The sequence below is a fragment of the Camelina sativa genome, chromosome 16 (genome assembly GCF_030686135.1).
Source record: "Camelina sativa cultivar CO46 ecotype springtype chromosome 16, ASM3068613v1".
Lineage (NCBI taxonomy): Eukaryota > Viridiplantae > Streptophyta > Magnoliopsida > Brassicales > Brassicaceae > Camelina > Camelina sativa.
Genome location: NC_141895.1, coordinates 10,118,006 through 10,224,097, shown reverse-complemented (window position 1 = coordinate 10,224,097; position 106,092 = coordinate 10,118,006). Strand labels below are relative to the sequence as shown.

At 37.6% G+C, this 106,092-nt stretch overlaps 18 protein-coding genes, 3 long non-coding RNA genes, 1 other non-coding gene and 2 pseudogenes across 44 annotated transcripts; 10 read left to right on the top strand and 14 right to left on the bottom strand.

Moving 5' to 3' along the window:
• The first annotated feature begins 10,623 nt into the window (after positions 1 to 10,623).
• Positions 10,624 to 10,950, top strand: LOC147925410 (uncharacterized). The gene has a single exon (XM_087492617.1). The coding sequence runs from the start codon at positions 10,624 to 10,626 to the stop codon at positions 10,948 to 10,950; it is 327 nt and encodes a 108-aa protein (XP_087348743.1).
• An 11,251-nt stretch (positions 10,951 to 22,201) lies between these two features.
• LOC104753545 (putative F-box protein At3g16210) lies at positions 22,202 to 22,894 on the bottom strand. Its single transcript, XM_010475783.2, has one exon. It carries the CDS (start codon positions 22,892 to 22,894, stop codon positions 22,202 to 22,204), a length of 693 nt encoding a protein of 230 aa, XP_010474085.2.
• A 1,138-nt stretch (positions 22,895 to 24,032) lies between these two features.
• LOC109129638 (uncharacterized) lies at positions 24,033 to 25,532 on the top strand. The gene is made up of 3 exons (XR_002035919.2): positions 24,033 to 24,172; positions 24,789 to 24,912; positions 25,286 to 25,532. It is a non-coding gene; the product is annotated as an uncharacterized LOC109129638 (long non-coding RNA).
• Positions 25,533 to 25,942: 410 nt separating this feature from the next.
• Positions 25,943 to 28,027, bottom strand: LOC104750286 (uncharacterized). 5 transcript variants are annotated; one of them, XM_087490391.1, is made up of 7 exons: positions 27,748 to 28,027; positions 27,496 to 27,643; positions 27,209 to 27,387; positions 27,010 to 27,069; positions 26,649 to 26,751; positions 26,406 to 26,548; positions 25,943 to 26,314 (listed from the first exon to the last, which is right to left on the bottom strand). In XM_087490391.1, the coding sequence occupies exons 1-7, from the start codon at positions 27,961 to 27,963 to the stop codon at positions 26,216 to 26,218; spliced, it is 948 nt and encodes a 315-aa protein (XP_087346517.1). In that variant the 5' UTR covers positions 27,964 to 28,027; the 3' UTR covers positions 25,943 to 26,215. The 5 variants fall into 5 exon arrangements, with proteins under 5 accessions (XP_087346517.1, XP_087346518.1, XP_087346520.1 ...); XM_087490392.1 differs by having other exon boundaries at positions 27,010 to 27,089; positions 27,531 to 27,643; XM_087490394.1 differs by having other exon boundaries at positions 27,531 to 27,638; positions 27,748 to 28,005.
• A 1,221-nt stretch (positions 28,028 to 29,248) lies between these two features.
• Positions 29,249 to 30,989, top strand: LOC104750290 (uncharacterized). The gene is made up of 7 exons (XM_010472065.3): positions 29,249 to 29,621; positions 29,703 to 29,864; positions 30,079 to 30,222; positions 30,306 to 30,362; positions 30,459 to 30,485; positions 30,570 to 30,665; positions 30,748 to 30,989. The coding sequence occupies exons 1-7, from the start codon at positions 29,421 to 29,423 to the stop codon at positions 30,946 to 30,948; spliced, it is 888 nt and encodes a 295-aa protein (XP_010470367.1). The 5' UTR covers positions 29,249 to 29,420; the 3' UTR covers positions 30,949 to 30,989.
• Positions 29,293 to 29,365, bottom strand: TRNAA-UGC (transfer RNA alanine (anticodon UGC)). Its single transcript has one exon. It is a non-coding gene; the product is annotated as a tRNA-Ala (tRNA).
• LOC104750287 (putative histone H2AXb) lies at positions 30,969 to 31,866 on the bottom strand. The gene is made up of 2 exons (XM_010472064.3): positions 31,551 to 31,866; positions 30,969 to 31,350 (listed from the first exon to the last, which is right to left on the bottom strand). The coding sequence occupies exons 1-2, from the start codon at positions 31,755 to 31,757 to the stop codon at positions 31,129 to 31,131; spliced, it is 429 nt and encodes a 142-aa protein (XP_010470366.1). The 5' UTR covers positions 31,758 to 31,866; the 3' UTR covers positions 30,969 to 31,128.
• A 4,884-nt stretch (positions 31,867 to 36,750) lies between these two features.
• LOC104750291 (autophagy-related protein 18h-like) lies at positions 36,751 to 41,594 on the bottom strand. Of its 2 annotated transcripts, none has more exons than XM_087490382.1 (9): positions 41,043 to 41,594; positions 40,127 to 40,570; positions 39,509 to 39,949; positions 39,013 to 39,258; positions 38,181 to 38,924; positions 37,888 to 38,063; positions 37,721 to 37,800; positions 37,184 to 37,651; positions 36,751 to 37,076 (listed from the first exon to the last, which is right to left on the bottom strand). In XM_087490382.1, the coding sequence occupies exons 1-9, from the start codon at positions 41,238 to 41,240 to the stop codon at positions 37,072 to 37,074; spliced, it is 2,802 nt and encodes a 933-aa protein (XP_087346508.1). In that variant the 5' UTR covers positions 41,241 to 41,594; the 3' UTR covers positions 36,751 to 37,071. The 2 variants fall into 2 exon arrangements, with proteins under 2 accessions (XP_087346508.1, XP_010470368.2); XM_010472066.3 differs by having other exon boundaries at positions 37,184 to 37,648.
• Positions 41,595 to 41,908: 314 nt separating this feature from the next.
• On the bottom strand, positions 41,909 to 44,423 carry LOC104753547 (uncharacterized protein At4g02000-like). Its single transcript, XM_010475784.3, has 2 exons — positions 43,837 to 44,423; positions 41,909 to 43,761 (listed from the first exon to the last, which is right to left on the bottom strand). The coding sequence occupies exon 2, from the start codon at positions 43,179 to 43,181 to the stop codon at positions 42,276 to 42,278; it is 906 nt and encodes a 301-aa protein (XP_010474086.1). The 5' UTR covers positions 43,182 to 43,761; positions 43,837 to 44,423; the 3' UTR covers positions 41,909 to 42,275.
• Positions 43,665 to 44,668, bottom strand: LOC147925409 (uncharacterized). The gene is made up of 2 exons (XM_087492615.1): positions 44,540 to 44,668; positions 43,665 to 44,471 (listed from the first exon to the last, which is right to left on the bottom strand). Exons 1-2 carry the CDS (start codon positions 44,666 to 44,668, stop codon positions 43,665 to 43,667), a joined length of 936 nt encoding a protein of 311 aa, XP_087348741.1.
• Positions 44,669 to 47,783: 3,115 nt separating this feature from the next.
• On the bottom strand, positions 47,784 to 48,851 carry LOC147925408 (uncharacterized). Its single transcript, XM_087492614.1, has one exon. The coding sequence runs from the start codon at positions 48,849 to 48,851 to the stop codon at positions 47,784 to 47,786; it is 1,068 nt and encodes a 355-aa protein (XP_087348740.1).
• Positions 48,852 to 49,574: 723 nt separating this feature from the next.
• Positions 49,575 to 55,994, top strand: LOC104750292 (sugar transporter ERD6-like 5). Of its 12 annotated transcripts, none has more exons than XM_010472067.3 (18): positions 49,575 to 49,967; positions 50,077 to 50,139; positions 50,732 to 50,821; positions 50,913 to 50,972; positions 51,053 to 51,118; positions 51,311 to 51,376; positions 51,537 to 51,612; positions 51,720 to 51,784; positions 51,952 to 52,044; positions 52,142 to 52,222; positions 52,305 to 52,389; positions 52,495 to 52,538; positions 54,077 to 54,139; positions 54,779 to 54,838; positions 55,171 to 55,224; positions 55,334 to 55,393; positions 55,537 to 55,651; positions 55,744 to 55,994. In XM_010472067.3, exons 1-18 carry the CDS (start codon positions 49,821 to 49,823, stop codon positions 55,866 to 55,868), a joined length of 1,413 nt encoding a protein of 470 aa, XP_010470369.2. In that variant the 5' UTR covers positions 49,575 to 49,820; the 3' UTR covers positions 55,869 to 55,994. The 12 variants fall into 12 exon arrangements, 10 of the variants coding, with proteins under 10 accessions (XP_010470369.2, XP_019094170.2, XP_087346511.1 ...); XR_015583759.1 differs by having other exon boundaries at positions 49,578 to 49,967; positions 51,952 to 52,003; XM_087490385.1 differs by having other exon boundaries at positions 49,727 to 49,967; positions 51,530 to 51,612.
• LOC109129723 (uncharacterized) lies at positions 55,897 to 57,610 on the bottom strand. Of its 4 annotated transcripts, none has more exons than XR_015583762.1 (3): positions 57,492 to 57,610; positions 56,733 to 56,874; positions 55,897 to 56,381 (listed from the first exon to the last, which is right to left on the bottom strand). It is a non-coding gene; the product is annotated as an uncharacterized LOC109129723 (long non-coding RNA). The 4 variants fall into 4 exon arrangements; XR_015583761.1 differs by having other exon boundaries at positions 56,733 to 57,301; positions 57,427 to 57,576; XR_002036120.2 differs by having other exon boundaries at positions 56,059 to 56,381; positions 57,427 to 57,582.
• Positions 57,611 to 60,552: 2,942 nt separating this feature from the next.
• Positions 60,553 to 62,615, bottom strand: LOC104750293 (uncharacterized; annotated as a pseudogene). Its single transcript, XR_015585492.1, has 2 exons — positions 61,391 to 62,615; positions 60,553 to 61,203 (listed from the first exon to the last, which is right to left on the bottom strand). The product of XR_015585492.1 is annotated as an uncharacterized LOC104750293 (transcript).
• A 908-nt stretch (positions 62,616 to 63,523) lies between these two features.
• Positions 63,524 to 64,952, top strand: LOC104750294 (uncharacterized). The gene has a single exon (XM_010472071.3). It carries the CDS (start codon positions 63,874 to 63,876, stop codon positions 64,717 to 64,719), a length of 846 nt encoding a protein of 281 aa, XP_010470373.1. The 5' UTR covers positions 63,524 to 63,873; the 3' UTR covers positions 64,720 to 64,952.
• Positions 64,953 to 66,062: 1,110 nt separating this feature from the next.
• Positions 66,063 to 68,007, bottom strand: LOC104750295 (uncharacterized). 2 transcript variants are annotated; one of them, XR_015585456.1, is made up of 5 exons: positions 67,694 to 68,007; positions 66,755 to 66,901; positions 66,632 to 66,682; positions 66,367 to 66,454; positions 66,063 to 66,280 (listed from the first exon to the last, which is right to left on the bottom strand). It is a non-coding gene; the product is annotated as an uncharacterized LOC104750295 (long non-coding RNA). The 2 variants fall into 2 exon arrangements; XR_015585457.1 differs by having other exon boundaries at positions 66,382 to 66,454; positions 67,694 to 67,990.
• An 8,136-nt stretch (positions 68,008 to 76,143) lies between these two features.
• LOC104750296 (uncharacterized) lies at positions 76,144 to 78,109 on the bottom strand. Its single transcript, XM_010472073.3, has 7 exons — positions 77,980 to 78,109; positions 77,467 to 77,705; positions 77,162 to 77,365; positions 76,982 to 77,074; positions 76,801 to 76,902; positions 76,385 to 76,681; positions 76,144 to 76,296 (listed from the first exon to the last, which is right to left on the bottom strand). The coding sequence occupies exons 1-7, from the start codon at positions 78,101 to 78,103 to the stop codon at positions 76,144 to 76,146; spliced, it is 1,212 nt and encodes a 403-aa protein (XP_010470375.2). The 5' UTR covers positions 78,104 to 78,109.
• An 858-nt stretch (positions 78,110 to 78,967) lies between these two features.
• LOC104753548 (uncharacterized) lies at positions 78,968 to 80,638 on the bottom strand (annotated as a pseudogene).
• Positions 80,639 to 80,787: 149 nt separating this feature from the next.
• On the top strand, positions 80,788 to 83,372 carry LOC104753549 (uncharacterized). The gene is made up of 2 exons (XM_019237742.1): positions 80,788 to 80,920; positions 82,492 to 83,372. The coding sequence occupies exons 1-2, from the start codon at positions 80,788 to 80,790 to the stop codon at positions 83,370 to 83,372; spliced, it is 1,014 nt and encodes a 337-aa protein (XP_019093287.1).
• A 2,300-nt stretch (positions 83,373 to 85,672) lies between these two features.
• Positions 85,673 to 89,827, top strand: LOC147925407 (uncharacterized). The gene is made up of 3 exons (XM_087492612.1): positions 85,673 to 85,990; positions 87,296 to 87,609; positions 89,287 to 89,827. The coding sequence occupies exons 1-3, from the start codon at positions 85,673 to 85,675 to the stop codon at positions 89,825 to 89,827; spliced, it is 1,173 nt and encodes a 390-aa protein (XP_087348738.1).
• A 5,935-nt stretch (positions 89,828 to 95,762) lies between these two features.
• LOC147925406 (rRNA-processing protein fcf2-like) lies at positions 95,763 to 97,760 on the top strand. The gene is made up of 6 exons (XM_087490474.1): positions 95,763 to 95,970; positions 96,305 to 96,541; positions 96,627 to 96,687; positions 96,780 to 96,857; positions 96,969 to 97,081; positions 97,487 to 97,760. The coding sequence occupies exons 2-6, from the start codon at positions 96,312 to 96,314 to the stop codon at positions 97,590 to 97,592; spliced, it is 588 nt and encodes a 195-aa protein (XP_087346600.1). The 5' UTR covers positions 95,763 to 95,970; positions 96,305 to 96,311; the 3' UTR covers positions 97,593 to 97,760.
• Positions 97,761 to 97,914: 154 nt separating this feature from the next.
• LOC104750300 (uncharacterized) lies at positions 97,915 to 99,799 on the top strand. The gene is made up of 4 exons (XM_010472075.2): positions 97,915 to 98,101; positions 98,192 to 98,352; positions 98,437 to 98,625; positions 99,144 to 99,799. Exons 2-4 carry the CDS (start codon positions 98,194 to 98,196, stop codon positions 99,513 to 99,515), a joined length of 720 nt encoding a protein of 239 aa, XP_010470377.1. The 5' UTR covers positions 97,915 to 98,101; positions 98,192 to 98,193; the 3' UTR covers positions 99,516 to 99,799.
• A 142-nt stretch (positions 99,800 to 99,941) lies between these two features.
• Positions 99,942 to 101,344, top strand: LOC104750302 (UPF0603 protein At1g54780, chloroplastic). Its single transcript, XM_010472078.3, has 3 exons — positions 99,942 to 100,453; positions 100,541 to 100,733; positions 100,942 to 101,344. The coding sequence occupies exons 1-3, from the start codon at positions 100,031 to 100,033 to the stop codon at positions 101,187 to 101,189; spliced, it is 864 nt and encodes a 287-aa protein (XP_010470380.1). The 5' UTR covers positions 99,942 to 100,030; the 3' UTR covers positions 101,190 to 101,344.
• On the bottom strand, positions 101,245 to 104,460 carry LOC104750301 (GDSL esterase/lipase At1g54790). Of its 2 annotated transcripts, none has more exons than XM_087490473.1 (5): positions 104,187 to 104,460; positions 102,345 to 102,548; positions 102,077 to 102,243; positions 101,715 to 101,985; positions 101,245 to 101,607 (listed from the first exon to the last, which is right to left on the bottom strand). In XM_087490473.1, the coding sequence occupies exons 1-5, from the start codon at positions 104,422 to 104,424 to the stop codon at positions 101,339 to 101,341; spliced, it is 1,149 nt and encodes a 382-aa protein (XP_087346599.1). In that variant the 5' UTR covers positions 104,425 to 104,460; the 3' UTR covers positions 101,245 to 101,338. The 2 variants fall into 2 exon arrangements, with proteins under 2 accessions (XP_087346599.1, XP_087346598.1); XM_087490472.1 differs by lacking the exon at positions 104,187 to 104,460 and adding an exon at positions 102,654 to 103,030.
• Between the last annotated feature and the right edge of the window lie 1,632 nt (positions 104,461 to 106,092).

Here is a 106,092-nt window from a genome sequence, read left to right as displayed (position 1 = left end):
TTGTGAAAAATAAAATCAAGTTTTTTACCAAAGGTTATGGTGAAAATACACAACATAAAAGACATTTTTCAGATTGTTATTATTACACAAATATATTTTTTTCGATTTCACATTGAATTATAATTTTTAATTTAGACGGTGAGAAGTTTTATTTTGATCAAATAAGGTTTCTAGAATGGATTAACACGATCATGTTAATGATCTCTTTGTCTAGTGATGGTTTTTTTTTTTCTTTTTTTTTTCTAAAACTATCAGTTTCATCTTTTCTCATTTTTTCTAATATAATCTGATGTCTGAGCTCTAAATCACCTTTCTCTGTTTTCTTCAATTCCACAAACACTCAACACACGCCTCATCCTCTTTCGCTTTTTTTTGTTCACACATCCAGGATTTAACCTATTAGAAATTATAGACCCAAGTTGGTTTCCTCCTCTGATACCAAATAAAGAACGCATAAAGTAAACAACACATAGAGTTTGTTAACGGGGTTTGGATTTCCTACATCCCCGGGACCAAGTCCAGAACAAATCCACTAGAACAAGATTACAATTACAATCATAATTGTATATGATATCGAACACTAGTGGGGCGACGCCACACACCTTGTGTGCATCTCTCTAGAATACCCTAAGGCGCACACCTCTTCATGAAACACTCTCTTGGTATTTATAACAATTTCTCAACACTAGAGTTGACAACTTTCCTATTCTAAACCGGTAAACTAACATATTTAGATAACTCCTAAATATAATTAATCATAATTCCATAACTCGGTAGGATTAGTTTAGCTTGCTGCTCAAGCTATCTTCAAGCTTATACCAACATTCTCCCTCTTAAGCTTGAATCATTTTCTTCCAAATCTCTCATGCCAATGAGATCCCCCATTTCTTTAAACTCATTTCTTCCGAGCGCTTTAGTCAAGATATCTACCTTACCCTCACTTGCCCATACGCATTCTCCACACATTCACTTATATCTCTGCAAAAATCTTCATCGCCTTTATTCTCCCATGTTTATATCAAACAAGGTTAACCTTCTGAACCATCTTTAATACCCAAAAACATCAGATTCATTCCACAGAGACATAATCAAGAGAGACTTTACCTTAGTCTTTCTAGTCTTTGTGACTGCAGTGGACACATCTTAGATTGATCCCAATCAGCTTCTCATAGAGTAATTTTTCATAGGATTTTCTTCTCTAATAAGCTTGATATCTCCTTACAAATTTCCTTTGAAAACTTGTAACATCCGCGAACCGAAATCCCGGTTTGGGGATGTGCATCAGTCGATGTTGGAATAATGGTTATTGGATGATTGGATATTTATTGATATTGTTATTTCCGCGTTGAATGTGTTTGTGGTTAGGTGGCTAGTGGGTATGGGACCACTAGCTGAAGTTATTTATTATTATTATTATTCTATTTATAATTAATTATTTAAAAAACAAAAAAAAAACGGGTCAAGTCGTTTCAGTTTGGTATCAGAGCTCTTACGGTTCTAGGTTTGGGTTCACTAGATTTCTGTTGTGATGTTTGGGATTGCATATCTTGATTGATTATGTGAGTTAGTCAATTGTGTGTGGCATGGAGTCCTAGAACATCCTCTTCGAGCCTACAATGTGATTCCACGGTGAGTTTATGTTTCTGTGTTATGATAGTTGTGTGCTTAGCCTTCTGTTCATGGTAGTGCAGATGGTTAGAGAGGATGCTGTTGCTGGTCGTGGTCGTGGTCATGGACATGGAAGTGGTTGTGGACATGGACGTGGTCGTGGACACGGACGTGGTCGTGGTAGGGGCAGAGTCCCAGAGGTTAGTGAGGCTGCGGACCAGAGTGTGACAGCAGAGGGTGTTGGCGAGTCGCAGGGTGTCCAGGGGGATTCCATGAGTGTGGCCGGAGGGGGCGGTGTTGATGCTCCAGTAGCCAGTGATGTTAGGGCCCCAGGTAAGGGAGTCCTAGTGGGTGGAGTCCCGGGTGTCAAGCTTGCGGGTTTGCTGGCACAGTTGATAGCGCGGTTGCCGCCAGTGGCACCGGCTCAGGTAGGGCCACCAGTGGTGGCAGGGGAGCGGCAGCCAGTGGCTACGGATGTGGGGGTCCATTCTCGCTATATCAGCATGCTGACAGAGATGGGCCGTATTGGTACTGAGTGGTTTTCGGGAGGCACAGATCCTACCGCTGCGGATGCGTGGAAGACGAGTGTGGAACGTAACTTCCATACTCTGAGATGTCCTGAGGATTTTTGGATGGACATTGGGCTCCACCATTTGACTGGTGATGCTCAGTTGTGGTGGAGTTCTGTGGCAGTCAGGAGAGTGTAGAGGGAGATGTCTTGGGCTGACTTCGTCTTGGAGTTCAACCGCAAGTATTTCCCTAGAGAGGCACTGGATAGGTTGGAGGTGCAGTTCCTTCAGCTAGCTCAGGGGACTCGGTAAGTGCGAGAGCTTGACTTGGAGTTCAGTCGACTTCTGAGGTATGGGGGTCGAGATATGGAGTCTGAGAAGGCTCAGATTATGAGGTTTTTGAGGGCCCTACGTGTTGATTTGAGGGTTCACTGTAGAGGGAGGAGTTATGCTTCGCGTGCGGAGCTGGTTGAGACTGCAGCAGAAATAGAGGAGGATATCCGGGCACAATCAGTGGCGGCTAGCCCAGCAGGGAGGTTCTAGCAAGGGCGGCAAGCCTGCGCAGGGAACCAAGATGAGGTGGGAGGCTACGCAGACGTGGAGTGGTGCGATTTGCTTCAAGTGTGGGAGAAAGGATCACAAGATTGCTAGCTGTCCCAAGAGGAGTGCTCCGTCGACAGCGGCTCGTGTATGCTATCATTGTAGGGAGCCAGGGCACATTAGGCCCTTGTGTACTAAGTTATAGCCGGTAGCAGTGGCAGCTTTGCAGCAGGTGCAGCCGGGAGGGCAGCCGGTGGCACGGATTGAGCTGGCGCCACGAGTGTACACAACTGTAGAGATTGGTGGAACCATTGCCCAGGCAATTACAGGTATAATTTCTGGTACTCTATTTTTGTGAATTCTTAGTAAGTTCAGATTTTCTTTTGTCCTGTGATAAAGTGTTAGGTTTTCAACACATGAGGTTTATGTAGGGACCTTGTTGGTGGGCAGGTTTAAGTCCCACGTTATGTTTGACTCTGGAGCTACTCATAGCTTCATTACCCTGGAGTGTGCGGAGAGTGCGGGTATTATGGGAGATCCCAGGGAGCGTGCGGGAGTTGTCAGAGTTGCTGGAGGCAAGTTTCTGAGAGTTATTGGTCGAGCGAGGGGTATTGATATTCAGATCGTGGGAGAGTTTTGGCTTGCGGATTTGCTTATCAGCCTAGTGGAGCTGTATGACGTTATCCTGGGGATGGACTGGTTGCATCAGCATATGGTTCATTTGGATTGTCATCGGGGTAGAGTGGAGTTTGAGCGCTCAAGAGGGAAGTTGGTTTTTCAGGGGATTAGCCCGACTTCGGGGAGTCTCGTTATCTCGGCCAATCAGGCTGGGAAGATGATCGAGAAAGGCCGTGAGGCTTATCTGGTTACCATATCTATGCCAGAGTCAGTAGGTAAGTCTACGGTTAGCGGTATTCAGGTTGTGGAGGAGTTTGAGGATGTGTTCCAGTCATTGCAGGGATTACCACTTTCTCGGTCTCATCCTATTACGATTGAACTGGAACCAGGGACGACACTGCTATCCAAGGCTCCTTACAGGATGACTCCAGCAGAGATGGCAGAGCTGAAGAAGCAGCTAGAGGATTTGTTAAGCAAGGGATTCATCCATCCTAGTGTATCACCGTGGGAAGCGCCGATGTTATTCGTTAAGAAGAAGGATGGGAGTTTCCGCTTGTGTACTGATTACAGGGGTCTCAACCGGGTCACTGTGAAGAACAAGTACTCTCTTCCGAGGATCGATGAGTAGTTGGATCAGTTGAGAGGTGCTACTTGGTTCTCCAAGATAGATCTGACGTCGGGTTATCATCAGATCCCGATAGATGAGGCAGATGTGAGGAAGACTGCTTTCAGGACGAGGTATGGGCATTAAGAGTTTGTGGTGATGCCATTTGGGTTGACTAACGCGCCAGCAGCGTTTATGAGATTGATGAACAGCGTGTTTCAGGAGTTTCTGGACGTGTCTGTTATTATTTTCATCGACGACATCCTGGTTTATTCTAAGAGTCCTGAAGAGCATGCAGTACATTTGAGGGCAGTTTTGGAGAAGCTGCGGGAGCAGAAGTTGTTTGCTAAGCTGAGCAAGTGTAGTTTCTAGCAGCGGGAGATGAGTTTTCTGGGTCATATTGTGTCTGCAGATGGGGTTTCTGTAGATCCGGAGAAGATTCAGGCTATCAGGGATTGGCCTAGACCGCAGAATACCACGGAGATCAGGAGTTTTCTGGGGTTTGGCAGGTTACTACACGAGGTTTGTGCAGGGGTTTGCGAGCAGAGCACGTCCTATGACTAAGTTGACAAGGAAGGATGTTCCTTTTGTCTGGTCACAGGAGTGTGAGGAAGGCTTTGCAAGCCTGAAGGAGATGTTGACTACCGCTCTAGTGTTGGCTTTGCCTGATCAGGGAGAACCCTATGTGGTTTATACAGATGCATCCAGAGTTAGTCTGGGGTGTGTGTTGATGCAGCATGGAAAGGTGATTGCCTATGCTTCGCGGCAGTTGTAGATGCATGAGGACAACTATCCTACTCATGACTTGGAGATGGGTGTTGTAGTTTTTTCCCTGAAGATTTGGAGATCTTATCTTTATGGTGCAAAGGTACAGGTGTTTACAGATCATAAGAGCTTGAAGTATATGTTCACTCAGCCCGAGCTGAACTTGAGGCAGAGGCGGTGGATGGAGGTTGTGGCGGATTATGATCTGGAGATAGCCTATCATCCTGGTAAGGCTAACTTGGTTGCAGATGCTTTCAGTTGGAAGCGGGCGGCTTCGACTCAGGAGCAGGATATGGAGTCTCTGGTAGGGGAGATCAGTGCGTTGAGCTTGTGTGCGGTTTCTCAAGAGCCATTGGGTTTGGTTGCAGCTGATAGAGCAGATTTGTTGAGCAGAGTGCGGTTGGCTCAGGAGAAGGATTTGGGGCTGGTGAATGCCTCAAAGGATGTTGATTCAGAGTGTCAGGTTTCGGCTAATGGTACTATTCTGGTGCATGGGCGGATTTGTGTGCCTAAGGATGAGGAGTTGAGGCAGGAGATCCTGAGAGAGGCTCATGCGAGCATGTTCTCTATTCATCCAGGAGCGACTAAGAAGTACCGTGATCTCAAGAGGTACTATCACTGGGTCGGGATGAATAAGGACATGGCTACTTGGGTTGCGAGGTGCGATGTGTGTCAGCTAGTGAAGGCTGAGCATCAGGTACCAGGTGGATTACTGAAGAGTCTTCCTATTCCAGAGTGGAAGTGGGATATGATTACTATGGACTTCGTTGTAGGTTTGCCAGTGTCCAGGACGTTTGATGCTATTTGGGTCATTGTGGACCGGTTGACTAAGTCGGCACATTTTCTGGCCATTAAGAAGACTAATGGAGCAGCGGTCTTGGCTAAGAAGTATGTGAAGGAGATAGTCAGGTTGCATGGGGTGCCAGCGAACATTGTGTCTAATAGGGATTCCAAGTTCACTTCGGTGTTCTGGAGGATATTTCAGGCAGAGATGGGCACTAAGGTGCATATGAGTACCTCGGAGAAGATTCGGGTTCTCAAGCTGAACATGAAGGAAGTTTAGGATCGGCAGAGGAGTTATGCCGATAGGAGGAGGAGAGATCTTGAGTTTCAGGTTGGAGATAGAGTGTACCTTAAGATGGCCATGTTGCGGGGTCCGAACAAGTCATTGACTGAGACTAAGTTGAGTCTGATATATATGGGTCCGTTCAGAGTGATTGAGCGAGTTGGACCAGTGGCATATAGACTGGAGCTACCTGAGGTTATGCGAGCTTTCCATAAGGTTTTCCATGTGTCTATGTTGCGGAAGTGTCTCCGTGAGGACGATCAGTTGTTGGCTATGATTCCTGAGGATCTTCAGCCTAACATGACTTTGGAGGCGAGACCAGTGAGGCTTCTCGAGAGGAGGATCAAGGAACTTCGGAAGAAGAAGATTCCATTGGTACTGTGATGGTGTTGAGGAGCAGACTTGGGAGCCGGAGGCGAGGATGAAGGCAAAGTTCAAGAAGTGGTTCGAGAAGCAGGTCGCGACTTGAACTTGTCTAGCCTGGTCCCAGTTGTAGTCCGTGGCTGGAGCGGAAATGGAGTATTCCAGCCCATCTCTCTTGTTTACTTGGTCGCTTAGGGTGGTTGGTTGTGCGACTAAGTAACAAGATGAGGTGGTGCTCGGGGTACATAATTCCTGTGAGGCGGTGGTTTGGGGGAAAGTTCCTGAAATAGAAGTTTCTATAAGTGGAAAGTTTCCAGAAGTGGAATGTCTAAAAATGGAAAGCCGTGTGTGGCCTTTGTGGCGGGCTGTTTAGCCATTGTGTGGCCTTTGTGGCGGGCTGTTTAGCCATGTGTGGCCTTTGTTGTGGGCTTTTTAGCCATTGTGTGGCCTTTGTGGCGGGCTGTTTAGACATTGTGTGGCCTTTGTGGCGGGCTGTTTAGCCATTGTGTAGCCTTTGTGGCGGGCTGTTTAGCCAATTATGTGGCCTTTGTGGCGGGCTGTTTAGCCAGAGTGCCTGTTTAGGCAGTCCTTCGGGACAGATGGTCTTTGTGACGGTCCTTCGGGACAGATGGTCTTTGTGACGGTCCTTCGGGACGAGTGGCCTTGGTGGCAGTCCTGTTTAGGACATTTGTTTGGCTTTGGTGGCTGTTCTGTTTAGGACATTGTTTGGCCTTTGTGGCGGCCCGTGGGGCAGTGAGATGATCCTTGTATGGTCATGAGGTATTCCAGTGAGGGGATATGTGGTTGGTAGGACATTGTGTTGTCTTACGCGAGCCACGGGAAGAAAACCTGGATAGGGATAGGACTCAGACGTGTTCAGAATTGTTCGCTCGCGACTCTTGGGCGACTTTGGTTCTCCTAGTATCGTCATATTCTAAGACTTTGTGACTTGAGAGTATGATTGGTAAATCGACTTCGGATGACGATCCGGGGGCGCGCTGTAGGGTGGCAACCCGAGAGACGAGTATTGGACTTCTTTATATATTATGGCATGCGGGCTTAGGCCCGATGAGGAGTCAATATTATGGCATGCAGGCTTCGGCCTGATGAGGAGCCAATAAACTCAAGGTTTAGGCCTATGAAAAAAAGGAAAGTCCAAAAGTCAAGAGCAAATAATGCCTGGAGCGTGAGTCTATCGCCTAGAGGTGACCTTTCGTAGACCGGTCGGAGGAGTGCGGACCGTGGAGACGGTTGCACGGGAGTCCTTGACTGATGGTTGTTCGAGATTTGAGGACGAATCTAAATTGGTGGGGGAGAATTGTAACATCCGCGAACCAAAATCCCGGTTTGGGGATGTGCATCGGTCGATGCTGGAGGAGCATCGGTCGATGCAGGTTCAGTTTTCTGCGTTTTGACTTAAGTTAAACGCTGCGTTTTGGGCAAAGGGAAAAGGAAAACCCTTAAGTCGTATGTTTGTCTCATTCGACGAGTTTTAGCCGTTTTCAGAGAGGAAAGAAGAGAGAAAAGAGTTCTAAGTGTTCTTGGTGAGTTTTGAGAGATTGGAGGCGTTTCTGTAGAGATCTGTAGCTGAGATCGTTGTAGGAGCTTCCTAGGAGCGTGTTCTTGTTTGTTTGTGGTTCAGAATCTTCTGTGGCAAAGGTAAGTGCATGACCATGGCTTATCTAAGCTGGAGATTCTCTGATCTGTTTGTTTATGTGTTGTTTGGCTTGTTAGAGCGTTGTTTAGGTTCGTGTGAGGCTTTCTTGTGGCTTGGGATCGAGTCTTGTGGTTGTAGGAACGAAGATCCAGCGAGAAGCTTCGGGGAAAAATGGTGCTCGGCATGTGCATTGGTCGATGTACTTTGGGTGTCGGTCAATGCAAGTGCGAGGACGGCACGGTTTAACCTAAGAGCATCGGACGATGCCATGTGGAGGTGTTGGTCGATGCAATTAGGGTTTCTGCGTGATGTCGAGCATGCGTCGGTCGATGCAATGGAAGCATCGGTCGATGCATATCATGTGTCGGTCGATGTTGTCCCCAGGTGGTGTCGGTCGATGCAGAGTCTGGTTTGTTTGTTGATTGTCGTTTGATGGTTAGAGTATCTCTATTGCTTGTGTGTATAGCCCAGTAGATGGGAGGATTGCCTTACTAAGTGTTTATAAAATACTCATGCATTGCAATTTGTTTTTGTGATGCAGGTAAAGGCAAAGTGTGATCGTGGAATCAAGGCAATGAAGAGAAGGATGTTCTACGGACTCGATTGGATGTTGACTGATTATGCTAGGTTGCTAGAGTTGGGTCTGTAGAATATTGCTAGGTTGCTGGTTCTATGTCTTTTGTTATTGATTATGGATTATGGGAATATATGGAATAATAGTTATTGGATGATTGGATATTTATTGATATTGTTATTTCCACGTTGAATGTGTTTGTGGTTAGGTGGTTAGTGGGTATGAGACCACTAGCTGAAGTTATTTATTATTATTATTATTCTATTTATTATTTATTATTTAAATAAAAAAAACGGGTCAGGTCGTTTCAAAACTTTATGATAATCACTGAGAAGAACCTCTTCTCCTTTTTCATCCAAAAGAAAGATCAAATACTCCAACCTTAATGATGCAGATCATGCTGTGAAGTTTTTTTTTTTGAACAGCTCTACTTTTCCTCTGTAATCTCATTTAATCTCTTCAACCACACAATCCTCTTGATGAACTTTGTAAATCACATATACCTGTTTACAAGACAGACAAGATTGTCTTCTCTTCTGAAATTATTCTCTCCAATCTAGCCAATATATTACTCCACAACTTCTTGTCTTGAGACAACTAAAATTCTGCCATTTTCATCATGTTTGATGCACAGCTCAATGGAGTAGCAATCCAACCCAGAAAATTATGAAATTTTGTGGGTATATCAACAACAGTCGTATAAAGACACAGGAAAAAACAGATCAAGATTTGCATTCACGGTTTGAAAGTTACGGCCACTTTCCCATAACTGATCTGGAATGATGCAACCTGCAAGCAGTCCAACTTTGAGAGCAATTTCCCACTAAACCACAAGGAGTCAGATAACGATCTTTATATCATTTGAACGATCTCGCTCTCAAGTTTTCAGAACACCTTTCAGACTTAAAAGCTGACATCTGTAACCAAAGGAAATCAAGTACAAAGTATCAACCCGTTTCTCTCAGCATCGTTTCAATCCAGCACGAAGTATCTCTTTGAGTTAACACTCTCCTTCATGAGGTGACATGAACATCAATAAACCAGATATTCTAATTAATACAAGTTGCTCCACCTCAATCAACCTTGATGATCGTCGATACAATATTCAAGGCATACATCCCATGGTGAAATCAAACCTTCCTTTCTCAAATCTAATGCCTATTTCTTTCCTTTGTTAACTCGACCAGCCTCCAATTTTCTCATGTCTCGTCATTAATTCCTTTCCATCATCTTTGACAATTTCAACGAAACTTGTAATAACTTGACCAACGTCTCCACGAATTTTTATCGATCACAAAACGCTCAAACAAATGGAATCTCAACAACATGGCCCACAAAATCAGTTGTTTGCTTCATCCTTTTTTTAATATCGATAACATGATCAAAAAGAAGATAAAGACTTTTGAATGCTCCAAGACTTTAGACTTACTCTTCAGGCTATGTGTTTTGATCCACAGCTTAGTCAAACCAAAAAACCCAGCTTCTCTTCTTTGCAGCCACATCACACACTGATTTCGTTTAAGCTTACAATACTCACAACTTTTTTAAATCAGAAAAGTAATATCGCATCACTTTCTTGCCTCTAATTCCAAGACCAACTGAAAGTGCCCATTGAGATCATCTCCACAAAATTTCAAGTTCACATTATAGCGCCAAGCTCTATTTTGATTGAAATTTCACACTATAGCAACAAACTCCAGCCAAGAAAACAGTCCCTAGCAACCTGAAATTAATTTCACGATAACCGCAGGAGTTCTATTCATCGCCATCTCTCACGAGAGGACTGCTGCTTGAGGTGTCCCCACAAAGCAGAGACGATCAACCATCTATTGTTTCAGTGCACTTATGCCAAGCAGGTTTGGGCTCTCCCTCCTGTCCCAATACCACAAGGAGGTAGCTGGTCTGATTCCTTATATGCAAACATGTTTTTTTCTCCTGAATGTTACCTCACTCTGTCCGCAAAGCGCTGAATTGGATAAGATTGTTCCTTGGATATTATGGAGATTATGGAAAGCTCAAAATGAGTATGTTTTCAAAGGAAACGATTTTAATGCTAAAGACACAGTAGAGAAGGCAAAGGAGGATGCGGAGGAATGGGATCAAAGACTTGGTGAAGAGGAGACGAATAACGGACACCATGTACCACGAGAAACCAAAGTAGCACGATGGAGTCCTCCCCCATGAGAATGGGTTAAATGTAATACTGATGGGGCTTGGAGGGGGGAGGACACTCGAAGTGGTACATGGTGGGTCCTTCGTAGTGATTCTAGAGATGTTTTATGGATAGGAGCACAAGCTATTCGCTGTGCAAGTTCGGTGATGGAAGTAGAACTGGAAGCAATGAGGGGAGCAATGTGTTCGATGGTCCAACTGAGCTACAAAAAGGTTATATTCGAGTCTGATTCCTTCGGACTGGTCAATCTGTTGAACAGTGAAGAGGTTTGGCCAGCGTTTGCTCCATTGCTCCAGGATATAAAAAGTATGCTCTCTTTCTTTCAGGAAGTACAAATTGTGTATGCTCATAGAGTTTGTAACAGTGTGGCAGATCGGGTAGCAATGGATCCTCTTTCCTTAGGGAACTATGATCCTAAGTTGTACTCAATAATGCTTCTTTGTGTTAAGCATCTTGTAATCGTGGATAAATAGAGTGTAACATGATCGGTGAATGAAAAGATAACATGCAAAATAAATACAAAACATAAAGAGGTTGAGGCATGTTTATCGAAAGGATGTTTTCATCATATAATTGGGTCAATGGATTTAGGCCTAGCTTTATTACATATCATGTTAATTAGATCATGGGACCTAATTACAATGAAGTGGTGTTATGAAAAATTAATTGCCCAAAACTTGATTTATGATTGATTATATAATTGTTGTTTTGATCATAAATACAAAAGAGGGTTATGTGTATGTATTAAGGTGTGTGCATTATATCTAAACATCTTGTAAAAATGATACAGTTTTAATAGGTTACTGCATTTGCCCCATAGTGAAAATATTTTGGATTGTTCCGAGAGATCACTTCTTTATGTAAAACAACACCAATTAATCTTTTTAGAGGATCATATAATCTAAATTTATAATTTAAAATAGGTAAGCCAACTGAATGAAATAACCATAAGATATTTGTTGCATAAATTATTATAATTAACTAGATTTTAACCCGCGGTACACCGCGGGATATTTTTTAATAACTAAAAATTTTAATGTTTAAGTTATATTTATTAATTTTATTAATTTTGTTTAGTGTTTAAGATTATTTAATTGTATTTTGATTGTTAATTCAAAATTAAAATATTTTGTGTGCTTTAGTATAACAGACAACCCTTAAAAACTATATAATCATATTTGTATAAATTCTAACGTGCTCCATTACATGACCCGCAAGCATTTAAAGTTCTTTTAGCAAATTAAAATGTTTAGAATATATTAAAATAATGTAATTATGGGATACTAATTAATGTTAATTAGATTCATTTCAAAAATATTTTTTGAAACTAATATAAAGTATGATGTAAACTAATTTTTATACACAAAAACTTGCTTTAGAAATGCCAATTTTGGGTTTTCAAGAGAGGTATTATATATTATTATTTAAATCACAATTTTCTAATAGTTAAACAAATACTAAAAGGTGTAGAGTGATCAAGTCTAAGTGATATGATCAATAAAACATTTACTCTACTGTTACATACACCTTGATACAATGGATAGTCATCAATACTTCATGTCTTAAACCAAAATATTGAAAATAATAATGTCAGTCTATATAATAAACTTTGTAAATACAATTTTGTTCATTGAATAGCTTCCATAATACACGTGGATAAGTATATTGAACTCACAAGCTAGCCCTTTTGTCGTGTATTGTATCTTTGTTATGCTTTATCTACACCATTGGTTAGGAGTAAAATTAATCGAGAGATTTTTGATAAATACAATACGCAAGCCAATAAACAAAAATTAAGTAAACTTACCTTCAAAAAGCTGACAGTAAACCATTTTCTTACTTCTACATATCGTCATATCCCTTAGAATCACTTACCTATAAGGGTTTGTTACTTATTTTTATTGAATGTTGCTTGATGAAAAAACAAAACAAATTTTGGTATATGGGATTGAGATATGTGAAACTATATTGTAAATCAAAACTTTAATAATGAATTAGGAAAGCCATAGAATAACATAGACCTTAATAATAATAGATATAAAGATGATACCTAGGTAGGTATACTAAACTCAAAATTGGCTCTGTTCTCAACATTGCCTTTGCAATGACTTACCTACAGGGAAAAAATGAAAAATGTTTTAATTATGTATATATACAGGACTTGTGAAAAACATAATTTCAAAAGCCAAGTAACAATGCTAAAGCAATTAAAAAAAAAAAAGTAACAATGTTAAAGTAAATGTACCTGTGCTAAATCATTTTCTTAGTTCTCCAAATTCTGAAGCTCCTCTTTTGAACATCACATGAGTTGTTTGCCTTTCAATCTTGCTTTGTTTGTTAACAATAAGAAATGTTTATATTTTTTTGAAGTGAACGGGTAAACATTTAACAAACAATAAGCGTCGCGACCAAGCAGCCAGTAATCATAGCTCCGAAAGTCGAATATGTCGAGCCACCACAACACTTTACCAGAAATCAAGATCGAACTCGTCGAACTTTTGTGATCGGCGAAAATAAATACATCGGGAAGGAAGGAGGTGAGAGCAATGCGACCCAGTATTGTGATTATCACCAAAGTACCATCCACACGACTGAGGAATGTCGTTACCTCCAAATGATCCTGATGGAACGATACAAAAAAGGGACGATAGTCATCGAATTTGACAGAAGCAAGACGACCCGGCCCGGTAACAGCGACATCAAGCGAGCTGAGAATATCGCTCGAAACTTTGTCAAGGATTCCAAAACCCTCGCCGATCAAAGCGAAGTCGAAATGGAAACTCCAGGCGCCATCAGTCATGAAAAACGGCAACGTACAGACCGACAAGCCGACCAGCGCCCCCCAACCATAAGACGGATAAACATGATCATGGGTGGATTAACAGGATGCAATGACTCGGTAAGGTCAATAAGAGACTTTACTAAGCAGGCCAAAACAAGGAAGTCGTGGCCTTCAAAAATCAGCTCCGAAAACGCAACGATTTCCTTTGACAATAACGACCTAGAAGGTTTGGATCTGCCGCACAACGATCCCCTGGTCGTCGAACTACTGATCGACGAAAGCGAGGTCACAAGAATTTTGATCGACACCGGAAGTTCGGTAAACGTGATCTTCATGAACGTCCTGGCACAAATGGAGATCGGAGAGAGTGATGTCAAGCCATAATGCCATTCTTTGACCGGTTTTGATGGGGATCATATCATGTCAGTTGGCACCATCGATCTGCCAATTTTCGTGGGAAACATGATCAGGTATTTCAGGTTCGCCGTCATCGACAAGCCTACTATCTACAACGTAATCCTTGGGACCTTGTGGATCCATAAGTTGAAAGCAGTACCATAGACGTATCATCAATGCGTCAAATTCCCAACCCCGAAAGGTATATATACGCTGAACGGAAACCAACAGAGTGCAAGAGCCTGCTTTCTGATCGAACACAGGATTCGCACAGGAAAGAAGTTATAGCAATCAAAGCAGCGGGTCGGCGACGACAGCTCGTCACTGACAGACGGAAAGCCGACCCCAATTCAGCAGGGCGTCGCTGCGACAGAAGAAATATGTTTGGACGACACAGACAAGAAATGGTGTGTGAACATCAGAATAGAGATAACCCCGGTCATGCGAAGCGAGCTAATCCTTTTTCTCAAAACAAATATATCGACATTCGCATGGACTGTAACTGACATGAAAGGAATAGACCCAACCGTCACAACTCACAAACAAAAAAGACGCAAGTTAGGATTTGAAAGATCGCAAGCCGTAAACGACGAAGTGGACAAACTCCTTAGCGCTAGATCCTTCGTCGAAGTAAAATATCCTGACTGGTTGGCCAATCCAGTAGTCGTCAAAAAGAAGAACGGGAAATGGCGAGTCCGCGTGGATATTACCGACCTAAACAAAGCTTGCCCAAAGGATAGTTTCTCCTTGCCACGAATCGATCAACTCGTCGAAGCAACCGCGGGAAACGAGTTGTTGACCTTCATGGACGTCTTTTCCGGGTACAATCAGATATTAATGCACAAAGACGACCGGGAAAAAACGTCGTTCATCACAGACAGGGGGACATACTGCTACAAGGTCATGCCTTTCGGCTTAAAAAACGCGGGGGCAACTTACCAACGACTGGTCAATAAAATGTTCGCTGAACAACTCGGTAGGACGATGGAAGTTTATATAGACGACATGCTTGTTAAGTCACGGCGGGCAAACGATCATATCACCCATTTACGAAAATGTTTCGACGTCTTAAACTAGTACGGAATAAAGCTAAACCCAGCCAAGTGCACTTTCGCAGTCAAATCGGGAGAATTCCTCGGCTACTTCGTGACCCGGCAAGGCATTGAAGCGAACCCCAAGCAAATTAAGGCAATACTCGACCTACCATCACCAAAAAATGCTAGGGAAGTGCAGCGACTAACTGGACGAATTGCGGCCCTAAATCGTTTCATATCCAGGTCAACTGACAAGTGCCTACCTTTCTACCAACTCCTCAAGACCAAAGGGAAGTTCGAATGGAACGAAGCCTGCCACGATGCATTCAGCAAGTTAAAGAGCTACATCGCAGTTTCCGAATCCGCCGTCAGAGGCGTACTCGTCAAGGACGACCGAGGAGAACAACGACCTATTTTCTATATAAGTAAATCCCTTGACGATACAGAAACGCGTTACCCGACAGTCAAAAAGGTCGCCCTGGCAGTTGTCACATCGGCAAGGAAGCTCCGACCATATTTTCAGTCACATACCATTGCCGTCCTATCCAACCAGCCCTTACGATCTGTATTACACAGTCCAAATCAATCTGGCTGGTTGACGAAAGGGCGATCGAACTCAGCGAGTACGACATCGAGTATCGCACACGCCCAGCTGCTAAATCCAAAGTGTTGGTCGAACTCTTAATCGAGCTACCACTAGACGTATCCGGGCCAACCTCCGCCGACCCGACAGACGACCGGTGGACATTGCATGTGGATGGAGCATCTTCGCACTTTGGATCCGGTGTGGGAATCCGCGAAATCTTTTTGTCTTCACTTTGGATCAGGCGAAATCTTAGAACAATCTTTTCGTCTTCGGTTTCAAGCAACCAACAATGTCGCCGAGTATGAAGCACTTATCGTCGGACTTAAGCTCGCCAGCGGGATGCAAATCAGATGAATCCGCGCTTTCTGTGATTCACAGCTCATTGCCAATCAATTTAGCGGTGAACCGATGGCAGCATACCTTGACGTCGTCAAAATTCTGTCCAAACGATTCGACGAATTCGAGCTCGTCAAAATCCCCAGAGGAGACAACGCCCAGGCCGATGCCTTAGCAGCACTCGCTTCAACATCCGACCCGGACCTACGACGTATCATCCCAGTTGAGAGCATCAAGATGCCAAGTATAGAGGGAACACGAGCCAAGACATGCCTCGCCCTTCACCAGCCTAAGGAAATCCGAACCACCAATCGAACGCCGACATCTCGTCGGCAATGCGAACCTCCCTCAGAAAACGACCCAACGGACTGGCAAGTTGAAATCCGGTCACATCTTGCCGATGGTGACGTGCCCACTAACAAATGGGCCAAGAGACGGCTCAAAGCAAAAGCTGCTCATTATACTTCGATGGACCGCATCCGGAGCCCTTCTCTTATGTATACACGGCGACGACACAGAACGTGTCATGATAGAAACCCTTGAGGAAGCCGGCGGAAACCACTCGGGTGGACGAGCCCTGGCACTACGAATCAAAAAGCACGGCCATTACTTGCCAACAATGATGTCCGATTGCGAAAAGTTCGTCGCCAGATGCGAAAAGTGCCAGCGACACGCCCCCATAATCCACTAGCCGACCGAACTCTTGCGAGTCGGCGTAGCCCCATACCCATTCATGCGCTGGGTGATGGACATTATCGGCCCACTACCCGCTTCCAGGCAGAAACGCTATATCCTCGTCCTCACCGACTATTTCACCAAATGGGTCGAGACCGAGTCCTACGCAAATATCAAGGCCAAGGACGTCTAACTCTTCGTGTGGAAGTATATCATCTGTCGTCATGGTCTTCCTTACGAAATAGTCACTGACAACAGTTCGCAGTTCATTTGTCTGCAATTCGAAGATTTTTGTGCAAGATGGCGAATCAAATTGCGAAAGTCAACACCAAGATACCCACAAGGAAATGGACAAGCCGAAGCAACAAATAAAATTATACTTGACGGTTTGAAGAAGAGGTTGGACGCCAAGAAGGGCGCTTGGGTCGACGAACTCGACGGTGTACTTTGGTCTTACCGAACAACCCCACGACAAGCTACCAACCAAACTCCATTTTCTCTGGCTTATGGGATGGAAGCAATGGCACCTACTAAAGTCAGCAGTACGAGCCTTCGACGAACAATGCTCGTCCAAGATACCACACTCAACAGTCAAATGCTCCTCGATCAACTCGACGAGTTGGAAGAAGAACGCGACAAAGCGCTGCTACGAATTCAGAACTATCAACTCGCCGCAGCAAAATACTACAACAAGAAGGTCCTTAACCGAAACTTTGACGAAGGAGACCTCGTCCTCAGAAAGGTCTTCGAGAACACCGCGGAGCCTAATGCCGTCAAGATGGGAGCCAACTGGGAAGGCCCATACCAAATATCCAAGGTCGTTCACCCTGGCGTTTACGAACTTTTAACAATGAGCGGCGAACCTGTACCAAGGTCTTGGAACTCCATGCATATAAAGAGTTACTAATACTAAAAACAAAAAAAAAAGCTCGGCTATGATCAGCTTGCTCTTTCTATTTTGAACAGTCATGTAATGTGGGAACTACGAGCGGCTTGATCCCTCCTGATCGGGGGGTACGTAGGCAGTCCCGTCTCACGGGACCCAGCTGCCAGTAATATATTTTCCTTTTATGATTGAATCGACGTTCTAACATACTCTATAAAAGCCGAGTCGAATCTCGCAAAAAAGTGGTAAGCCGACAATCATGAGTCGCACCTAACTCAATAAAAGCCGAGTCGAAACTCGCAAAAAAGGGGTAAGCCGACATTCATGAGTCGCACCTAACTCTATAAAAACCGAGTCGCAACTCGCAAAAAAGGGGTAAGCCGACATTCATGAGTCGCCCCTAACTCTATAAAAGCCGAGTCGCAACTCGCAAAAAAGGGGTAAGCCGACAATCATGAGTCGCACCTAACTCTATAAAAGCCGAGTCGCAACTCGCAAAAAAGGGGTAAGCCAACATTCATGAGTCGCACCTAACTCTATAAAAGCCGAGTCGCAACTCGCGAAAAAGGGGTAAGCCGACAATCACGAGTCGCGACTAATCCTACAAATCCAAGCCGAGCTGCGACTCACAACACGACGCTACTCGAAGCAAGAATAAAACAGCGATATAAAGATAATCTAAAGACTTTATTAGAACGACGACAATAGTGTTTAAAAAAAAAACGACCACGCCTTTGCACATAAAAAAAGGGGGAACAGAAAAACAATCATTCAATTCCAAGATCGGCGTCCGACAGAGTGACGAACTCTAACCTGCCGATCGTCGTCTGCCAGTAACGACATTACTCCTTCACATCTTTCAACACGACCATTGGGACATTAGCACCATTAGCGACCATCTCCTCCAGATACGCATAAATCCCCTTGGCATGATTGTTGTCATCAAAGTAGTGCCTCATGCCTTCCAGTTGACTAATATAACGACACAACACGTCGATACGAGTCCGACATTCAACAATCTCAGCACGTTCTTCAAACGGCCTTCAACCAATAGACTCAAGGTCGCCTTGTTCAAGGTCAGGTATCACAACTTCCGCAAATAATGCCTCACGACGAGAATGCCCGTCCTGTAGTCGTTTCCATTGCCACGTCGGAACAAAAAGCCCCTCGTCGATCAACATTTCAAGACATTCTACGATCCCGTCTACACGATAATAACCAAAGTAATGCTCGAATGAACGACGCGTAGCAATGATGTAAGCCCTCTGCTGCTGAATGCGAGCATGGTAGTAATCAAGCTCTCTCCGCAACCACGCCGACCTCGTCGTTACCGGCATCAGAACAACCTTTCCCTAGACACAAAAGACAGAGCAAATCGCCAAAGCAAAACACGAAATGAATTTGGCAGAGATTAAAGGATTATTTATATGGTATGAGGCACAATTTCCAAAGATAGGCGACCAGTAACAGACGCCTCGGAAATCACAACCATTAAATGACAAGTAATTAATACGCAAAACGATAATAAAATTCAAAAGGAGCCAGCACCCGACAGCGACAGTTTAACATACGGGAGCCGACCCCAAAACACGACGCAAAAGTAAGCGTACACAGGAGCCGACCCTAAACACGGCAGGAACGATAACGATTAAAACAAATTTATGAAACAGGACCATCGACTGGAGACTCGCGGCCAGGAGTCGGAGGACGTCCATCAGCAGAACGTTCTTCATTCGGAGCGCTCGCGTCTTTTTCAACATGTTGCTCGGTCCCATCAGCCTCGCCCTCCCCATTATCAGACCCTTTTCCCTCAACCTCCTCGTCACGATCCTCGTCACCCCCGCTCTCAGGAGAAGCGACCCAAACTGGGACAGAGGGGAGAGGTTCAACAAAGACCGAAGCAATGTCGAAATCAGCATCGGCAATGTCCGGAAGCTTAATACTTTCCACCTCGTCCTTCAGCTGAGACATCACGGCGACAATCCCCTCCTTGATCCCCATCGGCGGTTAGCGAAATTTGACATTCGGCGACGAGCGTCTCGAGCATCTGGACGTTTCCCAGAGCTGGATTATATTCTAGGAATTTTTCCTTGGACGCCATAACCGCGTCAGCATACCTCTTGTGTTTGGCTAGCAGGTTTTGCACACGAGCGCTCAACTTAGTAAAGGCGCTAATCCTCTAAAAGTACCCGAACTCCTCATGCCGATCTCTAAGCCTCTTCGTCTCCGAGATGAGGGTAAGCTGCAGCCTGCTATAAGAGGCGTCTGACGCCTCGAGCTTTGCATAAGATCATCCCTCTCCGAGACTAATCTGCGTCGATAGTCTTCAAGCTTTGCAACCTCATTGCTCAACCTTTGTTTAGATTGAACTGCCTCCCCAAGCTGGGCCTCGAGACGTTCAACCCTCTCAGCCAAATTCGACGCTCCCAGATGATCGCCCTCTAGATCACGAACGCGACGATCGTAGCGCGAAGCCAAACGATTAGTTCGTGCAATAAGCTGCAAAAAAAAAAGAATACGAGTGTAAAAAAAAGACGAGAGGACTTCATACGGGATCGGTAAATCTGACGAACCTCAAACGCGGCTTGGGAACGTTAGTAACCGCATCCTCTTCCTTCATCCTCTCAGCAGGAAGTATGTGACCTGCACCAAAATGAATCTTTCGAAAACGCTCGGCGCAGGATTGAGGGTCGTCCGGAAAAGGACAAGCTGAGGAGGAGTGAGTGAAGCTCCAGCCATAATCAGACGTCTTTTGCTTCTTCGAAGGATCTGGTCGCTCTTGGCCTGATCCCTCTTTCCTTTTCTGAGGACTTTTAGAAACCTCCGCGTGACGACGAGGAGCCTCGCCTGTCTTCCTTCTCGGCAGCGTCTCGGCAGGCCCGATGTGAAGGTTCAGAGGAAAAATCTTGGAAGGCTGTCTCGGAGAAGTCTCGACCGACCGATGAGACTGGGAAGGAACTCTCTGGGTTGAACCAATGTCGGCAAGATGAGTCTCGGGACGAGGCAAGGAAGAAGACTCTGGAACTCGATGGTAGCGAGCAGATACGTCGGGAATATTTGTGTTCAGTCTCCCCATTGTTCCGGCTAAAATCATGGACAACAGAAACAGTTTTAGGCATGCGCACCAAAAAAAAAAAAGAAAAAAAAACATCGAGTTACCTTTCTTCCTCGACGAAGCTGGTATTTTCCTTGGACGACCTTTCTTCCACTCGGTACCCGGCCAGACGTAGGGACAAAGGAGCTTGATCGCGTTAACCTCAGCTTGAAGAGTAGGAGGATATGGAAGAAGACACCTTGAGACAACAACTACAAAAAGATGATGAACCAAGGGGGGTTAGGTAAAACCAAAGCCCGGCCAAGAACAGAAAAATAGTTAAACAAGAACGGTCGGCTACCGGGTGAAGGGTTCCACCCAGAAAACCAAGGAATGGACGGGTCCTCTAAAACCCCAGGAGTAACTTCCAGAAAAAAATATGAGCCTTTCCAATTATACGTTTTTCCCTTGGCTCCTTCGACGAGGGTCGTATTCTTTGCCGAACCCAGGTAATAAATTCCGGGAGATTTAGTCCGATTCGACGAATTCAGAATCGTCAACTCTTCCAAATGGTCGCAAGTCAGCTTGACTCCTGCAGCCTCAGCCAAAATCGAGAGAACCACAGCGTTCCGAAAAGTTGCTGGGGTAAGTTGAGAAATGGCCGCCTTACGCCGAGCAAAGTACGTCATCAAGAAAGAGGGAAGAGGAAAAGTGAGCCCACACTCAGTAAATAATTTCTCCGAGAGACATATGAACCCGGGAGGAGCATCCCAGGGACGTTGAGCCGGAGACGGAATTAGAATGTTTGGCCTAGTGCCCAACTTCCCAATGCGAACCGCGTCAATCGCCGAATCAATCTTCAGCGTCGATCTACCAACATGTGCAAAGGCGCCTTCAACCGGCGGAGGGAAATCAATCTCCTCGGGAAAGAATGGGTCATCGGTTAACGGCTCGTCAACCAAGGAGGGGATCCTGTAAGGAAGTCCCGACGAGCTTGAAACGGCTGGGTCGGAAGAAAGGCGGTGTTGAATCGTTGCAAGCCGAGCGATATCTGAATCCGTCGACGATGAATCGGAAGAAACCGGAGACCGAACCTTGCCACGAATAGATCTGGCCGAACCACCAGATTCGGAAGAGGTAGCTCGTCGAAGGTGACTAGCGGCGGAAGGATCGGAGGATACGGATTGGGAGGATGTCATAATGAAAAATACGAAGTACGAACGAACTGACAAAAAGAGACGAGATAATAGAAAGGAAGAATACCTGAGTGAGGGAAGCAAAGCTCGAGAAGATGAAATAAGAAGGGTGGAGAAGCGGTATTTATAGGGAAGGAAGGAATATTCTAAAGACGCAATCATTGCAGTACGCATTCGGCGACAGTACAGTTTCCGGATCTCACGCACGTCAAGAACCGCATACGATGATTCGACCCCAAAACATCAAAAACCGCGTAATCACACGCGCGACCTTTCACTTCCTCGAACCTTGTCTAAAGATCATCATCCCAACGACCAAGAGTGAAGGCCCGTTCAGGCAAGTTTGGTTTCCGCGACGGACTCCAACGGAAAAGAAAGGTCGTAGGTTCGACCCCCGACATAGTTCTTCGCTTAAAAACTACGAACTAGGGGTGAGGGGGGGCTACTGTTAGGGGCAGGCCCGTAACCTAATAAAAGGCCCAGCCCATAAGAAGGCCCAAATAAACCTTCAGGAAGGGAAGGGGTATTTTGGTCTTTGTAATGGACGAATTGACATAGTTCCCTATAAAAGCGGGCGCACGGCGTTCGACCAAAGGGGGCAGAAGAGAGGAGAGACAAGGCTGTTTACCCGTTAACGGTTTAAAGCGAAGGATTCGAAGATTCGTCCGTCTAACTCGTCCATTCTAAACTCGTTCATTACTTGCTAACTCGTCTAAGTTGTATTGTAACCTGTCTTTTGTGCTTCGACACCGATTAATAGAAGAAAACTTCGACCATCCTTTTACCGAACTTAAACATTCTAATTGTGACCGATTTGGACATCAACAATAATCCTCTTGTCTCTTGATCTTGTTGGACGCCACAAGCAAATGTCATTATCTAGACAAGGGTAATGATCGATAATGCATAGCTCCCCCCTCGAAACACCTAACCGTGAACTGAGTTTCGACTCAGTGTACATCATGGGAAATAAAAGTTCTTGGTAATCTTCGTTGGAGAAATCGAAACACAGGATGGTGTTTTTCCTTGGTGGGTTTTTGTTGTGAGACCGGTCTGCTATCCAATACATACAGTGTTCCACAACCGTATCGGTCGGGTCTTTGAATTTGCAATGGAGAGAAGTGTTTGGTACAATTTCTCTCCAAATGCCTCCTTTCAATGCAAAAATATAGGTTTTGGAACTGATTATCATCACAATCATGTAATCATCAGAAAGCCAGTCATAACCAAATCCCAAAAGATTTGTGGTTTGGCCCCGTTCAACCATTGGTATTCTCATGAATTTCTCCGAACCTATTTTCCAGATTGCTAGCTCACTGTTGTTAAGAGTCAGACAAATCATTCCACGACAATGAAGAATACATACCGGTTTGGTTTTGGCCGGTAATGTAAAGGGCAAGTCGAGCTTCAACGACGTTGTTTCGTTGAGGTCAAGAAGGTATGAACCATCTTTGTGCAATGAAAAGAGATGAGATGATTGTTGATTCCACATAGGAAAATTGATCAAAATATGATATATCTTATAACTATGAACAACAAGTTATTATATAGATTGCTCATGTACAGTTCTCATTAATTGATATTGAGAGTGTGCTTATCCAACTAACTAGCTTTGAACCCCGCGGTGTACCGCGGGTATATTATTTCTTTTATTTTGTTAGATTATATTATATTTATGAATTCTTCGTCTTTCGTGTCTAGGTCAAAGAGTAAAATAAAATGTTTTATATATTTTGTGTGTGTATTGAATGAAAATCAAATATTTTTTGTTTTTCTGTTCGGTTTTGATGCACGGTATATTTGACACATATCACACTTTCTTAAACTTATATATCGTTCTGTCTATTATTTTTGTGTTTATTATGTCAAACGTATCAGCCCGCATCCATTTTAGCTTGTCTGATTTGTAATCTACATGGCCTTGCTACTATTCACATAGGCTTGCCCGCTAAACCCACGACCCGCATAGGCTTATCCACTAAAACCCGCAATCCGCATAGACTTCTATGTGACTGTAAAACCCCTTCTACTTGTTTAGGAAGAACAAATATTAAAATTTTGTGTGTTCAATATTATGTTCAATAACCCTTGTTAAGTCCAAGAGGACAGACCTCTAAAATATATTTAAAAATGATTAAAAGAAATCAAATCGTTTTTAAATATAAATTAATATTTTTCCTATTTAAATGAATATATTTTGTATTTCGTAAGTAATTTAGTTTTTATACATCAAAACTCTTTATAGTATCACATATATTACATTAGTGTCTTTATGACATTAATATCTTATAAGTTTTTATAGAAAAAATGTTCCATTTGCAAATCTCTTGATATGAGATATGAGATATAATACTTACAACAATTTTTTTTTAAGAAAAACTCAAATTCTGATAATTAATGTACATACATTATAAATTATTTTTAGATATTTATACTATACATGAATCAAATATGTAATAATATTTTAGGATAACATTTCTACTGCAACTTATTTTAACCTATTTACTCTAATTTGTTTTCTTAACAACACAAAATAACTCATTTACTATTTGGGCCTTCAATTCTACACCAAAGCCCATACAACTTTCCTTCCTCCACCTTACGACACAACAACTCCCTTCGTCGTCGTCGAGGTAGAGAGAGAGAAGAGAAGAACAACTCCCTTCTTCTTTTCTTATTCTTTCTTCCTGTAATTTCTCTTGTTTTCATACTTGATTCTATTGTGTAGGTTGAGACTCCAACAAAAGCACCCGATTCTGGTTGATCCGAGGTTCGTATCTAACCAATTCACAACTTTGTTTTATAATTTATGTGGTTGTTGATCTTCAAATTTAACCCAGTTCGCAATTCAAATAACATATACCTTTCGAATTGAACATTACCCAAAAAATATTTGTAAATCTGATGACAATAATTTCCGATTATATACTGATAATCATGAAAAACCAAATTCAAAATTTGGGGTTTATACAATTTCAAAATCGAATATGAATTTTGTAAGTTTGTTTTCGTTGAAGTAAACATCTCAAATAACTTAATTCAGGTTTTAATATGAATCAAAGAGACCTTTATTTCAAAATCTGTTTTTTAAAAAAAAAAGATGGAATTTTATCCCAAATTGACAAAGGGAAAATGTTCAACTGATCTCCATTCTCCTTGAATGATCTTGTTTCCACACCGGTTCATCAAGTCATTTTTCATGGAAGCGTGGATCTTTGTACCCTGAAATAACATTAGATTTGTTTAGTTTTATAAGAATACAACTTGAATATGTATGTATACAAAATGGTGATAGTTTTAAAAAAATTCTTTATACTCACTTCACTTGAACGTCAGCGAGTACCATGTCCAAGGTTTCACCAAATTTTGCTGTATACGTCTTCCAGGTATGAAGAATCCAAACTTGAACTTTCCATGAAGTCTTCTAAGGCTTAACATCTCGGATGAATGCCAAGGCTGCAGCCATTGGCAATACTTTTTGTGTGTTTAGTGACTTTTAAAGGAGGAATGGTAAGTGTTTGATGATTTTCAGAGTGAGTTTGATGATCATATTTATAGATGAATAGTAGTTTAGGGTTTAGGTAAAAAAGTTTGAATGTTAGTTTTTTGTGAAAGCAAAAAATCTTGGATATGCTTAACAAAAAAGGATACTTCGCCAATTTAGAATGAATGATGGTTGATTTACGGGAAATATTCAATATATGACGAAAGATTTGAGCGTTGATTATGGAATTTTGGTTTATTAGATAGTTATGCTTTTTTTTAGAAATAGAATCGAGATTTTGTGGTGATTAAGTTTTGAAGATTTCTTTTTATTCGTATATTCTTTCGATTATGTGTGAAACAACTAATGGGCAAGGCTTTTTTGGTGGTTTTCGTACAGGCCAAAACGACATTCACGTGAAGCCCAACAACATACAAACCGGGTTATAAGTGAAAGGACGCGGATCCTTTCTCCAAACGGGTCGGGTAATGTGGATTCTTTATTTTTTACAAAATTACCTTTTCCAATTTCAATAAACACTCTCCTTTACAACTAATTGAATGGCAATCTGGGAAATTTTGAGCAATTTTCGAATTTGTACTTCTCTGTATAGAGATGTTTTTAGTTATTGCTTCACAATTGTTTTTGGATTCGGAAATCCATATACATTAAGCAAAATTTCTTATACAAGGCAACTTCAATCTTTAAACAAGCCCGAAACCTTCCAATTCTAGCATAACTTCTTAAAACATGTATTAAACTTAAGACACGACCAAAAAAACACAAAGACGGTCAAAGAAGCGACAAATTAAACAAAACAAATACTAGATGAAGGAAAAAAAACATGGTGATCGAATATATGAACACGTGAGGTTACAATTACAGGAATTGCTAACAGAGAAATCAAGATTAGTGAACAAAGAACCGCGAACTGCTCACAAGATTAGTATCAAAAATATTAGTATAAAGATAATCCAAAAACTAAACTCTGCAATCTTCATAGATAGTTCAGGTGGTTTAGGCATTTCCCAAATCAAAAATCAATGTCTTGTAAGGTGCACCAGAAAACATTTTTCATTACTGCAAATTCACAATTATAAAGTACCAAATTACCTGCAAACATTTTTTAGTAGCACCTTAACTTAGTCTTTAGATTCTATAGGAGTTGACGGTTACAAGCTGGATAACTTTATTGTATCCAACTACACTCAGCATTTTCTATCCTTGTCATAAGCCAATTAATAAAGTTGTAAAATATTTCCCTAGAATTTAAAAAGTTTCTAGTCGTTCCATACTGAACCAGATCAGGACTTGCCTTTCCACTGAAGTTTAAAATGGCTTTTGGAACTTCCCATGAACCCAAACTCGGTACATGCTTTTACCCTTTCTCCGATTTACTGCTTTGACACAACAATTTTCAAGCTCCACCTGCAAACGAGAATCAAAATATTAAGAGTTTGCTATTCATTCAAATATCAGAATAGATACTCCAATCACAACAAAGAACAAGAAGTTTTACCTCAATGAATCCAGCATCTATAAATAGTTTCCTGACAGTATCGAGACAAAAGAAATAGGAAAGGGTTCCATCTGACCGCACATATTCCCTGAAACCTATAACTTTCTCTGGCTCAAACCGCAGCATCGTCATGTCATATAAGCCTGAATATTAGTCAAAGTGTTTAGCGGCCTATTAGTGTCTCTTCATTTGCAAAACACATATGATAAAACTCTAAACGATGATGCTGATTAAAATAATTACCGTAATCTCTGAATAAGAGTAGACCACCAGGTTTGAGCACAGCAAAACATTCCTTGATCGCTCTCGGCATTCTTTCTTTAGGCACAGCCGACAAGGTAAAAATCTGACAATAACATAAAAAAAATAATTAGGGCAAAAAGAGCCGAGTTTCAGTGACTGATCTGATGTTCACATAGCACAGCATATAACTCATCTGGAAAGAGCCTAATAGCTAAGAATCAAATTATAAAACGTGAAAGACATCTGTATTGTCACTACCATTACAAATTTCCTGAGATGACTCTCACAAAATCTAGTCCCACTGCAGAAACATAACATAACAGTTTGGTCTTAACAACATGAGCGATGTTCGTTCACATACCAGAGTGACAAAATCCACCCCGGCGATGCAGTGTTCATTCAATGAACATCTATAGTTCACCTGCATCCCCACACTCCCTCCTATTAACGAAGATATATATACGACGTACAAGAATAAGTAAGACATGTATGAGAGATCAATGAGTATATATCTTTATGTAGGATGAAAGGGTAATGAATTGGTGAAGAAGGACCAAAACCTGAACGGTCTCGACAATTATCACATGCCACCCAATCAGGAAATTCAGAGGTTGAAAAGTCACAGCAGAAAGAATGGAAGTTATCAACTGAAGCAATAGCGCGATCAATGTTCTCTTTAGTCCTAACAAGAGCCTCACTGCTACAATCACAAGCGTATACAGTAATGTTCTTGTTTCCACTGCACAAATCCAAAGATAAAAACAGACACAAGTACATAAGAATAACAGTTTTACAATCAACCTCATAAAAGAGTCATTAACACAACGTGATTCACTAGTAATCTTACTCCGGCTTCGGGTAAACAAAAGTCTATATGTATACCGTAAAATCGGAAGCACGGTGCTGCCATTACCACAACCAACTTCCAATAGTTTTGAGTTCTTTTCTCCACAAGAAACCAACTCAGGAAACTCCTTCAACAGATACCTTCTTTCCTATACGAAAGACGAATAGTGTCATTCTTAATTGTAACTGAAACTGCTGATTTCAAATCAAACGGATTTTGGAATTCGAAGCTAATCGTTGTGCGTGTGTGTACCTTGAAGAATTTGCCGGAGGAGTGACGGGAGTGAAAATCTTGCCATGGCTGGGAATCTGGTGGAGGAGGATGTTTTTGGGAATCGTGGTGGTGGTATTGTTGCTGCTGATGGAGATGGTGGGAGAGAGAAGGATCGTTCTCGACGATATTCTTCAGAAATTCCCATTCGAAATCTTTGGAATGATACTCTCCTGCTTCCTCTCTTTTTTTCTCCATCGTTTCTTCGATTTCTAATGCTCTCTCTCTCTCTCTCTCTCTGGGTTTCTTTTTTTTTCTTTTGAGCATTACGGACCGGAGTTAGCCACTCTGAACCGGACCATTTTAGAAAACCAGTAAACACGGTTTAATTCAAAGGGTTTTGTTTAAATTTTAAATTTTACATAAAGGACTTTCCTTGGATATTTCTCTTGTTAATAAAAGAAATGGTTATACAATTTTAAATTTATGAACAGTGCAAATTTTGTTGTAAAAAAAAAAAAAAAAAAGAACAGTGCAAATTTTAGCTAAACATAAATATAATTAGATGATTTGGTATGATTTTGTTTCCCTTTGGATTCAACTTCAGATTTTGGGATATAAAAACAATGAATCCTTGTGAATCATACCAAAAAAAAAAGAATTGATTAGTTTTTTGAGTCAAGGTATTATTTTAGTTTGGTTTGGTTTTATTTGTATTTGAACATACAGTACATATAATTAAATATCTACAGTAAAACTTCTATAAATTAATAAAGTTGGGACCATAAAATTTTATTAATTTATAGATGTTTTAATTTATCGATAAATTAATAAAATATTAACTTATGAAGAGATTTTTTTCATAATTTTGAAAATTTTACATTACAAAATAATATACTTTTGTTACGATTCACATTTTTATAGATTTTTCTTAATTTATAATTTTAGTTATCGTAATAGGATTGATGTTAATAGTTTACTTAATTATCTAGGTGAAAATGATAAATGTTTGAAGTTTAGAGTTTAGAAGAAATTGTTGGTATTATCTTTCATGGTAATTAATGATGAAGTCGAATAACATATTGTAGTGCTTTTAGAATCAATTACATGTAAAAAAAATTACCCCAACTAGGACTCTCCTTAATTTTTGGATGCGATTTAAGAAAACAACATTAAAAGTTTTTAATACAATAAAAAAGATTAGAGATGAGCTCCAACTAGAATTCAAATTCAAGAATAGACAAACAACAATATAGTCATATTTCACTAAATTTCATATTTCACTAAATTTCTTATATATATATATATATATATAGTTAATATCGATATTGTTGGGACTATATTTTTATATAGGATTTTCAAAAAAAAAATATTTTATTATTTTATCGAATTGTGTTATTTTTTACACCGGCTCAACTCGGGACCGGAATTTTTTTTTAATTTATAACGAATATTAATTTAAAGAGTATTAATTTATAAATGTTCTATCGTAATTTGCTAAGATTGGCAAATATCTGCTGGTATTGATTTTTTGTTTTTTTTCATAGGAAAATTTTAGTATTTTAAATTTTTTTAAAAAAAAGAAAGCGGAGATGCGGGGGATCGAACCCCGTGCCTCTCGCATGCAAAGCGAGCGCTCTACCATTTGAGCTACATCGCCATCGTTGCGTTCGAAAAGTTCAGTTTTACTAAATTCAAAAAACCCACAAACCAATATGAGCTTTACCTCTTCTTATCTCATCCAACCCAGCCGCTTACTAGTGGTCGGAGCTAGATCTCCGGTGGACCGTCGCCGGAGATCACTTGAGAGGGTGAATAAAGAACTCTCGAGAGGCAATTACGAAACTGCTCTCTCTCTCGTCAAACAACTCAAGGGCAAACATGGCTGCCTCACAGCTTTCGGCTCTGCTAAACTGGTCCCTCTCTCGTCTCTATCTCTCTCATGCTTTATTTTCACAAAATCATGTCTAATTCCATCTTTTTTGTGTGTGATTTAGCTTCCGAAGAAATTAGACATGAGTAGCAAAACTCATCTCCGGTCGTTGATTGATTCGGTCTCAACAAGCATTAAATCTGTTTATGTTGAAAATTCAGTGAGAATATCCAAAGAGGAAGAAACAAAAACTTCACCTGAAGAAGATTGGTTCGCTGTTGTTCAGGTGAACATCTTTTAAGTTTCTTTGTCACAAATTAAAAGTATGTAATGTGATTGCAATTTTATCTAAGTAGCTCTCATAGCTTCGAACTTAACATGTTTTGTATTTCCTTAACTTCTAACTTAACATTGTTGTAAAGTGATGATTGAAGAAATTGATCACAAATGTTGTTTTAGTAATGAGATCATAACACATTCTTGTTTTGCGACGTCTGCAGCATGAATCTGGTCATTTTCTGGTTGGTTACTTGCTTGGAGTTCTTCCAAGACACTATGAAGTGCCAACATTGGAAGCTGTTAGGCAGAATGTGTCCAGTGTGACCGGGAGAGTAGAATTTGTGGGCTTCGAGTTCCTCAAACAAGTAAGTGGTTTGTTTGTTTTTTCATAGTTCAAATTGTCAGCTTGTTTATGTTCCAACAATTAGACTTGATGTTGTAACCGCAGGTCGGTGCAGCAAACCAGCTTATGAAAAATGATATGGGAGGCCGAATGAATCTATCGGTATTAGTATTTTATATATATATATATATATATATATACATAATATCTCTGTTGTGAATCTTCTTAACTTGACACTTTTGTTCTTCTACAATGTAGGATACTCAAGGCAATATCTCATCCAAGGTAACATTACCTCAAAATGTATTTGTAATGAGTGATTTTTTGTTATAGCTCAAAGTAATGATTGGTTGAATCTGTTGAATGCAGACACTGAACAACTTTTCATGTGTGATACTTGGAGGAATGGTAGCCGAACATTTACTATTCGGATACTCAGAAGGTTTCTACTCAGATGTTGTCAAGGTTCACACAAAACTCAAGCCAATTCTAGTGTGAGACTAACCTTCTAGTTCTAATGTGCAGTTGTGAATTGGTGTTGTTGCAGTTAAACGATGTTCTGGGATGGTTAGGATTCACAGAAACAGAAAAGGAGTCTCATATCAAATGGGCTGTGTCAAACACTGTCTCCATATTACATTCTTACAGAGAAGCAAGAGTTCCACTTGCAGAAGCCATGTCTAAAGCCAAACCTATTGGTTCTTGTATCGAAGCAATTGAATCTGCTATACCAAAATCCACATTTTGATCTTCTTAATGAACTAAATAAGTATCAAACCATATTCATTACTCGATTTGCAAACACAGATTTTTTTTGTTTTTTTTTAAAGCAATATGAAATTCAAAACTATTGTAGAACAGAGAGAGCAGTCTATGTTACAAGCTTAAAAAAAACATAAACAAAGAGAGTAAACATCATATTAAAGAATCAAAACTCCTGAGAAGCAGATCCGATATCTCCTTTGTTCTTTCCAACCTTTGATGGGAGAAGTGTCTGATGAATGTTAGGCAAAACACCTCCATTAGCAATTGTAACACTTCCAAGAAGCTTGCTAAGCTCTTCATCGTTCCTTACAGCGAGCTGAATGTGTCGTGGTACAATACGTGTCTTCTTGTTATCCCTTGCTGCGTTTCCAGCTAGCTCCAATACCTATATGATCATATCAAACATCATATTAGAAGATCAGACTACAGAGACCATACCATTAAATCATCATCAGTATCAGCTAAATCATAAACAATACGCAAAGATCAAGAAATCAGAAGATTAGACTAAACACGATTTTGCGATTGAAAAATCACAAGGCAACTAAGAAATCGAAATCGAGAAATGAGAAGATTGATGGATACCTCAGCGGCGAGGTATTCAAGAACGGCGGAGAGATAAACAGGAGCACCGGCACCGACACGTTCGGCGTATTTACCGGCTTTAAGGAATCTAGCGATCCTACCAACGGGAAACTGAAGACCAGCTTTGGAAGATCGAGAAACGGACTTTGTAGCTTTTGGCTTTCCTCTGCCACCTTTGGTTGTTCCACTGCCGGCGCCGGAGCTCATTTTTTTTTTTTTTTAAATCGGAAAATTAATTTGAAGAGGCGATTGAAAAAAAATGAGTGGAGAGAGAGAGAGAGAAGGCTGAGTAAATTGTGAGTGGAGTTGATTTTAGGGTTTTGAGGGTGGTTTCTTATATATATACTGCTTTGGGAATGGATTGTCATTGGTTAGTGAGGACTCACACGGATTGCCAGCGTGGCACTATTGCTTTAGTTCTCGCGGGTTTTTTTTTTTTGGGTTACGCGTCTTTCCAAATAGTGGGGTGCAAATGGAACGAGCGGTTACGATTAGAGAAAACGATTAGAGAAAATACTCAAATCCGGAAATACGAACCGAAACCAAACTTAATTTGTATATTATCATAATGTTTAATTTCTGTTTATATATATATATACTAGATAAGTCCCGTATTATTACGTGGGTAAAAGTTAAAAAAATATATTTAAAATAATTAAGTAGTATAGAATATATATTATTTTAGATTTTATCTTGTAACATTTTAATATTGAATATGAAGTTATCATCATTTTGCTATTTTATCAGTTTCATCATATAAGAGTTTTAAGACTTTTTTTTGTTCTATTTTGTAATATTTTCTCAAATTTCTAGATACAATTTTTATTAATATAATTTATGATTATTTGAACTATGCAGTATATTTTCCTATTGGTTGAAGTTTTATAAATGATATAATATTTATTGTTTATTAATCTTTATACTTTTACCCAAAGACTTTTATAGGATAGGAAGTACCATTTAAATATATATATATATATATATATATTTCATTATAATAAACTATATTTTAAGTTTAGCTACACCTTTCATCTTAATGCATAGAACTAAATATTTTTATATCAAAAACAATTAATACATCATATCAAATATGTACCTTAGTAAGAATTGAAAATAAAAATAAAAATTAACAAAATATAATTCGCAAAAAAACTGAATCAACATTATTAAGATATATTTGTTATATTGTTATCTCATAAGTACTAATTTTACCTCAAGTCATAATCAATTTTAGAAGAGTGAAATTTATAAAATAAAAACATAAATGAAGATATAGGGACATTTTTATCAAATAGCCGAAGATTCATTCCTATAAATTATAATTTATTTCAAATAATCATTACAAAAATCAGTTAACATCCACAAAATTTCATAAGTAATACTTTTGTCAATTTTCATCAATTGACCAAAAATTCATTCCTACAAACTCATTTTTTTATTCTTTTTTTCAGGTTTCTCATATTACTACATGCATTTAAATCTTTAAAATAAAACATGTAAAACTATACTAATACACATCATGTATTGAATTTTTTTCCTTTTTAAGTTCATTATTCTTTCAAGGTTTTGTGTACTTACTTACACTAAAAAATTATATATTGCAACGATAACTACAATTTATATCCGACTAAAATTATGTTAATTTACTTATGTTATTATTTTTAACTTTGTTATTCATCATCTATTGATTAATATACATGCTTAATAAATTAAGTTTTTTCTTACACATGTCAAATTTTATTGAGACACAAGTATAATATAATTTAGCATACACTGAAAAATATATTGATTTTGTTAATTTTTCATTTTTGATTTAGAAAATTAATTTTTTTAAAAAATATAAACATGTAAAATTCTGTAAATATAATTATCTGTCCTACTATGTTTATAGAAAAAATTTGACATGTGTCAACATCTAATCAATATATTTGACACTTGTCACGATCTTGTTAATGAGTAACTTTGACATCAAGCTTTATATAATAAGATATATATATATATATATATATATATATATATATATATATATATAAAGCCCTAGGTCATACACAACCTCTTCATTTATAAAACGATCCGATCCATTTTTTAGTATAATAATAATATTTTAATGATCTCATACTCACTAACCATCTAACCACATTCAAACCAAACAGCGGAAGTAACCAATGAATTAACCAATAACCAAATAACCAGCAGAATAATTCAATAACATATAACCATCAATATCAAATAACATAAACCAAGTCATAGAACAATAAGCCATCAACCTAAACATCCGTTCTAGACCACTACATTCCATTCTAGCAACCTAACAGCAGCATATAATTAACAAACAACCGAGTCTTTAGAACATCCTCATCTTCATTGCCTTGACTCCACGATCATATTTTGCGTTTACCTGCATTACAAACAACAATTGAGATGCGTGAGTATTATCATAAATACTCAGTGAGGCAATCCTCCCATCTATTGGGTTATACACACTAGAAATTAAGAATCTCCAATCAACAAACAACAAATAAACAATCAAACCAGGAAAAAGCAATGTCAGCCGCCTGCTGAAAGGTTTGTGTCGACCGACATGGACACCTGGCAAGGTTTCATTGACCGACACACTCCTTGTGTCGATCGTTGCAGACTCCATTGCGTCGACCGACACCCGACACACAGTGTGTGTCGGTCGACGGATGTTCGATATTTCCCAAAATCTTTAATTGCATCGACCGACATCTCCACATGGTATCAATCGATACTCGTAGGTTTTATCGAGCCGTCCTCGCACTGTGTCGACCGACGCACTCCTTATGTCGATCGACATAGATGTCGAGCATCGTCTTCCTGCGAGCTCCATCGCAGATCTCCGACTCCAAACTCCTCCAATATGGTCGAGACTTCCCTATAATCCACAGAAAGCCACAGAAAACCACAAACAACCACTCCCAAGTAAGAAATCCATCATAAACACACATAAAACACAAAGAATCAGAAACTCTTTAGATAAGCAATGGTCATGCGCTCACGTTTGCCAAAGAAGATTCTGACTCTATACCAAAAAATCCCAACTCTTAGCAAGCTTCCCTCATGATCCTAGCTTCAGATCCTTCAAGAACAGCTAGAAATCTCTCTAAACTCACAAGAACTTTGAAACAACGCTTTCTCTCTTTTTCCTTCTTTGTAAACGAAAAAAGGAGGCTGCTCCCAAGCCTAGGTCGACTTCCCAATCTTACATATCCCGGTTTTAATTTCCCCTTAAACCAAACCACATCGAACCGACAATTAAAACAAACCCGATCAAATAAAGAGGTGTTCACACATACAATGTTTCGCATGACATCTTGAACTATGAAGAGGTGTTCACCCGGTTTGATGTACGTTGATGTACGTAGACAAGAAAAACTGCAAAGGTTACAACAACATACATCATCCTTGGAGCAAAGCAAGGAGATATTACTTTTCCTTATAGGAAATATTGCTTTACTCTTTTTCTTATATAGATTTCGACCAAAAGAGAGATCTAGGTGATTTATAGCCATTGAATATATGTTAGATGAGATACACTTATCCCTCTTTTATTTGTGTATATATATGTAACACAAAGCAGAATAAAAATTAAGCTCTCACTTTGAGAATAAAACCCTCTCTATTGGATGTCTTCCCCATTACCTAAAATCGTTTCTATACACTACAAATGGGTAGATAGGTTCTTGAATCTCTTATGGAGAGACCAGAACTTTTTGGCTTTACCTTTCTTTCAATCCGAGTCTACACCATTCTCTTCTAAACGGTTCTAGGATATTTGGGTTATGAAGCAAGAGAGATCTTATGGATCTTGCAGCTCACTCTCTTCAAATTCCAACAATATTAAATAATCAAATTTCACATAATAAAATTTATTTGGACATACAACAAAGTGACAAACAACAACCAAATCTATATTCATATAATTCTTTATTTTATCCTAAAGAATTATGTCCTAGGTATTTTATATACACAAAATTATTAAAATAACGGAGAAAATGCCAAAAAAACCCCGATGTTATTTTTATTTGGACGTTTAATATCCAATAGTTTTCGGTTGGAATAAAAATACCTGACATATTAAATTAGTGCCAAATAAAACCTTGTATTTTAAAGATTGTCTGAATTGAACGTACAACTTAACGGATGTTAACTTGGGTAACGGAATCGCTTGACCAGGTTAAGGTTCATTCAGACGTTTTTAACACATATATATAATATGTTCACATTATAATACGTATGAGTCGAAGTAGCTCAAGGGTTAAGTGTTTTGTATTATGATCAATAGGTTATGGGTTCGAACTGTATCCCCAAAGCCTTTTTGATTTTTTTATTTTTTTGGTAACTCGAGATTTTTTTTACCATGTCGGATCTGAAACGACGAGCTTCACAGGTTACTACGGCAGCTGCCAAATCGATGGATCGGAAACATCCTTCTTAGATTGATGATAACGATGGATGATGCTACGGTCCGAAGCTTCATACAGAGGCTTTCCTGGCGAATTCAAATAATTCCACAGCAGATCTGGATAGGGATCGTTAATTGGTGGCTGCGACTTCGACGGAGCAGCAAACTCAGTAACTGTTGGTTGTGAATTCAACGGAGCAGAAGACTCAGTAACCGTTGGTTGTGGATTCAACGGAGCAGCTGAGTTCTTCCTTGTTTCCGGCAGGTGAGGCGATGATACCAACGTTGAGAAAAAAAAAAAAGAGTTGATGGTCGGGTTTGAAACCGGCACTCTAATGTTGTAAAATTTGCCCAATACCATTAGACTACTTTAACATATTCGTTTAGTTTTGTAAATATATAGAATATATCTGTTTAGAGTAACGGTTACCCATTAAAATAACCAAAATACTAAACCAGAAACAAAAATTCGAACGGATACTAAAACTTCATATCCAAAGTTACCCGAATCCAAAATCAAAACAGACCCGAAAACCTAAAGGCCACGCTTAGAACTGGTACCTTATTGAGGGAATCAGCTAATATTCAACATGTTAGAGGAAATTGGTATTTGTTTGACAAAAAAAAAAAAAAAAAAAAAAAGAGGAAATTGGTATTTCGTTGAAATGAAAATAACTAACTGAATTTAGCCCTGCAGATAAACATGATATTACAACACTGCAATGCGGAAAGGAGAGAAAAACACAATGATTATTCATGTAGTACAAACCAAACGAAATAAATCTTTATTTTATTTTATTTTATTTTTTGTTGCATAGCTTTTTTCCTTTTTTTCTTTCTTTTTCGAAGAATGAATAGAGAGTTACACGTGAAAAAAAAAATTACAAAGAAACAGTCCATGGAAATCGAGAGACTGTTGATAATGAACAATTCATTTACAAGCATTTACAGAAACAGATGATAAAAGGGAATTGGTTTTTAAATGTTTTTTCTTTTCAGGGTATTAAGATCATCAGTGAGTAAGTTGCAGCAAACGGGATTAGTACGTGAAACCCTTCTCCATTTGAGCTTTGAAAGCCCATAATTTCACTAGACTCAACCTGCAATTCATCCAAAAAAATGTTGACGATATATAGAGATAATACCATTTCCGGCGGATTCACTTCATCCAAAAGTTACGGGCTATTATGGGTTGGATTCTTCTTACCTTCTTCGGAGAAAGCGAAAACACCACCAAGGAGGTCGTCGTCATCATCATCATCATCAACATCATCGTCATTGAGTTTTCCATCAGATGGAGCATCCTTATTTTCTGCCTCTGTAGCAGTTTCACTGGAGATCACCTCCTTGAAGAACTGCTCGAAATTAGGGGAGCCTTCTATGGGGCCTCCTTCACCCTCGTCTGCTGCACTCATGCTTATATCAGAACGGTTAGAACTTACATTTGAAGCTCCACTTGTCCCGCTGCTGTTTTCAATTCTTGTTTCAGCGGGCAGGGAGGCGTTCTTTGGAAGGAGATGAGTGCCGTCTACATAATCACTGTCTTTAACAGCAGAAGAAATGGACACTACAGGTTGTTTAAATGTTACAATTCCGCTATGAGGATTTTGGTTTGGAGTTGGTGCAAAATGGGCACTTCCTCTCCTTTCCTCATTCTCGGGGTAAGCCATACCTACTAACACTTCAATTTTAAAATTTGACAAATGCTATAACGCTCTCGATAAGCAAGTAAATTTTGCTTTACCTTTGAATGGATGAATTTCTTTAACTTGTCCAGGATCAGAAGAAGAAGAAGAATCTGAATCTCTTTCCCCAGAAAATCCTCTGCAAGCATAAGAAGGAACCACTTCCCAATTGGATCATCGACAGACGCAATTGTATAAGACGTATGCAGTTAGTGAGGTAACTAACCTGTTGCGCATACTGGAATACACACTCTGAAAATTATCATAAACTGGCAGCAGATCCTTACGCCTAATATCAACCTCATTTGCAGATACTTTCTCAATTTCTCTCTCCCCGCCACCTTGATCCAAATTCAGGTTCTTGCCATTAGTATCTGGTGGAAACATCGGATAGAACGATATCTGGAATTCATAAAATTGAAGGGCGTGTCAGACATTGTACATTCTATAAATAGAAAGAACACATGACCAGATCGTGTTTTATCATGGATAGTAAGGAAATAGAAAAGTAGATGGCACCTCTGAATTTTGCCAGATTGGTTTTCTTCCAGAATTTATCAGCACCTCTGCATTGGCAAGATAAACGTGGTGTTTCTCCAGAGGCTTTGTGAGATCTTCGCTATCAGAAGTATCAACAGTTAGCTCTGCAACTTTTCGTCCATCATAAGTAATCCCGCGTATGTTCTCCTCTCTCTCTGGCCAATCTGCTCTTCTACAGACGTCCCAACACTGAACTGGTTCAACTTTCACTCTCAGTTCCTCTTCAGAGGTCAGCACAGAAGTTGCTCCACTTCGCGTATTGCTCTCAGCCTGGTCTCCTCCAAGAGATGGAACGAGTTTGTATTGAACTACATGACCTGATGGCGTGTAAACTAGTAAATAGTCCAAGGCATTAGCTGCCGACTGCAATTCATGTGGCACGGATTGATGGAAAACAGCAGCAAGACAGCCAGAGGGAAAGGTCGGTTTTCCAACAACGGAACTTGCAGCATGGAAGAAATTGTTGCATTTGATTCGGCTAACCACAGATAGAGTAACCGAAGCTGGTGGTGGATATGAAAAATGGGTGGTCATAAATGATGGACTCGACCACCATGGCAGGGACAATGTTGGAGCAAGTGTTGGTCCATCAAAATGGGAGTTTCGTATTTCAAGAACATTTTCTCCGCCAAAAGGGGACAAAACATAAATATGGCAGGTGCCCTTAGATGAAACAATTGCAATCCACTGACTGTAGCTACTAAAGCAAATATCTTGTATTACCTGTGGGAATATAGCACAGCAGCGTTACAGTAACATAAAATGTTGTAATGAAACATAGCCACAAGAGAAAAAGGAATAAGAAACATACAGCTGATGTCATGCCACGATGTAGTTTGTAAAGAGGCACATGGGAGGAGCTCCAATCATAGCTTTGAGCACCTTGTCCATTCTTTGTAGGAGACGGCATAATCCGGAAAACGTTAATATTGTTACCATGGATTGAGGCTGTTACTAGTAGAGTGCCACTTGGGTCGAAACAGAGAGCAGAAATTGGACTAGTGTGAGCCCTGAATTGTGCTATGATAGCTCGGGACTCAAAATCTTTGACAATAACCTGCCACATGTCATATTGATAAGGGGGTTATACTCCATGTCTTGAGATACAAACGTCTAAAAACAAATTTAAATAACCTATATTCAGAACGTTATAACATATATGCTATCCTAAGCTAGGTTCTGGGGATACAAACAAATGGTTTGGGGTATGTTTGACATTCCACAACGCATACCATTCTCAAGTAAACGAACAAAGAGACCAGGTTTCAATATAATCAAAGATGAAGTGCTTTCTCTAAAAGACTAACCATTCCAGCAACATCTGACTCTGCTGAATGAGATGCGAGCCGACCAACTTTCCGGCCAGGGCTGGACGAAAGAGAAGGACCAGGACCGTCATGCTTGAGATCTTGACAGTATTTAGATAAAGTTTTGTAACCCTTGTCACCCAAATTGAGTAACCCAGCTGCCAGATGCTTACTAGATTCCATCGCGTATCTTGCCACTAGATTACCATTGCTTGGCGAGGTAGATGGACTGACCCCAGGAGGAGTAACATTCTGAGGGCTAAGACGACCTATACTAGATGACAAAGGACTATTGGAAGCATAAGCTAACCATCTAGGTCCGACAGCCATTGGACCATATCCAACATTAACCCCAGATATCCCTTGGTTTCCAAGCTGGGGTACAGGATACGAGAGGACGCTGAATTTGTTTTCAAGAGTTAGAGCATCAAAACAGTATATCTGCAATAAAATGAAAAAGCATTAATAGATGCCTCTCTCAATTAATAGAACAGTCTAAAAAAAAACACTAGAATATGCGTACTCAAAAAAAAAAAAAACTCTCTACCCAGCAGATCACCGTGCTACCAAAAAGAAAAATGTGTACTCCATGAAAAACAGGTAGCACGAAAAGCTAACCTGTGAACCAAGGCCAACAGCCACAATCCGAGGACTGCATCTGACCATATAGACAGTAGATCGGAATCTCAAGACATGAACATAGTTGTGAGATTTAAGTGAATAGAATCGCACAACTGTAGGAGAGAGGGCAAGAGGATCCTCATGACCATTTCTAACCGATCCATCTCTGCCAGTGACAATAGGACTTGAACCCTTGGCCTCATCAGCAACTGCTAGAAGTATAGGATGTGATGATCTAAATCCTTCAACTCCATCACATTTAGCAGGCAGGGGCTGCATCTGCAAGAACGTAACCGGATCATCCCGCCTCGACACAAACTCGCTGACATCACTTGCATCATCGATGTCAAGGACTTGAAACCCGTTGGTATAACCTAGTAAAAGAACGTTCTTGTAGGAAGATTCACTTGTGTGCAATTTATCAAAGGAAGACCACAACACCTGCTCGACCAAACAAAATCTTAAGCATCATTGGTCAACAATTTTGCATCAACCAAAACCGGAATCACATTCAGAAACAGATTAGCCACAACACGAGTTATAAAACTTGATCGAAATCTAAACCAGTATTCATCAATAACATACGAAAGAAACAGTATTTGGTTATACCATGGTTGGATCCATATCTATACAATTAACAAAGACTTGAAACGTTTTCAAATTTCACAACTCTTCGCCATGAGATCAATCATACTCATAGAAGTCAAACGTATGGACTTCCAAAAAAAAGACTCTTAAAATTTCCTAATCTGATCAAAACCACATAAAACCCAATTGGAAAATGAACAAGACACAGCAAATTTCAACAAGCACTAAATTAAAAAAAAAAAAAAAAACCCCTAATTTCCAAATCCAAAATCACGAATTAGGAAAAAAAAAAAAAAAAAAAAAAAAGATCAAATTGGAGGCGAACCTGATCCTTAAGCTCCTGAGAATCTGAAGAGAGTGAAGCTGCGACGGAGGCGCTAGCTGAGCGAACACCAGAGGAAGCAGTTCTAATACAAGTCGAGATGAATTTTAGCGAATTAGGCAAAAAGCCATTAGCACCATTCTTCGTCTGATTATGATTATCTCCGTTGTTCTTGATGTTGACCTTGGAGTTACTCTTCATAGTAATTATAAAATTTTCGTGGAAGAGACCACCGGAGAGACACCGGAGAAGAAACAACGATCGGAATCAGCATACACCGGCGGCGATTACGAAGAAGAAGGGGTTAATAACTAAAAGAGATCGTTTAATTTAGAAATTGTGAAGCTTCGCCATTTTTTTTTTGTAATTGGATTATAAGCGGTGGCGTGGTTTTGACCTTCTTCACGGAAGAAGAAGACGAAGCGAAGAAGAAGATGTAGAAGAAGAAACGGTTCTTTGCTTTTTTTTTTTTTTTTTTCGTGTTTGTTTGATTTTTTTTGTTTCTATGGGTTTGCTTTTTTTTTTTTTTTCGTAAACTTTCATTTTATATATAACAGAGTAGGTTACAATATGAAAGTTGTACAATATACATCACTGGATAGCTCCACATTACAAACAACTTGAAATTAAAACAGGATCAAACACTGAAAGTTACAACATTAGTACCAAGACATTCAACTACCAATGCAAATCGATGCAAAATGGTAAGAACCAAGATATCATATCTCTCTCAATAAGACCAAACATCCAATCTGAGATTAGAGTTGAGCTTAGAGCTTCGAACATTTGCTTGGAGGATGATAAGATCTTACTCATCACAACTGCATCTTTCAGAGAATTAGTAGCCGAATGTTTTGAGAAAGTAGTCAGCAGAAAAGACAGCATTCTTCCATTTTGTTCAAGCTTCTATCTTCCATAAGGTACAACCAAAAAATTCAAACAACCCCATATCCATACAGTGAACTTTATTCTCTAGTTTTGTAAACAACCAAAAGGTACAAAAGCCTATTCAGAGATCAGAAGCATCTGTCTCTGATGGTTATCAACAAAATAAGAGAATCAAGGAGGTTCTGAAGGTACTGTGTAAAACTTGACTCCCACATCTTTCCTTCGAGGGCGAGTATTCCTTTCCTGTTCTGGAGCAACTTGATTTCCTTTCTTTCTCTTAGAGCTCTCTCCAACCTCAAAACGGTGATTGACATGTGAATCTCTTACAAAGTTGGAGCCCGTAGATTCCTACTTACCCCTAAGATTTGTGGCAAACATATTGAGTATAGGCTGCTCCGCAGCTGCTTGGATGTCGTTGTGGAAAGGAGAGGGGTGGCGAGGAGGTTGAGAGATAGGTGAAGATGATGAGATATCCGAGGTCTCTGAGCTCTGGTTATCCGTTCTATGACTAGGAGTATGAGAACGATGTCCTTCCTCCCACACCGGGACCAAAAGTTCATCATCATCCTCTTCAGGGCCAACTGGCGGAGCCAGAAAGGGACAAGACCGAGATTGGTGGTTGATGCGGCTGCAATTTCTGCAGATTTTTGTCAGTCCTTCGTATTCAAAACCCACCATAGCACGCTCCCTGGACTGAAACCTGACCCGTCTAAAGAAGCGGAGCCTATCTGTGAAGATAATTCGAACTTTGACCCTAAGAAACGCAATTTGAGGAGTAGTGTCTTCATTGAAGTCAAGTGCAACAACATCCCCTATAGTGTTGGCGATGTATCTGACTGTCCTTTCAGAAACATAAGGCAAGGGAATTCCACGTAACTGAACCCAGAGGTCTATAAACGTAAGAAATTCCTCACCAGGGAAGTCTACCCACCTTTGTAGCGCCACAAACCAGTCATTAACCAACCATGGTTGTTGAGTCAGCACTGAAACCATATCCTCTTCTTGTTGAAAACGAAATTGTACAAAGCTATCATCCAGGATACGTCCATGGACTCGCGTATTTAAGCCCCAAAGACGTGGTAATTCCTGGATCACACGCTTCAACGGTTGATCGTTCAAGTTAAGGGGTTTGCCAATCAGACTTAATCGGTTCTTAGCCAAAACTCCAGCATAAGCAGAGTGGGATATGAGCAATACTGGGTCATCTCGACCCAAAACCATGTATTGGAGGTCATCCCACAATTCATGAGGCATGATGGTAGCAGGAGCAATTATAGAAAAAGAGAAGAACAGAGGTTAAGGGAAGAAGACACAAAGGACAACTTATATATAAGGAGGAGGAAGGTTTAAATCCCCATAGGGAAGAGAGTCAAGGGTGACGATATACGGGAAAAAACCGAGAGATAAGGTGATTAAAAAAATCACCGCATAAGGTGCAGTAAAAAAACCTTGTCTTATGTTAAAGATAATTATTTTATAAACTTTCTTTGCTGCAAGGAAAGGTAAAGATATTAATTTATACAAAGGTTAAGAAAAGATATTATGAATAAAACAAAAGGAAACTTAGCCACCAAACCCAAGGAGGACGATGATCAAAAAGCATGATCACCACATAAAAAACCCAGAAAAACCAACGACTTTTGATTTTTCCAATCTTACATAAGACAAAAAGGATATAGACTTAGCCAGCTTGCAAAATAAGAAGGAGAAAGATGGAGTAGTGAGAACTCAAAAAACCTACCTAAAGGTGAATGGGTCTCCAATGTAGCGTTTCTCTGTTTCGAAAAAACCTTTCAGCCACACAGGAGAGCCTCTGGCTACATAGGAGCTTAACCTGATATCATTCGTGACACTATCAGCAATCAAAAAGGCACCTAAATTGCAGCTCTTTGGTTCAAAGAGAACTAACCAGTTAGGTTTATCAGTGGCTAAAGTAAGGAGAGGATAAATGTGACTTGCAATCGCTGGCCATTGACAAGGTTTGTGTAAGGCTTTGGTTATATCCATAGTCGTAACAGGAAAGGTGACATGAACGAAATGCAAACTGCTCATACTTTCCAAAGCCCAATCCCAACTTTTAATCTTGGCCTCAAAAACAGATCCTACTTGAGCAAAAGATCTTCGATTGTGAAAGAGTACATCACCAAGAGAATTTCTTACAACCCAAGATGCACCAGAGAGAGCTAACTTTCTGTGCCAAGAGAAACCGATATTGCATTTTATTTCATTGCTGAATGGAGGTTGCCAAGTTGTTGCCTGTAGAGTTGATGTCAGATTGTCATTCAGGTTTAAAAATTGTGCTACATTCCACTCCTTGGTCGCTTCCCCAGCTTTCTGAGCTACCAAATCGGACTCTTGAGGATATCCATTAAAGAGAAATGAATTCCTATTTTTCCACAAGTACCACAGGATCCAAGCAAAGTCCGTTTTAAAATCATCAGGGAGTGGTACAAATCTTTTTAAACTGATGAGATAATACAAATTATCGAAGATTGCATTTCCAAAACCCAGTACTGGCAATGGTACATTAGATAATGCCCATACCTGTCTTGCAAAAGGACAGAGACATAATATGTGGTTAATTGACTCACAATCCTCATCACAAAACATACAACCATCAAATACTCTGAGTCCTCTAGAACGTAATCTGTCACAAACTGGCAGAGCACCTTTGAGAATTTTCCATAGAAAGAGTTTGATTTTAGGTACTGTTTGTACCTCCCACACAGCTTGAAAGACATGATTTCTCGATGGCAACACAGTCTCCTCTGTTAGTCTTATTTTGTGCATATGTCGATACATCAGATCATAGCCAGATTTTGTAGAGTAGAGGCCATTTTTGTTTCCCCCAACAATAATCATCCGAAGAACCAATTCTAGGTTTAATAGCTTTAATGAGATGAATCTCAGAATGATGAAACAAAGATCTTAAGAGATTGTCATCCCACTCTCCAGTCAAGCCATTAAAGAGATCAGCCACCTTGAGATTTATGTTCATGACAGAATGAAGACCCATAGGACGAGTTGGCGCATTTTCATATAACCAGTTGTCTATCCAGACAAGGGTATTATCTCCATTTCCTATGATTCTCTTGAGACCCTTGGAAAGCAGATTTTTACCAAACTGAAGGCTCCTCCAAGCATAAGATGGTTGTTTGCCTGTTGGAGCAGATAAATAAGAGGAGGAAACAAAATATCTACTTTTAAAAGAACCTTGAAAACAGACAATCCGGATCATGTAGAAGGCGCCAAGCTTGATTCGCAAGGAGAGACTGAGTAAAAATTGCTAAGTCTTTGAAGCCTAAACCTCCCAGAGCCTTAGGAAGAGTTAGCTGGTCATAGCTTATCCAATGAATCTTATTCTGAGACTGGGAGTTACTCCACCAAAAGTTCATCATTACTGAGATCAGCTTATCAATGGTGCCTTTTGGAAGCTTGAAACACGACATCGCATATACAGGTAAGGCCATAGCTACAGATTTGAGTAAAACGTCTTTACCTCCCTGTGATAAATTCTTTGCATACCAGCCTGTTAATCTTGATTGTAGTCTATCCTTTATGAAGCCTAATAATTGCTTCTTCGACCCACTTAAACACTCCGGAAGCCCTAAATACTTCCCAGTGCCTCCTTCTAGCTCAATTCCTGTTCGCAGCTTGATCCAATTCCATAGGTTTTTATCTGATTTGGTTCCAAAGGTGATAGCCGATTTCTGTTTGTTTATCACTTGTCCAGACATAGATTCATATATCTCTAAACAATGCATCACCTCCTCACATTGCTCTTTATTCATTTTACAGATGAAAAGACTATCATCAGCAAATAATAAATGAGTTATCGCTGGACCTGAGGGGTGGAATTGTATTCCAGAGATTTTACCTTCACTTTCTGCTTGTTTAAAGAGATGGATCAAGGCTTCTGTGCACAAGACAAAATGAAACGGAGAGAGAGGGTCCCCTTGACGGATGCCTCTATGGGGTTTGAAATCTCCAAAGGCCTGTCCATTAATGACCACAGAGTAGCTCACAGAAGTTACACAACCCATTATCCATGTTATCCAACTGTTTTGAAATCCTAAGACATGAAGCGTTTCATGTAAAAAATTCCATTCAAGTCGATCATATGCTTTAGACATGTCTGTTTTAATCAACATAGCAGACTGAGAATACTGGATGAGTATGTAGGCTATGAACAGCTTCATGAGCAATCAGAACATTATCTAAAATAGATCTCTCTGCAACAAAAGCAGCCTGAGTTGGAGAGACTATAGAAGGTAGATGTTTCTTCAATCTGTTGACTAGGATTTTCGAAACTATCTTATAGATTACCTCACAAAGACTAATTGGCCTAAGGTCAGACATCTTGGTAGGAGCTTTGACTTTTGGTATTAAACATAAGTGGGTATGATTCCAATCCTTGGGCATACAACCAATGGCAAAAAACGATAGAACCTCAGAAATCACTTGATCTTTGATAACCAGCCAGTACTTTTTGAAGAAAAAACCTGTAAGACCATCAGGGCCTGGAGCACTTTCACTTTTAATGGAGAAGACAGCATGCCTAATCTCATCAATAGTCACCTGTTTAGACAGATCTTGGTTCATATTATCTGTAACTCGAGGCTGGAAATTTCTTAAGTGAACCAGAGACTGTAATGTTTGGGAGGACTTGAAAAGATCGATGAAGTATTTCACCGCAATCTCACCTTTTCGACCGTCTGAACAGTGATCTTCCCCTGTTTCATCAACGAGGTAAGGTAGTGCATTTTTCACTCTGACAGATTTAACCGAAGCTTGAAAAAACTTCGTGTTTCTATCTCCATCAAGGAGCCACTTATCATGGCTTTTCTGTCTCCAATACACTTCTTCTTCCCTAAAAGCAATTGCTAAATCTCTCTTAATAGCATTAATTCTTTGAAAGCAGGGCTTGCAAGAGTCAAGCTGAGCAGACAATTCATGTCTTAATCTTTTAATTCGACTCTGCGAGCTTGACCAAAATTTCCGCTTCCACACACTAATGTCCTTGCTGCATTTTTTAACCCGAGTTAGTAAAGAGGCTTCATTGTCAGTGCTATCTTGATGCCATGCTTTCTGAATGACTGCCAGGAAGGAGGGGTCATCAGCCCAGCGTTTATCAAACCAAAACTGACGAAGGAATAAAGGCTTATCACTGCTAAATTTGATCAAGACAGGTTTATGATCAGATCCCAGCTTTTCAAGGAACCATTGGTGCACATTCGGGAAACTAGAAAACCAAGCAGGATTACCAAAACCTCTATCCACTTTGCATTGAATCCACTGTTTATTTCTAACACCTCCCCAAGTGAAACCATTACCTGAACTACCAATCTCTGTCATGTCACAAGTTTTCAACATAGTTCTAAAAGGATGGAAAGAAATTAAATCCCGCAAAGGACCTCCCTTCTTTTCATCATTAGACAGAATCGCATTGAAATCCCCTACCATACACCAAGCATCCCTCCTTAACATACCAATACTATTGAGTTTATCCCAAACAAAGGATCGCAGACTCGTCTCTGGGTTTCCATATACACAAGAAAGAAACCAAGACTTTGTACCTGAAGAAATTTTCATATCTACTAGATTTTTATCCACAAAAAGGAAATCAACATCTAGGCTCTCATCCCAAAAAATTGCTAGACCACCACTGAAACCTAAAGGTTCCACCGTTTTAAGATGATGATATCCTAACCACCCTTGAACTTTTTTAACATAAGTCTCCATGTTCTTCGTCTCCATGAGGAAAAGTATATCAGGGGAATGTTCTTTTCTCATTTCCCTGAGGTTTGTAATTGTCCAAGGGTTCCTCAGCCCTTGGCAATTCCAACTAAGGACGCCTTACTGATGCAGCGGCAGTTCACAAGGAACTACCGTGTCTAAATTCATCTGTGAAGACTTGATCTCTCCCTGTCCTTTTAATTCTTCTGATACCAGTGCAACATCTTCTGAGATAATCACTAAAGAACCTGGGATAATTTTCTTATTCTTTCCTTTTCGATTCTTAGAGTTCTTTAAACTAGACCTCGGCCTTTTACAAGCAATTATAGCTGGAGGAGCCGACTTTGAAGAACTAGCCACTAAACTACCACTATGAAAGGTGGATACAGGGCTCAAGAGAGAAGTACCTGGATCCGATTCCATAGACAGATTTGCAGACTTGTGTATCAACGAGATTTGAGGAGCAAAGTTGGTTGGTGGATCCACTGGTGCCTGAGCCGTCTGTTGGATAAGAAAAGGGCAGTGAGATCTCTCATGCGTCATTCTTTGGCAGTGAAAACAACGCTTTCTGATTCTTTCATAATCAATTCCAACTGCAACAACTGTTCCATTTGGTAGCTGGAGCTCCTTTGAATTTCTGAGTTTCTTGGAGATGTCTAGGAGAACCCTGACCCTAATATAGTCATTACTTTGTGTTTCCTCATCATCAAAAGGGAAATCAAGGATACGACCTATCGATTCAGCAATTGTAGAAATAGTATCTTTCGTATAGTGATTGACCGGGATATTACGAATCCTAATCCAGACCGGAAGAAACATCAAGTAATCCGGAGGAGGATTTTCAACCCATTTTTCCATTACCACTCCCCAATCATCTTGCGTCCAGACTCCTGTTTTCAGAATCTCATCCATATCTTCTTCGTATTTGAAGATGAATTGAAACCGATCCCTTGATAAAGCCACCCCTTTAACCCGATCATACAAACGCCAGATCCTGGGCATCTCTAAGATCCACTTGGACATCTTTTGAAAATCAGGATTTAAAAACCTACCTAGAAGGCTTCGCTGATTCCTTGCAGAAAAGCTGAATTTCGGTTGATCAGGGATGATTACAGGACAATCTTCTTTTTCCTCAATTGTCAGTTCCTGAAGGCACCTATCCAGCTGGAAATCCTTATCCGCATTCATATATGCAGAGTAGACACTCACGATTTGTAACACAGGAAATTTTCTGAAACCGGACCGAAAAAATTGAAATCTCCGGTGATGACTCTGCTCAGATAGACAATCCGAGAGAGAAGTTCTTAAATCCAGAAGAAATTGGGGCTGCAGTGATGAAACGGCTGAGAATAAACGGCGAAAATAACAACGGTCAAAAAACCAGGTAAGAGAGAGAAGAGAGAGTTTAAAATTTTTTTTAGGATGTATTTTTGACTTTTACTTGAATTGCTTTGGGTTTGCTTTTTGTTTTGTTCTTTGGGCTTTTTGTGGCTTTTAAGTTTTTTTTTTTTGGTCTACTTTGGTAATTGTGAAAATTTAAGACACTATCCGGTAAAAAAAAAAAAAAAAAAAAGAGTTACTTACTGTAGTGTTTGGCGTCTACGGATGTGTTAAATTGCTGTGTAAGCAAACAATTTTTGTACATTTTGGTCATGGATGTTTTGTGTTCACATTATTTACCTATTTTTCTTTTGGTTTCTTTCTTGGCATCTGAGTTTCATTAGAAAACCATATAGAATCTTTTTTTGGTTCCTTGGCATCTGAGTTTCATTGGAGCCATAAAGAATACATATGGATGACAATAAAGCCCAAAATAAGGAAGATAAAAGCCAATAAGTTCAAAATTTCTAGGGCCAAATATTGACAGATAAAATTAACAAGGTATAAACGTTAACAAAATCTTAAAAAAACAACAACAAATTGAAGAACAAGCAATGACTGATGCGCTAAATTGACCCTTTCTTCATCTCTATCGTTTATTTGCTGTTTTTGCAAAAAATAACCATAAAATAACAACTTGACGACAAAGAAAAAATAAATATCTCTCTCTTCTTTATATATATATACTAGTTCGTAAGATGCTCTCCAACAACTCTACTTTGTCATTACTCAAGTCTTTCACTAGGAAAGAAAAAACCCACAAAAAGGAAAGAGAAAATGAGAGGAGAAATCGATGAAGCTGATCTTGCTCCTGAAACTTCACTTATTAAAAAAGAGAATCAAGAACCATCGGCCACAACAACAACTACTCTCTTGTTCACCACTTTCGTCGCTGTGTCTGGTTCATTCGTTTTTGGCTCAGCTGTGAGTTTTTAAATTGTATACCTTTTTATTTTTGTTATAGTATTAATTTATGTTTCAGCGTTTTATCTCTCAAACTTTACTTAGAATTTTGCTATGACAAATTTGGCAGATAGGATACTCATCACCCGTTCAGTCCGATTTAACCAAAGACTTGAATCTCTCTGTGGCAGAGGTAAACTGTTTTTGTTTTTTGTCTGTCTTTTGCGTTAGGCAAGCAGTTTTTGATTAGTTAGATGATTAATAAATAATTTCTTTAAGTAATGTGTCTGTGTGTAGACTATGGTATGTAGGAACTAGAAGATAATGGATGAGTGGAGGACTAAAATCAAAATATCTCACTCTATTTTTTATTATTGATTAAGGAAAATATGTACTACTAATCGAAATGATGTTGACTTATGTCTATTAGTCCAGATTTCAGTTGTTTTTTTATCTTTCTACAAAAATTAATAGTATTCATTTTCCATGAATTTTTCTATTAGATTTTTAAATAGCTTTAATTTTTAAGTGAGTTTAATTTTTTTACTTTTTAAAATGCTTTATTTTTAGTTCTGACTTCTGAATGTATAAGAGCATCTCCAGTGGTAAACATGTAAGGAAATGTGTTAATATTATTTTTATCAGAAAAAATATAAATTCAAAGCTAAAAATTTTCCTAAGATATAAAGTAAAAAATTCACCTTCAATGGTAAAGTTGTTAATTCAAAGTTTTTAAGAGCACTCTATTGAATCTAATATTTTAAATAATTTAAAAATACATGCAGTACTCAATCTTCGGTTCGATTCTAACAATTGGGGCAATGATCGGCGCAGCTATGAGTGGACGAATAGCCGATTTGATCGGCAGACGAGCAGTAAAAATCTATTCTACCTTTTTCCATGACAAGAAAATATTTTAACTCTTGAGTCAAAATGGTAAAAAACTCATTTGTGTGTGTGATTTAGACTATGGGTTTCTCGGAAATGTTTTGCATTCTTGGCTGGCTAGCGATCTACCTTTCTAAGGTTATCTTCCATCTCTTTATTTTTAATCACATATTCTTTTGAAGTACTTAAAAATAATTTATGTGGTTTTGTAAATTAAGGTTGCAGTTTGGCTTGACGTTGGGAGGTTTTTGGTTGGTTATGGAATGGGCGTTCTTTCGTTTGTGGTAAAATCTCTAAAACTCTAGCTATTTATTGTGGAATTATGTTTTCATCTTTTCTAATATTTATTGTGGAAAAGTAGAAATAATGCTTTTGAGGATCTAGAATTACAAGAGCGTGAACTATAAAACAACAATAATAAGAAAAAGGCCAAACTCATCTATACTTTTAATTTGTGTTTGTTAACTGATGATCAGATTCCTGTATACATAGCTGAAATAACTCCTAAGGAGCTTCGAGGTGGGTTTACAACCGTTCATCAGGTAAGAATAATATTATATAGTACATTTAAGTTATTATTTTTGTAAATCAAATCCAAGTTTATAAAATATATACATAACATATATTATTGAACTATTTCGATCGTTCTATAACAATGGTAAGATTAAAGTAAATCATTCACAACATTTCGTAAGTTTGCAGTTAATGATATGTTTGGGTGTCTCTGTGACATATCTCTTGGGCTCTTTTATTGGTTGGCGAATTTTAGCTTTGATCGGTAATAATTTCTTACAAAATGTACATTTGATAAAACAATTTCTTAAAAGAAGTAAGTCATACTAATAAATCTAGTTTACATGTTTTAATTTCTTCTTGTTTTGATAGGAATTATACCATGTGTTGTACAAATGATAGGACTGTTCATCGTCCCAGAATCTCCTAGATGGTTGGTATGTTATCCGCTTAATTAATGGCTATGATATAAGTAACTATTAAGATATTAATTATCAGGCTAGATCTAATTAACTCTGCTTGATGTTTGGAAGCTCCGAAAAGTTTTGAAGAATTCGAGTTTGAATATATATGCAAAAATGTAATTGTTCACAAACATTCACAGGCAAAAGTTGGCAGATGGGAAGAATTTGAGATTGCATTGCAAAGATTACGAGGTGAATCTGCAGATACTTCATATGAGTCTAGTGAGATCAAAGTAAAATATAACACAAATTCTATATCTTGAACTCACAATTTGTTTGCTATAATAATGGTCGAATATGTTAGATGTCTTGTATTATATATATTTTTAGGATTATACGAAAAGACTTACGGATTTATCAGAAGGTAGTCTAGTAGATCTGTTCCAGCCACGATATGCCAAATCTCTATTTGTAAGTTTTAACGTATGAAATTGTACAATAACTACAAGTTATCTTCATTATTCGGTATTGATGAAATGCCAAGTGGGTTTAGGTGGGAGTTGGTCTGATGGTATTGCAACAATTTGGAGGGGTTAATGGAATTGCCTTTTACGCTAGCTCTATTTTTGAATCTGCTGGTAACTTACACATAATATTAGATTTATGTGCCCATATATGTAACTATGTAAGTTAATATTTAAACTAATTCATCATCTTAATTTTGTAATTTTGTAACTTTGTAGGGGTTTCATCCAAAATTGGAATGATTGCAATGGTTGTCGTACAAGTAAGTTGTTCTTTTTTTTAATAGCATTTTTAACGAAAAGTGTCATCACACAACATCTAAGAACACCAACTCGTACGAAAACATTTTATAAGACAACAAAATTTTAGAGGGGTTATTGGTTTGAGATTTGAATAGAGTTTTAACAACTTTAAATGTTATGTAAAATGTATTGTTATTAGATCAAGAGCTTGTTAAACTCGGCTAAAGTTTAATGTTACTAGTTTATGATTTGTAAAAAATTATTTAAAATCTTAACAAATTTAGGTTATTGGAATAATTTATAAAAATCATTAAAGTTTTGTATTATTCAATTAAAACAAAAAAAATCTATGATTGTTAATGAATTCAATTATTATTGGTTCATGATTTTACACACTTTTTCACAAAATTAAGTCATAGAAAATATCACAAAAATACAGAGATCGTTGGGAGCATTTCACAAGATTTTATAAAACTAATCAACAAAACTATAAAATACTCTCTAGCAATCCTTAAAAGTCTTTCACTTATTCACTTTTGATGATTTTGTTGAAGTCTACAAAATTCTTTATAAATATGAATCCAATAACACCCCCTTATCAAAGAAGAGAGATTGATCAATTTGAAGAAAAAATTGTCAAAATCAACCTCAACTATTTGTCAAACGTTTTTTCATACCTTAACTTTAGTACCTTACAAATAACAACATTAACAATGTTAAAATTCAAATTTGTTACCTGAACTATATGAAATGTTGTCAATTTCAACATATGTTTGAACGGTATTAAGTCGGAGTTTAGCGCTGCTGAGTCAGACAACTTGTGGCGTCCATGAGGCTCTATGACTAACTAAAAAGACATCATTTTGGTCATTTCATAGCAAGCACAACACACTCAAAGATGATCAAAACAACATCGTTTTAGTCAATCTTAATGCCACATGGATGCCATGAGTTTTCTGACTCAGCATTTTGAAACTTCGATTTAACACTGTTCGAACAGATGTTGAAATTGACAACATTTCATACAGTTGAGGTAGCAAATTTGAATTTTAACACAGTTCCGGTTGCTATTTGCAGGGTATTGAAATCTAGGTATAAACAAACATTTCAAATATAGCTAGAGTTGATTTTGGCCGTTTTTCCGAACTATTTCCTACAAAAAAAAGAAGAAGAGATTGATAGTAAAGTTCTAGGAAGGTTTAAAGATTAAAGATAGATCAATTTTGTACTGCTATAAAAAAATATACATAACCGAAAAAATGTAACTATAGAAAACACCGACTAGTGTTCCACATTTATTATGTTTATTGACTTTATTCTAGTAAAACTGTTCAAGTTTGTATAATTTCCATTTTATAAATTTACTAAGATGTATGAAACTCATATCATTTGCCCAAAAACACAAAGATAATTGTGATCTAACTCAACCATTACCATTTTCTTTTCAGTTAAAATTTCATAAACCTATCCATTACAATGGAAACGTATATGAGTACGATTAAATTAAGATATGCCATTTAATAATTATTTGTAGCTAATATAGAGTAATTTTTTTCAGATTCCAATGACAACTATAGGTGTCTTGTTGATGGATAAATCAGGAAGGCGACCACTACTTCTAGTAAGAGAATTATGGTTTAACAAAAAAAATTTCTTTTCGAATGTATTGTAAGTTTTGAATATATTATTATTACAAAAAATCATCAAAAATTAGTGGTGTAAAATAATATATACTAGATATTCACCCGCGGTACACCGCGGAGATATTTTCTAATAAAAAAAAAATGTTATTTGTTTTGTAGATTAACTATATTAATAACTGATATTTAATTTGTATTTTTTAAAATGTACAACCTTACAAATACAAATATATATTAGTTAGTGTAGAAAGTATTTTGTTTGAGTTTTATTGTTTTATATTATAGAAACTATAACATACAATTAAATATTGTGTGTTTATAGAATTAATTCATATTGTTTTGTAAAATTGGAAATTTAATATTAATAAAATTAATTATAATTAAAACTTAATGTTAAAGGGAGTGGTTCCTATTGTTTTGAAAATTTTGTTAGGATGGGAAATCTTGTTTTCAAAAATCAAAACTTAATATTAATTACTTAAATGAAAAACAAATTAATAATTAATGTCAATGACATGCTTATAAATATGTATGAACTTCAGAATTTATTTGCTAGATGTCTCCAAAATATATATATATAATAGTGAAAATATGTATTAAGTTTTTATTCATCTCTTCAGATTTCTGCTACCGGAACATGCATCGGGTGTTTCCTCATCGGCTTATCATTTTCATTACAGGTTCTCTCTTTATTTATATTTCTGATAGAACTTTCGTACAAGAAAAAAGATGATGTACATGTGCTTTATTGACAGTGGAAATATATATACTTATCCGTTAAACACATTAATTATATGTAACTATAAAAACTATCTTTTTATTTAACCGAAAAAACTCATTGTCATCTTCTTTTACATACTATTAAAAAGATTTTTGCACTCTATGGTGATTAGTAGCATCTAATTAGGAATCTATTTTATTGAAAATTAATAGATATATTTTTAATACTAATTTTCATACTGTAATATATTTAAATTTATATATTATAAAATTTGATTTCATCAAATTGTAGGTTGTAAGCCTATTCAGTGGAGAAACTTCATATATAGCACTCACAGGAGTTTTGGTAAGTTTTATATACCTAGAAACTTTGTATTGCTTTAGATTTTAGTCAACCATATATAAAAACATTGAATTTATTGATAAGATATAAGAAATTTACATTTACACTTCAGATGTACACCGGATCATTCTCGCTAGGGATGGGTGGGATCCCTTGGGTTATTATGTCAGAGGTAAATAACACATATACAAATTATATGGGTTTTATACATATTAATTCCATGTGGTATTGATTTGATTGTATGTAATTATGACCTTGTATGATTTTTTCATAGTTTTTTGATAAAATATAAACTAATTTATTATTTTTGTAAAGATATTTCCAATAGATATAAAAGGACCAGCTGGAAGCCTAGTGACTGTTGTTAGCTGGATTGGATCATGGATTATATCCTTTACATTTAACTTCCTAATGAATTGGAGTCCAACAGGTACTGTATATATTTGTTCAAATGTTACTATGATTTTCCAGTTGATTTTGTCTCTTGAAGTACTAAATGTGAAATACATTTTTAATTTGCAGGAACTTTTTATGTTTTTGCTACAGTTTGTGGAGTTACAGTTATTTTTGTAGCAAAGCTCGTACCAGAAACCAAAGGTCGAACACTCGAAGAAATTCAATATTCCATTGGTTATGTGCAACTCTAATGTCTAGATAGTTAATTACGAGGACATCTATCCCTAACGAACAACATTTGAATATAAGATTTTACAGTTTTATGTACAACTGCGTCATGAGTTTGCTATATATTACATGAAAGATGGGGAATTTAATTTTGTTGCATATAGCTGCTAACATGTTGGCAAGTTTATATAAATTTATACACTCTTATCTATGTAACTAGAAAATTGCCCACGCGATGCGTGGGTTATATATTTAGTATTGATTTACCTTCACATCCCCTCTTGTTGGTATAAGTTTTTGCCGACTTATGGCATGTTCAGTATGAAAATTCCCTAACTGCTCGACTATTAGACATCTACTCCAATTATCATTGGCATATACCACATATCATATCTGGAAAATATTATCAACTTTTGCTATTTCAGCGCCACTTTTGTCCCTTGATGATCAACAACCAGATTTTGTGGCTTTGCAAGGCAGTACCTCCTTAGGTGCCAGTGAAGTTTGGAATCAGATCAGATTACGCGTGGTGTACCCTTCCATATGAAAAGAAACATTTTCGCTAAAGAAAACGACAAACTTCATTTAAACAATACGTTTATAAGGTGAAATAGGTAGAGAAGTCTCTTAATGCAACCTCCTCATATAAGCCATATATTATATATGCTATAAAAATCATTCTATTTGTAGAACATCATCATCAGGAGACCTCAAACTACTTGAAAAATAATAAAAAAATCATTGAGATACGTTGTAATCAGCAACAAATAAATAAATGAACAAAGACAACACATAAATTCGTAAATCAAAATTACTCATGAATGGTTCTTCCCTAATTCTTTTTGAAATTTAAAGGGAAACAGGTAAAAATATATACTTTTACATACCTTTGATTCTATATTGGAGTCCAACATAGTTGAATGTCTAATTTCTTCATCAAAAACAACTTCCAAGCCTGAAAAACTATTTAACAATAACTTGAACTGAGTGATCAACAAATTCTTTAAGGGCTCCCTTGGTATCATAGACCTAGAAATGGAGTATTAGGAGGCTATCAGGTTTGAACTGCATAAAAATGCTTGACATTCCAAATTAAGCAAGAGAAAAATAAAAATAACATGTAGGAAAATCCATTTGAAGTAAAACAATCTCGTAAGTTGAAACCATTAAATGAGAGAGTGGTTGAGTTAAAATTGCAAAATAAAATAAAATGAGGTTGTGTGATTATCTATACCATATAGAATGAAAGAAACTCATCAAGAGAACTTAGAATATGAAAACCACAAAATCAGTTGCTAACGTTGTTGACTTTGGTCTTCTACAGATGTAGCATTTGGAAAAAATTTGTAAGCAAAAGATAACTTAACCTAATAAACGGTAGTGTCATACTTCTAGAAACTTTCTGTGCGAGGCCATCTATCAATCGTCAGCCACCAACTAAACAGTTTAACTTAACCTAATGAGCGATGCAAGTAAAAAGAAAATAAATGCTCGAAAATATAAATATTGGGTAAACTTTACAATCAAAACAAAATTCTTAACAACACTCCAAAAAATTTGAAGCAAAATATAAGAAGGTACCTTGGAAACTGTTAAAAAACATAGAACAGAAACTATTGAGACGGGAGGAAAAGAGAGATATATACATGAGCCAATTTGTTAGCGTCATAGATGGAGGCGGAGCGTTACAGGTGAGAGAGCAAAGCAGCTGATAATAGAGGAAACCTAAATGCTTCCGTTTAAAAATATTAATAATTGAGCAATTAATTTGGGTCAAAACTTTTGTTTTTGGCCGTATGAAAAATCTTATTTTTTTATTTGTGGTTGATGTTTTCCTTGATAAAAAGCAAAGATGTTTCACTCATATATATATATCTAATATATAATGATAAAACAACCCGACCTATTTTTGTGTGTGTTTAATATAATTAAATATCTAGTGATCCATACTCACTAACATCCTAACCCCAATAAATTAAAACAGCGGAAATAAATCATCAATCAACTTTTAAGACATATAGTGGCCAATTTGAGTACAGAGTAATTCCATTTGGACTTACTAATGCTCCTGCAACCTTCCAAGGGTTAATGAATGCTGCTTTTAAACAGTTTTTGAGGAAGAGTGTTTTGGTGTTCTTTGATGACATCCTAATTTATAGTGATTAGGAAGATTCATACGTTCTTCACCTGAAAGAAGTTTTTGATGTTATGAGAGAGCAACAGCTCTACGCTAAACGAAGTAAGTGTGCTTTTGCTACGAAAAGAGTGGAATATTTGGGCCATTTTATTGATGCAAACGGTGTTTCCACTAACCCTGCTAAAATTCAAGCAGTTCAAAATTGGCCTATTCCTCAAAATTTGAAACATCTACGAGGTTTTTTGGGTATGGCCAACTATTATCGTCGCTTTTATGAAAAATTTTGGAACCATTGCTCGTCCTTTAACCTTGTTGACACAAAATGATTCTTTTGTTTTGTCCATGGATGCTGAAGTGGCTTTTACCAATTTGAAGAGTATTATTTGTTCTGCTCATGTTTTGGCCTTTCCTCTCTTTGATAGGCCATTCGTGGTGGAAACGGCGCGTGTAGTTACGGTATTGGGGTTGTTTTGATGTAGGATGGTCATCCTTTAGCTTATTAGTTTTCTTTTGCAGAGGAAGCAACTTCACTTGTCCATATATGAGAAGGAGTTATTAGCAGTGATCTTTGCGGTCTAGAAATGGCAACATTATCTGATGCATGATCATTTTATCATTTAAACTGATCATCGTAGCTTGAAGTACTTGTTAGAACAATGACTAAATAAGCCAATCTAAGAACAATGGCTTCCCAAATTTTTTGATTTTGATTATGAAATCCAATCTTCGATTGATGCATTGACGGCAAAGCTGAGGTCAAAGAAGCATGTTATGTGGTCTCAAGGTCTTTTACGCAGGAAGAGTATAATTGTTGATCCTCTGCATAATTCTATACTTGAGTGGCTGCACTTTAGTAGAGTTGGTGGTCATTTTGGGAGAGATGCTACTTATCAGCGTGTGAAGAGCTTGTTCAATTGGAAGAAGATGATTACAGACATTCACGCTTATATACGCAGTTGTTCAGTTTGTCAACAGTGCAAATATGATTCTGCTGCTTCTCCAACTCTGTTGCAACCTCTTCCCATTTCGACTTCAATTTAGTCTGAAATCTCTATTGACTTCATTGATGGCCTTCCACCTTCGAATGGAAAAACTGTTATCTATTTGATGGTGGATTATCTCACAAAATCCGCACATTTCATGGACTTAAGTCACCTGTATTCTGCTCTGACAGTGGCTCAAGAATTCTTGGATATTGTTTTCAAGTTGCATGGGTTGCCCAATTTCATAGTAAGTGACATGGATTCGGTGTTTCTTAGTGACTTTTGGCGTGAGTTGTTTACTCTACAGGGGGTGGAACTCAAGTACTCTAGTGTTTACCATCCTTAGAGTGATGGCTAAACCGCGGTGGTCAATCGTTGTCTTGAGACTTGAGATGCATGTGTAGTGATCGACCTACGCTCTGGAGGTTGTGGCTCTCTCTTAATGAATACTGGTACAACACAATGTTTCATTCTACTACTCAGTTGACACCCTATGAAGTTGTTTATGGCCAGCCACCTCCTCAGCAATTGCCTTACTTACCAAGTGAATCTGAAGTTGTGGTTGCTAAGAGTCTGCAGGAACGTGAAAAGTTGCTTTTGATACTCAAATTTCACTTACTGCGAGATCAACATCGTATGGAGCAGGCTGCTAATAAGTGATGATCTGAGAGGAGCTTTCGCATTCGTGATTTGGTGTATGTCAAGCTTCAGCCTTATCGCCAAGGGTATGTGGTTCTTCGTGTAAATCAGAAATTGATCCCAAAATATATTGGTCCTTACAATCTGGAGTGCCTTCATCTTCACGTGTTCATCCGGTTTTTCATGTGTCCAAGTTGAAGTTGCGGGTTGGAGGTCCTGTGGTGAGTACTCAGCTTCCCTCCATTGTCCAAGATGTGTTGATTAATGAGCCTTGGAGGATCTTGGAACGTCAGATGGTGAATAGACAAGGACGTGCTACAACTAAAGTCTTGGCTCAGTGGTTTAATGAGGATGAATCTGAGGCTAATTGGGAATTTCTTTACGCTTTGATGTAGAAGTTTCCTGATTTCCAACCATGAGAACATGGTTGTTTAAGAGAGGAAGATTTTATATAGCAATTATTAATAAGGGACTTGTGGTTGGTAAAAGATTAAAAGAGGAGCAACAGTCGAGATGAAGTGAAGACCTTTGCGACTACTAAACACCAAAAACAAACATTTTATTTCTTTTATTGAATTGCTGTGAAAAAATTTGTTAGACCTTCTTCTTCTTCCTCTGGTTTTGGGCGATTGATTCATCCTCGGCGAAGAACTCTTCTCTTTTGAAGTTGTTGTAAGGTGAATTTGAGAATTCCTTGTTTTATGAACATTGATTTCTCGGTTGTATTGTATTTGGTGGAGCGATTGAATAAAATGTTGATTTGGTGTTGAGTTATTTGTTTCTTTATCACAGTGAAAGTTGTGACCTCTAACTGTAGCTAAACACCATAGTTAAAGAAAGAAGCTTGATTAAAAGGAATCGAGAAGCAAGAGAGAGATGCTTGCCGAAGAAAATAAGAGAGGCGATTCATGGAAGAAGAAATATGAATTTAAGCTGGACTAGTTTCTGTTATAAGTGAAACTCTGTGGAGAATGTTATTCACAATGGCAAAGTATATATAGAATACAATGTACAGATGAGATCGAATCCAAGATCATATCTATGCTAGAGGAATATTCTAGAGATATCTTATATCCAAATATATCGAAGATTACAAGGATCTTAACTATCTAACTAACACGCCCCCGCAGTCGAACCGTCAGTGCACCGGAGGAGCGGACGTTGAGACTGTCCCGAAAGTCCAAGAACAGCGGAGAGGGTAGACCCTTAGTGAAAATGTTCGCGAACTGGTGAGCGGAAGGCACATGCAACACCTTTATTTCGCCGATGGCCACCTTATCACGAACAAAATGAATGTCTATTTCAATGTGTTTTGTTCGTTAGTGCTGAACACAAAGTTGTCAAGTCGGTCTTAGTGCTTGGGAGATTATTAGAGGAAAGAACACGTTGAAGAATTGTACTGCTAGGGTGTCCGAGGCGGTGATGCCACGTTGAGCTTCTAGGAGGAACCGAAACAAATGCTTGTGGGGGGATAAATTTGTGTGTGGAGTGATGGAGTAGAGGGGACCCGTGCTATTGCAGTGGAGGAGCTTGGTCTTGGTCAGGAGATCCTTGACACAAAAACCAAACGGATCAAACTCCACAGACAAATTATTGTCGCTGACAAAATGACGGACATATATCAAATTTTTGATGATAGAAGGGCATACAAAAACATTACGAAGTTGAAGGTGTCGAGAGGGTGTTGGTAAGAGGCCATTACCAACATGAGTGACCTTAGCGGAGGACCCGTTGCCGACAATGACACTAGGTAAATGACTCGAATTAAAAGTGGTACGTAGAATACCTGGTTGAGCGGTGATGTGGTTGGTGGCACCCATATCCATGACCCAAGGAGTTGCATTCGGATCCTGAATGGTCATCGTTTGGAGAGCGTTGGTTAGCGCATGTGGGAGGTATGTGAGAGGTGTGGGAGAGTGAGGAAGCATTTGCGTGACGTGAGCTTCACCATGTGGACGGGGCTGGTGGTGTGCAGGTTGAACCGGTGGAACAAAGGGGTAAGCCATGTGTGGTGTCGAGCCGTAGAACTGGGGTGGTGGTGCGTAATATGGAGACTGGTACGGTGGTTGACCATATCCCTATGGTGGGTTTTGATATTGCCAGTGATTATTGTAGCGGCCACGTCGTCTATACCACGACCTCTGTGTCCGCGACCTTGGTGACCGGAGTGATGTCCTCGCGAAGATTGTTGGTCCGTCGTGGTATAGAGGATATTTGGGGTAGACGTATCGGATGGTGGGCTAGGAGCAGGTTTCACATGTTTGGAGAGACGAGTTTCTTCAAGTTGGAGCATTGATCGAGCAACGGTGAACGATGGGTAAGGAGATTTGTGTTTGATTACGTTGATGATGGAGTCGAACTTGTCGTTGAGACCGTTCAACATGTACATGACAAGTTGGCGGTCAGTAACCAGAGAGTCGATGTTTGCCAGGAGATTAGAGAGTGTCTTGAGGCGTTTGCAGTAGTCGGCGACGGTGGAGTTACCGATGGTGAGAGTTCGAAGTTCGGTGTCATACTCCATCGCTCTTGCTTCTTTGTTATCACGGAAAAGTTCTTCGATGGTGATCCAAAGTTCACGGGCGGTGGACTTTGTCTTAAGAACGGTGTCTAAGATTGATTCGGAGATCGTGCCGTAGATCCCCATTTTGACGAGGCCATCATGTTCTTTCCACTGCTGTTGGGTCGCCTGAGTGGCAGTGGATGTGCCGTCGAGATGGCTGAGAACACCAAAGCTGAGACAATGAGTCTCAAATAGCTCTCTCCACACGTCATATATAGTTAAGTTTGGCTATGTCGAGGGTGATGGGGATGTACGACTTGATCTGGGAGATGCCAAACGGTTTATCGGATTTTTGAGTTGCGTCGGCCATGGCGATGTACTAGACGCTAACCGATGGAAAAATATGATGAGAAGAATAGAAGAAAACAGAGAGAGGAACAGAGCAAGAAAATCGAAGAACAAGAAGAGAGAGAAGTGAGAAACAAAGAGAGAGAGAAGAAAAAAAAAATGAAAGAGCGGAGAAGGATCGAGCAAACTAGCTGGAGGCTGGGCTTCTGATACCATATTATAAGTGAAGCTCTGTGGAGAATGTTATTCACGATGGCAAAGTATATATAGAAGACAATGTACAAATGAGATCGAATCCAAGATCATATCTATGCTAGAGGAATATTCTAGAGATATTCTGTATCCAAATATATCGAAGATCACAAGGATCTTAACTATCTAACTAACAGTTTCAGCTTAAGCCCACTCCATGGCTACCTGCGACAGGAAGATAAACGACACATAAGGGTTTAACTTAAACACTAAAACATCACGAACTTATAAAGCTTAAATAATTTTATCTATGGTTTTACAAAAGCTTAAATAGCAAATCCAAAACCTAATGGAGAGTATAGAAGAAAGAATGAGAGGGAGAGCACCTAAGAGAGAAGTTCGAAGTCTTCATCTTCTTCCTTGTTCTATTTCTGTCAGTTGTATCAGTCTCTAGACGCTTTAGCGTTTTGTAAACTTTCTTAAGATAGATAGTGGAAGTCTTGTAGATTTCAAATAGGCCTATTTTTGTCAAATTTATCTTTCCTACCATTTTGATTTGCGTTTGTTTCACAATTTTCATCCAATCAAGACACAAGTGTGAAGTGTGTATACTAAAATTAGATTAGAATGTGTGGGTTTTATAACTGTTAAAAGTAAATTAAATTTAACGGGTAAAACAAATTGGTTCAGTTTTTTTAACAAATCATTTTATCGTCGGCCGTTGATAACTATAAAACATGTCCGTATTAGATAAAACCTGAACTTAAAATAACAAAGCACTATAACCAATCCTCCACCTATAAATAGCCAAAAACACATGATATATGTGGGTTTTGTATAATCAATCTTTTTAAATATTTTAATGGGCGAAAAGTAAAACAAACTGGTCAACTTTTCCTCTTTTTTATTTTTTTTTTATAGTTAAAAACAAGAAAGATAAGGAAAGAAAATTAAACCAATAAAAAGAAGTGAAAGAGATTGAAGTGTGAAGCAAAATCTGACGTGGGACATAGATTACGTTCGCTTCTAATCTCTACAGGTCATATGGTTCGGTGGCACCTTTATTCACCAAGCAAAACACCGCTTCTTTCGATCATCTCTTTTTCATTTTCTTTTTCTCTCTTATAGACAAAAAGGTGTAATAATTAGTCATCAATCATCAGAATAATTACAAAAAAAAATAAGGGAGGTATCTATCTTGTCACCCTCTCTCTCTCTTGTTACCCAAGATGAGCTTCTACAAAAGAAGCTTTCACTCTTTCCTCGACCAGACGAGCACCACAAAGATGTCGTTTGAATCCGGTCTTGCACATGACGAGGTGAATGGTTTAATGTTGTGTACAGAGTATCTAGGGTTCGAGAGTTACGACATGAGGATGTCCGAGAACGAGGTGGACAATAAGATGACGTGTCATGCGGAGGTAGAGACCAAGATGGTCGATACAAAGAGGTTAAAGACGAAGGAGAATGTGGTGGCGCGAGAGAAGAAAAGAGAGTTTCCTCCTCCCCTCTCGTCCTTGAACGGCCTAGGGCAACCGTCTTTTTATCTCCGGCCGGTGAGGAAAGACGGTAGATTGGAACTTACCCGAGTTATGATTGATCGACCAGAGATTTTCCATGCTTCCCGAGAAGATGGACGGTTGAGATTACAACTTGTCGATGGTGCTTATTGTGGTCCTGAAGAAATTGTGGAGTTAGAAGATGAACCAAAGGGTCTAGATAATGAGCATGAGAGCGAAGAGATAAGTAGATCTGATATTGAATGTGGTAGAGAGATCAATGGAGAAGACAATGATACTACAAGTGATCAAGTGGTGGATCTATATACTATGATCAATGATGATAGTGCTACAAAAAGTTGGAGATGTAAAAGTAGCCATGAGGTCTCGGTGAATAGTGATAATGATGTTGCACATTTCCATGATGACCATGCCACGAGAGAATGGAGGTACAAGATTGTGGCAAGTATGAACCATAATGAGAACAATCGTCATCATCATATTCATCCATACCATCATCATAATAGTAACAATAACATGCATTTATGGACCCGGGCGTACGTGAAGACCAGGTGAAGTTATCAATGTTTTACGTGGCGGCTTGAAACAGAAAAAAAAGTATATCAAAAAAAAAAACAAAAAAAAAAGGGACAGCTATTTTATTCTGGAAGCTTTGTAATTTGTAAGTTTAAAAATATTCGAAAAGTCAAAGGTTGGGTCTAATATGATAGCGTGTGAGTGTATATGTCGGGTATTGTTCATTTAAGATGCTTATATATGTATATATGACTTTCTTTTGTTTGGTAAAATGCTTATGTATATGCATGCCTTCCATCTCGTTACAACTTTCAATATTTATACTGTATATTCTAAACCATCTAATGTTAACTATATAACTTTTTCTAATTTGTAAATTTATCATATAGTGTTGTGGAAGCAAACTTAGTTTTGGGATTAATTGGCACATCATGTTTAAGAATTGTTTTAGACCCTCGTAATCAGGGAAAACAGAAGGCAAATGTACGTAGAATGTCAACGAGTCTTATTGCTTATATCGGTCCAATTATTGCTGGTCATTCATATATATACGCGTGACGTTGTCCATAGCCGACTGTTGAAAACTATGACATTAATGTTGTCGGGATCTGCAAGCATTTATGGACTCTCATTTCCCACCACAATCGACAGCTCAGAGGGATTTACGACACATATAAACCTAAGATACAATGCATACTTATAAGTTTTTAGGATTCCTTGAAACGATTGTGAATTGAAGTAAAGTTTATGGGTTGAGAGACGAAGACACTGAATTTGGAGAAGAAAACAAAAGCTAGGGAAAGACATTAAAATGCAATAAGAAAAGTGAGAAACTAGCTAGAGTTGGCAAGAGGAAATAACGTTAGTATGACCTGAATTGATTAAGTTCGTATGATAGCTTTAAGTAAAGGAGAATAAACCATGAAACTTTTCAGTAACGAAAATGTAAAAGTGTAACGTTTCGACATCCACCTTCAGCAGGCTCCATGTCCTCTCTGGACTAGTGGGTACATCTTTATTTGATAGTCGATTTATTATTTACAAAAGATTTAAAAACTTATTTATCAACCACCTATTAATAACATTCTAATCTTTGTATGAATGATAAATAACTTTATAAAGCAAATATCAAAAAAAAAATTAAGTTAAAATCATTTTCATTCCAGAGTTCAAAGAAAAAGATCAAGAAACAAAGAATGGTTTGATGTTCAAGATTCTAGAGTTTAAAATGATTGATTGGAATTTCGAGAGCTTGTTCTACAGCAAGTTCACATCCTTATTCAAGCTAAACATCCTTATTCAAGCTAAGGGCAACCCCAATGGGGAGATATATTTTTGGACCTCTTAAAATTTTTAATTAATATAATTATATACTCTTAGTAGAATAAGAACTTTGGGAATCTTAGATAATTTTTTCCCTCCAACGGTGGATTTTAATTTTGAGTCTCTTAACAAGGGAAAAAACATAAGAAAGAACAAACACAGAGTGTAAAAGAAGAGTTAGGAGGAAAAACAAAACCCTTGAAGACGTTAGAAGAAGCAAAGCGTGTCCTTGTCTCCTTGAGACATCACCCTCATCGATAAAAAGATCAACCATAACCTGAAATAACAGAGAAACAAGTAAATCACATGTAATTAGGAAAATCAGGGAGTAAATAAAAGAAGAGTTCAGAGGAAGAACATAACCCTTGAAGATGTTACCACAGAGAAGAAGCGAAGCGTGTCCTTGTCTCCTTGAGACATCTCCCTTATCGATAAAAGCATCAACCATAACCTGAAATAACAGAGAAACAAGTAAATCACGTGAACAAACATTTTCCAACGCATGAACTGTTATCTAGTAAAGAGCAATGAAAAGCAACGAGCAACTCTAGCGCTCACATTTGGAAGTTAAAAGGTAAATTTAACTGGAAACCATGCATAGAATTAATGAGCCGAAATAACTACCTACCTTTATATCTGCTTTGCTTGAAGGTGTCAGTTCACCATATAACTTCACATGCTAGAGGTGGATAACAAACAGAAGATAAGCATTAGTTTCATGACTAAAGTGACCCTCAAAGATAAATATTACCTGAAATGAAGCTTCCCTGCAATTCTCCCTTTTCTCTGTCCAACATATTTAAAACCAAGAATAAGACAAGCAAAATCGAGTTTATGAAAGGGTTATGGAGACCACATGGATGGGGGAACTGTGATAAGCTGTCCACAAATATAATGGCTGCAACATAAAACAGAAGAAAAATAAAAGTTAGAATTGAGACGGATACAAACTGGCAGTAGGAAGAACGGTTTTGGAAACCTAAGTAAACAGGTTGAAACAAAACTGTAGACTTGGTTAACAAAACTCCCGATGCACAAATACATGGAAACCTAAGCAAACAGGTTGAAACAAAACCTCTAATTTCATCATCAAAAAATATGAATTCATATAGAAAGAGAAAACACCATGCCAAGCAGAAGTGATGAGCCTTTAAACAATAGAAAAATTGCAGACCAGAAAATCAGAAAATCAAAAAGAGAAAGGGGAGAAAAACTAATCAAATCTCCAAGGACAAGGGAAGAAACCACCAAGGAGGTTACAAAGAAGACTGTAGATTAAAAGCCATCCTTCGCAAAAATAAATCAAAAGAGAACTAGCCTCCTCTATATCCTCACTAGGAAGATCAACAACATTACCTGAAACATCTAATAACAAGCCAAATCATGTTGAAAAATCCCCGATGGCCCAGTTCAAAATTCAGGAAGCCAAGAGATAAGAACAAACACTAGGCAAAAGGACAAGACATTTACAAAATCAATACACAAGAAAATTAACTGGAGGAAACAAAATCGAACAACATAGGCACTGAACGTGATCCAACACACAAGAAAACTAAAACCTTGATGAAGTACCAGAGCTAAAGGTAAAAAATTTGATAGCAATTCGATTACACTTATCTTGAATGCAATCCTCACTAGCAAGAACAGTCTCAACAAAACATTAACTAGTTAGGCTAATCAATCATCTTACAGAATTAGGCTTTCGTTCTGCTTCGTAGCCATGCTTCTTCTACCGCAGATTTGAGAGAAGAAGAAGAAGAAGAGAAATCTCCTCCGCTTCAGAACCCCTCCGATCCCAATCTCCTCTGATTCCATAGCGTTTGATTCCTTCTCCTTCCTTTGTCAATTCTGGACTTCGATCGAGAGAGAAAGAGAGCGATAGGCAAAAAAGAAAAAAATTGATCCGTCGCCTTAACTTTTTTTTCCTACTTCTATTTTTTCTTCGGCCAACCAATATGTACGTAACACGTATGGGCTTTTATTTCATAAACGGCTATGCTAAACAAGAGACTCTCTTATATTTTTTTTCCTTTTATCTGATTTATTTTTTTCTTCTTATCTATTAAAACCTTACATGTACCTTAAACACTAAAACCCTTGTAGAGCCCAGGTAATGGCAGCAACTAGGGTTTCTCCTTAGGAGTTTGTGACGGTAATTCCTATTTCGATTCTTAAGATCCTAGAGTTCAATCCGTGATTAGACTTCTTTCTGTTGCGGCTCAATAGGTCCTGCTGGCCTCAAGTGTTCTTTTTTACTTTATTTTGGTTGCTTTTGGAAGAATCTAATTAAATCTGGTTCGAAGCTTGCGATAATGAATCGACCAAGAAAGAAGAAAGAGCTCTAGCTAATGGAGGAGCTAAGAGAGCGTAACTTACTCCATACTGAGGAGCTAGTGGAAGTCCCAGATCTGGAAAATAGAGATTTGATTGAGGAAAACTCGATGAGCGTTATTGTCAAGTGTCTGAATCCCTCGGCACACAAAGTTGGTGCTTTAGTAAAAGCCCTTCCATCAATCTGGGGTCTTGATGATAGAGTTAAAGGTCGAGGTGTCAGAGATAACAAGGTTCAGTTTATCTTTGAATCGGAGGGAGACTTGTATCATGTTTTATTTTGTGGACCTTGGTTCGTCAACGGCTGGATAGTTTCTCTAGATCAGTGGAAACCTAATCCTGGCCCAGACTTTCTCAATCGAATCCTTTTCTGGGTTCGTATCAGGAATATTCCTATTCACCTTCTTAAGAAACAAGCAGTGGAAAGCATCATCGAGCCAAAAGATCAGATAGAAGCTGTTGAGCTCCATGCGAAAACTCATCTTCTATTGAGTATGTAAGGGCAAGGGCTTGGTTCAAAGCTGATGAGCCACTAGATATTGTCAAGAATGTCAAGTTTTCATCTGGAGAAGTAATTAAAGTGGAGATTGAGTATTAGAAATTGCTGAAAGTGTGCTTCTCCTGCATGAGACTTACTCATGATCAATCTTCTTGCCCATCGGAGATTACACAACGATCTGCTCATAAGAGAGGTGTCAAGAAGGATATGCACAAGGGACTTGGTCGGTCAAAAAGAAAAGGGAAGAGCATAATCTTGGAGGAAGATCAGGAGCAGCAACATACTTCACGAAGATCCTTGGAATCCCAATCTGAGCAATCTGAGCCTCCTACGCAGAAAAAGCAGATCCAAGACTGTCTACAATGGCCCAAGAAAACTTCCCAAGGGAATAGAACTAGGCCAATCCAGGAATGGCGTCCAAAGGAACTTGTGATAGGCAATGAATTACAAGGAGCCTCTAAAGGTGATTTTTCAAAAAGCTCCAGAGAATCCACATGTACACCTTCAAAGCGAAGGAGGCTGAGTAACAGTGGAGGCAGGCAAGCAAAAAAAGCTAGGATTGAACAAGCTGAAATCCATCAGTGTTTGAAAGACTTGGTACCAAAGATGATACCCTAGCAAGCTCGAGTCAGAACGGTTCATCAGGAGGTAATAAAAAGTCTGCACCATCTGTCTTTGAAAGGCTAAGCTCTCATGCCTCGAGCTCCAATCTTGGAATAGTAGGCTCTACTTCTTATGTTGATCATTCTGCTCCAGTAGCAGCTCGTTTGACGAATCATTCTGTCTCTATGGCAGCTAAGTCTCCAGATTACCTTCACTCTATATCTGTTGGTAAACGTGGAGCAAATTTGAAAGAAGGGTTGATGATTAATTCCAACCCTTCGAAATCAATATGAGAATATTGAGCTAGAACTGTCAGGAGGTGGGGAATACCCCTACAGTTCGACACTTGAGGGAAATACGAGGTCGGTATTTCCCAGAGGTCACATTCCTCTGTGAGACCAAAAAAAGGAGAGATTATTTGGAGAATGTTGTGAATCACTTGGGGTACTTTGATCTTCACACAGTGGAACCAATAGGAAAAAGTGGAGGATTAGCCCTAATGTGGAAGGAGTCAGTTTCAGTGAAGATTTTGCAGTCGGATAAGCAGCTTATTGATACAATTGTCTCTTGGCAGGGAAAGGAGTTTTTCCTGACATGTGTTTATGGGGAACCGATACAGAGTGAAAGAGGAGCTTTGTGGGAGAGGCTCTCTCGGATTGGAGTGCACCAAAGGGACCCTTGGATATTAACTGGAGACTTCAATGAGCTGGTAGACCCATCGGAAAAAATAGGAGGCCCAACCAGGAAAGATGATTCTTGTGAGTCTTTTAGACAAATGCTTCGAGCTTGTGGTGTGTGGGAAGTCCAGCACAAAGGTTATCAATATTCTTGGTATGGTAATCGGAATGATGAGTTAGTGCAATGTCGACTGGATCGTACCGTAGCTAATCAATTCTTGATGGAGCTATTCCCTCAAGCACAAGCGATTTATTTAAGGAAGGTTAGCTCTGATCATAGTCCCTTGATTACATGTATGATGGGAGAACACTTTAAGAAATGGGCTTCTTTCAAGTATGATCAAAGATGGAAATCCAGAGAAGGTTTTAAGGAGCTCATTTCAGATTTCTGGAAAAGAGAGGGAGATATTATTCAGGGTACAATGATGGAGAAACTAGCAGAGTGTAGAAAGGTTATCTCTAGATGGAAGAGAGATAATCAACCTAACTCTACCAAGAGGATCCAAGATCTACACGGTCAAATCGACCTTGCCACGAGACAAGTGCCCTTTAGTCATGACGAGCTCTCTAGACTCAAAATGGAACTAAACCAGGAATATCGGAATGAAGAACAGTTCTGAAAAGATAAGAGCAGACTCACCTGGCTCAACAATGGTGATAGAAATACCAGGTTCTTTCACGCAGCAACCAAAAACCAACGAGCTCAAAACAGAATTCGATGCCTGATGGACGAGGAAGGAAAATAATGGTATGCGGACACTGATTTGGGAATGCTTGCTGAGCATTACTTCCGGTTGCTATTCACTTCAGAGGATGTTGGTCTTCAGATCTGCGATAAGATTGGTGAAGGTAACACCATCTCTCTACTCCAAAACGATCAGCTTTTACAACCCGTAACAATGGAAGAAGTTAGAAAGGTGGTTTTCCAGATAAATCCGAATAAGAGCCCTGGCCCCGATGGTTTAACAAGGCATTTTTATCAACAATTCTGGGATGTGTTAGGGGTTCAGATTGTGGAGCTGGTTCAGGATTTCTTCAGAACAGGATCCATAGACAGAGAGATGAATAAAACCAACATTTGCCTCATCCCTAAGAAGCTCAAGTCAGTGAAACTATCTGAGTATCGACCAATTAGCTTGAGTAATGTGATCTACAAGATTATAGCTAAGGTGTTGGCTAACAGACTCAAGAAGGTTCTGCCAGGCATTGTGTCGGATACTCAAGCAACTTTTATTCAAGGAAGGCTAATCTCTGATAATATACTGGTGGCGCATGAACTCCTACATGCTCTCAATTCTAATTACAAGTGTTCAGAGGACTTCCTAGCGATTAAGACAGACATTTCAAAAGCTTTTGATAGAGTCGAATGGCAATTTCTACAGGACTCGCTGACACTGTTGGGCTTCTCAGACAAATGGGTTTCTCTTATTATGGGTTGTGTGACGTCTGTCAACTATCAAGTTCTCATTAATGGAACACCATATGGAGAGATTAATCCGACGAGGGGATTGAGGCAGGGTGACCCGCTTTCACCGTACCTTTTTGTTCTATGCACTGAAATGCTTGTTCGTATGTTACAAAAGGCAGAGAATGATGGGAGGATCTCTGGTTTGAAAGTAGCAAGAGGCGCCCCCCCTGTATCCCATCTTTTGTTTGCTGATGATAGCATTTTCTACTGTCAACATAAGGATGAGGAGCTTCAATGTTTAATGGGGATGCTTGAGGAATATAGTTTAGCCTCTGGACAGCGGATCAACTACCAGAAGTCTAGTATCTACTTTGGGAAGAAAGTACCGGAAATTAGGAGGCCTTGGATCAAAAACCTTACTGGAATAAAGGAAGAAGGTGGTGATGGCTTCTATCTTGGTCTACCTGAAGCATTTAGTGGTTCAAAGGTTACTATTCTGGCATTCCTGAAAGATTGACTCCAGCAGAAGGTAAATGGATGGCACTCAAACTTTCTATCATTTGGTGGTAAAGAGATTATGTTGAAGTCGGTTGCATTGGCATTGCCTACCCACACGATGGCCTGTTTTAAGCTTCCGAAATTGGTATGTCAACAATTAATTTCAGTAATGGCTGACTTTTGGTGGACTAACAAGCAGAACTCAAAAAGACTGCACTGGAAGGCTTGGGACAAATTAAGTATACCTAAACAGCAAGGAGGCCTGGGATTCAAAGATATTGAGGCTTTTAATATTGCCTTGCTAGGAAAGCAGCTTTGGAGAATGCTTACCAGACATGATACATTGATGGCCAGAGTTTTTAAGAGTCGTTACTTTAGTAAAACGAATCCCCTTCAAGGAAAATTGGTTTCCAGACCTTCTTATGCGTGGCTCAGTATATTTGAAGCCCAAGAACTAATGAAACAAGGTGTGAGACGAGTAATTGGCAATGGGGAATCAACTGATATTTGGAATGATCCATGGCTCAATACAAAACCTGCAATATGTCTACAAAAAGTAAATCAGGTTCCATCTCATTTGTACTCTCATGTGTCCTCTTTAGCTCAAGTAAGCGATTTAATGAGTGATGATAGAAGAGATTGGAGGAGAGATATTCTGGAAACTGTTTGCTCGGAGGAAGATAGGCGGTTGATTAAGGATTTAAGGCCGGGGGGTGCAAGAAGTAAGGATGGTTATACTTGGGATTATGCTAGGACTGGGCATTACTCTGTCAAATCTGGATATTGGGTTCTCACTCAGATCATCATTCCAAGGAAACGACCCCAAATAGTGGATCAACCAAGCCTAAATCCGCTCATTCATCAGGTCTGGAAAACAGAGACGAGTCCTAAAATTTAACATTTTTTGTGGAAATGCCTGACTAATTGCATATCAGTTGCTAAGAACTTATCCTCTCGACATTTGTCTAGAGATAGTAGTTGTGCAAGGTGTCCCTGTGCAGAAGAAACAGTTAATCACCTACTCTTTCAATGCACCTATGCACGTCAGTTTTGGGCTCTCTCCCCTATTCCGGCTCCACCAGGTGGTAATTGGAGTAACTCTATTTATGAAAACATGTTCCATGTCCTGAATATAAAGTCCCAAGTCCCTCAGTTAGATGGTCTTGATTTGACTATCCCGTGGTTACTGTGGCGAATCTGGAAGTCTAGAAATGCTTTCATTTTCCAATGGAAGGACTTCAATGCAATGGATACAGTGAACAAAGCGCATGAAGAAGCTACGGAATGGAGTCAGAGAAAGGGACTTGATGACTTGGCTGGAGCCAATACTATTACTCGACATCTTTTAGATGAAAGATTGGTTTGGCGTCCTCCTCCAGATCATTGGGTTAAGTGTAATACTGATGGAGCTTGGACTGGTGAAGGCAATCCAAGTGGAACAGGCTGGGTCCTCCGTGACAAGGGATGAAGGGTTTTATGGTTAGGCGCACAAGCTGTTCAGAGAGCAAGATCAGTACTGGAAGTGGAATTGGAGGCTTTGAGGCAAGCGATACGATCGATGATCCGATTGAACTACAACAGAGTTATTTTTGAATCGGATTCATTGGGGGCAGTTAACTTAATCAACCAAGATGAATTATGGCCGGCCTATGCTCCTTCACTTCAAGATATAAAAGCTTTGTTGCATAACTTTCAGGAGTATAAAATCTCTTTTGTTTATAGAGTTTGTAATGGTGTAAAGATAGAATAGCGAAGAAGTCTCTTTCTTTTCAGAATTATGACCCTAAGTTATATTCTATTGAGCCAAATTGGGTTAAATCTCTTGTAAGAGTGGATAAACCAAGTGTAAACTGATTTGGATAATGAAAGTTGATGTTGAGCCAAAAAAAAAAAAAAACCTCACCTAGAACTCCCCGTTGGAGATAACCTAAGGCCTACAACTACAGTCAAACCAACAACTTTCAACAAGCGTTTATAGAGTTTTACTATTATTGATATTTTATAATCTTTACTATTAATACATTTTAAACTTTGCATAGAATTTATATATTATTACTATTTAAAACTTTTATAAATTTTAAAATATACAAAATATTTGAAACTTTATAAAAGTTTAAATATTGAAAATTTAAAATATTCCTCATATTTGGTTAATTATTAGTTCATCAAAAGAACTAGATTATACCAAATAAATTTTCAAAATTTGAACGTTTCATAAGTTAAAATTCTTACTCATTGGATCTGGAATCATTTCAGAGGTTTTTTTTATAATAGACTCTCAATCTTTGTCCAAAAGTTTTAACCGATGTGCGACATAATTGAGCAATATATCTCTGCTTTCAAAAATTTGAATTACACTTACTTATAAAGTTTTTTTACATTTTTTATTAATTTCATGTTAGTTATATGATAATTCCAAATAATTTAAAAATAAATCACACAAAGATGATTAAAAAAATCATAATTTTAAGTCTTAATTTATTTTCTAAATATTATAACTAAAAACTACTTTTTTTTTTCTTTTTCAAATTAGACAAATGTATGTTCAATGCTTGATAGCTGAATATATTGGTGAGTGATCAATGCTTGGTGAATGATCATGTTGTGTGATCAATGCTTGGTAGCTTTAGATTGTTTACATCAAACTTAATGACTATTTATTGTTTGTATTTTCTGTGATCAATGCTTGGTAGTTTAAGATTAGGTAAGACTTAATGACTATGTTAAATGATTTCTATATATAATACTGCTTTTGTATCAGAATACATGATGTTTTAGGATTTTTTTTTGTATAAAAAAGAATGATTTTCTTAGTGTATTTAATGCATTTTTTTATCAAATAATTATTTAATGCTTTTACTTTTACAATACATAACTATTAAATGTATATATGCAAATTTTCAATTAAATGACCAGGTCAAAGCTAAATTAATATTCACCTTCTACTCTCACTATCTAATACCAACGTGTGTTGTTTTTATTTATTCCCTTTTCCTAAAAATGAAACAAGAAAAAAACATGGAGAATAAAATAGAAGAAAATCATAGAGAAGAAGGTGAATACTACTTAGCAGAAGAAATTTAGTTTTAGCTTTAAATTTGAAAATTTTAAACAAATTTTCGTTTTTAAAAGCAACTCATTAAAATTGTAAATTTAATTTAAATGTTTTTGAGGAGTAATATGTAGAAGAAATGTGAAAAGACCCTATAAATAATTATTAGACATTTAATATATTAGTGGTTACAATTGTTGGGGAAAAGTCACACTACAAAAAAAAAAGGTCAGTTTGTATCATTTATTTTGAATATTTGCATTACTTATAATTGATGCAAAAGAATTTTTCATCGTTTATTTAAATGATATAAAATGGGGTGATGCAAATAATTGACATCGTTTCATTAGTAACTGATGCAATTATCTATAATATTTGCATCGTTTGTTTTAAATGATGTTAATTTTGTGTCAATTACAAAATATGATGCTAGTATTTGTAACGTTTTAACAAATGATGTTATTTTTTCCATCATTTCTATATAATTGATATTAAAATTAGTGTCGATTTTCAGAACTGATTTCAATATTTGTATCATATATAGCAAATGATTTAAATAAGTGTATCATTTACAATAACTGATTGGAAACATAGTATCACTTTTACATAAATGATGTTATTTTTATCTCAGTTTTTATTAATGATTCTGGCTATAGCATCACTTTTAAAAATTGATGCGAAAATTATATTTTTAGTCATTTTTTGGTATTAATTAAAAAACATATTTTGAAATAATTTCACATCATTTGTAAAGTGAAGCAAAAATACTCACGTGTTTTATCATATTTAGTTATTATCAGTATTTTAAAATCTAAAAACATAATTAATTAAAAACGAAAAAGCATTTCTAAATTTAATTTAAAGAAATCTGAGAATGATTTACAAAATTAGTCCATAATAAACGAGCAAATTAAATACATAAAACATAAATAAATAAAAGTTGCAGGCTAAAATGTTGTGACAAACAGATGTTGATCATCGTACGTAGATGATGATGACTAGCATTTGGTTGAATGCTTAAGCATCTAGCGTTTATCATTGGCACCATCATCCAATTCCTGGAAAAAAGCATTCAATCCATTAGTTTATTATCTAAATATCTGATATCAAAGAGAGTAATATGCAAATAAATTATCCGAGGATTCGGTGGATTTGGAATGTTTACAAAGGCTGGATTTGGTATGTTCGCAAAAGCTGTTGCAAAATTTACAGCCCATGCAGTTGCCTGAATATTCAACGTAAAACATTAGTTTTATATATCTAATTTATACTAATGCAAATAAACTTACAAAACTATTGTTATATATTAATACCTGTTCGCCAGTTGAATTACCAAGTATTTGTCCAACGAATGTAGACATTGCCTTAACTTGATCTGCTAAAACTTTCAATTGTGTCCTCAGCTGGGTAACTGTTTCAGAATTCTCTATCTCTTGTGTAGTTGCAGCCGTCGAGTGTCTCACTAATTTTGAAGGTGTGGGTCCACGGCCAACACAACAAACTCGTCCTGAAGACTCTGGACCAAACACTTGAGCATATTCATCATCCAATCTAGCAGTAACATTGCTCGGGACTTGCGGATTTTGCTCCATCAACGTGGTGAGTGCCTCCTTTATAAATGATACAAGGAAAAATCCAACAGACTAAAACAACGCACCTCCAGCTTTTTTCTTAAAAGTTCACTTCGAAAAAGTATTGATCAAAATTCAAAGTGACTAATAAAACTAACCGCGCGTATTTTCGCCTCCTCAGACACAAAGGTTCCATCAGGTTTCTTGCGAGTCTCAATGAAAAATTCGGCTCGACATGGTGTTTTTCCGATCTTGACTTTCTGCAGTAAAGAGACATGCATAAACAATGTACAAAATCAATATAATAAAATAGGTTTATATCATGACTAAGTTACTCACAATCTCATTTCTTTTTCTTGAAAAACTCTTTCTTCCACATAAGTGAGGCATGGTATTGTTTTTTTGGCTCCTTGTATTCCGCTCTTGCATTTTCTGAAATCTCATACATTAAATAAAAGAATTACTTGCATTTGATATATACATAGAAGTACATATAAATATCTATCGAATAAATTATACCTTCCACTTTTCAGTGAACCTCTTGTGAACGAAATGAGACCATTGATTTTCAGGAATTTTCTCGGGTCGATTCCTCAACGTTTCAATCAGATTACTTTTTTTGTGTTCTTTCCAAAGACGTAATTTGACATCCTTGCATCGACTACCTAGTGCACTCATTACATATGCTTTTCTCATCATAGGATCATCAAATTTGAATTTGGACTGAAATGACATAACATGAAACAAGACATCAACCAAAATTTAGTATTAAAACATCGCATGATTTTAAAAAGTTATAGATAAATTAGATGCTCGATGTTTACCTGAACTAATTCCCATGCTTTTTCTTTTATATTAGAACTAACCAACCTCCAATCGGCGTAGTCAATGGGTAGCAATCGCACATCAGTGCTTAATTGACCTAACCATGATCCAAGTAAACCTCCTGAATCTCCAATTGGTTGACTTGTATCTACATCGAAATGCACAATAACTTGACTGTCTTGCAATTTCCAGACATCTCCAGATGTCATCAGTTTGCCTTCTATATTTCCATCCGTATCTTGTTGATGAACACATATATATTTGAAACCAAATTAGAGTTAGTCTATAATAAACCAAATTAACATATAAGACATTTTATTAATCTTAACAACGGTTTTGATTCGAAATGAAAGCTATGAACGAAAACAATTTAAAGGAAAGCAATCCTAACAACTGTTTTGATTTAAGATGAAAGCAATCAAATCGATTTAAAATGCAGGTCAAGGCTAGTGCAACAGTTTAAACGAAAGGAATTATTTAATGAAATTAAAGTAATCAACTTTAAATATTACCAATGACTTCTATTTTCCATTTGTAGCGTTTACATTCTGGAGCAAGTGGAGGAGGCATGTTGTAATCAGTTTCCAGCTGTGGTAAATCATCAGGTGGTTGTGTCTCTGAATCCACGAAATCCATGATCGATCCTAAACTAGGTTAAAAAATAGAAAAGAAAACAAGTTAGCACTAGAGAAACCGATTTGCAGAATATGTAAACATTAGATTTACAAAACCAGTTTACGTCACCTTCAGATTTTCTTAGATTGCCCAGCAGTTTCTCGTACTGAAATTTATTTAGTTGTAGATACTTTATAGGAAAATAATAATTTATTCCCGCGTGGGCTAAAATTAAGCGGGATCTGAAACCAAATGGATATACAGTATTATTAAGAAGTTTTGTTTTTGTGTGAGAGACAAATAAATAAAAATTCACAAAATTTAGAACGTGTGTAAGAGTTTTTGTTGTAAACTACCTAAAAGATAATCTCACACAAAAGAAAAAATAATTAGCTCACAAAATTAAGGGGAAAAAACTAGTTAATGAATAAGATTGCTTCGAATATTTATGTCACTAGATTATATTGTTTCACTGCGATTTTGTTTAGCTAGAATTTTCTAGATCATAGTACATTGTTAACCTCGACAAAGCATTTTTTTATCGACAAAGAAACACAAAAAGTCATACTGATAGTTTTTTTTTTGTTTTTGGAGAAAAAGTCATATCTATTAATAGATATGATTAATGAATAGACAAATTTTCAAATACAGTATATGTATTTATTTTTTAAAAAATTATTGTTGGAAATTAAACCAAAGAAACAATTTTTTTGGTGCGCCTCTAAAGTATTTAAGAACCATAACAAACGTACGTAAGCCTCTCAGGTGGCTGAAAATCAAATAACTTAGATAATCTGGATTTGGATGTCCTTAACTAAACAAATCTAGAAATTCTTAAAAAGTTTGTTATTGAACAATGGTTTGTACGTAACGGTGATACCTTAGCTAGCACTCGTCATCCGAGGAAGACGGCGCATCGTCTTCTAAAGTTGATGGGTCAGCTGGAGCTAGTGGTTCACTGGTGACATCATTTTCGTCAAGATCATGCTCCTCCAAAATAAAAGGAAAGCTGAGACTAGTATCGCTTAAATCCCCGTCAGAATGGTACTGGCGCGGGTCTTTCTCTTTGGTAGAACGCTTAAAGACGAGTGCAGGAGCATATTTCTTTACGGCGTGCGTCAGTTTAGTGATGATCAAAGCCTGGCATGCCAGTTTCTTCTCAAGCCGTGCTTGGTTCTTTTCCAGCTTAGTGATAGAAGAGTAGAACCACTTGTCTGTCTCGGTGCGCAGGGGAGCATTTACAGGTTGGTTAAGTGGTAGAGAGATAACCGATCTCTCACCGGAGGACTGTATGGGTTTTTTTTGCATTGACTTGCGCATCTTAGCGAAGTATTTGCTTAGCAGCAAAAGCGGTCTGTCGCTAGTAGCTATATAGAAGGAACTTGGTGAAGGCGGAAATAATGTACTGCCTGGCTTAATAGATGGAAGATGCGGGCTGGGCAACAAGAATATCTGCTCATTTTCGTAAGATGCAGTGAAGCGGTAACCAAATCGCAGAGGGTTATCAACCCATCCTCCTAAGTAATGTGTGCGCCCAAGAAAAGCAAGATCAATGCGGTTGTCCCCTTCCACAGGAGTGTGCTCTTTCAGATCAACCCCACAAGCTTCCAATATTACTGAAACAACTCCACCAATGCCAAAAACAGCTCGCTTGTTCCTGTTCTCGTAAGCATAATGCTTATATTCTACCAACTCACAAGCGAGAACTGCTCCAAGGTTTACCTTTTGCGGATCGTTGATGAATGGTGCCATCATGATATAGAACTCATCTGCTTTGACTGTGCCAGTATCTCCCCGAGAAAACATAGTGTTGGCTAACATTCGATGTGCATAACGCAAAGCAGGATGCTTGATCTGTGCTGCTTTAGAACCACCTTCATAAGCATTATGATCTGCAAATTGTGTCCATATTGGGTAAGTGCTTTTGGAGGGTGTGAATCGGATCTTCTCGTAAGAAGTGAAACCAAAGGTCCGGAATCGTAATAGAGTACTCTTTGTCACCAATGCAGAAATCTAATATCCCAGTATCTGCTTTTGGTGTCCTGGCATCCTGAAAACCAACTGTGACTGTTCCAAGAAACTCCTTAGTAAGATTTTCATAAGCATTGTACTTAAACGAAATGAACTTTCGTAATCCCCATTTTCGAAAGAGCCAGTCAACATCATCGCGAATTCCCAACGCACCAAGAGTGAAATCATCATAGTAGAGAGTCGGTACGACAACAGCTCTTTGACACGCAGCCCTATAGTTGACACCTTTAACCATCTTTGTGCCCCATTCTTTCCATGGCAGTTTTTCTTGTGGAGGTGATTCCGAAATCAGAGTTGAAACAGTTGATTTGCTTTCTTTGTTGCTTTACCTTTCGATCTGCTAGTTAAAATCGTTTTCCTTGGTTTTGATGGTGCTCTTTTGCTTCCTTTTCTTGTCGTTGGTGCTGTTTTTTTTTTTAAGTTAACAACAATTTAACTGTTTTCTTAATCTTGGTGAAAATCCTAAAACATCATGTATTCTAATACAGAGGGAGTAGTCTTCTTCTCAATCAATTGAGTCTTCATCATTCTCTCTCTTTATTTCTTGTTTCATCATTCTCTCTATGGTTCTTATTTTCTTAACGATAGTCTTCATCATTGTTCTCGTTCTTTCTTTCTTCATCATTCTCTTTATTTCTTCATTTCTTCCCTTAACAAGCACTAGAGACTAGGAAATGCATCACTCTGTAGGGGTTTTGGATCTTTTAAATAGCCAACAGTATGAGAGTTTGTCACCATCAGTTCCTATTGTTAGTTCCCAATGGAGTGAAGATCCAAGCCAAACTGAACACACACCTGAAGACATATGTAAGAGGAAGATGGAACTGGTCACCCACAAAATATTTTATGCTCATCAGTGTCTGGTTGAATACAAGCAAGGATCCAATGAATGAGAATCAGCAAAAGGTTGAAGCCTTTTGGAAACACATTGCGCAAGTCCTAAGGTTGCTGCTATGCAAAAGAGAGAGGCGGGTTACTGTAAGCAGAGGTGGAAGAAGATAAATGACTAAGGATGCAAGTTTGTTGGCTGCTAATCTTTAATTAAGGCGCAAATAAACAAAAACAGTAAAAACAATCTTCTAATTTCAGTTAAGATGTTATAAATGACTAAGTATTCATTGTAATTGCTAATCTTTGAACATAATATGCCGGTTGATTTGCATCTATAATCACGGAAACATGAAAGTATGGAACCGGAAAAAGTTATCTTTCATTATTGAAAAAACATTAATAACATCTTAACTGAAATTAGAAGATTGTTTTTACTGTTTTTGTTTATTTGCGCCTTAATTAAAGGGCATTTAAATATACGGAGGATACTATAATTTGTTATGTGAATTGATTTTGTTTTTATTTTAAATTTGTTTTCTGGGAGAATTTGTAAGATAAATTATAATGATACCTTAAATATATAGTTGTTTTGGAATAAAAAGGGAGCTTATATCATTGGTTTCAGCATATATTCTATTTATATATATCCCTTACGTTATTTGAAATTAGAAGATTTTTTTACTGTTTTGGTGTATTTGCACCTTCATTAAAGGGCATTTAAGATATACCGAAGATACGGAAATTCGTTATGTGAACCATGATTTTTTTTTTTTTAGTTTTTTTAGGATATAAATATATATCACTTATATTATTTTTGAGAAGAAATAATAAATCAATAGATATAATTGTTTGTACTTTGTTATAACTTATAACAGAATAATAACACAATTCTTACCTAATGTGTTGCGATACTTATTTGTTTTCAATATGCAGGAATATCATAGATTTGGTAATTATGTAAATATATGACAGATGTGACAAAAAAAAATTAATTGTTAAACAAATTAACATCGATTTCGTAATTACATAAACAAATTTACGGTAATATGTAGATCATGTTAATAGTTGTGCTTGATCACAAATTCAAGTTATATGGAAGTAAATAGAAATTTTTCGATTGAATTAAACATATCAATGGATTTATTAAAATCACAATTATTGTGCTTATTTTGATTTCTTAATACATCTGAAATATTTTATTCTAAATTTGTATTAGTTTCGACGTTTTCATGGCTTCTTTTGATTCTTTTTCTTGCCCTTATGAATCCGTCTCCTTTGACTAAATATTTAAACAGCTTCTTGATGTCATGAGTCTACCAATTGGTTCGTGTAGTACACCTTTTGGGATCTGTGCAAATGTAAAATATATTTTGTTAGTTAGATAGAATATAGCGTAAAAAGAAAACTTATCGAACAATCGGTTTGCAAATGGGATGAAATCCTTTACACTTTTTTTCTTCCACTGTTTTTCAAACACGTTATATTGGCACATGAATCTCATCATTTGACTTGTATTGGCTATTTCACTTTCATATGGGCACTGAAAGCTGCTCCAAAGACAAAACTCCTGCTCTCGAAAGCAGCACAAAACGCATTACCGGTGGGAGAAAACCTTCTTCACAGACAAGTGAATGATTCCGTAAAGTGTCCCTACTGTGACCAGGATGAATCAGTACTCCATCTCCTATTCAAATGCCCTTTTGCGGCTAAAACTTGGCAGCTAGCACCTACAACTACAACACTAAGTCCCCTGGCCATCATCGATGTGAAGGATGGAATTCGCCTGGCAAACTCCCTCTTGTGCCTCCCTCCGACAGGACTGAATGCTGGACCGATTTCCCCTTGGATTATTTGGACAATTTGGACAGCTCGTAACAAGCTTATATTCAACAAACAGAAAACCTCCCCAGAAGAAGCGATTTTACTCGCTCTCGTAAGGGCAAAAGAATGGCAATCAGCCCAAAGCACGTTAGAGAAGATCTGTTCGCCAACTCAACCCCTAATCAAGCCTCCGATACCAATGAACGCCCTAACCTGTTTCACAGATGCGGCTTGGAAGGATGATGGGTGTGCGGGCCTAGGCTGGGTTTTTATGAACTCACAAGAGCAAGTATCTTGTGAAGGATCATCATGTGTACTATCTGTCTCTTCTCCCTTGATGGCCGAAGCTATGGCAACACTAGCTGCGCTATGTGTTGCAGTCGAATCGGACCTCAAGACCATCCAATTTGCATCAGACTCGCAGATGCTAGTCAATGCACTCAATGGGAAGCTCTCTTCTAAGGAACTTCATGGGATTCTCTACGACATCCTTGAACTATCAGCAAATCTATCTTTCGTTTCTTACTCTTTCATTCCCAGAAACTTCAATCGGCATGCCGATGCTTTAGCTAAAGAGGCCCTTAATGGGCTGATTATTGTAACTTAAACTTTATTAAGGCCCAATGGAAAGTTTCCTTTTGTTCAAAAAAAAAAAAAAAATCTTTAGACCAATGGAGTGGTTTGGTGATGAGGTGGGTGGTGATGTATACCCTAGTGATAAGATAAATGTATGTATAGGTGTTAGTAGAGGGGATGCGTTCAATAGGCACGTGTAGGTATCATTTTAAAAAAAAATATTTAAAATAAATATAATGGCACTCATTTGTAAATAAATTGATGATTTGAGGCTTAATTTAGCCAACAAGAGGTGAATAATCCAGAATCTCTTCCTTCTTTTTCTCCTCCTATCCAAACAAGCTCATCCCCTATTCAAATAAGCTCATCACCAATCCCTCAGTTTAGTACACAATTTAGTGATGTCCAAGAGGTAGATGATCACTCAAGAGAAGCTAGACAAAGATGGACTCCCCAAGAAGATATTGTCTTGATCAAATTGCATTCTACTCTGGAGCGAGTAAAGCAGTAGCGGGTAAACCAAAGAGAGGGGTCAGTCAATGTAAGCAGAGGTGGAAAAAAATCAGTGAGAGTGTCAACAAGTTTGTAGGATGCTACAACCAAGCTTCAAGTCGGAGAAGTAGTGGCCAGTAAGCAGATGATGTTCTCCAAATGGCAAACGAGTTTTGCGTCAATGATCAGAAAGTGAAGTTCTCCCTAGAGCATGCTTGGAAGGAGCTTCGACATGAGCAGAAGTGGTGTTCCTCTAATGCTTCTAGAAGACCTGAAAACTCCAAAAGAACGAAGCTTGATGTGAGTGGCACATACTCCTCTAGTTCAAACACAACATCTCGCCTTGAAGAAGCTAATTGACGCCCTCCAGGTGTTAAGGCATCGAAAAGAAAGGCAAAGAAAATTGGTTGTGGTTCAGAAACTGAAGGAAATTCTCTACAAAAGTTGGAGAAGGCATGGGAGATTCGGGAGAAAGAAATAGCTGCGAGAGAAAGGATATCGAAGCAGCGACTTCTAGAGAGTCTCATCGGCAGAACTGATTTGTCCGAGCCTGAAATCAACCTGAGAAAGAAGCTAATTGATGAGATGTTAGGATAGTTGGTTATTAATTACTCAAATCCACTGTTTCATGTTTAGTCTATGAATAGTTTTTAATTAGTGGTTGTGTTTAGTTTATGTTTGTGTTTAGTGTATGAATCGAGTTAATCAAACACTATGTATTGTTTTTAATTATTGTTTGTGTTTAGTGAATGGTTGTGTTTAGTTTATGAATCGACTTAATCAATGATATCTCATGCCTTAAAAGAAGTTGTGGTCAGACCATCAAGTCGAAAACAGGACAAGCACATTCTTTGTTAACTAATCGATCATCACTGTTAATTTGTATTGTCTGGTTGTTTATATGCAAGATAGGTTCTGTTTATTTGTATTGTGTGGCTCTTGTAATTGAGTACTCTCTTTTTATCCTTCGCATGTAGCTCGAGATAAATGGTTATTTTCTTATAACTACAGCTAAGTGGTTCTGCTCTTGTTTTCTTTTTCTTGAGTTTTGTTTGATTTTAATTCTTATCTCATGTGTTGTTTGCTTATCGTCGGCAGGTTTACCTTCAGCTCTTCCCATGAACCTGGTGTTCTCACGTCAGCAGAAGAGAACAAAACTCTATGGTTAGTGGTTCTTCTCTTCCCGTGAACGTTGTGATCTCACGTCAATCGTTGGAGAACAATTTTGTCTTGTGTGTGGTTTTTCTCTTCCCAGGAACGTTGTGATGTCACGTCGGCACAAGAGAACAAAATTCTCTTGTTTGTGGTACATGTCATTCCGTGAACACGTTTGTGTTTTTCTTTCCCGTGAACCTGTTTGTGTTTTTTCTCCCCCACTTGTTGTTCAATAAACTTGTATATATAGCAAACGAGAAACAAAAGTCTCTTGATTATAAAAACTCTCATATTCAATCTGCTTTATTCTTAAGTTTCAAATATATTCTCATCCCAAATCTCTCTTAAAAAAACTCATTTCTTATTTTTCATAAAGAAACAATTCTGCTCCCAATTAAATATTTCTAAACATGACATCTCCAAATTTAGATGATGAGTATGATGAAATTTTTGATGAATACTTTGATAGTCTATTTCAAAATTGCCTAGATGATTATGGCAATGATCAACAACCAAATAGTTCAAGGCGACCAAGAGCTTTTGTTGAAAGAGGACGTGAGGAAGGGCACACTCGTTTATGGAATGATTGTTTCAGCAAAGATCTTATTTACTCTCAAGCTAGTTTACGACGTCGTTTTCGAATGAACAAGTCATTGTTCATACGTTTTGTTGATGCATTATCCAATGAAGTACCATATTTCCAACAAAGAAGAGATGCTATGGGAAAGGTTGGGTCTGTCTCGATTACAAAAGTGTATAACAGCCATTCATATTTTGGCATATGGTTGTGCAGCTGATGCGGTAGATGAATACCTCCGCCTCGCAGATAGCACCACAATGATATGCTTGGAAAAATTTGTGGAGGGAATTAAATATTTGTTTCAGGATACATATCTAAGAAGACCTACATCAGAGGATCTCCAACGATTACTAAATCAACGAGAGGCACGCGGATTGTATGCATTGGGAATGGAAGAATTGTCCAACAACTTGGAAAGGACAGTATTCTCGTGGATCTGGAAAACTACAATCGTTTTAGAGGATGTGGCTTTGCAAGATCTCTGGATTTGGCATGCATTTTTTACCTCCAAGTACTTTAAATGATATCAATGTTCTTGACCGTTCACCAGTTTTTGAGGACATATTAGAAGGTTGAGCTCCGAGAGTAGATTACTTTGTCAATGGGCGACATTACGATATGGTTTACTACCTCACTGATGATATACATCCGAAATGGGCAACATTCATCCAATCAATTTCACTTCCACAAGACCAGAAAGCATAATTATTTTCTCAATGTCAAGAAGCTGCCCGAAAAGATGTTGAACTTGCTTTTGGGGTCTTGAAAGCTCGTTTTGCGATTGTTAAAAATCCCGCACTATTTTTGGATAAGGCAAAAATAGGAAAGATAATGAGAGCATGTATCGTAATGCAAAATATTATAGTGGAAGATGAACGAGATGGATACAGTCTGTACAATGTAGCAGAATTCTATTAAGGAGAAGGAAGTGAGACTTCACATGTCGATTTATCATATTCTACAGATAGGATTACCAATCTTAACAATGTGATGGGCGCTTGGAATCAAGTTCGTGATAGATTGATAGATCGACGGTTGAAAGCTGATTTGGTTGAACATATCTGGCAAAAATTTGGCACAACTCAAATTTAGACCGATATTAATTATGTTATTCATAGCGCTTTCATATGTTTCTATCATTCTATGTTTTTTTTTTATTGTATTCAGTTTTAATTTTTTTTTTGAAGTATTGTAATATATGTTTTGAAGTTTTATAATGTAATATATTTGTTTTTTTAATAAATGTATTCTACTATACCTACACTTTCTAGTTTTATTTTCCTAATATTGCATACATTATATAACCAACATTTATAAGATTATCAAATATACTTAAAAACACATTTTTAACAAAAATTATATAAGACGTCCATGTTTAGGGATGACTAATGGGAGGAGAAAAAATAAAAACAAGAGAGTGAAGATCTAAACTTAGATTAGTATTATTTTTAATATTATTAAAAGATAGAGACACTGATTTGAGGATGACTAATGGGCATGCTCTTAATGTCTACGGAAGATTCAACAGCTAGCGAAAAAATGTTTGGTGGGAAAACGGTGCTTTTGGGGGAGATTTCTGTCAAATACTCCCAGTAATAACACATGGGACAAGAGCAGATACAGTTTTAGCGTCTATAAGCAAGTTATATATATGGGAGGCATGCAACATATATCACTTAGAAAAAAACATGAGACTACGCCAGTTAGAAACAGGTTTTGCTACTTAGTTGCTAAGTGTAGGCGATGGAACAGCCCCAAAGTGCGATCATAACAAGGAAAATAAGAATGACGAAGGACAACAAGTGATCATTGGAAACAGCTTCCTTCTAGAACCTAGTGGAGATCCACTGCAGCAAATTTCTCAAACATCAAGAAAGCCACAACTCGCCCTTCAAAGCAAAACTGAAGCCCTAACAGAAAGTGTTATTCTAACTCCAAGGAACAAAACAGTCGAAAAAATTAATACATACATGTTAGCAGAAGTAGAAGGAGAGTTAAAGGAATACTTCAGCTATGATAGCATTGAAATATGTTCTTTTCTGTGGGTTTGGAAATACTTATGAATGTATGAATGATGCAATCAAACAACAGACACAAGTTAAGACCAAAGATATATGATCAGGTGGAATGCAAGAGGTTTCAATTACTCTTATGCAGTTGCAGTATAAGAGATGTCAATCCATAATGAGTATGATGCAAGCAATCAGAATGTGAACACTTATCTAAGTTAAGTCAAATATGAAAATGGTTTTATACTAACAACCTACTGACAATAATGAAATGCAGAATGTAAAACTACTAAGATAACAGACTAAATGCAAGACAATAACTAAAAAAAAGATGTGCAATGAAACATGAATGAAACTAGAAAGATGCAGTACATAAAACTAAAACTTGGAAATGAACTCGAGCAAGCACTCGATAGTATGCTCGTTCGAGTACAAGGTCAAGTGGAAAGCTACGAAGAACAGAACCAAACAGAAAGAAGATGACAATAATCAAATAGATAAATCAATAAACACAGAATGTCCTAGGGATGGATTCATTGGCTGGACTTAAGCTATAATAACCTAAACTGATCAACAAATCTCAATCAACAGTGAGCTATCTCTAGACAATGATCCTCTAATACTTGTTAATCCATTCTCATGACAATAACAATCAAGCTTTGATACTCCTAGACCTAGTTCTCACTAGCTATTACATATAAAAGCAGGCATTAAAGATCCAGATCATCATTTGTCAAAAACCACCCTATACAACCAATCTCTTGGGATAGGCACAATAATCTCTAGCATTAGCTTTATCTAACAACTTAAACATTGGTATGATGATGAGAAGCTTAGGATCTGTTCTTACCCTCTCAGATATAAGAACAGCATAGAGCATACATAATCTAGAAGAGATATTTAAACAATCAAGCTTGATCAGTCTAAGCTACCATAACTCTCATCCAGCCTAATCCATGTCTAAGATCATAACACACTACTCAGATGAACAAAACATGATGAACAAAATCATAAACCCAGAAATCAATGAAACTTGCATGATTAGAAAGATAAGATGAAGATCTACAACTTTGTTCAAAGAAATAAACTCAGATTCTCAATACCCAGAAAGTTACAAAAGCAACAAAGTATGAAAATCTAAGGAAAAAACTCAAAAGTGGCTGATGAAGTAAACAAAAAGATAAAATTCCTAAAAAGATAAAAACTAGGTTTTTGTGATATTTGTCTCCCTAAAGTGGCTTGTCAGCGGCCATAGAGTACAAGGAGTTTATATATGAAGGAACGGAAGCCCTAAAATGGCTAGAAGACAAAATAAGAATGCAGTTCGGTCAACTCAACCATGTGCTCGGTCGAGCTCATGGTCGAGTCAGGTCTTCTTCTGCTCCTTTCAGTCGGTCGAGTCCCTCTCCTCACACGGTCGAGTGTCTGGTCGAGTGTGGTGGTCGAGTGGACTTCCGAACCTTGGTTCTCTTCTGCTCTAGCTCCTTTGTCTACTTCAATTGATGGCTCCACTCTCCTCCAGCACTTCTCCATGCTCCATTGGGTCCTAAATCACTTGTTTATGCAAGAAACAATGAAATGAAATGCAAATATACTCTAATGCATAAACCGCCCTAAAACTACTCAATGATGACCTAACAAGCTAGTAAAATCATGCAAAATGTGTAAATAAACTAGGGTAAGACAAGGTAAAATATATGAACATCAAGCATCAGCAAGGCGGATAGAATCGGGGCCGACTATGAAGCATCATACCCTATGGAGTATTTTAACTCCCTAGAGTATCAAGGCATGCCGAAACATAAGTTAAGTTTAAAACTTGGCGTCCCTACAATGGTCATGAGGAACATTAATCAAAAAGAAGGTCTATGCAATGGCATGAGGCTAATAGTCACAAAAAGGGGAGACCGAGTCATTGAAGGAAAAATACTCACTGGTACACACGCTGGAAATAAAGTACTACTACCGAGGATAATTTTGTCTCCACCAATTTCTGACCACCCTTTCACACTAAGGAGAAGAAAATTTCCAGTACGAGTATGTTACGCAATGACAATAAACAAAAGTCAGGCTCAAAGTTTGAAATCAGTTCTACTCTACTTACCTAGACCAGTCTTCAGCCATGGCCAACTATACGTAGCTCTATCAAGAGTAACATCTCCTGAAGGCCTAACCATTCTACAAGAAGAAGATGCACACAAAGATGGAGTCAGAAACAACGTCTATCAAGAAATCTTCAAAGATATCTAGACATAACATGGTTAGAAAACTACATAACACACTTATTTTAATACAAAACTATGAATCATCAACCTAACAATCTTACATAATACACAAACATGCCATCAAATACCACTTGAAGACATTACAATCATACAAGATGGAGCAGCATAACTAAACCACCAACATATAGGTATTTTCAAATAACTTTTAAAAAAAAATCTCCAATATGTTCATAGGTACTCATAAGAGGATAATCTCAATGCAAACCAGAAAAATCAACTCCCACTCGCAGGAACAACCACAAGGAAGTTCTTGTGGCAGGAATCGTGGAGAGTAGATGGGTGAATAAGAGATACAAGTATAGAATCACAAAAGGAAGGAGAGAGAGATATCATACATCTTCACAGTCAACCAGACCACAAAAGTCGACCTACATTTTTCTGTAAACGAAACTAAACAACTTTCTCTTTATTCTCCCATTAGGTGTCCCTAGACTATCTAAAGCGTGATTTAACAAAAAAGCCCAACACATACATACATTTATTCAAATAGCAACATATTCATAATTTCCCAGCAACCAGCTACACTTTCACTATAAATGGTTAAGCTGAAGCATCATAGGCACTGATGTGGACATCAAAACTGAAGATCCTCTACTTCATCAAGAGTCTCTTGAGCACGCCCCTAACTACACCAACCCACACAAGATCATGCTAATTCATCTAAAAGATGACTTTCCTTATTTGGACTCAATCGCATTAAAACAGCAACATCTCTTTACCAACCTTATTGGTCACGAATTTGAGATCCTCTACACCTTCAAGAGGCTTCTAAGAGTGCACAATTTGATGCCCAAGTTGTCTAGATACAAGGAACCTCCATCCTTCCCTCATTTAGCCCAAATCGAGCATTTAAAACCATTTCAATCAAGCATCTGATTGATTTATCATTAAGCTTGATTTATTTGTATTTATGTTGATTTATTTTCTTATTTATTATCTTAGAATAGCTATGCACGAGCCTATAAAAGCTCAGCTTATTCCATTGTAAAAAGGACCATTGAATTTGAAAGAAATAAGAAAAACAGAGAAGTTTCTCACTTTTGAAGCTTAGGCTTTGTTTGATTGTCATTTCTATTGATTCCTTTAGAAAACAAGTGGGATCTTTATCTTTGTGTGTGATTCACTTAGATATTGATTTGTGTTCTTATCACAAAGTCATTTCGCAACTTTGTGTGACGAACTTCAATCCATCATTCATCTACATCATATCTGAGTTAGTTAGAGAGGTCCTTTAGACCAGATATCGACTCACTCCTATTTTGGCTCACATCATTTTGGTATCAGAGCTAAAATCGCTTATCTCTTATTGTTTCATTTTAGATTTATTTGAAAAAAAAAATCATTTTTATTTTATTTAAATTATTTTTTAAAAAAATAGTACAAAAAAAAATTCTTTTTTATTTGCTGAATTTCAGTTTTATTTGAATAAGAAATATATATTTTAATTTTATTTTATTCATTTTAAAAAAATACAAAATAACTTTGTTTTGATTTGTTGAATTTCAGTTTTATTTGAAAAAAAAAATTGCTTTGTTTTCATTCAATTTTTCAATATAAAAAAAAATGCAAACTTTGGTTTTAGTTTTGAGGACAAATCCTTTTCAAGAGGGAGAGTATGATGTGGACATCAAAACTGAAGATCTTCTACTTCATCAAGAGTCTCTTGAGCACGCCCCTACCTACACCAACCCACACAAGATCATGCTAATTCATCTAAAAGATGAATTTCCTTATTTGGACTCAATCGCATTAAAACATCAACATCTCTTTACCAAACTTGTTGGGCACAAATTTGAGATCCTCTACACCTTCAAGAGGCTTCTAAGAGTGCACAATTTCATGCCCAAGTTGTCTAGATACAAGGAACCTCCTTACTTCCCTCATTTAGCCCAAATCGAGCATTTAAGACCATTTCAATCAAGCATTTGATTGATTTATCATTAAGCTTGATTTATTTGTATTTATGTTGATTTATTTTCTTATTTATTATCTTAGAATAGCTATGCACGAGCCTATAAAAGCTCAGCTTATTCCATTGTAAAAATGACCATTGAATTTGAAAGAAATAAGAAAAAACAGAGAAGTTTTCTCACCTTTGAAGCTTAGGCTTTGTTTGATTGTCATTTCTATTGTGTGTGATTCCTTTAGAAAACAAGTTGAATCTTTATCTTTGTGTGTGATTCACTTAGATATCGATTTGTGTTCTTATCACAAAGTCCCGCAACTTTGTGTGGCGAACTTCAATCCATCATTCATCATCCTATCTGAATTAGTTAGAGAGGTCCTTTAGACTAGCTATCGACTCACCCCTATTTTGGCTCACATTAGACACCCAAAAAAAACATAAAAAACAACCTCAAATACTGGCTCATATCCAACTTCACCGAATCCAAATCTCAAAGGACCAAAATACAACAACAAAAAAAAACCATGCTCGGGAGTATCTGCATTCAATTGAGTCGGATCTCAGAACAGTAGAACACACAATCAAAAAAACTAAACAAAACAGATTCAACAAAAACCAAAACAAAAAACTTAATCAGCCGGAACTCAACACACTTCTGGTCCAAACAAAAGTAAAAATGAAAATATAAACAGGGAAAAATGCAAAAGGAAAAAAGGCCAACGAACTATTACAATTAAGTGGGCTTCGGCCCTTTAATCAATGAAATGTTTAAAAAACAACTCACCATCTATAAACAAGAAACAACTTGACACTAACCCTACAATGATAACCAAACATACCCTACACCTCTAAATAGTTCTAACCCCAACACAAGGGGCCTCCAACATTACAAATGAAATGCCCTTATTAATATTTAAACAACATGATTTATCTTAAATTCAGTAGCTAAGAACGACTTTCGTTTAGTCGGATGGGTTTCCCCCAGTATATATGATCTTAAATTCAGTAGCTAAGAAGAACTATTAAACTACAAATAAAAAAAACGCATCAACAAAACTCATTGAATATTACTACTAGTAAATAGAAAATTAACAGCAAAGAATGAAAAAAGAATTCCAAAAACCAACAGTAACCAACACAAAACTCAAGACTCCAAACGACTACAGCAACATATATATAAACAAACACTGTAATGCAATGAACAAACAAAATAAGAAGAACAAAAAAAAAACCAAAAACATGGGAGATGCACAAAATCTCCAATGTACTTTTTCATATGAAACTATCAGCTCTACTAGGCAAAGATCCAATGAAATCATCTTCACGATCCCTTACACTCCAAACAAAAAAAATCAACTCCCAAACACCGATCCAAACCACATCATCCACATCCCTTACACTCCAAATGACAGCAACCCTACACCGCCAACCTTGAGAAGCAACCTCCACTATCTTCTAACATACCATGAAATTGAAGAGAACGTGGCAACAAGAATGACAACAAGGTTCCTCCAATTCCTTATTGTAGTTCAAAGAACCGAACATCAAAGAGGTAGGTTTATTGTTATATATTTCACATTCACAGATTACAACTTGCATGCAAATACCATAATCGCACCGATGTACTCATTGCGGATCTAGAGAACTCCAAAAGACAACCAACAAAATCTGAAAAAAATGAAGCATACACTATTTGTCTAGAAACATTCAAAGGTCACGATGATGTCAAACCCCTCAAATGTAACCACATCTATCACCATTAATGTGTATAATCACATGGTTGTATGCAAACAAAAACTGTCCGCTGTGTAGGACAAAAATGGTCTAAATAGTATTTTTTTTTTCATTTTATCAAAAACTTTATTATATCATTCACAACTACAAAATCTAAAACCACATGGTTGTATGCAAACAAAAACTGTCCTATAGGACGAAAATGGTCTAAATAGTTTTTCTTTTTTTTTCATTTTATTAAAAACTCTATTCTATCATTCACAAAACTCAACATCTAAAACCAAAAAAAAAAAATTTATTTACAATAATCCAAAACTTAGAGAAAAAAATATGATATTGCGTAACTTAAATATAAAAAATAAATAAAACATAAACAAAAATTTTTATATATAACATCAGATAACAAGAAAAATACTTAGATTCACCTTTTGTATTCACCCCCTCCCCGCTCAACCAATCAAAATGTTCTATCTAATATTTTATTTTAAAAATAAATCAAAATTAAATTAAAAAGCAAAACAAATTTCTGTATACTTTTATTTAAAGAAGGTTAAATATTGGCTTGGTTTAGATTTTACAATTAAACGAGTTTATATATCGGTTTGGATTTATAAATGAGAATTCGGGTTTAGATTTTATAATTAAAACGAAATTATATGTCGGTTTGGGTTTATAAATGTGATGGTTAGGGTTTAGATTTTACAATTAGAACGAAATTATATGTCGGTTTGGGTTTACAAATGTGATGGTTAGGGTTTAGATTTTACAATTAGAACAAAATTATATGTTGGTTTGACTTTACAAATGAGATGGTTAGAGTTTTAGATTTTACAACTAAAATAAAATTATCTATCGGTTTGGATTTATAAAACACCATATTAACTTTTTATTTTATAAGGGGATGAAGGAAGAGGTAACCGTTGTGTATCTTAGATAACAATTCCTTAAAAGATAATTCAAATTAAAACCCGCCCGGTATAAACTAGTTTACAAAAAAAGAAGAAGAAGAAAAGCTTAAATAGTTTCAGTGCCTAAATAGAATAAAATCAGATATTCATTCATAAACACATTTTGGAAAAAAATCTAAAAAAGCCGTGATTTCCCCAAAGCTTCGCTTCAAAAAAAAAACCACCGATCTTCACCATATCCGGCCGGCGTCGACCTCTCTAACGTTGATCGGTTGATTGCTTCTCTTAATCTTATGTATCTTTTCCTTTCTACATAGATTACGTTAGTGTTATTGGGCTTTGAAGAATCCCAAGTCATCTTCTTTCTCGTTTCCTTAGCCCCGATCCTTCCACAGATCTCGATTTTATCATCCTTTTGGTATAGGTTGTGTATCATTAATACACAGACATCATCAATCTTGGAGAGAATGATAGATCCGACTTCTGCTGTTCGGTTTAGTGGAGTTTGGGAACAGAGGGATCGTAATCTAACGATGAGTTTGATATCATCGTTCCATTTTCTGTTTCTCCTTCCTTTCCATTCGGGGAGTATAATTCCGACCCTAATCTGGCCACAACACAAAGGTTCTGGTGTCGGCTCCTTTCCGTTTTCTACCGGTGATTGTCGTTTCATCTTCGAAACGGGTCGCTATGTTCATCAAAGAGGTCATGCCTCTAGTTTGGATCTCTCCAATCTGAGAAAGAGAGATCCATTTTTGGGTTTGGGATCCAGGAAAATATGATTGCGATACTAGCGTTAACGGGAAGAAATTATGGTCTCCAGTCATTACTCTCCACATATGCGTAATTGTTTGTGCGATGAAGATGTGGTTCATTGTGAAGATCTCCAATGACGTCGTTGGTGTGAGATGTTTAATAGGATGGAATTACACTAGTAGCAAGCCAAAATTTCTGATGCAAACAAGGACAACGATACAGACTAATTGGTATTGGATTGTCAAGATTCCAAAACTTTTTCTAAAAGCAATAGGTTTTTTCTATGTGATGTGGAGTTTCAACCAAAGAATGCCAGTACGGCATACATATCACATTCCAGTAGGATGGTTTATGAAGAAGGAATATACGACGAGTAAGGCTTATTTGAAGGAAGCATCGTCAATTTCACTTTTTCATGCTTGCTATCTTCACTATATGGCACATATTTCTGCTTATGTAATAAAATTGTTTTTGAAGTTTTGTATTGGTTTGGTACATGTTGTATAATACTCAATTAATTAATAAAAGTTATTGGAAGGTGAAAAAAAAAAAAAAGAATAGCTTAAATACGAGACAATATAGAGCAAATTGGGCTTAAACACTAAGCCCACGAAGGCCCACTCTACACTTCCGGTTTGTATCATCTCTCCAATCTCATCGATCTCTAACCCTAAAAATCCAGTCTCCATCTCCAGTGAACTCCATTGATCTCTAACACTAAATCTACTAATCCCTCGTTCACTGTCTACAGCTTTTGCATCGGCCAAAACCCCTTTGAAAGATTTCTCGACAAGCTGATTTGAGGTAACTCTCGACAAGTTTCTGAGTTTTTGTTTCTGGAGTTGCAAATCAAATTGTTTTCTCTTGTCTTCTCACGCTTCCAGTTCCAAGTTCAGATTATATTCTGTGTTTTGCTCTGCTTCGAACTTCAAAATTTTGTTTTTTTTTTTTTTTTTTTTCTTTCTACCCTAGTTGGATGGAGGCCGTTTTGAGTTACTTTACTTTGACCTTTATCTGTTGATGATGTTGATATAATGATGATGTTATTTTGATTACGATCATTGGTTAGCTTTGGTATTGATTTCCTCATGGTTCATATTTTCTGAAAATTGGGTGAAATTTACTTTTGTCAATGTAGAATAATAATGGCAGAGACTAGTAAACCATTGATCGGTCTTAAATGGGAACCAAAGCTTCCAGGCTTATCCTTAGACTTGAAAACTGCTGGTTCCACTCCAAGGAAAAGAGCTGAAAGCACTTCTCTCTGGACGTCTAACTCAGAACTTGTTGATGGTCTTTGTCTTCCACCTACTGATCCAAAGAAGATTAACAAGATGATTAGAAAACAACTCAAAGACACTACTGGTTCAGACTGGTAACTTTGCTTCCCACCCACTCTGATTATATTGCTCCCTTTTTGTTTGTGATTTAAATTGTGTGTTTTTCAAAACTGTGCATAGGTTTGATATGCCTGCTCCAACAATGACTCCTGAGTTGAAAAGAGATCTTCAGTTGCTTAAGGTAAAGTAGCTTCTTTGCTTTGCTTTTTTTTTTTTTTTTTTTTTGTTGTTGTCTATTTTGGTTTCGACGTCCTAACACCTTTCTAATTGTAGTTGAGAACTGTAATGGATCCTGCTCAACACTACAAGAAGGCTGTTACGCGGTCTAAAATAGCTGAGAAATATTTCCAGGCAAGTTTCAAGAATGGCAAACTAGATCAAAGACATGAATTTTTGTTTCGGCTTTTGTCTTAACACCAACTCTTGTTGTTTCCTATGTGTCAAAAAAAATATATAAAACAGATTGGCACAGTAATTGAACCATCTGCAGAGTACCATAATAGATTGACAAAGAAGAATAGAAAAGCTACTCTTGCTGATGAGTTGCTGTCAGATCCCAAAGCTTCTCAGTACAGGTTAGTTACTTCCATTGTCAATTCAGAAACAATGTATAGGAAAAAGCTTAAATTCTGTATCACAAACAGTAGCGTGTCTTTTTCGGTTAACTGGTTGCAAAACCTTTAGTTTGTGATACGTTGACTTAAATTCTTCTAACTCTGGACTTGATAATGGAATTGGAAGTATGTGGCTATGTTAAAATCTTAGAAGTTTTTAGCCCTTGGCCTGGTGTGTATAATGTTTGTTTCACTTCCATCGCTAACGTTTCTGTCAAGTATTATGATAGGTATTAGACTGGTAGTATAAATGTGTGGTTTATGTATTCAAATAGTGTATTGGGAATTTGTGTCTTTAAGAATTGAGATGTTGTAGCTAAGAGTCTTTGCTAAGTGAATGTGTTTGTGCTGATTATGGTTTTACAGGAAGCGTAAAGTTAAGGAGATTGAGGAGAAGAGTAGAGCTGTTACGAATAAGAAATGGAAGAAAAAGGGAAACCAATCCAAGAACACAAAGCAAAGAAGAAACTGAGTTACTTTTGTTAGAGTGTATGATCATTAGTTTTGGGGACACATTTGTCTATTTTGATCAATAGTATTGGACACACTTTTCTTGTGGTGGTGCTATAGATTCACCTGACGATTGTAACGACTCTTGTTGTTTATGAGCTTCGCTTAAAAATGATTTGTGTTACTGAAACTGGTGCTCTTATGTCATGTATTTCTAAAACTAAAACCTTGTCTAGAGCTACTAACTGGGACAATGGTTTCAGCAAGACTGGTGTAATTGAGTCCTAGTTTATGTCATATGTTTTAAAAAACTCACATATGAACCAAAAAGAAAAATGCCCTATATAAACCATCAGCATCATCAGGGAGTTAATGTAACATATCTTAAAGTTTTGGGGCTATTGGTGGATTATTTTAAAGTATAGTGGTCAATTATATAATACAAGAAAAAAAGTTTTGCCTCATCGACGCCGTCGTCCATTGGTGTAGACAGTTCCATCAATTAGGGTTTTCGTCGGCCGGCACTTCCAGGTGATCCGATAAAGTTTCGATGATATCTTCTATCAAAACCCTAAATTTATCGAATACGAATACGAATTGATTTGAAATCTTTCCCCATAGGTATGGGTTCGCATGAGCAATCTCCGGAGCAAAGTGGTTCGAGCAGTGTTGTATCTAAGAAAGTTTCTGAGATTTGGCAGCGGATGAACGAAGGAGTTCCAAATAAGCGGTTCAATTTTGTCGCATCAACCGCTTTGCCCGCTACAAAACCAGCTAATAACGTGAGATTTGTCTTCATTCTATCTCTCTCTTTTGCGTTTTGAATGTTATGTTTTGGGATTTTGAATATTTTCTTATGATTGTAGAATTGGAAAAGTTATCTTGGCGTGGATGGGAAGAAGAAGGATCATTGCGTTTCGAATGTAGCAAAGGAAGATAGTGTTTTGAATCATACTTGTAGTGAGGAGGCTAAGAGTATTGCTGCTGCTGCTTTAGCTGCTGTGAGAAACGCTACTGCAACCGCTGCAGCTGCTTCCAGCCGGGGAAAGATTGAGGTCAGTTGTTTCAATTTATGATATTTTATAACAGCTCTTTAGGATTGAAATCTCTTTGTCAAGTTCAACTGTAGTTTGATTGAACCTTTTTGATCTGCAAATAAAGCTCGCTATTGTTTAAAATCGAAGTAACTTATCACTTGTTTGGAACTAGGATAAAATATAGTTTGTTCCAACCTTTGTGATTCGTAAATAAAGTTTGCTTTTTTAGAAAAAGATGTGTTTTGGCTCGGTATTGTTAGAGATCCTATCAGCTCTTTGGAAGCAAGAAGATGATTTGAGGACTAGAATCTCTGTCTCAAGTTAATATGTGGTTTGATTGAACCTTTGCAATCCGTAAATATAAACCGTGGATTTTGTTTGAGTTTGTGTATTGGTTCCGAATTGATGGAATCTAAGAACATGTCAGCTGTTTGGAACTAGGAAGAATGGATGGTGTGGTTGGACTAGAATTTAATTAGTTGCACTTGGTGAGCATTCATTTGGTTAATGTATATGTTCTTCTCGATCACTTCCAGATAACTGAGGTTAAAGACTTTGCGGGTCAAGAAATCGAAGTAAAGCGGTTAGTGGAAGCGGATTCAAAAGAAGCACTGGACCGAGGAAACAAAGGCTCCTCCTCCTCGGCAGCGCCGTCAGCGGTTGATGCGGTTCTTGAGCAGATAAAAAAGAAACAAAAGCTGAGTGTTTTGGACAAGACGAAGAAAGACTGGGGAGAGTATAAGGAGGAAAACAAAGGTGTCGAAGACGAGCTAGATAAGTACAAGAAAAGCTCAGACAAGTATCTCGACAAAGTCAGTTTCTTGGAGAGAGCTGATTACAGACAGTTTGAGAAAGAGAGAGACGCTCGTTTAGCTCTTCAGTCCAAGAGAAGACACGATGATGTCTGAAATGTGACCACCGACTCTTTTAACCTTCTTCTTCTTCTTAATTCTGCTGTAAGTAATCTTGTTTTCTGCTCTGTTGGAGAAGTGATCTTAGCAAGACTTTTCTCAAGTGATTTGGTCTCATTCTTTGCAGAGTCTAAACCAATTCCTCGTTTTCTTGGTTGATTCGTATTTATCTTTTTTTTTTGTCGCTCGAGTTAGGATTAAGAAAAAAAATTCTAATGGCATTTCATGTTTATACGAAATAATTAATTTTTGATATCTATATTCATGGGTGGTTTATTTAATTTTTCATAGTTTTTATAGTATTCGATAGCTTTAATAATAGTCAACAACAAAGCGCCACGTAGGAGCATAGTTAAGTTCTGTTGGCACAAAAATGTGGTGGAAATAAAAACATTATCCAGAAAATCTAACATTTCGACCAATCCTTCACTTCCTTTGACGATCCAAAACAGAAGACAAGAAAATGCATCAAAATCTCCATCTCTGAAACTCAAAACTCATCTCTGAACTCAATGGAGACCCTTCTCTCCCCTCGTGCACTTTCTCCTCCTGTCAACTCCAAACCCTCGTCCACTCTCCAGACAAAACCCACTTCACATTCCTTGTCTCTTTCATCAAAACCCACCACATTCCCCGGTCCTAAACACCTCTCCTTCACCCGGTCCACTAAACAGGAATCGAGAAATTGGTTAACAGATGCAAAGCAAGGACTAGCTGCGTTAGCTCTATCTCTAACACTCAGTTTCTCACCTGTTGGCGCTGCTTTAGCCTCTGAGTTCAATATCCTCAACGACGGTCCTCCAAAAGACACTTACGTAGTGGACGACGCTGGTGTTCTAAGTCGAGTGACGAGGTCAGATCTTAAGAAGCTTTTGTCTGATCTTGAATACAGAAAGAAACTGAGACTCAATTTCATCACTGTCCGAAAGCTCACTGTGAGTTTTTTTTTTTCCTTGTTCCTATAAATTTTTTTTTTAGTAAACCGGAAGTTGAACTGGAACCGGTTTGGTTAAATTATGCAGAGTAAAGCAGATGCTTTTGAGTATGCAGACCAAGTTTTGGAGAAATGGTATCCTTCGATTGAAGAAGGTAACAACAAGGGTATTGTTGTTTTGATCACAAGTCAGAAGGAAGGAGCTATTACTGGTGGTCCTGCTTTCATTGAAGCTGTTGGTGAAAACATTCTTGATGCTACCGTCTCTGAAAATCTTCCCGGTATGGTTGGCTCTCTTGGTCTAGTGTAGTGTTAGGGTTTTGATGCAGCATCTAGTGCACAAAACTAGTGGTCTTCAATCAGGCTTTTGGTTCGGATTTTTCGGTTTATAAATAATAGTTACCAAAGAGTCTAGTGTTAAAATCATGATAGTAACTATGTTGAATTTGAGTTGGAACTGATAAGTATTTGAATTGTATGGTGGTGCAGTACTAGCAACGGACGAAAAATACAACGAGGCAGTATACAGCAGTGCGAAAAGGTTGGTTGCAGCAATAGACGGTCTCCCAGATCCTGGGGGTCCGGCAGTGAAGGATAACAAGAGAGAATCAAATTTCAAGACGAAAGAAGAAACCGAAGAGAAGAGAGGACAGTTCAGTCTTGTCGTTGGAGGATTACTTGTAATTGCCTTTGTAGTTCCCATGGCACAGTACTTTGCTTATGTCTCCAAGAAGTAAAAGTAACTCAGGTTCACTCTCGTAAACCAAACCGATCAGGTCAGAACTCAGGTTATTTTGTTACGGTTTCTTCATATATTGGTTCATTTGAGCAATATAAAGTAAATAATGACAGAAAACTAAAGGATGAATGAAACCAACAGCATTTTCTAAAATTTTAAACTTAGAAAAAATGGCATTTGGTCTGAAAACGGTGGATCGGAATACTTCCCGGTTAATATTTGCGATGACACGAAGTTGTTTGCGGCTTCGGTATAGTGAATTCCATCCCAGTTTATGTACTCGGAACTGTCGTTGCAAGCTTTGGCCGTTACTGATATCCCATCAATGACTTTAGTTTGGCCACATGTAATGCGGCTATCGTAGTTTAAGGGCGCCCCTCCGACTCCACAACACGCCATTAACGGATTTTCAAAACCTAAAACAATCAAAATTTTGTTATAACCAACATCCTCAAGAATCAAGATGGTGAAGATTTATATGTAGTTTGGAAATTTAAATTATATATAGCGACAAAATGCTTACCAAATCGGGAATAATTAGCGATGAGGTTAGATTTGATAGAGAAGATATCAACGTAGGTAACATTTGAATCAGGGAACTGGGCTTGAATTTTTTTGGACAGAGCATGTAGTTGAAGGTTGAATAGTTTGGCTGCTTGGTTATGGGAACTAACACAACCAAACTCACCAAGCTTTGTTGGATCTGTCCCAAACTTGGCAATATTTTGAGCCAAACATCCCAAAGGCCCTGTGTTGTGTATCCAAAAGTTTCTGCCACCTTCATCATACAGCCTCTGCCAAATTAAATTTTCAGAAATTGTTAGTCAAGTTTGCATGAGTCGGTCTGGTATTTAACGAAAATAAAAGTTAACAATAGTGGTTTACCCTGAGTCCAACTTCAAAAGTTTCAAGAATGGAAGGAATAGAGGCAAGAACTTGGTCAAGAGACTTGGAGTAGAAGGCACCAGCTATATCATTTTGGCCTATGTCAATCATGTATAGTCCTTTTGAATAATAATCAAGTGGTGGTAAGTACTTTTCATATCTCCTTCCTACCAAATCATCAAAAACAATATTTACTTCATTTACACATCATATAATGTATACGCATCCGTCACATCTCACCAACAACATATTTTCAAATCAACCCCACCTGTTTTAGAAAGTAGTTCAAGTGACCTAGTTTTGAACCGGATGAACTGAGAGATTTGAAGATCAAAGGAGAAGGGAGAGACCGATGTCGGGTTTGCGGGAAGAATGGTGGATCCTGCTGCTGCAAAGTTACACCCTTTTTTGAAATTTGGTAAACCTAATGAATCCAAATATGGATTTAGAAAAGGCATGTCCATTGCATCCACTGCACGCAACACAAAAAAAAAAAAAAAAAATACATCAAAACATATGGTATGAAGAGAATACCAAATCAAAGAAGCCATTTCAATGAGAATAACATCATGTATACATAGGAAATCTACAATAAGACGGCCATCACAATATCTTCCCGAGGGAAGGTTGAAGTAAGTTTGGCCATAGGGAGGATTAACATTTTCAATCCCGGCGGATATGAGATTGCCCGTGTCGGAATTCGAGTCCCCTAAGTTGATGATTGCCGGATATTTTAGGATTGTAGAGAGAGATGAGGGCAAGAAGGAAACGAATATGAAGAGTACAATGGAGAGATTGTTTACTATGGGAGCCATTGGGATAGAAAACAAACAGCCATATCATTTGTAATCAAGCCAACAATATAAATTGTCTACAACAACTTTGAAACTTTTCGTTAATATTTTATTTATATTTATTTAATTTGAACGCAGGTCCGATTCAAAAATGTAAAATATAAGATTGCTTTGACGTTGCTTCGTAAGAAAGGTTTGTTTCAAAAAAAATCGAGATTAAATTAGAGGCATCATTAGTTTGGACCGTTTGGTACCGAACGAAGAAAATTGGACTCGTACGTTAGTGTCCTTGAGTTTTCATCAAAATTTAGCTAATGAGAGAGTTAGATTGTGCCTTTTTTTTTTTTTTTTTTTTTTTTTTTTGTGGATTGCAATTTCGATGACAATAACCATGTACATTTTTTTTTGTCAAGATAACCATGTACATTATAAACTAAAGTATATAATCAAACTTTGCCCAAAAAAAATGTATATAATCAAACAAGAAATTCTTTAATTAAAACATATAGATATAAAATTTTATAATTTGTGTTTATTCTTACGGTTTGCAAATGTTATTTTAATTATAAAAAATGAGATTTTATGTTTTAATTCAAGAGAAATTCCTTTAAATACCACTTTTTTTCCAAAAATATCACATTTTAGTTTTTTTTTCCAAAAATACCACAATTTTTTTTTTCCAAAAATATCACATTTTAGTTTTTTTTTTCCAAAAATACCACAAATTTTTTTTTCCAAAATTACCACAAACACAAAAATTGATTTTTAAGGATGTAAATTTTTTTTTTAGGTTTGGGTTGACACATTTAGTTTTAGGGTATAGTTTTTAGGGGTAGGGTTTAGTATTTAGAATTTAGGAATTAGTTTTTAGTATTAGAATTTTAATTAAATCATGTGGTATTTTGGAAAAATTACATTTTAATGGTATTTTTGGAAAAAAAAAACTAAATTGTGGTATTTTTGGAATAAAAACCTATTTTAGTGGTATTTATGACAATTGCCCTTAATTCAATCTAAACGATTTCTTTTCCCTTCAAATTAGTGGATTGATGAGTATGAGTAGGTTCAAACAAGAAATTATTTTATTTATTTATATAAATATAAAGTATGATTGATGAGTTCTATATATCTAGCTCTCTCCTTTTACAAAACTAACAAAAAATTTAGTGCAACATGACTACATGACCGAGTTACCTGAATATGTAAACTCAACTGGTTAAAATAAAGTTGGTGTAAGAAGACACGGTATCCAGTACATAAAACTGTTGAATACTATTATAAAAGAGACATTATAAACTAGAAAGGATCGGACTTACTGAGAAAATCTATAAGGAGACGTCCATCGCAGAATCTTTGAGAAGATGTTTTGAAGGAATTTTGTCCGTAAGGAAGGTCTAGACGAATTCCGAGGCCAGCAACTAGATCACCGGTATCGGAATTGGAATCTCCAAAATTAAAAGCAGAAAGATAATTGAAATCAGTAGAGTTCGAATTCTGTATATACATGATAAAAAATAGGATGACATAGAAAATTTTCATCTTAGTTATATTCATGAGCTCTTTATTTGTTGTTTTAAATTGGCTTTGAGATTTATAGTTTCTATTTGTCCATGTCTTTTTTTATATGTGTTGATGCTTTAAATTGCGGAAAGAGGAAAACACTATACAAGCAAGATTGTTGCTTTGAATCTCGCTTGCAAGTCTTAATTACTATCTCTGTATACATTTATATGATGATGACTCAGACGAACACATTTGATTGTCAAGTAAATTAGCAAAGTTTTCTTACAATAGTTTCTTACCCTTACATTAACCATTTCTTTCCGACCTTTGATGATATGCTTGAATGAGATATTTTCCGTTAAAAATTGTACATATATAGAAAGATAAAAAAATTGTTGAAATGTTGATCAACAAAATTATATATATATATATATATATATATATATATATATATATATATAATATATAAGAATACTGAGAGTTACAATTTTTAGAAAAACATATGAATAAGTCTAGAATGAGCACACCTCAAACCAACGCCATATGCAAAAACTTGAAAACATACGAAACAACAACGCATATCTTCCAATAAAGTTATTTACTCTATTATTAAGGAACTTAGGAGGGAATGGAAGAATGTTGCTGAATAGTTTTTAGGGTGAATGTCACTTAAACCCACTTTGGGAGTGAATTCTGTCACAAAAACACACTTTCCACTCATGCTATACTTTTCCAAGTTTTTTGCTTATGTGTCCACTTTCTTTTTACTTTTTTGCCCTTAATAACAACTTACCTCTCTTCTTAAAAGTTACCTTACTTACCTATCTTTGTTCTCCACCGTTGGATGTATTCTCCTTGTTAGATTTGAAGATTGTTTGTGGATAGGAGACAGAAGTTGAATGTAGGGTTTGTGTCCCCGTGAACGAAACATGGCTGCGCAGGTAGGGTTTACGTTGTGTGGATAGGGTCGTATTAATGCAACTCTGTTTGATGTTCGTGGATGGGTTTGATATCTTCCTTTGATTTGTGATGCAGGGTGAAGATCCAAGTTTTTGTGTGGTAATATCCGGTAGCTGGAGCTGTTCTGACGACGGCGTTTGGGGATTCAAAGTTGACAATAAACTTCTCTCTCGTGTTGTTCCACTGTCTTCGACCACAACGTTAGGAGAGTTAGAAGTTTCTGTCGTTGGTGAATTCGGATTGGTGGAGAAGAAGGCTAATCTGAGTTACTGCATACCAACGTTTATGGATTTGACGACGGGGGTGAGGACGCCTCCGGTGGTTGTGACAACGAATTTAGGACTTCAGTATTATATTCAGATGCTTAGTCAGAACTGTGGGTTGAATTTATTTGTAACATTTGAGGATGTTAAGAAGAGAGGAATGGGTAAGGTCGCTGAGGTTTCCGATTGGGGAGAGCTTAGTCGGAAGAGACGTAGTTCGTGTTCTTCGTTTGGGCTTAGTAACAGCGGTAGTGAAGAAGGGTTTTTAGGGGAAGCCTCAACAGCCGGTTCGAAGCCATTTTCTTTTGAAACAAGCCAGGTCGATGAAGATTTTATCGCTGAGTTGGCAGAAATAGAGGGAAAGCTGAAGGGCAGTAAGGGTGTAGAAGATGGGGTTGGTCGTGGGATGACAAGTACACAATTTGGTTGTGTTGAAAAAATTGACGGTTTGGAAGATAGTTTTGAAGATGTAGACGAAGAAGAAGAATCTGTTTTA

Coding starts and splice junctions, on each gene's coding strand:
- LOC147925410 (XM_087492617.1), top strand. CDS start 10,624: ATGGAAGTAGAACTGGAAGCAATGAGGGGAGCAATGTGTTCGATGGTC.
- LOC104753545 (XM_010475783.2), bottom strand. CDS start 22,894: ATGTGGAATCAACAATCATCTCATCTCTTTTCATTGCACAAAGATGGT.
- LOC104750286 (XM_087490391.1), bottom strand. CDS start 27,963: ATGGAGAAAAAAAGAGAGGAAGCAGGAGAGTATCATTCCAAAGATTTC. Junction 26,752..27,009: donor GGGTGGATTTTGTCACTCTG/GTATGTGAACGA, acceptor TGTTATTGTCAG/ATTTTTACCTTGTCGGCTGT. Junction 26,315..26,405: donor TAGATGCTGGATTCATTGAG/GTAAAACTTCTT, acceptor TCTCGTTTGCAG/GTGGAGCTTGAAAATTGTTG.
- LOC104750290 (XM_010472065.3), top strand. CDS start 29,421: ATGAGCTTTACCTCTTCTTATCTCATCCAACCCAGCCGCTTACTAGTG. Junction 29,865..30,078: donor ATTGGTTCGCTGTTGTTCAG/GTGAACATCTTT, acceptor CGACGTCTGCAG/CATGAATCTGGTCATTTTCT. Junction 30,223..30,305: donor GCTTCGAGTTCCTCAAACAA/GTAAGTGGTTTG, acceptor TTGTAACCGCAG/GTCGGTGCAGCAAACCAGCT.
- LOC104750287 (XM_010472064.3), bottom strand. CDS start 31,757: ATGAGCTCCGGCGCCGGCAGTGGAACAACCAAAGGTGGCAGAGGAAAG. Junction 31,351..31,550: donor TTGAATACCTCGCCGCTGAG/GTATCCATCAAT, acceptor ATGATCATATAG/GTATTGGAGCTAGCTGGAAA.
- LOC104750291 (XM_087490382.1), bottom strand. CDS start 41,240: ATGAAGAGTAACTCCAAGGTCAACATCAAGAACAACGGAGATAATCAT. Junction 40,571..41,042: donor CTCAGGAGCTTAAGGATCAG/GTTCGCCTCCAA, acceptor TTGGTCGAGCAG/GTGTTGTGGTCTTCCTTTGA. Junction 37,652..37,720: donor AGAAATTCATCCATTCAAAG/GTAAAGCAAAAT, acceptor TTGAAGTGTTAG/TAGGTATGGCTTACCCCGAG.
- LOC104753547 (XM_010475784.3), bottom strand. CDS start 43,181: ATGCCTCATGAATTGTGGGATGACCTCCAATACATGGTTTTGGGTCGA.
- LOC147925409 (XM_087492615.1), bottom strand. CDS start 44,668: ATGTCTTTCAAGCTGTGTGGGAGGTACAAACAGTACCTAAAATCAAAC. Junction 44,472..44,539: donor ACTCAGAGTATTTGATGGTT/GTATGTTTTGTG, acceptor TTTGCAAGACAG/GTATGGGCATTATCTAATGT.
- LOC147925408 (XM_087492614.1), bottom strand. CDS start 48,851: ATGAATGCGGATAAGGATTTCCAGCTGGATAGGTGCCTTCAGGAACTG.
- LOC104750292 (XM_010472067.3), top strand. CDS start 49,821: ATGAGAGGAGAAATCGATGAAGCTGATCTTGCTCCTGAAACTTCACTT. Junction 52,223..52,304: donor GATATGCCAAATCTCTATTT/GTAAGTTTTAAC, acceptor AAGTGGGTTTAG/GTGGGAGTTGGTCTGATGGT. Junction 52,390..52,494: donor CTCTATTTTTGAATCTGCTG/GTAACTTACACA, acceptor GTAACTTTGTAG/GGGTTTCATCCAAAATTGGA.
- LOC104750294 (XM_010472071.3), top strand. CDS start 63,874: ATGAGCTTCTACAAAAGAAGCTTTCACTCTTTCCTCGACCAGACGAGC.
- LOC104750296 (XM_010472073.3), bottom strand. CDS start 78,103: ATGGATTTCGTGGATTCAGAGACACAACCACCTGATGATTTACCACAG. Junction 77,366..77,466: donor AAGCATGGGAATTAGTTCAG/GTAAACATCGAG, acceptor ATGTCATTTCAG/TCCAAATTCAAATTTGATGA. Junction 76,297..76,384: donor GTAATTCAACTGGCGAACAG/GTATTAATATAT, acceptor TTGAATATTCAG/GCAACTGCATGGGCTGTAAA.
- LOC104753549 (XM_019237742.1), top strand. CDS start 80,788: ATGCATCACTCTGTAGGGGTTTTGGATCTTTTAAATAGCCAACAGTAT. Junction 80,921..82,491: donor ACACACACCTGAAGACATAT/GTAAGAGGAAGA, acceptor GGGCACTGAAAG/CTGCTCCAAAGACAAAACTC.
- LOC147925407 (XM_087492612.1), top strand. CDS start 85,673: ATGAAGTACCATATTTCCAACAAAGAAGAGATGCTATGGGAAAGGTTG. Junction 85,991..87,295: donor CCAACAACTTGGAAAGGACA/GTATTCTCGTGG, acceptor TTTGCTACTTAG/TTGCTAAGTGTAGGCGATGG. Junction 87,610..89,286: donor ATTGAAATATGTTCTTTTCT/GTGGGTTTGGAA, acceptor ATGAACATCAAG/CATCAGCAAGGCGGATAGAA.
- LOC147925406 (XM_087490474.1), top strand. CDS start 96,312: ATGGCAGAGACTAGTAAACCATTGATCGGTCTTAAATGGGAACCAAAG. Junction 96,542..96,626: donor GACACTACTGGTTCAGACTG/GTAACTTTGCTT, acceptor AACTGTGCATAG/GTTTGATATGCCTGCTCCAA. Junction 96,688..96,779: donor GAGATCTTCAGTTGCTTAAG/GTAAAGTAGCTT, acceptor TTCTAATTGTAG/TTGAGAACTGTAATGGATCC.
- LOC104750300 (XM_010472075.2), top strand. CDS start 98,194: ATGGGTTCGCATGAGCAATCTCCGGAGCAAAGTGGTTCGAGCAGTGTT. Junction 98,353..98,436: donor CTACAAAACCAGCTAATAAC/GTGAGATTTGTC, acceptor TTATGATTGTAG/AATTGGAAAAGTTATCTTGG. Junction 98,626..99,143: donor CCAGCCGGGGAAAGATTGAG/GTCAGTTGTTTC, acceptor GATCACTTCCAG/ATAACTGAGGTTAAAGACTT.
- LOC104750302 (XM_010472078.3), top strand. CDS start 100,031: ATGGAGACCCTTCTCTCCCCTCGTGCACTTTCTCCTCCTGTCAACTCC. Junction 100,454..100,540: donor TCACTGTCCGAAAGCTCACT/GTGAGTTTTTTT, acceptor TAAATTATGCAG/AGTAAAGCAGATGCTTTTGA. Junction 100,734..100,941: donor CGTCTCTGAAAATCTTCCCG/GTATGGTTGGCT, acceptor ATGGTGGTGCAG/TACTAGCAACGGACGAAAAA.
- LOC104750301 (XM_087490473.1), bottom strand. CDS start 104,424: ATGAATATAACTAAGATGAAAATTTTCTATGTCATCCTATTTTTTATC. Junction 102,549..104,186: donor TCTCCTTATAGATTTTCTCA/GTAAGTCCGATC, acceptor TGTTGCGTGCAG/TGGATGCAATGGACATGCCT. Junction 101,608..101,714: donor CGCTAATTATTCCCGATTTG/GTAAGCATTTTG, acceptor TGATTGTTTTAG/GTTTTGAAAATCCGTTAATG.